Here is a 144,179-nt window from a genome sequence, read left to right as displayed (position 1 = left end):
TACTATGCATCCATATATTAAAATTTGATGAAAGGCACACCAAGCATACTTATCAGGTGCACTAGGTGCATCCTTTTTTGTAAAATGGGGGTAAAATTAGGTTTTTTTGGTGTTTTCAGACAACTAAGTTTTTTGGGTTTTTTTGAGTCATAATTAGGGTTTGCTTTAATTTATATTTTCAACTCTCTAGACTAATGTTTACTTCTTTGTGTAGATAAAATGACCATCCTTAACTTGTTGGGGTCATAACTTTTGACCTAGAGCTCAAAAGTCAAAACTATTTATGCCGTTGGAAAGAGGAACAAAAAATCTAATTTCAGCCCTTAAAATAGTGACCATTTGGCTACCCAGTTTTAGGGACCAATGAAAGTTTCAACTTGAAATTTTCAGCAAAAGACCTCCAAAAAAGCTAGTTAAAAATGCCTAGAAAATCTTGTGAAAAAAGTTTCAAACATTTGATCATTTTGGATAATTTGGATCACCTAGTCTCTCACTGAGAAGAGTGAGGTAGTTGGAGAGAAGAAAAAGATCAAAGATAAAGAGGTTGGACACATGAACTAGAATAGGTTCCTCATCTTATGCAACTATTAATGACAAGATTCAACCCGAGTGCCTTGGAATTTTAGAAAGAAGAAGTAGAAGGAGTTCAAATGTGTGAAATTGTTTGGCTATAAAGAGAGTATAAATCATCAAAATTGGATAAATGAGTATACTAGTGTGCTCTAGGACCTCATCTAAGAAAAACCTAGAAACTATTTTCAAAACTAAGAACATTAATTTTTTGGTGAATTGAGCAATTTGCACAAATTTCGTGTAGGTGCACTAGTCCGTCAGGTGCGTAGGTGTACTTTTTCAATGGTTTTCTAGAAGATCTTGAAGAATTCAGAGGTGCACTGATAGTTAACTACCAATTCTAAATTTAGAGCTTTCCATACATCAAAAATGCATTCGGACAGTAGTTTAACTTTGATAGACATCTAGTGAAGATGGAGCTTCTATTTTTGGCACTTCCAAACACTCCTACATCAACTGATGTCTCTCTATTTATTATTCTCTCATGCTTTTTTTTTTTTAAGACATGTAAAGGCTCATGCATCCAATTAATGAATAAATATGGATGGAGTCCTACTAAACACTAGTTAGAGAGTTAGTTTGTACATAATTAGATTTGTTTTATTAGTTTAGAAACATATGATTGCATAAAGATATCTCTTACTCTCAACACAAATCAAGGAAAATATTTCTTATAAATTTAGGAATGTAATATGTATTCCAGGCCACCATTATTTTGATCCAATAATATATACTATTGGTATTTGCATTTAGAGTGTAGTGATTCTTGCCTAAATGTGTTATATTTTGTGAATTTATGTTCATCAAGTGTAATTGAGCCAATAGTTTTATTGTGTTATTCTAGTTGTGCAATCTTTTAATTCTGGTGTTTGCTAGGGTTCTAACAAATTTTTCTGATGTACTTAGTTCGAGAAGAGATCACCATATTGTTCCTACATTACTTTTCATCTTGCATAAGCACAATTTTCGTGGCCTTGAAATTTGATGAAAAGTGAAACATCTTATGATTACTGAATTCCCATCAACGATTTCATTACTGGAATTAAGGAAGCGCTACTCCTATTTTCATTGGTTACCCATTGATCTTTTTGAAATCTTAACTCATAGACATGTTGTTTTTGTGGTTTATGTCCATTAGGATTTTACTTTCATGTTATTTACTTTAACTTCTTGTTACCCTACCCTCATTATTTCCTTTACTAACCCCTTGGTTAAATCAAGAATTCATATAGTTCCACTATTAGATTGCATTCATTTGAAAAATAGAAAATACCAAAAAACATATCTCTTTTGTGGTTAATTTTGAAATAGCAAGAAGATTGATCATTTGATCTGAAATTGGTTGAAACCAACAAAGGCCTCTTTGTGAACAAACACATTTATCTTCAACTAAGCAAATTCTAGTAGGTCGCATGATCAACTAGAACCTTGGAGTTGATCCCAGATTAAATTTTCAAGAGAGGAGTTTGAAAGGATTCCTGTCATTAAGCATCATGAAAAATGATAGCTAAATAGATGTGGCACTAAAAGGAGGGTCTGAAAAACCATTTGACTAAAAAAACCTAAGTTGCTGTTTGGAAATTCTACAATTTTAAGAAAAAAAAATTAAAAAATTAAAAATAAAAATTAAAAAATTCTTAAGTTTGTGAATTTTCATAAGGTGCATAGGTGCACTATTTTGAGAAAGTGTGCTTCTTCATATGTGTGCTTTTTTTAGAATAAACACAAGTTCCTAGAAATTAGTCACTTTCACAAGCATCATAGTGATAAAAGGATTCCAAGAACTCCACCCATTCGCATTACACATTCTATCATCATCATTTTCTTTACATTCTACTTCACACATTCCCATCATTGTGCACCATGTCTTTCTTTAATGCCCAAAGTTCACCTTTGAATCTAAATGGTCCATTGCATGACTTGCCTAAAAATCCTAAAAAGTTTTTCTCACAGTTCTTCTATGGAGAATCACAAATAGTAGAAGACCATATTAATTTTTTTAAGGAGATCTATAATCAAAACTAGATTTAGCATATGGATGTGGTATTTTGCCTTTTTCCTTACACTTTGGGGGAAATGGCATTCAATTGGTACCTCAATCTACCACCAGCACCAATAAGGGATTGGAACTATTTTGAGAGAAAGTTTCTAGAACAATTCAAGGTCTATATCAATCTTGCTCTCCTACATCATTAGTTCGTCTCAATTAAAATGGATCCCCATGAGATTATTTCACAGTTCAATCATCACTTCTATAGGATGTGTCAAAGAATGGATTTTCCATTTATTGAACCACAAGAGGCTACCATCTAGATCTATTTTGGAATAATGGATTCATTAACTTCTATTTTTCTAAGAAGACTCCCACCCAAAGACATTGATACCATTGAAAAGGTCTTTAAAGAGGCTATTGCATTCATGAAGTAGGTTACTACCGCTCCAATGCCAACAATTACATATTTAGGGTATGAGTCTCAAAAGACTACTTTCTTTGAATAGAAGGAAGCTGCATCTACTATAGAAGAAAATAACATGACTAGACAGTTTAAGGCCATGAAGGAGATGATGTCTCTTTTATCCAATGAACTCATCAAAATAAATTTGAATTCTTCAAGAAACCAAGGCAATCCTCCAAGACAACTTGCTACCCAAAACAATTGTTCTCAAAATCAGAACAAAAATTTTGGCCTTTATAGGAACATCAACAATGAGAATAATGGTATTACAGGTATGAGCCCAAGTGAAAATGGATATCGGTACAATGATGTTTTGGATCAGCCTCCCCAAATCATGGAGGAACAATCTTTATAGTTTAGTGCAATTGTGTTCAAATCATGTGATAAATTTATAAGAGGACAAAATGACGAAGATGATCAAGAGGAGTTTGTGTTCCCATTTAATGAATAAATTCTTCCAATAATTGATCTTTCAATAAGTGTAGATATGCCAATAAATTGTGAGAACGTGAAAAATTTTGAAGTTTCCAAAACTCCATGAAGTTGCAAAAAGTGATGAAAATGTAGAAGATCCTGAGGTTGGTGAGATTTTTGAATTAGAAATTCATCAAGAAGAAGATACCAATTCTGCCTATTGTGATATTGATTCCCCATTGGATAATGATAAGATACCTTCCTCAAAACAAGATTTGTCATTAGAAGACATGGATAGTGTGCTTAATTTGGTCTCAAGCTTGACTGAGGAAATGTCTATTTGTGGGTATTCTACACATATATCAAACCATACAATAACTAAGTCATGTAGAATCCATCTAGTTGGGTTCCATTCAAAAGAAACTTGTCCTGATTTCTTATTAGCTTGGGAAATCACAATGGAGGGAAAGTATGATTTTAAATAGGCTTATTTTGGATATGAGGTAGAAAACATCTTGGTCAATGATAGTAATGAATCCTGTAATTTGAAAGGAAGTTTGGTGATTGATTTTCCTAGTCCGAAGGAACCTAAAGTGTTTCCATGTGCACGTGGAGTTGTGTACCATGAGATAAGACCAATAGAATGAGAGATTACAATGTATGAGTGTACCCCTATTTTGGGGGACTCACTAGATCAGGTGATATATTTCCATTATCCCTCTTAGTTTGATGATTTTCAATTTGAATATGATGCTAAAGGTAAGAGAACTTGTTTCTGGATTAATCATGGTCATGGAGAGTTACCACAACTTCTAATTTTGTGTGTTTTGTGCTTGGAATTTGAACGAGTAGAAAGACAACTCAGTATTTTTTAGAACAATATGGGGTGGTTCATTCATATTGCACATCATGAGAAATCTACTGAAAACCACCCCGCATTCTTATTATTCAAGGTTCTATAGATAAGTTTTTGTTTTTGTTTTTTTTTCTTGTCTTTTTAAATCTTTCTAGTTAGGTGCTAGTTTGCTTTGGTTCAAGTCTTTTTTGTTTGGGTTTCATTTCTTTTTGTTTCTTTTTCTTTCAAAGTTGCATGAGTCCGTGGGTCAGGTGCACTCAAGCTTTTATTTGTCAAAACATTTTAATGATTTAGTTTCTTATACCAACTAAGAATGGATGTTACTTATAGAAATAGGGGACTTTTAGTTTTGAATTCAGAATTATAGATCGAGAAGTTCTCAACACTTTGCAAATTTAAAGATCAATTATCTTAGGTGTTTCTGAACCAAGGTTAAAGGAAGAAAATGATATTTCAAACCCTATTGGTTCAAATAGAAGGGTCTTCTAAAAGAAATTACTAAGATCATTGTTTGGTATGAGAGTTTCTAAAAGTTCTTAAAAGAGGAACACAAGGGATGTTTTCAAAAAATTGAATTTAAGAAATGACACAAATGTCTTGGCCACATAGTCTAAGCATAGTCAAGATATAGAAAGAAAAATAAAAAAGAAAGAAAGGTGTTAAGAATGAAGGATTCTACAAAGTCTGAGAAAGGTAATCTAATTAAAGGGATATGCACTCTAAAAAAGTTATCCAGTATCAAAACCATTGCTTCATCAAAGAATCAAAAGATGACATTATGAACTTTATGAAGTAAGTATTCAAAAGGTTACCCAATACTTCAAAATGAAAAGTGATAACCTACTAAGAGCCCTCAGAACTGATTCTCTCATCTGGTCAGACAAATGATTGAAAAATAACTTTAATGAAGATTCTCGACAAATGGGCTGGATGGGGTGGAAGATTGTTTTCAAGTTAGAAAATTTTGATAGACCACATTTTGAGATGATGAAGGAAATGAATACACTGAACACAAACTGCACTAGAAGTTTGAGATTCTGAGGTTTTGACTACAAAGTGACTCGAAATGTGCTTGCAATGCTTAGGATTCATTTAATGTTTGATACATATCAGAGGAATGTTTACTGATGAAGAAATGCCTTTGTCATTTCTTCCTTTTTTTGAGGCTATTTGTTGTGGTTTCACAATGCATGCCCCATTTTGATTAGAAGTGGAGACCCCCTAGTTTATTTTCCAACTTTTTGGAGTCCTAGTCTGGGGTCTGAGTCTTTTTAGGGTTTCATTTAGTGTTTCTGGTAAAAATCAAGCCTTGGTTCACAAACCTAGAGTTCAAATTTTATCTTCAGAAGGAGATAAGTCTTTTTACAAAGAAAAAAGTGCAACAACACATGCTAGTGCACCAAAGTGATAAAAGAGAGAGAGAGAGAGAGAGACATTTCACCTTTAGTGATACATAGATGTGTGGGTCTATATAACCTCCCCCCCCCCCCCCCCCCCCCCCGCCTCCACTTTCTCCTTCCTACTTCCTTCACTTTGTCTTCATCGAGATCTCCATAACTATAGTGTCACACCTTTGAGGTATGCCTTCCACCTTCATTCCCCCTACACATCACAAAACAAAATAAGATAATAAAACATCAGAAGGGGGTGCACATCAGTGCACCTACCTAGGTGCATTGATGCACACCTCCTTTTGCCATAAAAATTTAATGCAAAAGAAAAGAACTTAAAAGATTAAAAAATGAAATTCAAACTTAAGGTGCATTAATGCACACCTTAAAAACTTTACACCTTTTGCACTAATGTCAACATAGTGTGTGCATCAGTACACCCCATGAGGTGCACTATTGCACACTCATATGTTAAAATTTGATGAAAGGTGCACCAGGCACACCTATTAGGTGCACTAGGTGTGCCCTTTTTGCAAAAAGGGGTTAAAATTAGGGTTTTTTGGTGTTTTCAGACAACTAGGTTTTCTAGTTTTTTGTGTCATAATTAGGGTTTTTTTAATTTATATTTTTAACTCTCCAAACTAATGTTTTCTTTTTTGTGTAGATAAAAAGGCCATCCTTAACTTGTCAGGGTCATAACTTTTTACCTAAAGCTCAGAAATCAAAATCATTTACACTGTTGGAAAGAGGAATGAAAAATCTAATTTTAGTCTTTAAAATAGTGAGCCTTTAGCTGCCTAGTTTTAGTGATTGACGAAAGTTTTAACTTGAAATTTTGAGTAGAAGACCTCTGAAAAGGCCAGTTAAAAATGCCTAGAAAATCTTGTGAAAATTTTTCAAACATTTGGTCATTTTGGATAATCTGGATCACCTAGTCTCTCACTGGGAAGGATAGGGTAGTTGGAAAGAAGAAAAAGATCAAAGATATAAAGGTTGGACACATGAACCAGAATAGATTTCTCATCTTATGCAACTACTAATGACAAGATTCAACACGGGTGCTTTGGAATTTTAGATAGAAGAAGCAGAAGGAGTTCAAATGTATGAAAGTGTTTGGCTATAAAGAGAGTATAAATCATCAAAAAGTGGGAAAATAAGTATACTAGAGTGCTCCTAGACCTCATTTGAGAAAAACCTAGAAACCATTTTTAAAAATGAGAAGTTTAATTTTTTGGCGAATTGAACACCTTGCACAAATTCCATGCAGGTGTGTTGGTGCATTGGTGCACTAGTGCACTAGGTGCATAGGTGCACTTTTTCAATGGTGTTCTGGAAGGTTTTGAAGAATTTAGAGGTGTGCCAACAATTAACTACTAGTTCTAAATATAGAGGTTTCCATGCATCGAAAATGTATTTTGACAAAAAATTAACTCCGACAGATGCCTAGTGAAAATAGAGCTTCTATTTTTTGCACTTCTAGATACTCCTACATCAATTGATGTCTCTCTCTTTCTTATTCTCTCATGATTTCTTTTTTTAAGACATGTAAAGACTTATGCATCTAATTAATACTATAAATATGGATGGAGTCCTACTAAGCACCAGTTAGAGAGTTAGTTTTTATATAATTAGATTTGTTTTATTAGTTTAGAAGGATATGATTACATAAATATTTATCTCACTCTCAACACAAATTGAGGAGAAGATTTCTTATAAATTTAATATGTATTCTAGGCCGCTATTATTTTGATGCAATAATATATGCTATTAGTTCTTGCATTTAGAGTGTAGTGATTCTTGCCTAAGTGTGTTATATTTTGTGAATTTATGTTCATGAAGTGTAATTGAACCAACAATTTTATTGCATTATTCTAGTTGTGCAATCTTTTTAATTTTGGTGTTTGCTATAGTTCTAACAAATTATACTAACATACTTAGTTTGAGAAGAGATCGCTATATTGTTCCTGCATAGCTTTTCATCTCGCATGAGCCCACTTTCTGTGGCCTTGGGCTTTGATGAAAAGTGAAACATCTTATGATTACTGAATTCTCATCAATGATTGCATTAGTAGAATATGTTATCCATTAGTAGAATGATTAAGGAAGTGCTGCTCCTATTTTCATTCGTTATCCACCAGTATTTTTGAAAGCTTAACTCGCAGATATGTTGTTTTCATGGTTTATGTTTGTTAGGATTTTACTTTCATGTTATTTACTTAAACTTCTTGTTATTCTATCTTCGTTATTTTCTTTACTAACCCCTTGGTTAAATTAGGAATTCATATATTTTCATTGTTAGATTGCATTCATTTAAAAAATAGAAAATACCAAAAAACATATTTCTTTTGTGGTTAATTTTGAAACAACAAGTAGATTGATCATTTTATTTGAAATTTGTTCAAACTAGAAAAAGCGTCCTCATGAACAAACACATTTATCTTCAACTAAGTAGATTGTAGTAGGTTGCAAGATCACCTAGAATCTTAGAGTTGATCCCATATTAACTTTTCAAGAGAGGAGTTTGAAAGGATTCTTGTGGTTAAGCATCATGCAAAATAATAGGTCAATAGTTCCTAGATTAGAAGATAAAAATGTGATTGGCACCAAGTGGGTGTACATAAACAAGTTGGATAAAAATGGTGAAGTCTCAAGGAATAAGGAAATATTAGTTTACAAAAGGTATGCACAAGAAGGAGGGATAGATTATGGAGAAACATTTACCCCTGTTGCAAGATTAGAAGGAGTAAGAACTCTTCTTGATTACTCTGTATAGAAAGGTTCTAAAGTTTATCAAATGGATGTTACATCTACATTTCTAAATGCATATTGGAACAAGAGGTCTATATAGAACAGCCAAAAGGATTCGTTAATGCTAACAACAAAAATATGGTATGTAGACTACACAAAGCTTTATATGGTTTAAAGAAAGCACCAAGAACATGATATGAGAGGCTTCAGATTATCTTGTGAAGATTGGATTTGAGAGTATTGATGATAACATCAATTTGTACTTGAAGATAGAAAAAGGAAAAGGTACTTTACTATCTAAGTTTTTTTGTTGATGATACCATATTTAGAGGTCAAGATACTTTATGTAAAGCCTTTACAAATGAAGTGAAGAAATAATTTGAGATGTCTATGTTTGGAGAGATCAAGTTCTTTTTGAGTTTGCAAATATATCAAATGAAATATGGTATATACATCACTTAGTCTAAGTATGTAAAGGAGATACTAAAAACTTTTCGATTGGAAGATTCTAAGCCAATAAGCACACCTATGGTGACAAGACACAAGTTATCAAACAATGATGATTCAACAAAGGTAAACCAAACATTGCATATGTTTATGATTGACAAATTGCAATATGTTTGCATAGAAGACCTGATATTGCATTATGGTTTGGGATAGTTGCAAGATTCTATGGTAATCCTAGGGAGAATCATTTGATGGATATTAACAGAATAATGAGATATCTAAAAGGAATAGAAGACTATGGTCTATACTACAAAACAAATGAGAAATTTGAGTTGAGAGCCTACACTGATGTTGACTGGGTTGGAAACATTTATGACAAAAAGAGCACTACTAGAAGGGCATTTTTCTTAGGAAAAAGGTTGGTTACAGGGACTAGCAATAAACAAAATTGCATATATCAATCTATTGATGAAGCTAAATATGTTGTTGTTGTAGTAAATTGTACAATCATTGTGTGGATCAAATAACTACTCAAAGGTATGAAAGAGGAAATCACTAAATCTATGATACTTTATTGTGATAATACAAGTGCTATATTTATATCAAAGAAACCTATGATGCATACAAAGACTAAGCACATTGTAATCAAGTATCATTACTTGAGAGAGTTAGTTGAAGACAAAGAGGTGAAGATGGAATATATGAATACAAAAGAGAAAATAGCTAATATCTTCACAAAAAGATTACCTAATGATGCTCATGAGTATCTAAGGGGTAAACTAGGGGTGATACCCCTATCCAAGACTATTTAAGAACTATTTAAGAAGCATGAGCATTACATCAACTAAGATTATTAAAATATGATACACATTGATGCAGTGGATATTACTTTAGGAGCTATCTAAAAAAATCAAAGAACTAGAGTTGTAGATCAGTCACAAGTAAGGTGACAGATGGAGAAACTAAATTTTTTTCATATCTACATGTTGAGATGACAAGTCTTTGGCATTGTTGTCAAAGAGGGAGAAATAAAAAATACCAAACACAGTGAGAACAAGGGAGAAACATGGAATACCTACTCAGAGGGAGATAGTGTTGAGGGAGATATAAGAACAATATAGTACAAAGATACTTAAATATTGGAAAGAGGGAGTGAGAAAGAAGGATTAATAAGGATGAGTTGATTGTCTGTTGATTAGAAAAAACTTTTGTAGCCTATACAGAAGATGAAATCTGTTAATAGAGGGAGAGATTTCAATACAAGGAATTTTTTTCTTTTTGGTATTGTTGTTGGTACTAGTTTTCCATCAACATCAAAGAGGGAGATTATTGAAAATAGACTAACATAAGTATGAGAATGTGTTTCAATCATTATTTTGTCACTGATGTCAATCCTGCTACTTGCTGGTAAGACAACTGCTTAGTTGATTTGAGTACTATCAATTGTTTAATTGATGAGGAGGTTTTGATCAAATGAGATAACAAAAGCACCTAGAGGAAAGGTTGAGTTATGATAAGAAAATGGAGTACAAAAATTAGTTAAGATAATGATGTTATATTGTAGTGATTATCTACTTAAGATTTCAAAGATTGGATACACTGACTAAATCTAGAAGAATAAGTAAGAAGAATTGAGTCTTCCAAGTTTGACCAAGTGGACAGTAGGTGCCAAGAAAAGTTAGTGCAAGCCAAGCAAAAAATTAATTGGATCCAATAAGAGTGAAAGTTCAGTGTATGCCAAGTGATATAGTGTAAGTCAAGTGAAGTTTAATTGATGTTGAGCACCAGTAAACTTTAGTATTTGTTGAGTGATCTAGTTGAAGACAAGTGGAACAATAGTTTGGAAGCTGAGTGACAACATATTGATGCCAAGTACTAATATTCATGTTAAATCATAGATTTGATGTATTTGAGCTGACTCTTTTTTTTTCTTGAATTTTGTGAAGTGTGTGGAAGATAACTATGATGAGTTGGTGGCAAAAAATTCATGGTAAACCATTTTAAGGAGAATTTGAAAAGGATTGAAGAAGAAGTTTCTAGAAGGGACTCAAATGAAAATATGAGAAGATTCATTGAATCCTACCTAATCTTACCTAACCCTAAAATGGATGATAGGGGTTGAATGACAAAAGATCTTAATTTTCTTTTTATAGAGATGGCTAGTCAGAAGAAAAGTTGGTCATATTCGAGAACCTAAGTTATATAAGAGGTCTAATGTATTGCTTCATTAAGTGATTGAACGAAGAGGTTGCTATTGGAAAGCAAAGAAAGAAGGCTTAAGAGTATGAATGCTTAAAGTGTGAACAAGGTATTAGAGCTTAAGCATGTGAAAGATAAGAATAATGGAGGATTGAAAAAAAATCTGTAATTTGCAAGTGAGTTGTAATTTGTTATTAGATCAAGCCTTATTATTACTTTCTAATCATTGTGCTAGTCTAGGCTAAATCCTTTGGATTAAGGTTGATCTAACAGTTATTTGTAAATCTTTTAACTAGGTGACATTCCAAGTGAATGATCTAAAGTCCTCTAACAAGACTCACTCTTGATAGGGTGATTGAAATCTTTTAACCAGGTCAAATTTAATAGTGTGTTTTGTAACCTTTAACGGTGTTGGCCTTTCACAAGGCATCACTTTAGAAGAGTGAGAATGAGTAGTATTTTTTGGTTGGTTTTTCCCAAATTGGGTTTCTAGGTAAAATCTTTGTTTCAAATGTGTTATTGAATCTATTATGTTTTATGTTTATATTTCTGCAAAGTTTCTTTGACCTTGGATAATAATCTACAAGTTTAAGTGATTGTATAATCTAACATATGCATGCATGAATATGTTTTATGGATATGGGTTCACTAAGCTGTGAAAAGTTTTATTTGTACATCTAGATCTTGGATAACTAATTCAATCCCCTCTTTTTTATTCTAAAAAATTCCAACACACTCCAGGGGACACTTTGACCTTAAAAGGTGTAATTGGTAGACTTACTACTTTTGAGATGTGTAAATTTGATAACTACACACCTGCTACTATTGAATATGTATTTATATCACAATTAATTCTTAGCAAAAGAAAAGTCAAACATGTGAAGAGTGATAGTGACAGTTTAGATGATGAAATTGATGAGCTTGAAGCCCTCATTGCAAAAAAAATTAGTAGAGGAAAAGACGAATACAAAGGTAAACTACCTATTATTTCTTTTTCATGCAACATAGTAGGTCATATTATTGCTAGGTGTCCTGATAGAGAGGATAAGGACAAAAATACAAAGGATGAAGAGATGAAAAAGACTACAAGAGAAACTAGGATGACAAAGGTAAGAAATCTTGTTATATTTCTAAAGAAGAAACAGGTAAGAATCTAAGAGTAATAATGATGAAGTTGTCTATATTGCTATGAAAGAAGACTCTGATGAAGATGAGAAAACTGCATTGATTTCATATGTAAACAAAAGTGACAGATGGATAATTGATAGTGGATGATCTGATCATATGACTGGTGATCAAAATAAATTTGATAAATTGGTCCATACAAAGGTGGATGTGTCAAATTTAGTAATGATATTCCATATGTTGTGAAAGGTAAAGGTACTATTCAATTGACTGATAAGATAACATTGACAATGTTTACTGGGTTGAAGGACTTAACTATAATTTGTTGAGTGTTTCATAGCTAAACAAATTAAATTATAGAGTTGAATTTCACAATAGAAAGATCAAGATACATGATGTTGATGGTAACTAATTGGTATTGGTGATCAAACAAGAGGTAGCTTGTTCTATCTAGATTTATCAAATGGGACATGTTTGTTTGCACAACAAAATAATGTTTGGTTATGGAATAAGAGATTATGTTATTTGAACTTTGAAAATTTGGTAAATATCAGTAAAATTAATAAAGTAAGAGGATTCCCTAAACTAAAGAATCTTGACAATGCGATGTGCAAACAATGTTAATTGGGCAAAATGACCAAGTCTAGTTTTAAGAGAAAAATAAACACTACTAGTGATATTTTGGAATTGGTTCATATTGACCTATGTGGACCTATTGATGTTCAAAGCTACCGTGGAGATACATATTTCATTCTACTTGTTTATGACTACTCTAAGATGATGACTATGATGTTTCTTAAAGCTAAATCTTATTTTTTTCAATTATTTATGTGGTATTTAGCCAAAGTTGAAAAAGAAACATGAAAGGGTCTGAAGTGCTTGAAATCTGACAGAGGTGGTGGATTCATTTCAAATGAGTTTAGTACATTCTACAATGATAAAGAAATTAAAAGATAGATGTCAACACTAAGGACCGCTCCTCATAATGGAATAGTTGAAAGGAGAATTAGATCAATAATTGATTGTGCAAGAACATTAATGATGGAGAAGAGTGTATTAAATAAGTATTACAGAGAAGTTGTTAGTATTATTGTCTATACCCTGAATAGAGTACAAATTAAGAAAGGCAAAAATGCTACACTTTTTGAACTATGGTATGGATATGCTCCTAATGTGACATATTTCAAAATCTTTGGAAGTAGATGCTATATACTTAAAGATAATAGAAATGGAAAACTTGATGCAAAGAGTGATGAAGGTATATTCATGGGATACTCCACCAAAAGTAAATCGTATAAGTGTTTAAACTCTAACATTAAAAAAGTAGTGGAAAGTGCAAATTTGAAAGTTGATGAGTTTGTAGAAAGAAGTGGCATTTCATGTAATGAAAAATATGAAGATTATAGTATAGTCATCTGTGTGGATGATGATGCTCCCAACACTCTAAATGAACAAACAAATCAAGTTGCAATTTTCTAGCAGATAGGAAATGATGTAGTACAACAAATTGTTGAGCAACAAAGAGTGGGTGTTGAGAAATAGACTAAAGATGTCAATTCATAGATAGAGAATGCTAGCCATTAGATAGAAAATTTTGAGCATGTAGAACATGAACTAGAACCTGAACAAGAAAAAGCAAATGAGCCTACAATTATTTTTCCAGATGAACCTATACACGAACCAAGAAGGAAACTACCTATGCTAGAAAATTATGTGAGAAGACATCACAAACTAGACCAAATCATTGGTGATGTTGAATCAAGTATTATAAAATAAAAACACTCAAAGATGAAACATGATTACTTTGTGAATTTGAGCCCAAGATAGTGAAAGATGCTTTAGACAATGAAGATCAGATATAGGAAATGAATAACAAAATTTACCAAATTGAGAAGAATGATACTTGGACTTTCATGCCAAGACCTAAAGACAAAAAATGTCATTAGAACAAAGTGGGGTTTTAGGAACAAAATCAATGAAAAAGGAGAAGTAACAAGAAACAAGGCAAGATTGGTATGCAAAGGATATGCTCAAGATGAAGGAGTTGATTATGGGGAAACTTTTTCTCCTATGGTAAGACTTAAAGAGTCAAAACTCTACTTGTATATTTAGCCTACAAAAATTTCAAGGTATATCAGATGGATATCAAATTCTACATTTTTAAATTATACACTTGTGGAAGAAGTATATGTTGAATAGCTTGAAGGATTTGCAAATCTCTTCATGGATCAAAACAAGATCTAAGAGCCTACTATGAGAGACTACATAACTATTTGGTAAAGACTAATTTTGAAAGGACAAATGATAACAATAATCTATATTTGAAGAATGGTAAGAATAATGAAGTATTGTTATCTAAAATATTTGTTGATGATTTATATTTGGAGGAAGAGAAGCATTATGAAAATCAATTGTCAATGAAATGAAGAAGGAATTTGAAATGTCTATGTTTGGTGGAATCAAATTCTTTGTTGGATTACAAGTATGTCAAATGAAGTTTGGTATTTTTATTACTAAATCCAAATACATCAAAGAGATGCTAAAAATTTTTGGTATGGAAGATTCAAGGCTAGTGATCACACCTATGTCTATAGGCTATAAGCTATATAGGAATGATGATTCTACTGATGTGAACTAGACCTTATACAGATCCATGATAGGAAAATTGTAATATGTTGTTCACAAAAAACTATATATTGCTTTAGCAGTTGGGGTAGTTGCTAGATTTTTTGTAAAGAGAATCATATGATGGTAGTGAAAAGGATAATGAGATATCTACAAGGTACATAAGACTATGCATTGTATTACAATATAAGTTATAGATGTGAATTGAATGTATTCACTAACTCATATTGGGTAGGAAATATCGATGATAGAAAAAGAACTAGTGGAGGTGCATTCTTTATAGGAGAGAGATTGGTGTCATGAACAAGAAAGAAGCAAAATTGTATTTCCCAATCAATAGTTGAAGTCAACTATGTGGTAGTTGTATTGAACTGCTCAAATATCACATGGATAATTCAATTATTGAAAGGTATTAAAGAAGAAAATACATATCCATTGGTTATCTATTGTGAAAACACAAGTGCTATTAATATTTCAAAGAATCTTATGATGCACACTATGGCAAAGCACATTGCTATCAATTATCACTACTTGAGGGAACTAGTTCAAGGCAAAGAAGTGAAGCTAGAATACCAAGGAATAGATTACTGACATATTCACAAAACCCTTAACTAAAGATGCTTATAAATATCTTAGATCTAAATTAGGGGTGATTCCCTAATCAAAGCTACTTAACAAGGAAATACATTGCATCACATGTGCTAATCAAAATATCCTACACAATGATGCAATACAACTCTACTTTTGGAAATGCCTAACATAGATAGTCAAGTACAACATAATAAATCAATCGTAGATAGATGACATAAATCAGCCAGACATGTAGAATCTACATAATTTGGATTTATGAAGTTTTGAAGCTGAGTGTCTTTGGAACCATTATCAAAGAGGGAGAGATATATTAAAGAAAGAGAATATATAAAGATTATTGTCAAAGAGGGAGATACCAAAAGAATATACAAAGATGGAAAGATATACAAAAGTCATAGAGGGAGATTCTATAAAAGGAGATTTGTCATTTCAAAGGAAGATAATTAGAAAAGAAGAATTAGAATGATAGTAACAAAATATTTTGGATTGTATGGTAAATAAGTCATTACTAGTATTGAGATGTTTGAGATGTTGTCATCAATGCCAAAGAGGAGGTTGTTGGAAACTTACAATTGGAACAATTATTGTTTTATCATTGATGTCAAATCTAGTGATAAGACATATTGTTATCTAATCTAAATGTCATATCTATTTGATTGATGAAGAGGATTTGAGAAGTTTCTCATTAAAATAACACCTAGAGGAAAGGTTGAGTTATGAAAAGGAAGATACAATGGATATTTGATAAGTTGGACTTTGATAAAGAAAAATTATTTTTTATGTCAAGAAAGTTAAGCTAAACCAAGAACTAGAATAAATGACTAAGGAATTTCGAGTAATGATAGTGTCAATTGAGCCACATTTAGTACTGAGAATATCTAGTGTTGAATGAGCATTAGTATCAACTAAGCAATTTTTTGATGCCAAGCCTAAATATTTACATCAATTGAGTAATTCAGTAATGACCGACTATAAAAAATTAGAGATTTCTAAGTAAGAATGTTGAGAATGATTTTGAGGAAATTATGAGATCTATCTAACTCAGTCAATTTCTTGGGAGAAGTAAACCATGTTGAAGATAAGATTGATGAGTTTGATCATTAAATTCAAGGTGAGGATTAGATACAGACCTAACAAACAAATTCTAGAGAAGTTTCTAGAGGAAGATCAAGAAGATGGATAGATACAATGAATCGTGTTGAACTTGATCATAAACCCTAAGATCTATGGTGATCATGGAAAATGGTAAAGTGAGAATTGCCTATTTAAAGAGGCACAAATTTGAACAAATGAAAAGTGTGATGCATATGAGAAACACATATAGATAGAGGTGGATTAGAGGTGCACAAGGGTGAACACAAGAGTGTGTTAGTGAATGCAAAGCTCAATGAGATAGCTTGCATAGATGTTGTTGATATTGATAAGTGAATCTAAGAAGATGGCTTAAGTGTTGGTGAAGTGAGAAAGGTGATTTCTTGAAGGGTTACTAAGTGAATCAAGATTAGAGATGAAAATGGAAAGATTATCAATAAGTTAGCACATGAACTGAACTAAGATCTAAAAGTACAAAAGCGAGTTGTAATCATATAGATCAAAACCTATTGTCTTCTTTCTAATCATTGTAAATAGTTTGTATTGAAATATTTTTAATAGAGGTTGACCTAACAATCAGTTGAAATACTTAACATTCTATGTAAATCCTTTAGCAAGGTGACATTCTAAATGGAATGATCAAAGTCCTCTAACAAGGACACTCCTAATAGGATAATTAAATCCTCTAACCACGTCACATTTAATAGTGTGGTTTGTAAACCTTTAATAGGGTTGGTGCCTAACAAAGCTCACTCTAAATGAGTGAAAAATGGTGACATGTTGTTGGTGGTTTTTCCCAAATTAGGTTTGTGTGTAAAATCCTAGTGTCAAATTTGTGTTGAATGCTTTATATATTTTACATTTGATGATATTTTGATTAAGTAGAGCATGATATATTTAAGATATAATTTTACAATAAAGACCAAGCAACAATGGGATGAACAGAACATAGAGTATTTGTGTTCAATTATTCAAGTGGTACTTTAGGACCTTGAGTAACTAATTCACCCCACCCTCTCAGTTTTGATTAAGTAAAAATAGGTTTTAAAGGACCAAAAACCTTTTTCAAAGTAGCAAAAAAATAAAAACTAAGAAACCTAGAAGAATTATGCATCAACACCAAGAGTTGAACAAGCTAAAACAAGTAGCTAAAAATAAGGAGTTGGAAAAGACAATTAAAAGAAAGAAAAAAGACAACACAAAACTAGCTATAGGGTCTCCAGTAGATCTGTTGCCTCATCTATAAGGATATGCATGTTTTCTATAGAGGCCTTTACATCATCCATTTCTTTGGCTTCAATACCCTCTGTCTTCTTTGAGTTAGCCTTGCTGCACTTGCTAGGTCCTTGATCATCTTTCACTTCCTTGGATTCTTGACCTTTCTATTGTTCAAATTTGTTTAGGAAAGTGTTAATGTTGTCATCCACTATCTTCAAGAATAGAGCAATTATGATTTTCTAATTTCTTAACCGTCATCTCTATATCAACCACTCTGTTATCTAGACCATCCAACTTTTTCTAGAAATATTTTATTAGCTGATCCAGAGGTCTATTTTTGGCTTCAAGGAGTGGAAGACATTTTATCAAATTTTTAACCTCTTTAGCATTACTAATCACCTCAAATTTTGTATCAATATGTTTTCCTAAAGTTTGCTCCCCTCTAGTAGTTTTGTTGAGCTCGTCAAATTCTCTAACAATATCTAGCATTTGCTCCTATAAACTACTAATCTCCTTCTCCATCATCCCTAGATTGCCAAAAATCCCTTTTAAAAACCCTTGGTCATCAATACCCCTGTTATGAGTAAGGTCATCATTCTCCCCACCAACATTATCTCTTTCATAATCAGTCTCCTCATGCCCTTTAGCACCCATCTTCCCTTAGTGAAGTGCATTTTTTACTTTTCACTCTATCATCTTAATTAGAGGTTCATCATCAGAAGGTATGGTTGGGGCCTATCCATTTTCTTCCCCTTGTTTTTCTAAAACATTTCTAACAATATGGAGATGATGACAATGTCTTGAGAGCCAAATTAGAGAATCTAAGAGGTGAATTTGATGACATGAGAATAATTGAAGGTGAGAATATAGTGCAATACTACATAAGATTCAACAAGGTTAATACTATTCATCGTAAAAATGGAGAAATCAAAGAGGAAATAGTAGTAAGGTATTGGGGACTCTACTTCCTATATAGGTAATTAGAGTTTATACAATTCAAGAACTAAGATGTACACCAGGTAATACTTTGACCTTGGAAGCTGTCTAACTTTGATAACTACACCTACTACTATTGAATTTTCCTTTAAGTCACAATTAGTTTTTTACAAAAGGAAAGGAAAACATGTGGAGAGTGGCAATGAAAATTATAATGATGAGATTGATAAACTTTAAGCCCTTATTGCAAAATTATTTGGAAGAGGAAGAGGTTAATATAAAGGTAAATTGCCTATTATTTATTTTTCATGCAATAAGGTTGGTCATATTGCTACTAGGTGTCTTAATAGAGAAGATAAGGAAGAAAGGAAGGAAATCAAGTACAAAGGAAGAAGAGATGGCAAAGACTACAAGAGAAACAAGGATGATAAAGGTAAGAAATCTTGTTATATTGCTGATGAAGAAACTAACAATGAATATGAAAGTAATGATGATGAAGTTGTCTATGTTTCTATGAAAGAAGATTTTGACAAAGATGATAAAACTACATTAATCTCATATATAAACAAAAGCGATAGATAGATAATTGATAATGGATGCTCCAATCATATGACTAGTGATAAAGATAAATTTGAGGATATTAGTTCATACAAAGGTGGATGTGTTAAATTTGGTAATGATATCCCATTATTATCCGTCATGCCCAAATTTTACAAGAAAACACAACCAACCAATTTTTTTAATTTTTTTTTGGTATTTTTTTTGAAAGGTGTACTAAAGATGAGTAAATCTATGCTTGCCATGAACATTCCATTGCATAGACAATTAATGTCTTCTCAAGGGTGTCCAAAACATACAAATGTGATCATTGAGTTGGATATGATAAAGTTAGTTGTTGTAACAGATTTTGTTTTCAATGTAGTCATGCACCCTAGTTTGTCATGACGATGCCAATTTATCCCCTATCATTTATTTAATATTTTGGGTTATGATACAAGAGGTGGTTAGATTATCATTTTGAAGACATTCATGTATACATGTGAAGTACAAGTAGTGTACCCATAAGGTTGCAGTAATTTTATTGCTTTGGTTCAACTTATTTTTCCTATCAGATTAAAATTTCAAAAATTTATAAAAATTAGATATATATATATATATATATATATAATGTTATTTAAAATAATAAGTATAAATTTTTAAAATAAATAAACTTTAAAACACCATTTAATTTTATTTAAACGAACAAATTTAAATTAATAAAATGAAATAATTTATATCTTTTTATACTTTTATGGAGGGGAATTGTCTTAATTAAAAAAAAATTTAAAAATAAAAATAAAAAATAACTCACAGTACACTTAGCCCCATGTACTTTCTTGGTTGGTGGCCTGAATGCATGCTTGTGCTACATAATTGCAGCGAGTGCATTGGGTTGGGTGGGGTATAATTTTATAAGCCATACAGCTATATAAAGGCAGTGTCACTTATATTATGTGATGCATGTTTGTTTCTTAATATAAGTTTTTTTTTAAAATTAATATATATTACTTAATATTAAAATTCTAATTAGTATCTAATAAATACATTTTATTATTTGTTTAAATTTTTAATAATTATTTAAAATAAAATTACTTATTAAAAGTCTATAATATTATATGTTATTAATTTTAATAATACGTTTATTTAATATTTATTAGTTTTATTAATTAATATTAATAAGTATTAATTGTTAAATAATGTTTATTATGAGGTTTTAATTAATTAATAATTAATGAATATTAATTAATTAAATAATTTTTAAGAGTTATAATTAAATATAGGAATTTGGATTATAAATGGTGCTAATTCAAAAATTAATGCTAAACATTAATTGATAGATGTTAATCATAATTATTAATAATTTTATTAAATGACTTTGTTAATTATTAAGTAATTAATAATTAATAATATATTAATATAATTGTAAATTATAATTAAATTTATTAAAATATTAAAATATTAATGATTAATGAAATGCTAATTTTGTATTATTTTATAAATAACTAATAATTAGCTTTATTAAATTTGATTTCATTGGAAGGGGGTAATTTGTATTTTATCCGAACATAGAAATGGGTTAATTGAAAAGGGGTAATTGCGAAAACTTAGTTACTTGAAACATACGTTAAACTGGAAACTAGAACCTTACATTTAATTCAACCAAACTATGAGATTATGATGTTTTCTATGTACTGTTTATGTTTTGGAGTTTGACTAGAGCATTGACCAATTTAGGACATTTATGAGAGGCTTGAGGGTTATGTGATTGTGTTGTCATGCTGATTTGGTCTCGATTCTTTTAACCCCAACCATGGTAATGTGATTAACTGTGCTCTATGATGGGATGTATTTACTGTTTGTTATTGCTTTCCAGTTTCCTTGTGTGAAGTTGAGGTGTATGTATATGAGATACCTGACTTAACCATTTTTGAGTCATCGATCAGTTATATTTGATTTGCTTTCCAGTTGCTTTGAGAGGACTGAGGTGTTTTGAGTGATTTGTTCTTGATGATGTCATATTTTGACATGTTTTGACTTGACCATTTTGGAGTCTTCGATCAGTATTGTGATTTATTTTGAGATATTTTCTGGTTGCTTTTTGAGAATCATTGGATATTGTGATTTATCATTGATGCCTTCAGTTGTTGATAGAGAACTGTTGTGATCATTATGATTATCATTTGATGCTTTTCAATTGCTCATGGAGAATTGATGTGATTATTGTGGATTATCTTTTGATGCTTTCTAGTTGCTTGTATAGGGCTGAGGTGATTTTTTGATTTGTGATTTCATGAGCTTACGGTAGGTTATCTGTGTGTAGTGTCGGAAAGTGGCTTGCAATGAGGGATGGGGGCCTTAAGAGGCTCTGGGGATGACTCATTGTAATTTGTTTTTTTAATAAGTGATAACATTTACACTAAATGGGGATTAAAATGAACCTAATAACGTAATTTTATATTCTCCCAGATGCCTTGAGTGCTAGTACAGACTGGGATGGGGTAGGGAGAATGCTTGGTTATGACCTTGCATTTCGTAGTATGCCTCATCAGTACAAGAGGATACTAGTGGCTACAGGATCATTAGGGACTCGGGATTCTTAGGGGATTGCTCGGGTAACTTCCAACGTGATTCATGCAATGACACTTTCTTGCTTACATAGTAGGTTTCCTACGTGTCTTTGTGTGCCTCTGGGAATTAGATGTCGATCTGTGTTAGAACCTTTGAGTTAGTATACTTTTAGGATTTCTTAGACTTAGAGATTATTTGTGTTATGTGATTTGATATCCTATTTGGGACTTGAAACTATCTCCTCAGTGTGGTGGGAGTGGGCCATTTAGGTTCCACGTGGTTGGGTGGTAGTGCTTTTTCACTCTTACCATTGAGATCCATTTGTAGTCACCGTTGTTGGAGCTTCTTGGTATACTTGTTTATCATCTTTAGATGATGTTGTTTACTTATGCTTTATTGTAGCATGTTAGATTTATTTATGCATATGTTGTAGCATGTTTTAGGGGTGATGTCCCTATTACGATAGTACCGATGATCTCTTCGGTGGCTTCAGATGTTACATGTGGGGGATGGCTAGGGCCCACGATGGTCTAATGATGCTATTGATAGTTGGGAGGAACCACACACTTAGTTAGTTATGTTTTGTGATGGATAGTTGTATTTTATGTTGGATGTTTATATCTTTTATGATGGATGGATGTATCATGTATGGTAGATGGTTTTATTTATTTTATTGTACTTGTACCATGGATCTGAAGAGGATGATGTATTTCTACTTCTACTAATATACATTATTTTAGCCTTTCATACCCTGTGACATATACAATGGATGATTGGGCATTTTGAATTAATTTGCCAAGAGGCATTCATAACAAATGTATATTATGGACATTGGACTTTCTATTTATTCTTTCATGTGGTTGTGGTAGTTGTTAGACTTAGAATTAATTAAATTTAAATGTGACTCAACGTCTTGGGATCCTTAAGGAATGTAACCTGTTATGTATGTTTACAATTGATTGTATGTTATTGCTTCCACTACTATGTGTTTGATGTGAATGGTTTATCTTTCATGTTTAAAAAAAAAATGTTTAGCAAACCTAGTAAAACTTTAGGTTAATTATTTTGGATCCCTTGGTGGGGCGTTACATCTGGTATCAGAGCCCAAGTTTCTACATTGGGAGCTCTGGGTATATTGGAACGCAACTAGTGTTAACTAGTTGAACAAAAATGAAAACTTTAACTTATTATGTGTATCCTTTTCAAACTGAAACTTGAACTAGTTGAACTGAAAATTGAAACTTATTCTCTTTTCAAAACATGTATCTTTTATCTATGCTTTAAGGTAGTATGCTTTTCTTGCTTAGAGTGTTTAGGACATCTATTTCAGTATTTGTTAAATGAATGAATGTTGGATCAATATGGTTTTCAATTTACTATTAAACCAGAATCATATTGCTCTAAGTGTGTTGTAGTGTTCTCAATGGAGCCATATCCTCCTATAGGGGAAAAGGGTCCAATGGGACCTGCATAGTGAGTCCTTAGCTTTATCACTCATGTAGGCTTCCAAGAGTAAGCTTAAGTCTAGGGGGGGAGGATGTAGTGTCTACCCCTAGCTTGCATTTCTGTTATCATTGGTGAACTCTTTTAGGCCAATTTATGTTTGATGTTTAGTAGCATTACTTTCAGATTATCAAATATTGTTTTACATCAAGTTGATTATATGATGAGATTACTTGATACTCTATATTTCATGTATGTATGATGATTATCACAGTGTTTGCAGTTATTGATGATGATAAGTTAGATGGTCATTGTACGTGTTTTCTTATGGATACTTACCCCATACTTGCATGTGTATCGTGTGTGTGTTTATTTTCTTTATGTACATCATTTCTGATGTGGTTAAGGGAGTCGTAGTCACTTGCTAGTTGGGATCTACACGATGCACCACTTCCTGCCATTGCATCTCTAGCTTAGAATATTGTGTCTGTACATGCGTGGATTTTATGTAGGTTGTAGGTACCAGGTATCGACTTCCTTGAATTGCCAAGATGAGCGTACCCTATTGCATTATCTTAATGGTAAGAGAGGGGAGATAAATTCTTAAGTCCAAATCCTAAACCTTTAAGCCATTTGTCCTAATTAAAAATTAGGACAAGTATCTGAGTCGAGCACCCTTTGAATGCGTCGAATGATGTTAATTTGTGAATGTAACCCTTTTGTTTGATTCTGTATGTGTTTTTCTATAATGGGTTTTCATATGTTGTTTTATGAGTCTTTGGTAGATTTTCTATTGATTAAGTCTAATTAAAAGATTAATTAATGATTTAATTAATGGAAATTATTATGACATTTTAATATTTAATTATATTTAATTAATTGAGAAATTAATTAAATAAAAAGAATTAAATTTGAAGATAACATTTATAAGTCTAAATTTAGAACGTGATAATATTTATTTAATTTTAATAATAATATATTTAGAGTTCATTTTTAAATAAATGCTAAATATTATTGTTATTTAAGTTAATAAATATTTTATCAATTAAGTTTCTAAAATAAATTAAAAGTGAAAAAGATATTAAATTATTAAAAAGATTCTAGTTCGCATGATTTGTGCATGAGATTAAAATAGAAGAAATCAATTAAAAGGATAAAACATGTGGACTTAATAAAGATATTTAATTTCATAAAGTGTGCATGAGATTAAAGTTAATTAATTAATTAAAAAGAAGTCAAGTAAAAATTAAATAAAGTTATTTGATTATTCTTTTAACGTGCATGAAAATATAAAAGATAAGATAAATAAAAGTTAATTTTAGAGTTAACTTTGGTGAACAAGGAGTCCTCTCGGGTGAATGCACAATTGATGCCCCATTTGAGGAGAGAGCTCCTTATTATCACTTGAGGGTTCATTTTCAAAACACACGAATTTGGAGATGAATTTTAGAGGAGAATTTGGGACACGAATTTTGGGGACAAATTTTAATGAATTGCGATGCAAATTTTGGAAGCAAATCTTCTCACAATTCTCGGGTGGTTATGTGTTAGCATCAGGTTCAGGTAGGGTATTGTGTTTTGATCACTAATTGAATTATGCAATTTGATATTCCTGTCTACTTCATGATTGAAAGAACTTGTCTTCTCAAATTTCATTATACAAATGTGTCAATTCTTCATTCTGGATCTTTTTCTATTTGATTTCATCTTAAATCTAGATTGAAAAAAATTAGAATTAAATCGGGATTTGAGTTTGAATTAAAATGGATTTGAGAAATTTAAATTTGGAAAGGGTTTGATTTTGGAAATGGAAATCCTAGATTGAAAATTCGAATGGTTCAACTTATTTTTCCTATCAGATTAAAATTTCAAACATATATATATATATATATATATTTAATGTGCTTAGGAGGGTGAAATTGTTTAAAACAAATTTTACAAAATTAAATATATATTTAAAAGAATAAATATAAATTTTTAAAATAAATAAATTTTAAAACACCATTTAATTTTATTTAAACAAACAAATTTAAATTAATAAAATGAAATAATTTATATCTTTTTATACTTTTATGGTGGGGAATTTTCTTAATAAAAAAATTTAAAAAATTAAAAATAAAAATTAACTCACACTACACTTAGCCCCACATACTTTCTTGGTTGGCAGCCTGAATGCACACCTGTGTTGTATAATTGCAGCGAGTGCATTGGGTGGGGTGTAATTTTATAAGCCATACGGCTATATAAAGGCAGTGTCTATAGTGCTTACCCTCGTTCACATCTTCTTTGGACATATTATTGCTATTGTTATCAGACTTTGATGGACTAGTTTATGTAGATGGATTAGTGGTATTGTTTTGACACTATCAGACATTATATTATGGATTCAGTTATCATGTGATGAGATCATTTAGACTTCACATTTCATGTATGTATGATGATCACTATATTATTTTTGGTTACTGCTGATGATTAGTTAGATGGTTGATTATCTTATGTGCTTTATTATGGATACTTACCCCATACTTGCATGTGTATGGTGTGCATGTTTTCTTATTGTATGGCATTTTTGATGTGGTTAAGGAAGGGAGTCGTAGTCACCTGCTTAGTCGGGATCTACACGATGCACCACTTCCTGCCATTGCCTGTTTAGCTTAGCACTATATATTTTGTATGTACATGCATGGCTTTTCTACAGGTTGCAGGTACCGGGTATCGACTTCCCTGAATTGCCAGGATGAGCGTACCTTATTATACTATCTCAATGATAAGAGAGGGGAGATAAATTCTCAAGTCCAAATCCCAAACCCTAAAACCATTTGTCCTAATGAGTTAGGATAAGTATCTGAGTTGAGTACCCACTGAATGTGTCAGATGACATATTTTGTAATTTTTAATCTTTTAGAATGATTTGGTATGAATTGTTCCATGATGGGTTTTCATATTTTATCATGAAGGTCCATGGTGAATTTTCCATTAATTAAGTCTTAACAAATAGATTTAATTAATAAATTAATTATTTGAGAGATTAAATATCATGCTTTTGATATTTTGATTATTAATTAAAGGAGAATTAATTGAGAGAAAAGAATTAAATTAAAAGAAAATTAGAAATTAAAATAAATAATAAATTATAAAATATTAATTAAACAAATATTAATAATAAATTATAAAATATTAATTAATTAATAAACAAATATTAATAATAAAAGTTATAAAAAAAAAATTAAAATAAAAGTTATGAAGATTAAAGTGGAAGTTATAAATATTTAAATGAAAATTAATTTAAAAGTTATTGGAGTTATAAGTTTGCATGGGAAATAATGCAGTTTCCTATTTTTCATGTGTCAACAACACGGGGGTTAGTGCATCAATTGAACACATGGAGTCTACAACCCTAGGGCTTATCTAAAAGGCTGGAAATAGGTCCATGCTTAGTTGGCGATATCTTCCAGCTGATTCTAGAAGCATTCTAGGGTTATCCGAAGGCTCTTTATATTCGGGCATTCCTTAATAGCTTGGGAGAGAGCGGGGACATAGCGTGGATAGTATGGTTAGCGCGGAGAATAGTTGAGGCATTGGAGGATTTGGGAAAATTCTGAAGAAGGAAAGCTTACTTTACGGGTTGTCTGAGGATAAGCGAGTTTAGCATCAGAATCCGGGTAGATTCTTGTGATTTCATTATGATACTTCTACATCTTGCTTTCCCCTGTCTTCTTCGTATTTTCCATATGTCTTCATTGTGCATTTTCAATTTGGGGCAATTAAGTTTTATTTAAGAATTCTATATGTTTAGATCTGAAAATAATATGGACTAGGGTTGCAATTTCATGTACAAACCCATTAGAATTAGTCATCAGAGAAATTCTTAAGGGAACAAGTTCATAGAGAGGTTCTGAAAATGAAAGCTTGTAATTTTATAAACAATCTGAGATTCTGTATATATTATATATATATACATATATATATATATACACATAAACCTTGTTATATATATATATATATATACATACATACATACATACATACATACATACATACATACATACATACATACATATATATATATATGATATGTATTTATATAATTGTATCCTTATTATGGCGGAATTGCAACTTGTTAAATCGCGCTGCGATTGTTTGATTTCATAAAAACTAATGCATATTGGGTGGGGGCAGAATTCGTACCCCGTACCCGTGTATTTAAGGGGGGCGCGGTACCTGTTGCGCAGTGTACCTGCGACTGCATTGGTTGCAGGGTACCCGCGGCAATGGTCGCCACAGTGACAGCCGACGGTATATTGATTCGGCTCTGTTCTAAGGAAACTTTGTTATTTGATTTCCTTATGAATCGAAATTAATAAAAAATTCGGTTCTTTTTTTATAAAATGCAAAAATATTAAATATTATATTATATATGTACGTATGTATATGTTTAAATATATATATATATATATATATATATGTATATATGTAATATATATATATTAAAAGATTTAAAGTTGTTAATAAAAGATTTATAAATTCATCTCTTTTTTAAGGATGAATAGTTTTGTAATTTTATAGTTTTAACTATTTTGAATTAATAGTTTAAGATTATAAGATAAATGAAGCATATGAAAGTTAAGTTAGTGGAAATGTCTTTTAAATGTTATAATTGGAAACTGAAGTTTAGAGGGAATTTTTAATCCATCCAAAAAAATTAATACATGGAAAAACGTAGGAAAATGTTCTTTCTCTAAACTTGGAATACAAAAACTGAGGTTATGCACATGAATTCAAATTTGAAAACTTAGCAAACCAAAAACATGTGTTTACATTGTGTATTCATTATACTAATGTTTTGGGTCTTGGGTTGACTAGTGTTGACCGGTATAGGACGTCTACCAGAGGCTTGGGGGTTATGTGAATGTGATGTCTTGATGATGTTTTCATTCGATCTTTATAAACCCAATCATGATTATGTGATGGAATGCTCTATGAATTGGTTGTGAATACTGATTGTTATAGTTGAGATTTCTTATGTCTAGAACCCCTGGACTTAACCATTATTTTGGTCATTGATCAGTTGTCCTTGGATATATTCTAGTCGCCATGGTGGGACTAATATGTGGATTTATTATTGATGATGTCATGATGTGACATGTGTTGACTCAACCATTTTGGAGTCTTCGATCAGTATGATTTTGAGATATATTTTGGTTATTGAGAACCAATGGATATTTTGATTATCAGTGATACTTCAGTTGCCAATAGAGAGTTGTTGTGTTCATGATTTTCTATGGATGTTGCTCATGGTGATTTGATGCTTTTATGCATATTTAATGATTTTTAATCATGGATATTTGTTGATTCCTTATTATGGTGATTTTGTGGACTTTCTTTATGATTATGATACCATGAGCATTAGGGTAGGATATCTGCATGTAGTGTCGGGAAGTGGCTTGCAATGGGGGCCGGAGCCCTAAGAGGCTGCCAGGGTAACTCATTGTAAGTTGGTTAATAAGTGATAACATTCACACACTTAATACTAACTGAATGAACCTAAAAAGATAAGAGTTTTGGTTCTCGCCCATGCCTTGAGTGCTTGTATAGGCTAGGATGGGAGTAGAGAGAACGCATGGTTGCGACCTTGCATTCCATAGTATGCCTTGTCAGTATGAAAGGATACTAGTGGCCGCATGAGATCTGTATGGACCCGTGGAGTTTAGCTAACTGCCAGGGTAACTTGTATGAGATAAATGCGATAACACTTTCCCACTTGCATAGTAGGTTCCTACATGTCATTGTGTGCCTCTGGGAAGTAGATGTCTATTTTGTGTTTGGAACCTTTGAGTTAGTATACTTTTAGGATTCCTGGACTTTAGAGTCGCGTGCTATGTCGTTTTGAAAACCTGTTTTGGGACTTGAGATTATCTCCTCAACACAGTGGGAGTGGACCACTTAGGTACCACGCGGTCAGGTGGTAGTGTATTTTCCACTCTTATCATTTGAGATTCATTGAGACTTTGTGGTTAATGCATCCTTCGTGATGGTGGATATGTATCCTACCATTGATGATTAGCATATATTAGATGATGATATCTTATGCTTTACTTTTTATGTTAGTAGGATGTTAGGAGTGACATTCCTACTATGATAATACCGATGACCTCTTCAGTGCTTGGAATGTTACGCACGGAGGGATGGCTAGGATCCATGATGGTCTAATGATGCTATTAACGGTTGGGAGGAACCGTGCACTTAGTTTATTTATTTGATCTTTTTGATAGATGTAAATGGCTTTTATGATGATGTATCATGAGTATCATGTGATTATCTTTACTTTGATGTATCATGGATTAGAATAGGATGATGTACTTTATTCTACATATGTATATTCTTTTAAGCCTTCATACCCTGTGACATGTATAGTGGATGAATGAGCAGTTGGATATGTAATAACTGAACATTGGACTTATCATACTATTTCATGTGGATGTTGTACTAGATGGATTCATGTAAGTAATTCACGTTAAGGGGATCTTAAAGAATGTAATCTGTTGTATATGTTAAGTTTACTCTTTAGATGGACATTGCTATTGCTTCCGTTATTGTGCATAAGTTGTAAGTGGTAATTACTTTTTTTATAAAAAAAATGCTACCAAACTTAGTGAAATACTAGGTTAATTCTTTGGATCCCTTGACGGGGCATTACAGTGTCACTTATATTATGTGATGCATGTTTGTTTTTAATATAAGTTTTTATAATATTAATATATATTAATTAATATTAAAATTCTTATTAGCATTTAATAAATACATTTTATTATTTGTTTAAATTTTTAATAATTATTTGAAATAAAATTAGTTATTAAAATTTTATAATATTATATGTTATTAATTTTAATAATACATTTATTTGATATTTATTAGTTTTATTAATTAATATTAATAAGTATTAATTGTTAAATAATGTTTATTATGAGGTTTTAATTAATTAATAAATAATGAATATTAATTAAATAAATAATTTTTAAGAGTTATAATTAAATATAGGAATTTGGATTATAAATGGTGCTAATTCAAAAATTAATGCTAAACATTAATTGACAGATGTTAATCATAATTATTTTGTAATTATTAATAATTTTATTAAATAGCTTTGTTAATTGTTAAGTAATTAATAATTAATAATATAAAAATATAATTGTAAATTATAATTAAATTTATTAAAAGATTTAAATTTTAATGATTAATTAAATGTTAATTTTCTAGTTATTTTACAAATAACTAATAATTAGCTTTATTAAATTTGATTTCATTGAAAGGGGGTAATTTTGTATTTTATCCAAACATAGAAATGGATTAATTGAAAAGGGGTAATTACGAAAACTTAGTTACTTGAAACATACATTAAACTGGAAACTAGAACCTTACATTTAATTCAACCAAACTGTGAGATTATGATGTTTTCTATGTACTGTTTATGTTTTGGGGTTTTGCGGTTTGACTAGAGCATTGACCAGTTTAGGACATTTATGAGAGGCTCGAGAGTTATGTGATTGTGTTGTCATGCTGATTTGGTCTCGATTCTTTTAACACCAACCATGGTAATGTGATTAAGTGTGCTCTATGATGGGATGTATTTATTGTTTGTTATCGCCTTCTAGTTTCCTTGTGTGAAGTTGAGGTGTATGTATATGAGATACCTGAATTAACCATTGTTGAGTCATCGATCAGTTATATTTGATTTGCTTTCCAGTTGCTTTGAGAGGATTGAGGTGTTTTGAGTGATTTGCTCTTGATGATGTCATGTTTTGACATGTTTTGACTTGACCATTTTGGAGTCTTCGATCAGTATTGTGATTTATTTTGAGATATTTTTTGGTTTCTCATTAAGAGCCATTGGATATTGTGATTTATCATTGATGCCTTCAGTTGCTGATAGAGAACTGTTGTGATCATTATGATTATCATTTGATGCTTTTCAGTTGCTCGTGGAGAACTAATGTGATTATTGTGGATTATCTTTTGATGTTTTCTAGTCACTTGTATAGGGATGAGGTGATTTTTTGATTTGTGATTTCATGAGCTTAGGGTAGGTTATCTATGTGTAGTGTCAAGAAGTGGCTTGCAATGGGGGACAGGGGCCATAAGAGGCTCTGGGGATGACTCATTGTAAGTTTTTTTTTTTAATAAGTGATAAAATTTACACTAAATGGGGATTAAAATGAACCTAATAAGATAATTATGTATTCTCCCCCATGCCTCAAGTGCTAGTACAGACTAGGATGGGGTAGGGAGAATGCTTGGTTATGACCTTGCATTTCGTAGTATGCCTCATCAGTACGAGAGGCTACAGGATCACTGGGGACATGGGATTCCTAGGGGATTGCTCGGGTAACTTCCAACGTGATTCATGGGATGAAACTTTCTTGCTTACATAGTAGGTTTCCTATATGTCTTTGTGTGCCTCTGGGAATTAGATGTCGATCTATGTTAGAACCTTTGAGTTAGTATACTTTTAAGATTTCTTAGACTTAGAGAGTATTTGTGTTATGTGATTTGATATCCTGTTTGGGACTTGAGACTATCTCCTCAGCATAGTGGGAGTGGGCCATTTAGGTTCCACGTGGTTGGGTGGTAGTGCTTTTTCACTCTTACCATTGAGATCCGTTTGTAGTCACCATTGTTGGAGCTTCTTGGTATACTTGTTTATCATGTTTAGATGATGTTGTTTACTTATGCTTTATTGTAGCATGTTAGATTTCTTTATGCATATGTTGTAGCATGTTTTAAGGGTGACGTCCTTATTACGATAGTATCAATGGTCTCTTCGGTGGCTTGGGATGTTACGTGTGGGAGATGGCTAGGGCCCATGATGGTATAATGATGATATTGACGGTTGGGAGGAACCACACATTTAGTTATGTTTTATGATGAATAGTTGTATTTTATGTTGGATGTTTATATCTTTTATGATAGATGGATGTATCATGTATGGTAGATGGTTTCATTTATTTTATTGTACTTGTACCATGGATCTAAAGAGGATGATGTATTTCTACTTCTACTAATGTATATTCTTTTAGCCTTCCATACCCTATGACATGTATAGTGGATGATTGGGCATTCTGAATTAATTTTCCAAGAGGCATTCAGAACAGATGTATATTATGGACATTGGACTTTCTATTTATTCTTTCATGTGGTTGTGGTAGTTGTTAGACTTAGAATTAATTAAATTTAAATGTGACTCAACATCTTGAGATCCTTAAGGAATGTAACCTGTGATGTATGTTTACAGTTGATTGTATGTTATTGCTTCCGCTACTATGTGTTTGATGTGAATGGTTTATCTCTCATGTTTTAAATTTTTTTTTTAGCAAACTTAGTAAAACTTTAGGTTAATTCTTTTGGATCCCTTGGCAGGGTGTTACACACATGGTCAAAATTATGTCCCTTACCTATTATACCATCACATGGGTAGCTTACTTCAACAAAAAAGGCACTTTGGAACCACCTAATGTCCCCTCAAAACCCTAGGCAAGTCCAAATTCGAATTTCATTTGATGGTGACCTATCCTACCCCTTGCCAAGTGGGTTTGCTAATTCATTAATTAATTAATTTTAGGGTAAAATGCCACCATAACCAAAACCCTAGATGAGATGTCAATACACAAAAAATTAACAACTGTCAAGTGACACATAAAAAAATGCATTCAACATCAACATGACATGCCCCCTAATGCATTGTTACAATTAAACATTTTCGCATGCAAGCAATTCACATTTACGAAGAAAAATACTTTCACAACAAGGCTTTTGAATCTTCCAAAGATTCCCCTTGGTTAAATTATGTTCACAAAGGTTTGGAACTTGTTTCCCCCCAAAATTTCCATGGTTCCACTTCCTACACATTAAACTTGAGCATCAGTAGTCCAAGGAGGTTATATAGATATATATATCATAAATGCACATAACTTCATACATTACGTAATCTTATTAACATAATTCAAATAAATCATTCAAAATGTTAAAATATTAGGGTCTACATATCACAAACCATCAAAATCAAATCCATATCTGTCTATGTATCATATTAAATCATAAATCATCATGATCAAATTAACATGTATCTTCATATCACATTAAATCATAAACCATCATAATCAAATTAACATTTATCTGCATACCAGACTAAATCATAAATCAATATTATCAATTTAACATTTATTTTCATATCTCATTAAATCACAGATCATTGTAATCATCATATTATAATCTAATTTTATCATGTCATAAAGTTGCATCCATATGTGCTCAATCATTCCATTCACAATATCAAGTTCATAGTGCATATCATGGATGTAGAACACTACTGTAAGTATCAAAGTCAATAGATAAAGTAAGCCATTGTCCTACTAAATCTTGAATAATGTCAAATATCCAAATCCCAAATAACAAAAGAAAGTAACATACCCCCCACTTAAACATTACATCACAAGAATTTCTACAATTTAGCTTCTACCAAAGTAATTAAAAAGATTAGTCTATGAACAAAACCATTAATTATATCATTTAGGTTTTAATGTGCAAACCTAAGTGTGGATGCAAATATTAAAATAACATAAGCCTATAGTCTCAAAATTAAATCAAAATATCAAATTAGAAGTATCATAATGCAATTATGTCATCTACACTATGACGGATCGGGTGAGGCTTCACATTATCATGAATGCTGATGGTATTTCTTTGGGGAGTATTCTAAGTATTGGAGAGTATTGACATATTGCATTCATGACTGTGTTTCTCATTAATGTCAATATAGTAGTAATTATGTGAAGACTAGCAAAGTAGCAAACAAATATCATACTTTTATGGACAAAGTTTTGATGTGTAGGTGAAGAATGGTTAAAGACATGTTCTACTTTGTGTCCTGATGATGAGGTTAAATGTGTGTAGTCTAAGTCAAAGATGTACAAATGCTATAATTGATGTATAGAGAGTAGTGCAGAGGTAGAGTACATAGAAAGAAATTTCTAATGAACCTATTATATCTTCTAGTAGAGATATAATTTGGTGATGTGTAGTTAGAAAATGATCAAGGATAGTCTAATGGCAATGTTAGTGAATGTACAAGTCCTGAAGTCACATGTGTGAATTTTTGCATAGACTATATGTTGACAGTGCTATTGTAATTACGAATTAGTTAATTATCTTATTATAATTAATTGGAAAAGCCTCAAGGGTGACTTAAAGAATTATTTTGAAGATAGAGTATAAAGGAAATATGTTTTCCTAGTTTAAAAAGGAATGCAAGTGAGAGATGTAAATGGGATCAAGGAGGTACAAATTAGAGAAAATATTTGTGGTAAATGTGAGTAAGAAATCCAAGGGATTGTTGGATGCAGAGTTTGTGATCTCGTATCAAGATCAGAAGGACTAGAGATCCAATTGACATCACAAAGAAAGAGGAAGGAAGTATATTTCAATTCTATTATTTTGCAAGGAATAATACAAATATCATTTGGACATTGGGTTCATTGCCCTTACCCTTGCAGCTATTTGGATAGTGGGTCCATCTATCTTCTACAACTCCTAACTAGGTTGGCACAACTCCTAACAGGGTTGGAATCTCCTAATAGGGGTTCAAAGTCTCCTAACAAGGATTGATATGTACTAAATGTTGTTATAGACTCCTAACAGGGTCCATCCTCTAACAAGGAATATTTATATTAGTACATCATCTTGTGGGTACAATCCCCACTAGGGCTTTCCCTCTAATCAAGGATTTTCCTAGTTAACATATCTAGTGTTATTGTGTATGAGTATCTTGTTGTGATTTTTGATTATATTTCTCATATGGTTAAAGATTTAATAGGGCTGATAATTGTGATATTATTTATATAACTAATTCACCACATGTCTCAGTTATATTGGAGGACTATATATTCTACCAATTGATATTAGAGCCTTAGGTCCTTGAAGGGAAAGCTTAACAACTTTGGGAGATCACTAGTGGGTCACTTCAAAAAAGATTGTCCAAAGTCTGTTGGAGGAAATTTTGACAGCCTTAAGATAGAGCTTCTTGGTGAGTAATAATTTTTTTCTAAAGAACATAACATCGAGTTTCCAGATCTAGAATCCTTTTGTTGCATACAAAAGAATAGAGGCACAAGAGAAGAGAAATTCTTATTTGACAAGAAGATCAAATGAGGTATTGGTTTGCCTATGAAAAGAGAGTAAGAATGTATGAAATTTTTTGTTTCCTAGACATGTAAAGATTTTGGTCTATTTTCATCTAGACGTCCTTGTAATACCCCAAAATTGGCTCATTTCCATGTTAACGAATTTTGGTCTATTTTGATCAATTCTAAAGTCCTATTTTACTAGGAAATTCTTATTTTGATTTTCACTACTCGACTTAATTGTCAAATGCAAAAAAACCTAAATCTACATTAATCAGGCTACCTATTTAATTAGTAAATATTGATTTGAATTAGTCACATTAAACTTATTAGATTTAATTTAATTTGAAGTGTTTATACTTAAATTAAATTAAATTATATCCTAAGGCTAATGTACTAAGGAATTAAAAATATTTAATTTAATATTTATGCTCACTTTAATTAATTGAACGAGATTATTCAATTAAATGGAAAAGGCATTTATGAAGTCATATCTCACTTTATTAAATTAAATAATATCTTCAAAATCTTCTCTTCAGTTCCAAAAATGGAAACTCTGAGTGAACTATCCCTAGAATTGGAATCAATTTAGTTAGCTTATTCTCACACTTATGAAAAGCTTAGTTAACTACTCATCACACTTAGATTTGAAACAATCCACTTTACTTGTACAAGGAAGTTTCCATTTTAAACAAAATCTTCTCTTTAATCTTAACCATTCATCCAAATTGATCTTAACCGTTGATCAATTACTGAATTATATTTAAGAGGCTCACAATCCCTCATTACAGAGGTTGGAATTTGATTGTATTGAATTGCTGTCGAGATAATCACACATCCTAGCTTTCATATTTTCTTGAATATTTTAATATCATTTCAGAATAAGAATGCATACATTTAGTTTAATGTCTTTTATTTCTTAGATTAATTCTTGCATTTTCATATAGATTAATTGCATAATCATATTCTACATCAAATCCTTCATTCTAGAAAGGTCTAGTTGCTTGCATCTCGATTTGAGAGCATAATAGGCAAAATCCTTCTAGTTAGAAGGCAACAAGTCAAATTGTTGGACCTCTTGGATAAATGACTCCATGTTTATTCTAGAATAAATCCACATTTAATGACCATGTTGAAGTGTAGGTGAAAGATCCAAGGTCACATTTTCACGTATACATTTCTGGCACCCACTTGGGGTAGAGAAAAATAATTTTTTCTGGCCTCATCTATCTGGTTTTCTAATATTTTCATCATTCTATTGTACTTTTCAGTATAGTCTTCCAAATTTTCACGTAGAAAATCTCATTTTCACGTGAATATTTGAGGGTTTCACCCATTGCTCTCCACTTTCTCACATGAAAAAGTGCCTTATTATGCAAATTTTTGCAAGTCACCTCATTTTCTCACACATGACAGTAGTAGACTTTGCATGAACTTGTGCAAGATTTTTCTTGAAATCTTGAAACATCACAGTTAAAATGTTATCATTTTTTACTAACATGTTTTCTCTGAAGCATCATTATCTTAGTTTTCTAGTCTTTTGTAGCCTAACAGTTGAGTGTAGGACGTTTGACGAAGACTCCTTTATACAAATTTTCCCAAACACGAACTAACTATGTGTTTGTAGGATGTTGTCAAAGATACAATTTTCAAAGACCAATATTAAAACCCACTAAAATAATGTGTCTTTTTCTTACTTTCCAAACATAGTCTAATTAGGGCTTCTGAACTTCGTAGGGTGCAAGACAAAGGAATAGGGATATATTCTCTTCACCACTTAGAGGTCATGACTAAGGGTGAATTAGAAACCTAGAAGCCTCTGAAAGACAACATCTAAGGGAGGCAAGCAACTTAGTGGCTCTCTAATACGAACCCTCTTCTATGATGAGATGATGATTTTCTTTTAGGGGATCAAAATCTTTAGAAAGGAGAAGTATAGATTGATTAAGCTAAGTCAGTGATTAACTCGTTCTGCATGTTTGGGTGAGGAAATAAGGTAGAGGATTATGCTCTTTCCCCTTGAGGGAAATCAAAAACTTTGACCCTTGTGTTTGAACCACCAGTCCTAGAGGGCCTACCAGAGTGATCCAACCTCTGGGAATGACCCAAGTGAGTACACTTCTTTCACCTAAGATTCCAAATCATTATAATAAATAAGTTTTGTAGAGTGAATGATACCAAAGCCATATTAATTTCTTCCTCTTGATTCTTGATATCACATATCAAGAGGAGGTTCTGTCTGTTGCATTGGTCCGCACTAGCCCTAGTCTTGTTAAGCAAGTGTGTGTACTTTTAGATGTTGGTGTGGGCTTCTATTCTTAATTCTAATTGTAGAGCCACCAAGGATTAATATGAATGGAAGCCAAGTAAAAAACCTTTAGTTAGAGGCTAACCAGTTCACCTCTAAAAGGAGGCATAATCTTTGTGCAAGGAGGGAGAAGAATCTCTCTTGTAGAACTCACCATAGGCATGCTACTGGGCATTGGAAGGTGGTATATGCACTTGAACCCTACCACAAGGCTGTTCATTCAACATATATGTTAATGAGCCCTTTGAATACACCAAAAAATTGGGTACACTCTAGGGGGTGACACGGCTGTGTAAGGTGCATGCATGTGCATAAGTTGTGGGATAAAGGTTTTTCCTTCTCTACCACTTTTGGTTTCTAGGGATAAAGTGTGTTTGTTATCCAATCTTAAACATGTCCAAACTTGCCTAAAAAAATTGAAAGTCAAGACTCCCTCACCCCTCTAAGTTGCTTTGTCCTTAGTTGGATTGTATTCAACTACTGCTTGCTTTCCATGTCTTGTTGAAAACACTTTGTCTTACTTGAAGCTCAACACTACTTCACAACTTCAAAATAAACCTTGAAATCTATTTGATATCTATTAAATGAACTAACAATTTTTTCAGAACAATCTACAATTTTTAAAATCTCTTCAAACATCCAGTTCAATTGTTAGTTTAACCTCAATTTTTCCACATAGTTTGCAACATTTTGCGCGAGTACTTTTTGTCCTGTCATTCCTTCACATGGTTCTATCCAAATCCTTGTGCAAGTACTTGCACATCCACATGCAAGATTTTGCTATCAGTACAATATTCTATCTATCAGATCCCAGTACTTCTTCACGTAGCCTACAACTCATCCTCACTCGAGTTTTAATTATTGTTCCAAGATTTTTCCTATGTCTATGCACTTTCTTGTGCACTCCTAGAGGATCTTCACATGAGATCTTGATTCAAAACTACCAAATCAACTTGTTTGAGCAATCTGCACTCTATGTCTAGTATGTTTCTTGCATTAGTTTGTCTCTTCTCTACCTGTAAACAATCCTAAATAGTGGCACTTTTCTTAGCTGATGACTCACGGTCCATACTGTAACTAGTTGCATCTCTTGGTTGTCTTATTCTCATCCTCTAGTGTTTGTTATACTCTGTATCATGATAGTCATAACCTTTGGCTGCCCTAGCCTCTACTCAAACTATTCGTACCTTAGTATAGAACACCCTTTCTTTTCTTTTTGAGACTACATTTTAATGTGATCCTTGTCTTCATTTTTTCTTCTTGTCCTTGTCTATGACTATCACAACAAGAAATGGAAATGTATTTTATCCCCTTAGGCTTAGGTGAGGTCATGCTAGGGGTTGTAATCATGGCAAAGGTCATCTTCCATTTTATACACAATCTACATCTAGTTCACCTAGTGAGGAATGTTTATGATCTCCCTCACCCATCACATCACCTCGTGTCCAACAAATGTTCTCCATAAACTTTAAAAAAACTAGGAACCCCTTTTATCAAGAGGATCCTTAGGCTATAAAAAGTCCCACATCTCTGAACAAGACTTCTAAAGTCATTTTCAAAGGACCTTTACAATCACAACATTCTGAAACCAAAAACATTCCTACAATGGTTGATTATGAACTTGAACATGGTAGTCACAGCAGACACCAAGATCAACCTGGGAATGACAAAGAGAAAGGCCATGACATTGATGAGGAACAAGAAGAGGTAGAAATACTTTTTGAACAAAAATTTTTAGATGGTCATGGAAATCCTACTCAATGAAGAGAAATAAAAGTACTTTCTCAAACTTTCCCAAGAGGGATCTAAGCTACCCCATCATTTCAACGTAGAAACCATCATCACACCTGAAGAGGAAACTAAGACTTTCAAACTCCAAAAACAACTAAAAATCATCCAAGATCAACTATCTTAGATGATGCATGAAAAATACAAACCCATAGAAACATACACCTTAGATGCTCTTTGTACATTTCTATTTAATAGGAGCATAGACATGCCTCCTTTTCTAAGAGGAGTAGAGCTACCCAAGTACCATAAATACTTTGTAACAACTAGTCCCCAAGATCACTTGCAAGAATTTAGTGCCTTTGACATATCTCATGCATTTATTCCCAAGAAGTGTAGGTGGTCAAGCTATGGAGTGGTTTTCACACTTACCTCCTGGTATTAAGAAGTTTGATTAAATTGCCAACTTGTTTGTCTAGCAGTATTCTTATAACATTCAACACCTTATTAATATTTGAGATTTATGTAACCTTAATAAGAAGGTAGGGAACCTTTCCTCACATTCCTTCAGAGGTGGAGACAACTTTACAATAAGTATTCATGCAAGATTCCTGAAACAGAAAAGCTTGATATCTTCATTGATAATCTCTTGCCTAATTTTGGGTATAGAATCCAACTTCAAGGTCCATGCACCTTCATAGACATGGTCACACAACCTATCTACATAGAGGAATTCATGGTCAAGAAGGGTCAACTTACCCTTTAGAAGGACACAAAACAAGGATCCACCTCTAACAAGGACAAACACAAGTATGTTAACAAGAATCAAGAAATTGTACATGATGGGGCTATTGACAATGTCACTCTTAAACCTACTAAGGCATCATTTAATCTCACAGATGGTCTCAATGTGGCCAAGAATTTTGAGAAACCTCCTCTTGACAACAAAACATCTGAGAATAGACTAAGAAACTCATGGGCTACATGCCCTAAATTAGAGTATATACCTTTGGGTGAACCTTTAGATGTGGTTTACAAAACCTTGTTACAAAACAAGCTCATTTCACCATTGGACAACTCTCATCCTTATGACCTGTAATTACCCCACCATGGTGGAATGAAACAACATTTTGCAAGTACCACCAAAATAAGGGACACAAAACTAGCAACCACATAAACCTGCATCATAAAGTCCAGGATATGATCGATGATGGTGACATTGTGGTAGATGGACATAACAAGAAGTTGGATCACAAGCCCTTCAAAGAGCCCTTCCCAGCTTATGAAAAAGGAGAGAGTTCAAAACCAAAACCTAGCAACAAGGTCAACTATTCATACTCTAATGACAATAATGTGATCAATGTGGTTGAACCTATGGATTTTGAGTACTGTGATGTCATTACCATTAAGGGAAAGCAAGATAATAATAAACCCAAGACACCATTTGTCTTGAGGGGCCCTACTTCCTATACAGTGGACAAAACCTCTTTGCAATATTGTGCCAACACTATTACATGCTCTCGCACCAAGTTGATGCTCAAAGGCCCTGTGCCTTCTACTTCTGATATTGATCAAAATAAAGATAAAACCCTTGTTGGTCCATCTGGAAAAGGTGCAAAACTCATAAAAAAAATTAGTAACAACTAGCTATAGTGTTCTCAATCAATTAAAATGAACTAAAGCTCAAATCACAATCTTTGAGCTGCTTAAAATCTCACTTGCTCATAGGTAGATTCTGGACAAAACCCTCATTGAGGCAAATGTTCCTCAAGATCTTGATCTTGAGTGATTTCAATCTATGGTAGGTCACTTGACCTCACCCTACTTTATGTCCTTCTCTAAGGAGGATGATAACTCATTGAGTCACCCACACAATCAACCTCTACACATCGAGGTCATGATACATCAGACATGTGTTCATTGGGTACTCATCGATAATAGCACTGGGCTAAACATTATTTTTGCTACTCTGCTTAGACAATTAAATTATTCTAAGGATTATATTAAACCTCACCACAAGATCACTATCAAAGTGTATGACAAAGTTGAATGAAAAACTCTAGGCCTTGTGGTCTTTCCCCTTCGCATTGGTCCTATAGAAAGGGATGCCACTTTTCAGGTCCTTGACATTCCCTTGGCTTATAAAATTTGACTAGCATGACCATGGATACATAAGATGTGTGCTATGCCCTCCACATACCATCAATGTGTCAAATTTATGTTTCATGGCTCTGAAGTCACTATTCTTGCCAGTTCTACCTACACTTGCAATATGCTCAAAGCTGCTGAGAATTTCATCCCCACTAATAAGGAATCTATTGATTATCATAACAACAAGCTAAAATAAATTGAGTAGTCATTCAAGCTAAAAGAAACTAGCATAGGTGAATACCATATTGAACCAGTGCTGTCATTAACATCTCTTCCAGAGTCTCCTCATCATTATGGGAGACCATCTGAGGTAAAGAAGCCATTGTGTTGACACCTCAAATTGAGTATAATGGAACTTTTGTTAAGGCTAAAATCCCCTTAGAGGATGAAAGTGAAAATAGAGCCATTGCTACATGCTCTTACAAAGAAGAGACTCCCATAGACCTAACAAAACAAGCTTGTAAGATCACTCTTGAGAAGTATGGTCCTAGTCTTAGACTCATGAAGCATTTTGGCTATAAGGGAATTGGTCCTATTGGGTGCAATAACAATGGTCTAGTTGATCCTACCAAAGCAATAGCTTGAAGAAACAGAGATACATTTGGTCTAGGCTTTGAGAAGGTTCCCTTCCATTTAGGGGATAACAAATTCATACCAAATTCTAAGGGTTCATTCTAAAAGAAGTCACAAGCTGAGTTAGATACTTAAGAAGATAATTCAAATAATGAGGATCCTTATCTTACCCTATTCCTCATGACCTTGCTAAATTCTTTGCTGATCCAGATGACTTTGTGCCACGTGTTAGCATTATGGATGATGCTAGTGATTCTTTTGAAGACAATACTGATCCACACAGTGCCCATTTAGAAAATGGGGAGTCTAGTTAGGCGCTATGTGTTGAGTACTTGTGTAAAAATCCATATGATGAAGGTGAGTATGTCCCTATCACTATTGGGGAATTTTACAGCCTCTCGCCGTGCAACACTGATTCTAAGGAATAGGAGTTTGACTCCCTTTTAGAAGTGACTACAGATAAAGACATTGACCAAGTTCATGTCTATGAAAACCAACTCAAATTGGGTGAAACATCTAGGGTTAGGTCGAATGGGTATGATTTAACTAGTGTCCTCGACTCTTCAGTTGTAACATTAGTAATCAAAGGCATTTGAACACACTTGTGGATGAAGCCGCTCTAGGTCCTAAATTGCTGGTCCAAGCATTTAATGACTATAATGTGAATGCAATTGAACTTACAACTACTCTTTCACTCACATATCTTGAGCTTATAGGCTGGAATCCTATTGCATCTAGTGAAATCCACACATTCCAGAATGACTATTCTCTTGCCTGCTACTTGAACGTTGTCAAACTCATAACATCTTCCACTATCGAATAGAGCATCAACTTGACTAAAGCTGACATCAAATATCTCATTCATACAATTAAAAATTAAAAACATAGAAGGTTAGATGGTGAAAACCACATTGTGGTAGTGTCAAAACCCAAAAAAGTTATAAAAAAAAAAAAAGACGAATCCAAGGGTGAAAACCTCTCTGAGGTGTCTATGGAAAGATATGTGATGCACTTCCAAGTCACTTTCAAGAGAGATCATCAATGTTGATAGAGCCGACATAGCCGATCAACCTGGACATAGAAGAACATCCTCCTATGATACATTTGGCATAGTCACTGTCTCCAAAAGAAAGGGAGGAATTCATTGCCTTTTTTCAAGAGAAGAAGATAAATTTTGCTTGGACATATTCTGACATGCCAGGACTAGATCTTGATCTCATTATGCATCATTTGTCCATCGCACTAGCAATTAAACCAATTAAACAAAAACTTCAAACAATGCATCCCCATGTTGCATTGCTCATCAAAGCTTAACTAGAGAAGCTTCTGAAAGCTGGTTTCATTAGTGGTATCGATTATGTTGAATGGATATACAACATCATTCTAGTCTCTAAGCATGATAAATCTATCAAAATTTTTACTGACTTCTCTAATCTCAACTTAGCATGTCCTATTGATGATTTTCCACTTCCCAACATTGATATGATAGTGGACATGATAGCATGATCTGAGATGTACTCACTCATGGATAGGTTTTTTGGTTATAATCAGATCAAAATTGCTCTAGAAGATCAGGAAAAGACTGCCTTTATGTGTGCCTGGGGAACCTTCTGTTGGAATGTAATGCCATTCGGCTTAAAAATTGCTGATGCTACCTATCAGAGAGTGGTCACTACAATTTTCCATGATATGATGCATAAGACCATGGAGGACTACGTGGATGATACCTTGGTCAGAAGTGCAAAATGCAATAATCTTCTGCAAGATTTGGGACCCATCCTAGATTGCATGGAAAAGTTTGGTCTCAGGCTCAATCCTAAGAAATGTGCATTTGGCATCACATTAGGAAAACTACTGGGATACATTGTTTCTACAAAATGAATCAAGATGGATCCAAAAAAAGTTCAAGCAATTATGGATATGCCTCCGCCTTGTAACATTAGCTAGATGAGAGGTCTACAAGGAAGACTCCAATCTATTTGCAGATTCATCTCACAGTTGGTAGATAGATTACAACCTTTTACAAATACTTTACATAAGGGTGTGAAATTCAACTGGAGTCAGGATTGCGAGCAAATCTTGACATAGATAAAGCAATATCTTGCTAATCCACTAATCTTGATGCCTCCTATCTATGGGAAGCCTTTGATTTTGTACATCTCAGCAACTAAAACATCTTTGGGAATCTTATTAGCTCAAGAGGAAAATAATAACAAGGAGAGAACTATTTATTATTTGAGTTGCATGCTGATCTCTTATGAGATGAATTATAGAATCATTGAGAAAGCTTGTTTGGCACTTGTCTTTGCTTCCCAAAAGTTGAGACATTACATGTTTGCTCACACTACATGGCTAGTGGCCAAGATTGATATGATAAAGTACTTTCCTAGCAAAGAAAATTTGATAGGAAGATTGGCTAAGTGGATCATGATACCCAGTGAATTTGACATTTAGTATGTCAAACAAAAAGCTATCAAGGGGCAAACAATTGCAGATTAGCTAGCAAATGCACCTATGCAGAGTCTTCTCCTGATGAACATTGATTTCCTTGATGAGTCAATTTTGACACTCACACATCAAATGTGGATGATGTTCTTTGATGGGTCCTTCACACAACAGGGATCTGGTGCTAGATTATTCTTCATAATGCCACAAAGATATTTGATACCCAAAGTATACAAGATTCTATTTCCTTGTACAAACAACATTGTATAATATGAGTCTCTAATTAATGGCATGAAAATTGTAGCTAAATGGAGAGTGGATCAATTAGATATCTTTTGGGACTCTTAGCTCATAATCAACCAAGTTAATGATGTGTATTAGACAAAAGATGAGGAATTAATCCCTTACAAATGCATGGTTGATGACATGAAGAAGTATTTTGCTCACATCACCTTCCAAAAAATTCCTTGAGCAGATAAAAAAGTGGTTGATGCCATGGCTACTCTAGCCTCCTTGCTACAAATGCTTGCAAATGATCTCTCACATGAGTTCCTGGTGGAAGCATTACTCTACCCTACTTATGATACTCTTGATTCTAGGATGATCTATTCTATTGTAGGATAAGACTCATCTCACTACCATCACATCTACTCCTATCTCTATAACCAAACCATTCTAGATGGTCTAACTTGGAATGAAAAATGTTACCTTATCTACAATGCTTCATGGTATGTTATTATTGCTCATGACTTGTTTAGGAGAGGTCTCAACGAAACACTCCTTAGGTGTCTAGAACGTGAAGAGTCCAAACACGCATTAATCAACATTCATTAGGGCATTTGTGGATCTCACTCAAATGGCTTGACACTAGCTCACAAACTCATTAGAGTTGGTTACTATTGGCCTAAAATGGAGCAAGAGGCAATCAAGTATGCCAAGTCCTACAAATAGTGTCAACTCTATGGGAATCTAATTCACGCTCCAGCCAAGAAGTTGATTCCATCTACCACATTATGGCCATTTCAAAAATGGGCCTTTGATCTTGTGGGTCAGATTCACCTATCTTCTTCTTATGGACATAAATTCTTTATTATGACTACAAACTACTTTACAAAGTGGGTTGAGGCAGTACCTCTCACAATAGAAAATGGAAAAATTGTAGCTCTTTTTATCACAAACTACATCATCTATAGATATGGTGTACCATCCTCCATTATTGCTAACAATGGAGGATAGTTTAAAAATAAAGACCTTAAGGAGCTATGCAAGAAATTTAAAATGATGCAACATTGGTCTTCTATCTATTACCCCCAGGGTAATGGCCAAGTAGAGGCATCCAACAACGTGATCCTCAAGATTCTCCATCGCACAGTCAGCAAATCTGGGAGGCACTGGCACCTCTAGATTAATCCAGCTTTGTGGGCATACAAGACAAGCATCAGGACCCCAATGGGTACAATGCCCTTTGCTTCGGTTTATGGAGTGGATGTTGTGCTTCCAATAGAGGTTGAGATTCCTACTTTGAGAACCTCTATGAAAGACCTCATTACTAATGAAGATTACATAATAACTCAGCTTCAAGAGCTAGTACTACTAGATGAACATTGACAATTGGCATGCGATCATTTGTGAGCTTATCAGTAACAAATGTCTAGAAGCTACAATGAGAAAGTTAAGCTATGTGACTTCCAACTAGGTGATCTTGTCCTGAGAGAGAATCCTAAGAATGAACAATAATGGGTCCAAAAAGGGAAGTTCAAACTAAACTGGCATGGTCCTTAGATAATCACTATAGTGTATGGATCTAGTGCTTACTAGCTTTCTACAGCTGAGGGAGAAGTGCTCAAGGAGCCTGTCAACACTCTCCACCTAAAGTAGTTTTATAGCTGATCTAATCTCAGAAGCTCTTTCTACATATTTAAATGTCCTAAAAAAATCTTTAAAAATTGCAAAAAGTCCCTCAAAAAATCATTACCTTGATGAAAACATAGCAATAGGTGCCTTGGTAATGCCAAAAAAATTGAAAAATTCCAAAAATACAAAAAAGTCAAGAAAAAAGAAAAAATACAAAAACAATTGAAAAACAAGAAAAGTGCCATTGGTGAAAACCTAGAAACGGGCATCATGGTAGCAAAAAAATGAAAGCCCTACCAAGAAGGTGAATACGTGGCAAACAAGCATCTCTTGTTCGCAATGCTCCATCTTGCAGCACATCTTCTGGCTCCCTGTACAGTTGCTTTCTTGCTTTTCCTACTTTTCTGCTCATGTATCCATGGAGTGAATCTTGTTATAACTTGGAGGCATAGCCCTTCAGTGTCATCTTTTGCAAAAATCACTAGTTGTTCTAACTATGTCTACCTACTATCACCCATGTCACTCTTTTTGAGATTCTCCTCATAGAACTCTTTCACGATAGTCACCAGTTGTTTCAGCCATGTCTGCCTACTATTGCTCGTGTCACTTTTTGAGATTCCTTTCATGAAAGATCTCTCTTGCATCAGTCACCAATCATCTTGGCTATGTCTGTCTACTAGTGCTCAGTTCTACTTAGGTTCTTCACTCTAAAGATTCCTCTTTGAATTCAGTCACCAGTTGTTCTGATTGCATTTGTGTACTTTCATCACCCTATTGAAGAGATTTCTTTCATCTATGTTCTGGACATTGACACCTAACATCAATCCTATAACATAAAAAAACACTGAACTCAAAATGATATACTTGTTTGGATATGTTGAGCTTTTTTCTTTGTGTGTTTCATTTTCTCCTTCATCATGTCTCCTCGAGCAACTCAATGTTTTCATTCTGACTAGGGAAATAATGACTGGGGGCATGATCTTTTTTTTACTTTCTATTTGTGGTTTATTTCCAATAATTTGAAACATTCATATAAGAGGGGTGTCTACTATAAGAGCCTCCATCTCGTATTGGATGGTCGGGTTTACCTCGATTCTTTTTATGTGGATATATCAAATAACATTGGTTCTTCTCCTTGCTTATTGGAGTGAACTCTAGATGATATAGTAAATACTGGTACTCAACCTACTAAGTGAACGTATGGGTTACTATGAGTATATCTAACACACTTCTATCTTAGGTTACAAACACAAGGGCCATTGCATATAGAATACTTACTGATTACTTAGCATAAGAGGGATCTCTTGTGTGTCTAGTGTGTCAATACTTACCTTGTGTGTACCTTGATTCTTTTTATGTGGAAATATCAAATAACATTGGTTCTTCTCCTTGCTTATTGGAGTGAACTCTACATGATATAGTAAATACTGGTACTCGACCTACTGAGTGAACATATGGGTTACTATGAGTATATCTAACACACTTCTATCTTAGGTTACAAACACAAGGGTCATTACAGATAGAATACTTACTGATTACTTAGCATAAGAGGGATCTCTTATGTGAACTCTACATGATATAGTAAATACTGGTACTCGACCTACTGAGTGAACGTATGGGTTACTATGAGTATATCTAATACACTTCTATCTTAGGTTACAAACACAAGGGTCATTGTAGACAGAATACTTACTAATTACTTAGCATAAGAGGGATCTTTTGTGTGTCTTGTGTGTATCTAGATGCAACCTAACTAGACCTAGGGTTGTATCATTTTAGGTTGCATATACTATAGGGTTGCATTGCATACATTACTTGGTTCAACATATAATATGATTGTGAATCTAATTTTGTCTCCTATGATGAGGGATTGTTGGGCTCTTCAAAGTATAATGATTCTTCATGGCTAAACAAGTCTTTGGTTCTTTCGTTCATCCTCTTGCACTCCTTGAAAAAATACCTATCATTATCAAGCAAAAACATGAAAACACTACATGAGATTTTAGTCTATTTACCTGTGCATTTCATTCATAAATCCATAAATTCATTTCATCTATGTGAACAACTCAAATCAAAAAATGCATCCATACATCACATCACATTTGCATCTCATAATCATAGCATAAAACATCTCATGTATATCAAATTAAAATGCAAACAATGAAAATGAGATGTACATAAGATGCTTAGCTCAAAATCTCATGTATATATATCAAAGAATGTGTTAGTACAAAAAATGGGTGCTACTCAAGCACTATCAATCAAAAATGATACAAATGGTACTAGCACACCAATCGATACATAGCCAGAATCAAAACTCGATGGCAAAATATTAGGTCTAACTCTAACTAGTACCCTCACCTCCTAGACGAGGAGGAGGGGGAGGAGGTTATATATCGGGCCTAGTAGGTGGTCATGCACCCCTGGACTCTCAAGCATACTGGGAAAATCATGGCACCTAATAAGCTTCATCAGGCACCACTATGGAATATGCTACAAAATAGTAGGCTACTTGGGCTGTCTGTAGTTTGACCTTGTCCTGTAGCATCTCTGCCCCCTGCTCAGTGGCTTGCACCTGCTCTCGTAGCCTCAAAATCTCACAATCCTACTCTACTATCCATGTGTCTCTCATGACCACCTATATCTATAGCTCCCCCAGATATTAGAGACTTGTCAAATCCACTCTCTCACCCTCCTTAGTGAATCTTGATGTAATGCCTCGCCAAGGGATCCAAAGAATTAATCTAAAATTTCACTAAGTTTGCCAAACAATTTTTTTTCTTTTAACATGAAAGATAAACCATCCACATGATAGTGGAAGCAATAGCAACAATTCAAATGAAAGTAAACATAACATACATAATAGGTTACATTCTTTAAGGATCCCTTAACATTGAATCACATCTAACATAACTAATTATGTTCCATCTAATACAACATCCACATAATGAAAAGTCCTACGTTCTTAAACAATATACAAGTTTCCTTTTTGTAATTACATTTTAGATTGCTCAATCATCCACTATATATGTCACAGGGTATAAAAAGGCTTAAAAGAATATACATATGTGGAATAAGGTACATCATCCTATTCTAATCCATGATACATCAAGTAAAGATAACCATATGATACACATGATACATCATCATAGAAGATATATACATCCATCATAAAGATCAAACATAATAAACTAAGTGCACAGTTCCTCCCAACTGTAAATAGCATCATTAGACCATCATGGATCTTAGCCATCCCTCCATGTGTAACATCCCAAAGCACCAAAGAGATCATCGGCTATTAACATAGTAAGAATGTTACTCCTAAAACATCCTACATCATATACAAAAAATAATCTAACATGCAAATATAAGCATAAGATATCATCATCTAACATATGCTAATCAACAATGAAAGGATACATATCCACCATCATAAAGGATGCATCAGCCATGATGTCTCAATCGGATCTCAAATGGTAAGAGTGGAAAAACACTACCACCTGACCACATGGAACCTAAGTGGTCCACTCCCACCGTGCTGAGGAGATAATCTCAAGTCCCAAATAGGTTATCAAAATCACATAACATAAATACTCTCTAAGTCCAAGAATCCTAAAAGTATACTAACTCAAGGTTCCAATCAAAAAGCTGACAACTAATTCCCAGAGGCACACAAAAACATGTAGGAAACCTACTATGCAAGTGAGAAAGTGTCATCGCATATATCATGTAGAAGTTACCCTAGTAGTTAGCTAAACTCCATGGGTCCCTACTGGTCCTCATGTGGCCACTAGTATCCTCTCATACTGATGAGGCATACTATGGAATGCAAGGTCACAACCAAGCATTCTCTCTACTCCCATCCTAGTCTGAACAAGCACTCAAGGCATGGGTGAGAACCAAAAAAATTATCTTTTTAGGTTCATTTAATCTCCATTTAGTGTGTAAATGTTATCACTTATTAACAAAACTTACAATGAGTTACCCTGGCAGCCACTTAGGGCCCCGGCCCCCATTGCAAGCCACTTCTCGACACTACAAGTAGATAACCTACCCTAAGCTCATGGAATCATAAAATCACCCCAGTCCTATATGAGTGATTGGAAAGAAATACCAAAAGATAATCCACAATAAGAATCATCAAATATCCACAATAAAAGCATCAAATCTCCATGATAAAAAACATCAAATCTCCATGAGCAACTGAAAAGCATCCATAAATAATCATGACCACAACAGTTCTCTATTGTCAACTGAAGGTATCACTGATAATCAAAAGTATCCATTGGTTCTCAATAACCAAAATATATCTCAAAATCATACTGATCGAAGACTCCAAAATGGTTGAGTCAAAACATGTCACAACATGACATCATCAAGAAATAAATCAACATTTCAGTCCCATCATGGCGATTGGAAAGTAATCCAAGGCTAACTGATCGATGACTCAAAAATGGTTAAGTCAAGTGTCTCAGATACATATAACTCAACTTCACTCAAGAAGACTGATGAGCAATAACAATTAGTAAATACAAACATTTCATAGATCATACAATCACATTACCATGGTTGGATTTAGAGAGATCGAGAACAAATAAGATCAACATGCCTTCACATCTCATAAACCTCGAGCCTCTGGTAACAACCTAAGACTGGTCAACACTAGTCAACCCAAAAACCCAAAACAAGAAGCATATAGAATACAGAATGCAAACACATGTTTTGGTTTACTAAAATCACATGGATGAGTTAACTGTAGAGGTTTCTAGTTTTCATTTCAAATATACTAAAAGTAATCATTTGACCTACAAGTCAACCCATTTGTTTCCCCAATAGCATTATCCTTTCCATTATTTAAAATAATATTCTAAGAATAACTTAAGGATAAATATCTACTCATGAAACTAATCATCATTGACCTTTAATTAAATTGTTCTCTTTATTTAACTAAGATCCATATTCTAATTGATTAACTCTTCCTTAATGTTACTTCAACTTTCAACATAAATCAAGTATCATTATTCATTATATTATAAGAGAGCTAGTTATCAATCTTTGAGTAAGAAGATTATAACTTTGTTAAAATGATCAATTAAATCAATCAATTAACATAGATACATAATCCATGACCTATATCATTTAATTAAAATTCAATTAAATATTACTAAATCTCACCATTAAAATATCTAAGGTCATTATTCAAGTCATGAGAGTATGACTTGTCAACTTCAACGTAAATACTTCACAACTTCGCTAGAGGAATCGATATTAGCATATCAATTAAAAACTTTATTACATATCTTAATTATTAATTTAATTTAATTAATTTAATTAATAATTACATAACCATACCAACAAGCCAATAAATATCAGTTGATTAATAACTAACTATAATTTGTACATTAAAAGTCAACCATAATCCAGTACACAAATATTCATATTCATAGTTCGATAATAATAACTTGTTAATATTTAATAACAAGCTATATTGGAAATCTTATTAATAAATCTATAATGACCACATTCATCATTCTTTAATGAATACTAATATTTCCTTAACAAATTCGTATTAATGATAATCATTTAGACTATTATTCTATTATTTGTTAATGATTTGTTAGACCCAACAAACATTAATAAATAATAAACTCATCAAAACTATAGATAATCGATCTTAAAGAAACCTTACAAAACTTCATTGGTTAATATTTAACTAACTCTTAACACCATTAAGGTATATCAATAATAATACATAACGTATTCAAATCGTAGCAATGTTGTTATAATGTAACAATGACTCCTTGTCAATTAGATCTTAATCCCATATCATTAAATTCTCTTAATTTAAATAATCATCATTAAACATCTTTATAAATTACCATCTCTTAATTATTTAATATACATTAAATAATTAATATTAAAAGTCAACCATTAGACTCAATTTTCTAATCCCTCAATATTCAAATTAATAATTCAATATCTCTTCTCTATTAATAATAACTCACAAATTATTTTTAATACTTTTAAATCATTTATCTTTTCCAATCAATCCATTTACAATTTCAAGAACCCCAAAAATAATTGATGACTTAAATATTATAACATTTAAACTCATTTTAATAAATTTATTAATTCTGAATATACAACTATATGTATTTTATTACTTAAATAAAAATTTCATTAATGTTATATACATATACATATACATATATATATATAAACTCTTAATATAATATGAAAATTGATATATGCATAATCAAATTCGCAACATACATATCACATAACCTAATTATATCAACAGTTGTCGCAGTACATATTACACTGCAGACTATATAATAATCAAATCTCGATCCCAACACACATATACACTGCAATAATAAATTGCAACAACACTGTGTGCCTTGGCCGTGCGGCCTCTACCCTTTGACACAGGGCTTGCAATGGCAGTCACAGTACCTGCGTCAGTGGGTACAAGCCACTGCTGGCGGTGAATAACAAAGCGGAGATGGGGTGGGGTAAAAACCCCCCCTCCCAAACATGTATAAATTTTATAACATTTTCAAACATTTTTTACAAAACGCAATTTGGATTTTGTAAACAATTTTCTTCATTGCGCTTTTTAATATTCGACTTTTCAATGAATATATATATATATGTATGTATGTATGTATGTATGTATGTATGTATATATAAATGTATATATGTATATATGTATACGTGCAGAGTTTTATTAAACAATACAAAATTTTTTAAATAACAAACATATATACATATATATAAATATATATATGAATATACATATATGAATATGTACATAAGTATGCAGAATTGTAAATATGAATGGGTACATTTCTACGGAGAACATACACACAATATTTTTCTTTTAAAATAATTGATCTCTAACTTTATTCAATATTCCACCTAATAGGTCTAACTATTAGTTTTGAAAACATTTTCAAATCTATTTCTCAATTCGATTCTAATTCGAACCCAAGCCCAATTTATATCTAGTTTCCTTCCTAAATTGAAACTAGGTTTTTTTTCTATTGTCTTCTTCTCAACCAAATAAAATATCTAGATTCCAATTTCAAATTACAGATTCAATCATAGGGAATATTCAAACACATATAACAGACACGATGAAGACAGGAAGAGAAAGAGTGCAAATAGAATATGTGATTATCACGAGTGCACCTGGACACTGATGCTAATTTGTCATCCCTCAAAAGTCTATAGAAAATCTCTTCCTTCTCCAACATTAGCAATTCCTCCAAGATCCAAGCCAATCGAAACCTCCCACGTGATTAAAAGTTCTTGAAGAAGCATAGGAGCATGTAGAAACATATAAGCATGTAGAAGCATATGAGCTTCTCAAATGCATGTAAGCTTTGAAGCTTGCTCAAACACACTAGGAGAGCCTCTATTTAAAGGCCTCTAAGATGCATCTAGAATGTGTCTAGAAAGAACTAGAAGATAAGCATGACAACTAAGCATGAGTCTTCTCCAACCTTCTAGATGAGTCATAAGGTTGTAGACACCATGTGCTCAAATAATATGCTAACTCCTAAGTGTAAACAACTTGTGCATTCTTAGAGTGCAAACTCCTGTGTGTTCAAACATTAAAATAATGCACATGAATTAATATAATATTTACTTTACTCTTTGGAATTTAATTAATTTATTATTTTTAAATCGCATGCACTAACTTTAATAACTCCACTTATTTTATGTTAATATATTTATATTTTAATCACATGTACACATCATGCAATTTAGAATATTTTAATAATTTAATATCTTTTCCACTTTTAAATTCATTTCCAAAACTTAATTGCTAAAATATTTATTAACTTAAATAAATATTATCACATTCCAACTTTAAAATTATAACTTTTATTTTCAAATTTAATTATTTTATTTAATTAATTTCTTAATTAATTAAATAAAATAAATATTAAAATACCATATTAATTTTCCATTAAATTAAACCATTAATTAAAATCTTTTAATTAGGCTTAATTAATAGAAAATACTCCAAAGACTCACAAGGTAAAATACGAAAACCCATCATAGCCAAAATACATACAAAATCAAATCAAGGGTTAATATCATGAATTACATCATCTGACGCATTCGCAGGGTACTCAACTCAGATAATTGTCCTAATTTTCAATTAGGAAAAAATGGCTTAAAGGGTTGGGATTTGGACTTGAGAATTTATCTCCCCTCTCTTACCATTGAGATAATGTGATAGGGTATGCTCATCCTGGCAATTCAAGGAAATTGATACCCAGTACCTGCAACCTACAAAAACCATGCATATACAAGCACAATATATACTAAACTAAATAGACAATGACAAGAAGTGGTGCATCGTGTAGATCTCGACTAGCAGGTGACTACGACTCCCTTCCTTAACCACATCAGAAATGCCATACAGAAAGGAAACAAACACGCACACCATACACATGCAAGTATGGGGTAAGTATCCATAAGAAAACACATATAATAATAAATCTTCTAACTAATCATCTTCAATAACTGAAATCACTAAATAATCATCATATATACATGGACTATAAAGTACCAAGTAATCTTATCATATATCAGCTAAATCCATTGCACAATATCTCAAACAATGTTACTAACCATCAACATAAAACTAGCCCTAAAAGAGTTCACTAATGATAGCAAAACACAACCTAGGGGCAGACACTACACTTGAGGCTCGACAATAGGTTGATCCTACATCTCCTCATCCATCATCTTCGCCTACTACTCTACCAATGCTCGCTCCTCTATACGCAGTCTCTACCACTGACCCTGCTCTACCCCACTACCTCCAACACCTAGATCTAACCCCTTCTATTGTGGGGATCTATACCTAATAGACCTGATGTCTAACTTTCTTGACTGGTCCCTATGGAAATTTTTGCATTGGCTATTATGCTAGCTGTTGTACTGGTTGTTGGACTGGACCCTATACAGGTGCTTACTGAGGTCCCTGTGCTGCCATCCCCAATGGATCTATGAACTGTGGAAAGGGGTGGCTAATAAAATATGCCTCATAAGTAGGTATCATCCCAGCATCTAATACCTCTAGGAGATAGTCACACTTTGACGCAACTAGGTTACACACATCTATCATCGATCTCCCAAGATCTAACCTCACAAACCACCCTCGATCCAGATCTCTGGCTACCTAGGCATAGGAACAATACTCCTATGAAATGTCCTAGGGCTACCAATACTATTGCCATACCCACGTGATGGGGAATCTCTTGATAGTGTGGGTGGCTCAACCTAACAATGGTTGTGAGGAAAACATCCAGCTAAGTTCTTGAGGAGCATCATCCCAATCCTTGGTCTCTCTCCAGGGTTGTCATACGACGAAGACTAGATCATCGAGATGTGTCCTCCAATGCTCCATCTTACCCAAGCCTGCCTAGGTAAGCTAACTCTTATACCTACATATATATGGCTCTGTAAGCTCTCGAGCATCCTCAAAAATAGGTCTATTCACTAGCAGGTGCTCCCATGCCCAAATTTGCAATACATAAACTCTAGTAGCCATGCTCCTCCGCTCGTGATACATTATCTCATGCATCTCATGATACATATGCGTGAGCATGCATTGTCCCCATCTGAACCTCTCAGGAGAGTTGAGAATCCTCTGTAACATCACGCCCCACCTGCACTCTAATCCATGTTGTCCTTTGTCAGGTACTAGGAAGCAACTAATGAAAATGGCCAAAACTGATGCGAACCTATGAGTAGTCCCATATGTATGGACGAGCTCATCCCACATGATGGCTTGCCCTATTTTCAACTCATGCTAAAAGATGGTCATCAATACCTCTATGCTTGCTCAGGGCACTATGTCATAGACAACCCTCAGCCGATGGAAAGGTATCTATAGTATCTAGTAGATGTCCTTTGGTGTAATTGTCATCTCCTCCTGTGGAAGATGAACAATGTTCATATCCAAATGGAAAAACTTGACCAAGGCAATCAACAAGTCATGATTCACTAGCATTGTTAGGATCTGACATAGATATGCTAGTCCTAATCTGCAATATGGGCCATATCTGCATCGTCAAGGCTCCACAATAGAGCTCCATAAGGTGGGTAATGAGACCTAAATGTGACATCATCAAAGACAACCTGCACACATGAACAAACACAACACACAAATAGTTAGTGCTCATTCGATAACTCAAAATGATGATAAAACAAAAGCAAATTTAAGACAAAACATCACAAAATGCAATTTTCAATTTTCTTCTAACACTATAATTTCATGTGGAACTACACTTTCTCGCACGAGATCTTACATCTTCACGCAAGAAAAGCAAGTCCTCACGCAAGGAAGGATGAGACAATGGGCGAGATGCACCCAAAATCTTGCACATCTCACACGAGAGGTGGGTATCTCTTGGGTGAGATAGACCATTAGTGTGCACAAAGAAGCACTGGGCTGGTGGATCTTCGCGTGAAGAGACACCCATTTCGCACAAGGAATGAAACCCCCACACAAGGATTGATTGAACTACCCTAAAACATGCTAATAATGAACTAAAAACATCTTAAAATGCATTAAAAAAGTAATGCAAAGAAGGAATGTCGACTACTCATCAGAGGTCCATAGTTCACTGATCGGCTATGTCATTGGGAGCGCTTGAAATGGTGTGTGCGTACTAGAACTGTCATCTTCTTCTTAGAGCTCTCTTCTCCACTAAAGACAAAATACACAAATGATTTGAAAATGACCCTTTGGGCCCTTATATAGGTTTTGACCTAATTTTTCAAATTGCTTCGATTTGCGCAAAGATCACCTTTTAGCTAATTTGAGCTTTCTAAATCCATTTTTGGGATTGAATTCAAAATCTAACACACCTAAATAGCTAAAAAATGCATTTTAAAATGTTGGGACTAACGTGATCGAGTGCTTGTGTAGTATAAATTTTTGTTGATATTTTGTGAATCTTGGAATCTTTTCAACTTCAAGTTTCATCACCAATCTAGAAAAGGTCAACTATAGTCAAATTTGGTTAACTTTTGGTCAAACTTGGTCTTTTGGCCTCCAAAATCATGTTGAATTCACTCTAAGTTTTCTTTAGATTGTTCTAATCTCTTCTATATTCTGCTGACTCTTGGATTTCTTCTATATCTCTCAACATATTGCTTTATATCATATTTTTGGTGTGTCATCTTTCAATTTTGCTCTTGAGGGGGAAGGATGATTACATCATTGAATCTAAATTTTGACTCAATTTGAATCTTCATTGCTCAGGGCATCTCGTTCCCATCTTATGTCTTCATTGCTAGGGGCATCTCATCACTTGGGACATCTTGTTCCCTTTTATCTAGCATCTTTGTCATATGTTGTATCTTTTTGTCAGTTGATCACATCTTGCAATCTTTATCAGAGTTTGATGGATAGGTATTAGGATAGTCTAAGCCCTAACATCTAAGGATCAAGCCTCATTTTAAGGATGATTCTATGACTCATAATTGGATTGTGTTATCTTTTCAACTTAGGTATCTAGGTGTTCTACCTGGATCCCTTAAGGTTAAGCTTCATTTTGGAGATAATCTTTAAAAACTTATCAATTTAGGTATCTAGGCATTCTACCTAGATCCCTTAAGGTTAAGCTCCATTCTAGAGATTATCTTTAAAAGCTTATTCAACTTAGATATCTAGGTGTTCCACCTAGATCCCTTAAGGTTAAGCTTTGTTCTAGAGATGATCTTTAAAAGCTTATTCAACTTAGGTATCTAAGTGTTCTACCTGGATCTCTTAAGTTTAAGCTTCATTCTAGAGATGATCTTTAAAAGCTTATTCAACTTAGGTATCTAGGTGTTCTACGTAGATCCCTTAAGGTTAAGTTCTGTTTTGGAGATAATCTTTAAAAAGCTTATCAATTGGTCTCTGTATCATCAATTTTAGAACCAATCTCATTTCTTGATCTTCATATCATGCTTTCTGATTTTCTTTGAATTGAACGTGTTGCTCACGCATTCATTCAAAGAGGGGAAAAATGTAATACCCAAAAGTTGGCTCATTTCCATTTTAACCAATTCTGGTCTATTTCGATCAATTCTAAAGTCCTATTTTACTAAGCAATTCTTATTCTAATTTTCACTACTCGACTTAATTGTCAAATATAGAAAAACCTAAATCTACATTAATCAGGCTACCTATTTAATTCCTAAGTATTGATTCAAATTAGTCACATTAAACCTATTGATTAAAATTTAATTTAATTTGAAGTGTTTATACTTTAATTAAATTAAATTATATCCTAAGGCTAATGTACTAAGGAATTAAAAATATTTAATTTAATATGTATGCTCACTTTAATTAATTAAATGAGATTATTCAATTAAATGGAAAAGGCATTTATGAGGTCATATCTTACTTTATTAAATTAAATAATATCTTCAAAATCTTCTTTTCAGTTCCAAAAATGGAAACTCTAAGTGAACTATCCCTAGAATTGGAATCAATTTAGTTAACTTATTCTCACACTTATGAAAAGCTCAATTAACTACTCATCACACTTAGATTTGAAGCAGCCAACTTTACTTGCACAAGGAAGTTTCCATTTTAATTGAATCATCTCTTTAATCTTAACCGCTCATCTAAATTGATCTTAACCATTGATCAATTCCTAGATTCTATTTAAGGGGCTCTCAGTCCCTCATTATAGAGGTTAGAATTTGATTGTATTGAATTGCTGTCAAAATAATCATTCATCCTAGCTTTCATATTTTCTTAAATACTCTAATGTCATTTTAGAATAAGAATACATACATTTAGTTTAATGTCTTTTATTTCTTAGATTAATGCTTGCATTTTCATATAGATTAATTGCATAATCATATTTTGCATCAAATCCTTCATTCTAGAAAGGTCTAGTTGTCTACATCTCGATCTAAGAGCACAATAGGCAAAATCCTTCTAGTTAGAAGGCAATAGGTCACATTGTCAAGCCTCTTGGATAAACAACTCCATGTTTATTCTAGGATGAATTTGCATTTAATGACCATGTTGAAGTGTAGGTGAAAGATCCAAGGTCACATTTTCATGTATATAGTTCTACGAGAGTAAGAAAATCTAAAAAGAGTTCTCTTTTGGATGAAGATGAAGAATTCAAGGCAAGTATGGAAATATTCTTGAATGATTGTGATGATAAAGATAATGAGCTTGAATTGGTTAAGAAAGAGGAAATAGCAAAAGAGATAGATTTGGTAATTGTTGTTGATCCAAAGGTTAACTATGAAAATGTGAAAGTTATCATTTTGACTAACAATGATTTGTAAAATGGGAATTAGAATGAAGAGAAGAGATTTGATCCTAGAGAATGGATAAGAGTTGAGTTAGGAACTCCTATCTCTAACAAGAATCACCCTCTAGAGAAAATAATTAGAAGTAAAGACAAAGGAGTGATGACAAGGACTAGAGCTAATGAAGAGATATGTTTTATTTCTCAAGTTGAATCTAAGAGTACAAATGGAGCATGTAAAGATTTCATGTCATCCTCTATTGCAACATCTTCTTCCAATTCCCATATTATTTAGTCTCCTATATCCATTACATATATCCCTGATTCCCTACCCTCTTTGTTTAGATGTTCCATGATTTTGATCTTTTTATTTTCCCTACATTATTCTAATTCATCTAATACCCCAAACTCTTCCCATGATTGTCTATTCTTTGACTAATTTCCTTTTTTTTTTCCTTTTTCCTTTCTATTTAATATGTTCATTGTTCAAATTAAAACAAATTTAAAGTGTTATCAAATTAAGGCTACCTTTAAACATCGCATACTCACATGCTACTTTCTCTACTACCATCTTTGAATAACAATACCAATTCTAAGCACCAAAAGAGAAAGAGGAGAAATTAGTTTGATAAAGTTGGAATATGGGTATAATTTTAGAAGTATTTCCATGGTATACAAGTACAAAGTAAATGGGTTACCTTGGTTTAGATGTAGCAACGAAGGTTGCTCTAACAATCCTCATCGACTATGGTTTCTAGATTTCTATTAAGGTCGAGGTAAATGGCATCAATGGAGGACGTGATGTGTTTAGAGCAACTGTCAAATGACTACTAAAAACTAGAACACTAAGGAGGGCTATAATTACCTAATTAGAAAATAGCTAAGACTAGAGAAAATTATCTAATTATGACTATATTGGGATAAAAAGTGCTTACCTAAGGTAGGATTGTTCTCATGGATCGCACTACAAAATAAAATCCTTATAGCTGATACATTCAAAGAAAAAGGATATGTAGGTCCAAGAAGGTGCATATTATGAACTTGCAAATACTCTTACCAATGTTTGAGTTGGTTACATAGAAAACTTGGATGGAACTCAGTAATAACAAGGTCAATCATAAGCATGTTTCAAGCTTGGCCTATTCAAAATAAGAACTATTTGTATGGTGGATTTGTTGCGATGTGGAGCCTAATTAGACTCAGAGGTTTATTAGATGTGATCTCCTCCCCATATTATTTCTATGGGGGTTAGACAAGGTCAAGGCTCAGCACCCTTGTGGGGTCCTGGGGTAGTGCCCTAGGTGTGTTCCCTATCATTGTACAGGGTGGAGTCAAGGGGCAATGCTCCCATGGAGGTTTTTTGGGGCAATGCCCCTAAAGCCAAAAATGCCCCTATATTGTAAAAGGCATGGACTACTATTTTTCCTATTGGATGACTTATTATCACCCTTATTTTATAAGTGGTAAAAAAGCTTGTATAAAAAAGATTAGGGTTAGGGATTTCATAATGTAATGGTGATATTATAGCTTCTTGTGGTGGTATTGAGTTGTAAGGGATTGCAGATTGTAATCACTAGATAATAATAATATTGGACTTGTTGTTAGTGGATGTAGTCCAGGGATTGGGTGAATCATGTTAAATCTTGGTGTCTTGTGTTCTCGTTTATGCAATCTACTATTTCCTTGTATTGGTTATATTTACATGTAACTATTATTTCTATCTGAAGTTAATCCTAACAAGTGGTATCAGAGCCAAATTGTCATTGCTTTTTTTTATCTAGACTATCATCATTTTTTTTAGTGATCTTCTGTAGGAAGGTCTTATGGTTAAGTGAGAGTCTCATAGTTGAGTGGGAGCAATGGAAAATGAGGGTAAGCTAAGGGTTGACAAGTTTAATGGGCAGAACTTTCAGTTATGAAAAATGAAAATGGAGGACTATCTTTAGCAAAAGGATTTATGGAAGGCATTGGAAGGAAAAATCAAGAATTAGGGATCTATGACAAATGATGACTCAGATCTTTTAGATAGAAAGGAACTTGGAAGCATTTGATTATGTTTGGCACTATCAGTGGTATTTAACATTACAAAAGTGAAGATGATAGAAGAGTTGAGGCAAACCCTAGCAAAACTATATGAAAAACCCTCCACTTCAAACAAGATATTTCTCATGAAGTGTTTATTTAATATAAAAATGACAGAAGGTGGATCTGTTGCAGATCATTTAATGAGTTTAATACTATTACTAGTCATTTATCTTCTATGGGTATCAATTTTGATGAAGAAATTAGGGCTCTCTTGATTGTGTTCTTTGCTTGAAAGATGGAATGGCTATAAATAATTTCATTTATAGATCTAATACTCTAAAATATGATGATATGATCAATGTTATTTTGAGTACAAAAACTTGTAGGAAACCTCAGGTGGATCTACATCAAGAAGTGCTTTGAATGCGCAAAGTAGAGGCAGAATGACTAAGAGAGGAAATAATTTTAGAAATCTTGGGAAATCAAGATAAAAGTCAATGGGGAGGAGGTCTCAATCTAGAGGATTGAGAGATTGCTAGTACTATGGGAAATTAGGGCATAAGAAAAAAGATTGCTAGACTCAAAAGAATAATGAAGGAGATAAACAAGAAGGGAACAAGGAGGAAAATGTGGTAAGTAAAAATTATGAAGAGGATGCTTTGGTTATTTCTTAAGAAATTATTTATGATTCATGGATTTTAGATTCTGGTGCTTCATTTCATGCTACACCTCGTAGAGGTTATTTTATTGATTATGTCCAAATGGACTTTGGGCTTGTTTATTTTGGGGATAATGAACCATGTTAGATTTTTGGAAAGGGAAAAGTTAAGATTAAGTTGTAGAATGGGAATCATTGGCTACTACATGTGGTAAGACATGTTTCAAGTTAGAGTAGGAATTTAATTTAAGTAGGGCAACTTAGTGATGAGGGTTGCGTAGTTACTTTTAATGATAAAAATTGGAAAGTTTAAAAAGGTTCCCTTGTAGTAGAAAAAGGTGTGAAAGTAAGGTCATATTGTTCCTGCTATTTTGATTATTTCAGAGAAAAATGAATATTCACAATAGTTGTTGTAGTTGAATAGGGAGAACAAATATTTGAGGTAGATTCTGGTACAACATTATGGCACAATAGACTTGGGCACATGAGTGAGAAAGGTATGAAATAATTTCATTCAAAGAAAGTCTTACCAGGTCTGAAATGTGTTAATATGGATTTTTGTGAAAGTGGTATAGAAAACAAAAGAGAGTGAGTTTTGTGAAGACTGGGAAGGAAAATAAAAGTGAGAAATTAGAGCTTGTGCATACAAATTAATGGGGACTAGCTCAGATATCTTCCCTTGGTGTCTCTCATTATTATGTTACATTTATTGATGATGCAACAAGAAAAGTATGGGTTTATTTCTTTAGACAAAAATCTAATGTATTTGAATCATTTAAGAAATAGAAATGCTTGGTTAAAAATGAAACTAGAAAGAAATTAAAATGTCTCACATCTGATAATGGTGGTGAGTATTACAATCATGAATTTGAAGATTATTGCTCCACTAATGGTATTCATAGATAGAAAATTATTCCAAGGACTCCACGGGAAAATGGAGTGGCTGAATGCATGAACAAGACTATAATAGAGTGTACAAGAAGCACTAGGTTGCATGCAAGGTTGCCCTTAAAGATATGGGTAGAGGTTATTAATACTATAATATATTTTATTAATAGAGATCTCATTACTCTTTTGGGTTGTGGTATTTCAAAGGAAGCATAGACTGATAATAAGGTGAGTTATTCTTTTTCTCAAAACTTTCAGTTGTGAAGCATTTGCTCAAATAGATTCTAAAAATAGAAGAAAGTTGGAAGTTAAGTCAAAGAAATGTGTATTTGTTGGATATAAAATTAATGAATTTGGTTATAGGCTTTGGGATTTTAAAATTCATAAAATTTTAAGAAGCGGGGATGTTATAGTCAATAAGAAAGTGTTGTACAAAGATCTACTTCAGCAACATGAGAAGAAAGAAGATGATTATGTAGTGTTGGATGATACTCCAAAAGCTTATGTTCTACAAATTTCTCATGATTTGCAACAAATACCACACACCCCAGTGAATGTTAGATGGTCAACAAGGCTAAGTAGACCTCCAGAAAGATTTTCTCCTTCCTTGTATTCTATTTTACTTATTGATGTTGGTGAACCTGAATGTTATGATGACGTTGTGTAGGTGGATACAAAGATTCGATGGCAGTCTACAATGAAAGAAGAAGTGGACTCTTTACTAAAAAATAAGACATGGGATTTATGCAAGCTGCCTACAAGTCAAAGGGCTTTATGTAATAAGTAAGTTTAGAGGTTGAAAGAAGAGGACAAAGGTAAGAAAATATTTAAGCCAGGTTAGTGGTAAAACAATTTGTACAGAAAAATGGCATTTATTTTGATAAAATATTCTCTCCTATTATTAAGATGACTTCTATTCGCACTATTTTAAGTATTGTGGCTACTAAAGATTTGCATTTAGAGCAATGTGATGTTAAAAATACCTTCCTTCATAGCAATTTAGATGAAGGGATTTATATGGCTTAGCCACAAGGATGTGAGGTTAAAGATAAGGAGAACTTAGTGTGTAGATTGAAGAAAAGTTTATAGGGCTTAAAGCAAACACGTCAACAATGGTATCTAAAATTTGATAGTTTTATGCATGAGAATGGATATAGTAGGTTTCATTCAAATCATTGTGTTTATTTTAAGAGGTTGGATGATAGTAGCTACATTATTTTATGTTTATATTTTGATGATATGCTTGTAGTTGGGTCTAACATGGATCACATCAAGGGGCTAAAATGCTAGTTAGCACACACATTTGCTATGAAGGATTTGGAGGAAGAAAAAAAAATCCTTGATATGAATATTTGTAGAGATAGGAAGAATAGAAAATTGATATTATCTCAGGCTTATTATGTTGTGAAGGTGTTGCAACATTTCTCTATGGAGAATGTTAAAGTTGGTAGCACACCTTTACCTAGTCATTTGAAGTTGAGTAAGGAGATGTGTCCCAAGACACAAGAAGAGGAGGATAAGATGCCTAAGGAACCTTATGCTTCAGCTATAGGAAGGTTGATGTGTGCTTTGGTATGTACTAGGACAAATATTGCACATGCAATGGGAGTTGTTAGCAGGTATATGAGTCATCCAGGAATTGAGCATTGGAATGTAATAGATTCTCAGATATCTAAGAGGAACATCCATTAAGTTTTTACACTTTGGGGTCTCTACTATTGATTTATAGGGCTATGTTGACATAGATTTGGTAGGGGATATTAATACCAAGAAGAGTTCTACAGGTTATGTTTTTACTATTGGTGGGGTAGCAATGAGCTATGTTTCTCAATTATAGAAGGTTAATGCTTTATCCACTAAAAAAGTAGAGTATCTTGCTACTATAGAGGTAGCCAAGGAGATGATATAGCTTCAGTTCTTCATAGAAGATTTGGACACCCTTAGAAGGATAATTATTTATTTACAAATGGTTAGAGTGTCATTCATCTTGCAAAAAAAAAGCTCTACATTCAAAGACAAAACACATTAGTTCTGGTACCATTTCATTCGGTCATTTTTGGATGATGGTCAATTAAAGATGGACAAGATAAATACAGATGACAATCTATCAGATATATTTATAAATTTAGTGACAAGGAAGAAGTTGAATTTCTCTTCATCTTCGGTTGGTCTTCTTGCTTTAATAGAATAAAAGAACAATAGAGTCCAAAATGGTTCGATATATTCCAGTGGGAGCTACAAGTTTAGAAGTGCTACAATTAGTCTCCAAGTGGGATGTTATTATTGTGGAGTCTGATTAGTCTCCAAGTGGGAGATTGTTGTGATGTGGATCCTAATTAGACTTGAAGGTTTATTTGATGTAGTTTTCTCCCCATATTATTTTAAAGAGGGTTTGGGTGCAGTGCCCCTGCAAGGTCTTGGGGCAGTGGCCCAGGTGTGCACCCTATTGCAATTAAGGGTGGGGTCGAGGGGAAACACCCCCCATGGGGGTTTTAAGGGGAAATGCCCCCAAAGCCAAAAATGCCTATATATTGTAAAAGGCATCAACTACTATTTTTCCTATTGTTCGACTTATTCTAGCCCTAATTTTGTAAGTGAAAAAAAAATCTTGTATAAAAAAGATTAGGGTTAGGGATTTCATAATGTAATGGTGATATTGTAGCTTCTTGTTGTGGTATTGATTTGTAAGGGATTAAAAATTGTAATCACTGTGGATGTACCCCAAGGATTGGGTGAACCACACTAAATCTTGGTGTCTTGTGTTCTCTTTTATGTGATCTACTATTTTCTAGTATTCATTATATTTGCATTTAACTATTATTTCTATATGAGTTTAATCCTAATAGGCTTGTGGATTGTAACACCATCCATTGTAATATGGGAGTTATGGTAGGAGAGAAATAGACACATTTAAAAAAATAAAAGGATAGGATAGGAACAACTTATCGATAAGATGGAGGCTACCATTATCAAGATTTTGAATAACAAAATATTGAATATGCAAAAAGTGGCAGAAAAGATGATTTAATGGAATGGGAAGAAGAGAGGTAGATGGATTAGGTTTAAGATACCTTGGTATGTTAGTTCAAGCTTCACTTGGTTTCAAGGATAATTTAATATTCTCTATTTAACAAGGCCAACCATGTGAAGGTGGAAGCTCAGCTAGCCTCACCCCTCCCCTAACACCAATATAAATTACCCATTATCATCTAATTACATACTTCATTCGTTCATTCATCTATTTATGAACTATAACATTCAATCAATACAATCAAATAACATTCATTAATATGATATAAAATTCACTAATACACAATACTAATCAAGACTTCACTAACAAATCACAATATTCATTAACATGAAATAAAAATCAATATTAATACGTAACATTCATAGATAATTACTTAAAACAAAGTTCTTTCATTATCCAACAAAGTTTATCAAACAACATTTAAAAAAATCATTTATTTTTTTTTCTTAGCTCTGTTAAGAAAAAGACTGATAGGAGCATCAATATCTTCCTCATTCTCCTCTTGTGGAACATGTAATGTCAAATTATGATGCCTCGTTATGTTTGGAGGAGCAAGAAGTTGCTGCACTAAAGGGGGCTTTGTTGCAAGAACAAGTAAATGGGTTAAATTTGCATACTTTTTTTGTTTTTTTAACTGGTACGAGTATTTAACTAAGTAGTACAACATAACATGCATTTTTCTTACCTGCCAATGTCACATCATGTACATTAACATTTTGATCCACCACTACGTCATCATGATGAACACTTGGAACATGCTCCACTCCTTCACCATGATGTTCAACATGCTCTAAAATATTCAAAAATAGGTTACACGTAAAACTACAATTGAAGATGTTAAATTGATATCATAATTGCATAATTAATTTTCAATAGAAAATTAATACCTCCACCACTATAATGTTCACCATGTCCTTCATGATGAGCAGGTTTTGTGATAGGATATGAAGGCTACAATGAAATGTTATGCATGTTGTTATGTAGTCAATTTATGTTCAAAACTAACATCAAAAAAGAAATTTCTCAACTATTAAATTTGGTTTACTTTTCATCTGACCAATTTACCTATGTCTCATTTGGTGCACCAAATTCTATGGTTTTCAAATTCTTGGAGTAGGCATGCAACCATGATTTTATAGTCTTCCTTTATGGCAATTTTTGTATCTTCATTCATGAGCTCCACATTGAATTCTATGCCCTATACTTTTTGCTTAATATCATTAGTTTTGCATGTATGGTTTGATTAATCAAACTTTTTTGCAACATTATATAAAAAAATTATAATAAATTTCATTGTTGCTACTTTCAAGTCAAGACTAAAGATTCATATAGCCACTAGAGCCAAGTTTGTGTTGGCCAACCTTTCCTAGTCTCACTTTTGTAGCCACTGATATGTCCTGCAGTCTATGAATAGTTTGAAACATGTTAGATTATATATTTACAAAGATCACTAATTAGTGCATGATTATGTTCTACTTAATACTATCATGACATACCTTCTTTTTCTCTATGTTGATTCATTTCCTTTATTATCACATAGCCTTTTCTCCTTTGCATCTTATATTATTTCATTCCACTCCATCGATGAAATCATAAGAGGATGATCGTACTTTGGGTTGTCCTTTAGACCCCTTTTGTATTGATCCCTCACAGTATTTATATGTCACGATGCTCTTTTCAGAGGTAGGGCAGTGTCAAAAATATTTTTTCCAAGTATGTCCTCAAAAGATGTAATCAGCTGATTTTGTAATTCAAAACCCTATTCATTACACCTTCAAAAAAAAATTGTTAGATCAATAACTTTAATATAGGACAATAAATGAAAGAAAAATAATAATGTAGCAATGACATGTGTTGGTGTAAATAAGCATTTACTATTTACACTTAAGTTTACTTAGGTTAATGCATTATTTTATTATTTATTTAGGTGAGACACTTAGGAGTTTGTGTACTCTCATGAGTTGTCATGTTAACAACACAGAAGCACACAACTCTATTTTAGCACATGGTGTCTACAACACTAGTATTTGCATCATTCACTGAGTTGTCATGCTGACAACATAGTTATTTGCACTCCTAGTTTAGCACATGTTGTCTACACCACTAATTTACATGATACACCATTGTAGGCTTATACTTACATCATCACACTTACTTTTGTGCTTAACGGAGGATAACCCTTTTTTTGTGCACATGTGCCTAGTATTATGACTTATCATGGTGCTGACTTCTATGCATTCCAGAAGCTCTCTAGAGGCCTTTATATATAGGTACTCCTAGTGTACTTGCATATGGCATATTGAATGAATATATCATCATTCTAATCACACTCTCTCTTCGGTCTACTATTGTGCTTATGTTTGAGTTCCTTGGTCTTGGGTGAATTTTGGCCTAAGCCAAATTCTTACATGGTATCAGAGCTCTCAAGGAGATTCTCTACACATAGTTGTTCAAGACCCTTCATGCTTTAACACCTTGACTAGAATCTGAAGAATTTTTAGAAATTGGGAGCATGTAGAGCCAGATTTGACCTTGCCATTACATCCAAAATGTTGATTCGATGAAGATTGACTATAAATTTTCCTATGTTAGGTGAAAGTTGATCGTGAGGTAAACTTTTTTATCAAATTGGCACCCAAAGGCACCAATTTGCAATTGGGTATGGTCATTTTAATTGATTTGATTATTTATTTTTGGATCTAAATTATTTTCAATTTCTCTGTGTTTTTTAGAATTATTTTTTCATTTTTTTGCCCAGCTAGGCAGAGAAATTTTTTTAGCAAAATCGGGCAGTAACACCCTGACTCTACAATTTTGGAGATTATTTATTAATTGTAGGGATTATTTGAATATTATGTAGGCTCATTAATCAATTTTTTGTACATTAAATCTAAAGTTTGTAGAGTAGAAAGTTGTACCTACAAATTCGGTCAAGCACTCAATCAAATTTTGGTAGGCAAATCCAACTCATGGCATGCACACTCCAACTGGCAGCCATTCTATTTTATCTCCACAACATTCTCTCTTTAAACTACACTTGGCTTGCAATCCCACCCAATGTGGGATTAATACCCACATTTTCGGTGATTAGAAAATGAGAATCCCAATCCAGAATTCCCCCGCCAGTGAGTAGTCCAAATCTTCCAACATCTGCTTCCCATTGCACCATGTGGTGCCATTTTAGTGGGCCACACTAGACAATTCTATCATCTGAATCAGTCGCTAGATGACTGCCATAGTGAACATGTAGTGTTCACTTATTTTTCCATGCAAACAACACCGTGGACCCAACTATCAACATCATCAATGCCTGCATAATCACCAGCTTAGTGCACATAGTGGACCTAGCATCTAGTCTTAGTTTGACATGTGGCACACTACTACACACCAACTTGTACACATGGCATATAGTCACTTGCTAACTCATCATAGCCACATCATCCTGTACAGGCAGGTAATCCATGTTAGCACTCCAGATACACACTTTGTTAGCAAATTTGACACATCACCTACCACTTTGTCATCTATGTCAGAGTATAGTTTTTTGCCATGACATTTGTCCATATAGGTTGTATGATGCTAATGTCATCATGGCATCATGCTAATGTCATCAAAAGGGTAGGAGGACTGTAATGAACCATTTTTGGAACATTAGAATTCATAACCTTATTGTGTATAATTTTCTCCTTTGTCTCCCAAATTACGATTGGTTCCCTTTTATTTCCCTTTATATTTCTCCTTCTTACCATATATCCCTCCATATTATATTCCTCTATGTATATATAGTTTCCATTTCTAAGAGTCACATCTTTTTATAATATTAATTATATTATATTATTATTAATAATAATAAATTGTAACATTAATTATTATTAATATATTAGTAATTGTAATGTTAATATAATTATTAATAATAATAATTATATTGTAACATATATCATTTTATTAATATATCAACTGTATAAATTATATTATGATATTATAATATTAATAGTGTTTCTATATTAAATCATATTTTAATCATTATAATATAATTATTTATTATATTAGATTATTATTTAATTAATTTCATAATTCCATATTGCTATTATAATGCAAGGATATTATTATATAATATTACATATAAAATATTATTACTTTAATATTTTTATTAATATCACTTTATGTATAATACTTATTTATTATTTAATTTATATATTAGAGTAGGGACCAACCATATGACAATCAAATTTAACCCTGTCTTTTGCTAATGTAAGCCCTCTCCAGATTTTTTTTGATTTTGCAGTCCGACTTTAGGAGGCCATATCTCAGTCATCTAGACTCCAAATTAGGTGCATTTTTTTTTCTAAAACTGGGCAGAATTTTCTAAACTTTTTAGTGGTGTAGCTCTTTTCTAGTTTTGGTGCATGGATTGTTCAAAAATTGTATTTTTTGGTGACTATACCTACATAATCCTACATTTTACAACTTCAAACAATTCATATGGACACATCTAGAGTTGAAAATAAGTTCCATTTTTTTTAAAGTGCGTTATTTTTCATCTACTTTCCAAATCTACAGTAATATTGTTAGGTTGTGTGGAAAAAAGTGTCACTTTTAGAAATAGTGACTTTCTTTGCTTTGTATTGCTTCAAAATTGTAGCACATTGTAAAGTTCCAGATTTGTACAAGGAAAATCAGAAGTTCATGAAGGCCAAAATTGGCAAGTGGCCCATTGTAATTACACTACTTATAAAGTGCCAAAAGCATCTCTTTTGGGGTGGGGGGTGGTTCTTGATTTAGTGAAAGGGGAGGTGGTCTTGGTGTTGTGTTCTCTCTTTTCTACACTTTTCTTTCATTTTCTACATTATGGGAAATTTTAAGTTTCCAAAATTAACTCCACATAATTATGCTACATGGTCCATCAAAATGTGGTACCATTAATGCACAATGGAGTTTCACAATATGTACATGGTACTCTTCCTAAACCAGCAAGTGATAACATATCAGCAAGTGATATTTTTGCTTGGGTAGCAATGGATAGAAAAGCCCTGGGTGATATATGTTTAGGGGTTGATGACAAGATCATGTATCAAAAGAAGAAGTGTTCTATAACAAAAGAAGCTTGTGATACCCTCAAAAGCCTATATGGTAAAGTGTTAGAAGATGATGTTTTCAAAATTGAAGATGAGCTTGTCTCCTTAGATCCTAAGTTATTTGATTCTGTATAGGATTTTATCATCAAGGTGAATGAACTAAGAACAAAGCTTACTAATTGTGGGAGTTCTATCAAAGATAACAGATTGATCTATCTCATACATAACAAGATGTCATTAGAGTATCCCACATTTGTCTCTTCTTTTAACACCTCTAAGAGTACCTCAGGGTCTACCTATAAGAAAGTCACTTTTGATGAATATGTTGATCTATTGGATACAAAAGAAAAGAACTTGAAATAAATGGGGATTCTCAAATCACCTAAGTCTAAAGCATTGGTGGCCAACAATGAGGGTTCTCAAAATTCAGCTGGACAATCTTCAAATCAAGGAAAGGGTAAGAAAAAGAAGTGGAAGAACAAATTAGAGGATACAGAAAAGATAGCACTACAAACCAATCAACAAGGAAAGTCTTCCTCAAATTCCAACAAAAAGGGGGAGAACAATAAGGAGAAGAAAAAGTGCACTTGTTGCAAGAAAATAGGTCATGAAGAACATGAGTGTTATCTTAAGAAGATTGATGAGTTGACCAACATCATGAAAAGACATAATGGTCCACTGCCTAATGCTTATAAGGAGAAAGGGTCTTCTTCATATTCAAAGGGCAAAGGGCAAGCACTCATGGAAAATTCAAATTCTTAAAAGGAATGGATACTTGACTCAGGTGCCTCTTATCACATGGGTTCTTCAAAAGAGGATTTTTCTTCAATGAAGCAATCAAAGGTATCATACATCTTCATGGGAGATGATACTAAAATGGAAGTTGAAGAAAAAGGAAATGTGGAAATGGAAAATGGAGAGTTTCAAGATGTTCACTATGTTCCAAACCTAAGTTCTAATATCCTATCAATCTACCAAATCACTCACCTTGGAGATGGACATAGAGTTGAATTCCTTCTAGACTCCTTGGTTGTAGTGGGGAAAGTGAATCATGACAAAAGGTTATACTCTTTCTCTCATTTTGTGCCCAAGTCTCCTTCAAAGGCCTTGTTAATTCAATCAAATTCTCAAATGCAATTATGGCATGAGTGGTATGGACATATTACCATCTGCTATCTTTAGCAACTTTGCACATACAGAATGGTCAAAGGTCTGCCCCAAATCAACTTTTCCCATGGTGAATGTTCAAAAAATTTAGTGGATTTGCATCTAGAGGGGAAGTTAAAGAGAGGGAAGTCTTCAAGAGCACCAAGTGTTCTACAGATGGTTTACATGGTATTAGCAGGTCCTTTTGCAAATAGCTAGGGTTGCTACATACTGACCTTCATTGATGAGTTTTCAAGATACACTTGAGTCTATTTTCTTCATAGTAAGAATGAAGTGTTGGACAAGTTTCTAGCCTTCAAGACTCACATTGAACATAAATCTAGGAAAGCCATCAAAGTTCTAAGGATGGACAATGGATGTATGTAACCCAAAGACTTACAAAATTTTGCAAACTTGAGGGCATTGATTTTTAGAATCTACCAGCATTCAGTTTGCATAAAATAGATGTTGTAGCTTTGAGGATCCACACTCTTAAGTCTATGGCAAGTTGCATGATACAAGTCAAGTTTCTAGATTCATCTTTAGAAGTCGAAGCAATCAACAGTACCACTTACATTCTTAATAGGCCTCCTCGTCTAGCCTTAGATGGCAAGACTCCTTTTGAGGTATGGTGCGGTAGAAAACCTATTGTGACACACTTTAGAGTCTTCAGTTGTCCTACATGGGAAAATATATCTTCCAGAGGATGCAAGGCACAGTCACCTCAGCCTTGTACTTTCATTGGTTATGAAGAAAATGTGAAGGCATATAGGCTCTTAGATCTAGAGACACATAAAAAATTTGTGGAGAATGATGTACAATTTGAGGAAAGTTCACCTAGCTAGTCCTCTAATCCTCTCCACACATCATACCATGTGGAAACTGATAGTGACACCAATGATAGTGCTTGAATAGATTTAGACACATGGGGTTCTATCAATAGTTGTAGCAAGAGGTCACTACGTCAGTTTAGTCCACATGCATACATAGTCATAGTGATAGGTCTAGCACATCAGGGTACATCCAGTCTTTTAGGTCTAGCTTCAGTGATAGATTTGGGGGACAGTATTGATGATCTGCCTCTTCTTCTTGATGAAGTAACTTCTTCTTCACTTGTCATGAGGGCTCCATTTAACCCTCTTGCTCATGCTCTACATGATTGATTGTCACAGGTTGAAGTGATTATGGATACTTATGATCAATAGTTGTAGAGGGCTTCTTCATTAGCTAAGGAGATAGATAGTTCTTTAAGACAGGTTCTTCAGCCGGTTGAGTAGGTTTCAAAGATATCATTTATCCATGGGATTATTTCCATGTACAATGGAAGTGTCTATTTTTTACCTTTGGCATTGTTTCTTCCTAAGGGGAGGAACACCATTCTACAGTCTTGGATAAGCTTCTTCATCGGAGCAGTCACTAGCAAGCATTCTTCTTTAGGGGGAAGCCTATTCTATCTCTCTTCCTCTTCTCATTTTTCTCTTATGTATATACTAGATATATGTTGTAATGGGGGGGTCTTGATTACTCCATCCATCCATACATCAGTTCATCTCTCTTTTTGGGGGAGGGTTTTTCCCATGAGGTTTTCCCTCTTTCTCCACTTTATGAGAGATTGCATTTCATTATGTGCATGGCTACCTAACATGGCCTAGTAGCTAGGACCCATCATGCACTTCATCCTAGATTTCGTAAGCTTAAGGGTATTCCCCTAAGTTGCACTTAAGGGTGGTGTTGGTGTAAATAAGTATTTATTATTTACACATACTTAAGTTTACTTAGGTTAATGCATTATTTTATTAGTTATTTATGTCATGCCTGACCACTACTTTGATTTTTTTCTGCATATTAGGATTTTGTTGTTATAAGTTCTTTTCAGATGTTATGTTTTTATTTTTGTAGAACTTGGTTATATTATTGTCCTTTGGAACACGAGACTTATGCTAAACATATTTTCTGTTTAGAACTACTTTGTTAGCATTGAACATGACTTGGGATTTTATGATTTGAAACTAGCATACAAATAATTTCATGTTGATTGGGTTTCGATTATGTTTATTATGTTTCAAACTCATTGTAAACTACATTCTGTGTTTGTATGTTTTAGAAAGAAAGTTATATATAGTATGTTTAACTTGACATTGCAAATAAATTTGTATGTTAATATGCTATATTTATTTGGAACTTGTCATTGTATTTTCATATGCATGACTGAGAAGGGATTGAATTATTGCATTAGATTTGTTTTCAGTATAGCATATAGGTGTATGATGTAAAGGGTTTAGATACTTCTTATTGTATATAACCTTAGGTTGGTTTTGATTACATAACTTATATTCATCTTTTTAAAAAGGGTTTAATAACACGTAGTTGGTATAGTATATACATATGTTATTAAAAGGGGTTTTAATATTTCTTAAATAACATAAAACCCTAAATGGGTTTCTATTGCCATGTAACAGGATATCAGCATTGTTCATAGCCAAATTCATGGCAGTGGTTTTGGTACTGTCAAATACACGGCTCTGTGATGTGTGATGTGTATTGAATGCATGTTTATGAGGAATTATGGCACTAAAGGTTTGGTCGGCCATTTCTTTTTGTGAGTTGAGTTTCTTGCTAAATTTGGGCTGGAAACTTGGCCACATTGCTCTGTTTTTCTCAACATATGTGACCCTTGTTGCTGAGGTATCAACATAATGAAGGGTTTTGTTGGAAGGGGATACTTGCATATGTGGCTGAACATAATGGTGTTACTCATCAGAAGTTGTTTGTTGTTATTGTTGGTATCTTCTACTTCACTCCATTGTGAAGTCATTTATGAGTTATGTGTGTTAGCATTGTGGAGATTGTTTACCAATTTTGACTTGGCTTTTGGGGCTTTGGCAATGAGCTTTATTGCAGAGCATTGTACTAAGCATTTTCCATCTCCTGTATTTCATGTAGGGGCAATTTCTTACCCTACTCTCTCTCTCTGTTTACAATTGCAATGTTATTTTGATAAGCATGTTTGTAAATGGTTATCAATTTTTTTATGATGTGTATTGACACTCAAGAATGGATATATGCAGAGCAAATAACTATGTGCAATGCTTAGCCCTGTATATATCCACACTTGAATGTGAAGTATGGAGATATCATTTTGGGTTTTTCTATAGATATATATTTGTGGGCTTTTCCCTAAACATACATTTTTCTCTGAGTTGAACCCAATAGGAGACTCATGCTTGCGACAGTAAGCATGCATGTGATTGTGTTATACATATGGGTATTCGACTTTCTTAGAGCCGAGCTTTGAGAGAACCCATATCTCAAAGTTCATGGATATGTGTGGTTCGGCCTCAATCATGAGCTCGCATTAGATTGTAGACTCATGATTGATCAAGGGAACAGTCACTCTATTTTAAGAATTAATTAACTTGGACCAAGGGTTAAGTCATATAATAAGCAGTGCACTTGAATTCTAAAGCTCAGTCATTATATATTAAAAACAATTTTTTTTTAAACTTAGAGATTTGGCTAAGGTACTGAATCATTGTTAAAATGACGTAGATAATATAGTGAACAGTATATGACAACTGATGGTAATGACATTTTGTCAAATAGTTAAAAGGAAGCTCGAAACAAGTAGAAATTTCTTTGCGATAGCATAATTTACCCATTAATATATGATGCAAATTGAGTCGTAATTAAGTAATGTTTTGTGAAATTGTTCACAACTGAATATGGCATTATTTGATAAACAAAGACATAGATAGATGTTGTTATTTCAATATCGACATGGTCATTATGTGAATAGCTAGTGTGCATCTTATAGCTTAGGGATTTTACATCCTAATTACTTTTGGTCATTGGCATGATGAAAGTTACATTGCATATTTGTGAATCACATTTTGAATTGATTTCAGATATTGTATTTTCATATGTTGTTGTAGTTATAACTGGGTGTTGGCTTATTGTCAAATAGTGGTATAACTTCAATAGACAGTTGAATATTCAATAACATTGTTAATGATCATTTGTTAAGCATTGGCTGCACTTGGATTCAATTATGTTTAATTTTGCTATGAAGTGTCTTAATAGCATGTATGGATTTTTTTAAGATAAGATGTTTGAAACATAATTATTTTATTATAAAGATGTATTTTAGTTCATAATTGAAATGGAAAGTCATTTCAAGTAATGAGGTAGATTTATGATATATGTTTGATGATATGTCATTTAAAGCAAGAATATCATATGTACATTGTTTTACTATCTTAGGTCATTTCGAAGGATAGGTTTAGTTTATTATAATAGTAGGAATAAATAGTATAGTACTACGATTGGTAAATATCATTAAACTGATGTATTAGTTTAGTTATATTTACGAGATTGTAATATTGTAGTATTTACTTATGTTGTTAAAAAATCTCAATTTACTTTCGAATTTGGCAGTAGAGATGAGATTTTCAATAGATGAAGAATGTAATATCATGTGAAAATTGACTTGCTATTCATTGCATGTGCATTCTTAGAATATTTGTTTGATGTGTATTTTAAGGATAGTTGTAATGATTGTTTATCGAGGTGGCTAAATATCAATTTATCCTATTTAGTTAATTAATTCAATGATAATTTTAAAATGAATTGGGTGGGTTAATTACATACAAAAGATAATTGGCCTTATCTATGACTTAAACCAGTAAGGTTAAGTATGGAGAACAAGGCAAATCTCTATTACGTCATTTCACGAGTACCATAGAGAATTCCACTATGTGTTGTCTATGAGCTTACCATATATGGATGGAGTATCTTAGCACCATAGTGATGACACCTCAGTATATATATGATTCATTTATTGGTTATTCTTAGTGCGAGTTTAATTTTTCATTGTTAAGAAGATGTTTACTTCTTGCATATTAATTTTAGAATTGCACTATGTTAGGTGGTTCAGATATCTGCATTATGGTTTTGTATATGTTTATTCTAACATGTATGCAAGTGGACTACGCTTTTCAACTCAGTTTGTACTAAGCCCTCTTTGTATTGTGTTGCATTTCTATGTGTTTTCAGGCATTTCAAGTTGATTAACAAGTAGCTAAGGATGACTGTTGAAGTTACTTCTTGAAACAGAATTTGTTACTTGTAGGGTCCATATGTTGGACACGGGCATTTAAGAATGGTATCATACTTCATTATTGTACTGAACTCTTTATGTATTAGCATCATAATGAAAATTTATTTGGATGATATCTTCTTTTATTTTGAGGTTTACGGATTGAGTGTGGCTCAATCATTGTACTTGTACTTGTTTTATGTTGTATAAAAAAAAAAAATTACGTTCATTGTACTTATTCTTTGTTTCAAATTTCTTCTTGTGCTTAGTGTAGCATTACATTTGGTATCAGAGCACGGTTAAAATAACCAAGACTCTTGGGTTATAGGGTTTAACCTGTCATCAATGTGTTATTAACAATTATTGTTTTTAGGTTGCTATCATGCCTCCCGTAACTAGAGGATCTTGAGGACATGGCATTCCTGAGGATAACTTTGCTAGGAGAGGCAGAGGTAGAGGCAGGGGCCCTGGTAGAGGTCCTAGGCACTAGAATATTGTTGGGGATGGTTAGTTTGATCAGAATGCTGGGGTTGGAAACAACTAGGATAACTAGGCAGATCAAGCTATGGTACTTTAGTGAATACTAGAACGTTTCGATAATATTGAGACTAACCACTAGATTCTTGGTGGGGGAGCAAATGTTAGGATACCTCTTGTGCAAGGTATTTACCTTCTTGTAGAGGATGATCCAGTGGCAAGAGCTCAGCTCAAGGATCTTTCCAAGGTGAAAGGGCCATTATTTTATGGTACATAATAGGGTATAGCAGCAGAAGCTTGGCTGTTGAATATTGAGCAGTGCTTTATCTTACGCCGTTACTTGAGTAATGTGAAAGTAAGATGGATGGTTATGCATTTGAGGGGATTTGGTTCCTTGTGGTGGGAATAGGAGTTGGAGAAGCTTGGCATTGATATCTCTCTTGTTACTTGGGAGCTCATTGTAGAGCATTTCAAGGAGAGGTTCATGTCTGAATATTGGTGTCAAGCCCATGCAGAGGAGTTCTTTCATATTATGCAGTCTGACTCTATAGTGGAAGCTTATGAACGTAGGTTCTACGAGCTTAAAAAAAAATTTGGGTGGGCAAAAAATGATAAGGCCATGATACAACACTTCATCAGAGGGCTTATGCCCAAGATCAGGGAGGAAGTGAGAACTTTCAAACCTGTGACTATGCAGGAAGCTTCAGAGCGAGCAAAGCTGATTGAGATGAAGTCTGGCTATCATGGGACTTCATACAAAACCAACATGAATCCACCTACCCCGAATGTCAGTAAGAGTCAAAATCCTCCACAGAGTAGTTTGAAATTAGGATTTTCAGGTGGGAAATTCAAGAAGAGGAAGTTTGATAAGAACTCCAAGTGTTCAGAATGGCCTAGACTATCTAAACCACCTTAGAGTGTGTAGAGTAATAATCCATCTCCTAGTCCTTCTGGTCAAAACATAGGATTCAGGAAATCTGTTGAGTGTTTTCATTGTGGATAGTTAGGTCATTACTAGTCTTAGTTCCCTAACTAGGACAAGCTGAAGGTTGGACCTAAGCCAGCTAGGTCTGAAGTGACAGTTGGTGATTCTGCCAGGAACCACTGTGTTTTTGCTACCCTAGATTAGAAGCAGGCCGAACACCAAAAAATAGTTATTGAAGCTCAGGGTAATACTCAAGGTATGAAAGTATCTATCTTATTTGACTCTGGAGCTATAGACTCATTTATTTCTTCTGCTTTAGTTGAATATAGTGGAATTCTTGTGGTTAGGGCAAGGAATAGTTGGCAAGTGGAGTTAGCGTTAGGCTCTAGGGTGAACGTTGATATTGTTGTTCCTGACTATAAGATTCCAATGAAACCTTTTACTACTTTAACGAACCTTAGGGTTATACCTTTAGGATCATATGACATAGTTTTGGGGATGGATTGGTTAGAACAGCATCAAGCTATTATGGATTGCAAGGATAAGACAATTAATTATTTTGATGATTTTGGATCAGCTAGGGTTATTGTTGGAATCAAGAGACCCATCTCTTTGAGGAAAATTTCTACCAAGAAATTGGCAAGGTGTGCTTGAAAAGGCTGTAGTTTGTTTTCCATATCGGTAAATGACTTAGAAGATTCCATAGTTAAAGGTTCTTCTCTCGATCATCCAGTCTTGCAGAGTTTTTCAAATGTTTTTATTGAGGAGATTCCTGGAATACCTCCGAGAAGAGAAATTAATTTTTGAATTGATTTAGTACCAGGAACGGAACCAATTTCCAAGACTCCATATAGAATGATAGCTCAAGAGCTGGTTGAACTTAAAGTTTAGTTGGAGGAGCTTTTGGAGAAAGGTTTGATTCATCCTAGTGTATCACCTTGGGGTGCTCCAGTAATCTTTGTCAAGAAGAAAGACGACTCCTTAAGACTTTGCATAGACTATAGACAGTTAAACAAGGTCACTGTTAAGAATAGGTATCCTTTGCCTAGAATTGATGACTTGTTTGACCAAGTCAAGGGTGCTTGAGTCTTTTCGAAGATTGATCTGAAATTAGGGTATCATCAACTTAGAATCCAAGAAGCTAATATTCATAAGACAGCTTTTCACACTAGGTATGGGCACTATGAATTCATAGTAGTACCTTTTGGATTAACAAATGCACCTTCTGTCTTTATGAGCCTAATGAATGGTGTGTTTAGAACTTACCTAGACAAGTTCATACTGGTTTTTCTAGATGATATTTTGGTGCATTCTAACACTACTGAGGAGCACAAGCAGCATTTAGAGCAAGTTTTGGAATGCCTTTGTAGGAAAAGACTGTATGCCAATCCTGAGAAGTGTGAATTCTTCAAATCAGAGATTTGTCACTTAGGGCATATCATTTTAGGGGATGGAATTTTCGTAGATCCATCCAAAATTCAAGCTATTGTAGATTGGCCAGCACCTACAAATGTGTCTGAAGTTTGAAGTTTCATGGGCTTAGCAAGCTATTACCGCAAATTTGTGTCAAACTTCTCTAGAATAGTTCATCCTATCACATCTCTTCAAAGAAAAGAAAAGAGATTTGTGTGGACAGAGGAGTGTGAGGTAGCATTTCAAAAACTTAAGGAATGTTTGACCAGTGCGCCAGTTCTGGCAGTCCCTGATTCAGCTAAGGAGTTCATGGTTTGCACTAATGCATCTTTGGATGGCATAGGGGTAGTGTTGATGCAAGAAGGACATGTTATAGCTTATGAGTCTAGAAAGCTAAAGAGTCATGAGGTGAATTACCCTACTCATGATCTCAAACTTGTGGCGATTATGCATGCTTTAACCAAGTGGCGACATTTTCTTTTGGGTTAACCATTTGAGTTACATACTGATCACCAAAGCCTTCAGTATCTTTTCACACAACCAGACCTCAATGTAAGGTAGTGAAGATGGATGGAGTTCCTATGTGAATATGACTTTGAGATTAGTTATGTGCAAGGGAAGGAGAGCATGGTTGCTAATGCACTTAGCAGAAGGCGACATGAATTATCTTCTTTGATCCTAACATTGGATCTTAAGGATAAGATTTTATAGAACCATTCCCCAGATCATTGGTTTTAGGATGTTAAGGCTGTTATTGATAGTGGAAGCATCTTGGAAGGGCATTTTGAGGGGTATTCAATAAATTTTGAAGGTTTACTACTGTTTAGAGGGAGTGTGTACATTCCTAAGTTGGGTGATTTGAGAAATCTGGTTATGTTTGAGGGCCAAAAAGCACCATATTCAGCTCATCCGAGTGTCAAGAAAATGCATGCTGACCTTAAGCAGCATTACTATTGGCCTAGAATAAAGAGAGACATAGCAGATTTTATGGCTCGATGCTTGGAATGTTAGCGGGTTAAGGCTGAACATCAGCACCCTGCGAGATTATTGCAGCCACATAATATACCAGAATAGAAATGGGACACCATTTCTATAGATTTTATTACTAGATTGCCTATTACATCTCGTAGGCATGATGCTATTATGGTGGTAGTGGACCAATTTTCTAAGGTTGTCCACTTTATTCTAGTTAGATCATCTTATAATGCAACAGCGGTTGCCAAGATATATATGGAGTAGGTAGTTAAGTTACACAAAATTCCTAAAAAGATTGTTTCTGATAGGGATCCAGTGTTTACTTCTTCTCTTTGGAGATCCATGTAGTGAGAGTTAGGTACTTAGCTAAATTTTAATTCAGCTTATCACCCAGAGACAGACAGACAAACTGAACGTGTCAACCAAATTTTGGAAGACATGCTTAGGATGTACATAATGGATAGATAGAATAAATGGGAGGAGTATCTACACTTGGTAGAATTCGCTTATAATAATGGATATCATAGTTCCATAGGTATGACACCCTTTCAAGCATTGTATGGTAGACCTTGTAGGACACCTCTCAGTTGGGATAATTTGGAGGATAGGACTCTTGTAGGACCTGATATGTTGCAAGATTTGGAGTAACAGGTTATGAGGATCAAAGAGCACCTTATTACTACTCAAGATAGACAGAAGAAATACATTGATAAGCATATAATTGACCATCAATTCTTGGTGGGTGATAAAATGTTTCTCCGAGTAAGACTGCGTAAGAGTCCAATTCGTTATGGAATGGGAACCAAGTTAGCACCACGATTCATGGGTCCATTTAAAATTCTAGAATGGATTGGACCTGTTACCTATAAAATTTCCTTGCCACCGAGTCTTTCACGCATTCATAATGTATTTCATTTTCAATTTTGTGTAAGTATATACCTGATATTGCTCACGTACTTGATTGGAAAAATTTTCAGATTATGGATGGTCAAATCATGTTGGAACCAGTGCAAATCATGCAAAGCTGAACTATGAGTTTAAGAGGGAGACAAATAAGGTAGGTAAAGGTCCTATGGGACCCCAAAGATGAAACATCTGCTACCTGGGAGGACACTAAAATGATGAGAGTAGCTCATGCATTCTTGTTTACTGACTTCCAAGAGAAGGTCGAATCCTAGTGGGGGAGGGTGTCATGCCTGACCACTACTTCAGTTTTTTTCTGCATATTAGGATTTTGTTGTTATAAGTTCTTTTTAGATGTTATGTTTTTATTTTTGTAGAACTTGGCTATATTATTGTCCTTTGGAACACGAGACTTATGCTGAACGTATTTTCTATCTAGAATTAATTTATTAGCATTGAAGGTGACTTAGGATTTTATGATTTGAAACTGGCATATAAATAATTGCATGTTGATTGGGTTTTGATTATGTTTATTTTGTTTCAAACTCATTGTAAAATGCATTCTGTGTTTGTATGTTTTGGAAAGAAAGTTATATATAGTATGTTTAACTTGACATTGAAAATACATTTGTATGTTAATATGTTGTATGTATTTGGAACTTGTCATTGTATTTTCATATGTGTGACTGAGAAGGGATTGAATTATTGCATTAGATTTGTTTTCAGTATATCATTTAGGTATATGATGTAAAGGGTTTAGATACTTCTTATTGCATATAAACTTATGTTGGTTTTGATTACATAATTTATATTCATTTATTTTAAAAGGGTTTAATAACCCATAGTTGGTATAGTATACACATATGTTATTAAAAGGGGTTTTAATATTTCTTAAATAATATGCAACCCTAAATGGGTTTCGATTTCCATGTAATGGGATATCAGCATTATTCATAGCCAAATTCATGGCAGTGGTTTTGGTACTGCCAAATACATGGCTCTGTGATGTGTGATGTGTATTGAATGCATGTTAATGAGGAATTATGGAACTAAAGGTTTGGTTGGCCATTTCTTTTTGTGAGTTGGGTTTCTTGCTGAATTTGGGCTGAAAACTTGGTCACATTGCTCTGTTTTACTCAACATTTGTGACCCTTATTGTTGAGGTATCGGCATAATGAAGTGTTTTGTTGGAAGGGGATAATTGCATATGTGGCTAAATACAATGGAGTTACTCATCAAAAGTTGTCTTTTTTTATTGTTGGTATCTTCTACTTCACTCCATTGTGAAGTCATTTATGAGTTATGTGTGTTAGCATTGTGGAGATTGTTTACCAATTTTGACTTGGCTTTTGGGGCTTTGGCAACGAGCTTTATTGCAGAGCATTGTACTGAGCATTTTTCATCTCTTGTATTTCATGTAGGGGCAATTTCTTACCCTACTCTCTCTCTCTATTTACAATTGCAATGTTATTTCAATAAGCATGTTTGTAAATGGTTATCAATTTTTTTTTTTATGATGTGTATTGACACTCAAGAATGGATATATGCAAAGAAGATAACTGTGTGCAATGCCTAGCCCTGTATATATCCACACTTGAATGTGAAGTATGGAGATATAATTTTGGGTTTTTCTATATATATATATATATTTGTGGGTTTTGCCCTAAACATACATTTTTCTCTGAGTTGAACCCAATCAGAGACTCATGCTTGCGACAATAAGCATGCATGTGATTGTGTTATACATATGGGTATTCCACTTTCTCAGAGCCAAGCTCTAAGAGAACCCATATCTTAGAGTTCATGGATATGTGTGGTTTTGCCTTAGTCACGAGCTCGCATTAGATTGTAGACTCATGACTGATCAAGGGCATAGTCACTTTGTTGTAAGAATTAATTAACTTGGATTGAGGGTTAAGTCATTATAATATGTTTGATGATATGTAATTTAAAGCAAGAATATCATATGTACATTGTTTTACTATCTTAGGTCATTTCGAAGGATAAGTTTAGTTTATTATAACAGTAGGAATAAATAGTATAATACTATGATTGGTAAATATCATTAAACTGATGTATTAGTTTAGTTATGTTTATGAGATCGTAATATTGTTGTATTTACTTCTGTTGTTAAAATAATCTAAGTTTACTTTCAAATTTGGCAGTAGAAGATGAGATTTTCAATAGATGAAGAATGTAATATCATGTGAAAACTAACTTGTTATTTGTTGCATGTGCATTCTTAGAATATCTGTTTGATGTGTATTTTAAGGATAGCTATAATGATCATATATTGAGGTGGTTGAATATCAATTTATTATATTCAGTTAATTAATTCAATGATAATTTTAAAATGAATTGGGTGGGTTAATTACATACAAAAGATAATTGGCCTTACCTATGACTTAAACCAATAAGGTTAAGTACAGAGAACAAGGAAAATCTCTATTACGTCATTTCACGAGTACCATAGAGAATTCCACTATGTGTTGTCTATGAGCTTACCATATACAGATGCAGTATCTTAGCACCATAGTGATGACACCTCAATATATATATGATTCATTTACTGGTTATTCTTAGTGCGAGTTTAATTTTGCATTGTTAAGAAGATGTTTACTTCTTGGATATTAATTTTAGAATTGCACTATGTTAAGTGGTTCAGATATCTGCATTATGGTTTTTTATATGTTTATTCTAACATGGATGCAGGTGGACTACACTTTTCAACTCAGTGTGTACTGAGCCCTCTTTGTGTTGTGTTGCATTTTTGTGTGTTTTCAAGTGTTTCAATTTGACTAACAAGTAGCTAAGGATGACTGTTGAAGTTACTTCTTGAAACAAAATTTGTTACTTGTAGGGTCCATATGTTGGACATAGGCATTTAAGAATGATATCGTACTTCATTATTGTACTAAACTCTTTATGTATTAGCATCATAATGGAAATTTATTTGGATGGTATCTTCTTTCATTTTGAGGTTTACGGATTGAGTGTGGCTCAATCATTGTACTTGTACTTGTTTTATGTTGTATAAAAAAAAATTTGTTACATTCATTGTACTTATTCTTTGTTTCAAATTTCTTCTTATGCTTAGTGTAGCATTACAATTTAGGTGAGACACTTAGAAGTTTGTGTACTCTCATGAGTTGTCATGATGACAAGACAGAAGTACATAGCTCTATTTTATCACATGGTGCCTACAACACTAGAGTTTGCATCATTCAGTGAGTTGTCATGTTAACAACACAGTTATTTGCACTCCTAATTTAGCACATGTTGTCAACACCACTGATTTGTGTGATACACCATAGTAGACTTATCCTTATATCATCACACTTACTTTTGTGCTTAATGGAGAATAACCCATATCTAGTGGACACGTGCTTGGTTGTATAACTTATCATGGTGCTGACTTCTATGCATTCTAGAAGCTCTCTAGAGGCCTTTATATATAGACACTCCTAGTGTACTTGCATATGGCCAATATGGCATATTGAATGAATATATCATCATTATAATCATACTCTCTCTTTGGTCTACTGGTGTGCTTGTGTTTGAGTTTCTTGGTCTTGGGTGAATTCTGGCCTAAGCCAAATTCTTACAATATGAAACTACATACCTTTTACGTATGGTGGATCCAAATAACCTCAATGTCATTTCAAAAAGATGATCAAAGAAAATATTATTTCCTACAAAAACATAAAGGGATTATTAGTCCAAAATAAGTTATGTATAAGTAAACTAAAATTACACTTTAAATTATAACAATTTCATAATTTTAACATAAACATAGTTTTCTTGTTTAGCAATAATGTCCATGCAAATGAACTAGTACTAGTCACATAGGTTGCTCTAGGAAATGGATCAGCTTCAGTAGTACTAGTCTCTATTGCTCTATCAATTGAAGGTCTATCTATTAGTGTATAAAAATAGGTACATGAGTATAAAATCCACCCAACAAAAAAAAAATCATGATTATCATATTACAAAATATCACAAAACAAGTTTTACTAATTGTAGTGGGCATAGACGAGGATGTTCGCATATTTTTTGTTGCCAACAATGTAGTTGGCAATATCAGATCACCAACCGAAGGAGGAATTCACACTTCATCATGAGATGAAGCATACAATATTGTTAGCAAAGACATTTTCAATGGATAAAGATCAAATGGGATATTAGCTAAAAGCATCCAAAAATAAAAGTTAAGTGTTATAATGTCGATGAAAACAAACAATGTTGTACCAGTTTCACTTTCAACATTAGATGTCCTATGTCAACACTTAGTAATTTCCTTAAATAAACTCAATGATATAATAATACTATAATTATAAGTAATATTGAAAAAATAAAGTGTTACTTACATGAAAGTTGTGCACTACAACCCTCACCATGTTCAGCATGCGGTGTCATAGTTGTCACATATTTCTGTAGAACACATAATATCTTAGATCATGATCCATAAGATACTATAAAATATAAACATCTATTGTACTTCTATTATTTCTTTAGATTAATTACTACTTACCTTAAAAGTATCAACCCTGTGGCCCAATTCTTTTTTAGTGCCTCTTTCTCCTTGCTTGTGTCATACTCGATGATAATGTTAACAATTTCATCACTATATCTTTGTTTGAGTTGTTGGGCCATGAAAATAGGATCAGTACTAAGGGTGGTGTCATGTAGAAATGACAGCCATATTTCAAATCGCATTTGGTCTACTGTAATTTTAGCTTTTTCCTATCATTTGTGACATTAATAATAGTAAAATTCTATCAAAATAACTCCAAATCCATAAAGAAAAGAACATAATAATACAACATTTGTTTCTATATAATTTGAACAATTACAATAATTAAGGTTTACCTCTACTAAAGAAGGTGTGTGAGATGGTGCAACCCTTGCTTGTGCATGGTGGTCTTTCCATGTTGCCCTATGAAAAATATTAGTAATTCTTAGCAATCAGTAGTTAAATGAAAGAATTTTACATGTTGTACTTAATGTTTATATCTGCACATATGGTTTTCAAAAAAAAAAATTGGTGTAACTAATGTGTATATCTACAAAATTCAATATCAGTAAAATTTAATCAAAATAACTCCAAATCTATAAAGAAAAGAATGTAATAATACAACATTTATTTCTATATAATTTGAACAATTACAATAATTAAGGTTTACCTCTACTAAAGAAGGTGTGTGACATGGTGCATACCCACCTGTGCATGGTGGTCTATCCATGACACCTTATGAGAAAGATTAGTAATTCTTAGCAATTAGTAGTGAAATGAAAGTATTTGACATGTTGTACTTAATGTTTATATTTAAGCATATGGGTTTCAAATAAAAATTTGGTGTAACTAATGTGTATATCTAAAAAATTCAATATTAGTAAAATTCCATCAAAATAACTCCAAAGCCATAAAGAAAAGAACATAATAATATAACATTTGTTTCTAAATAATTTGAACAATTACAATAATCAAGGTTTACCTTCACTAAAGAAGGTGTGTAGGATGGTGCATCCCTGCCTGTGCATGGTGGTCTGTCCATGTTGCCCTATGAAAAAGATTAGTAATTCTTAGCAATCAGCAACAAACTGAAAGTAATAGACTTACCAAAAAAAAAAAAAAGTAGATTTTATATTAGAGTCAATATTAATTAGAGGCAATTAGTTTAAGTGTTATACTTACCAATCCCATGATAGGAAATTTTTTTGTATCTACATGATTCAAATTGTAATATATTAGACTCTTTTCCCCTGCATTTATTAATTTTATCGCACATACAAAAATACAATTTCCCTCATTTGTCTTGAATATATAATTTGCCAATTTATTAGTTGACACAAGTCAAAAATTGTTTATAAATCCTATAATATTCCCTATTTCTTTTAGTCTTCCATCAATATACATAGTGAACATTTTACTTTGATCATTTTCTTTGCATTGTATATAATTTGGTGACAATGCATACCTATGCATGCTTTTTTTATATTGCACAATCTACATCCAATTGTTGTAATTGTAACAAGGTCCTACATACTTGATCAATTCAAAAACTTTATTGTAATAGATCTTTATGCCATCCATGGAAAATAGGCACAAACCATGTAATGAAGATGGAGCTATGTGATATATCCTTTCATTAACAGAAAAATTAGTGTTAACTGGAAGTAGTTCATTGGGTAACCATTCTTTCTGAAGATGTGTGTACCTTAAGGGAACCTCCCTATTGCCTTCACTCTTATTATCGTAAGAACATGACCCCCCTTAGCAAGAAAAAATTAATTTTCTTGTTGAATTTTTTGCTAGTCTTTTGACCTTTAGTTGATCTCCCTATTTTAGACCTACAAGATGTCTCACTTTTGTCTTCTATTACGACATTTTCCTCACTTGAGGAAGAAAAATTAGACAAATACCTATTTGTGATACCTGCAACCCATAAAATGAGAGAGACACTAGGACAAAAGTTGATGTTGATAGTAAAGAGAAGATATGAAAATAAAAAATTGTATCTATAGGGTCTATTGACATATACCTATTGATCCATGTGACTATGCAAGATCTTGGTTAAAGGCATTGAATAGCTTGCATATATAAATCATTTATCTTAAGTTAGCCAAAATTTTGGTCTAATTAATATGTATATCTAAAAAAATATTAGACATGTTGTACTTAATGTTTATATGTACACATATGGTTTTGAAAGAAAAAGTTGGTCACCTCGCTTATCAAATTCACCCATATTGTAATGAATGAAAAGTTGTTTGTTTACAATGCTCTATAAACTAAAAATTACATAGAAGACAAAAATTACATTATGCATTCATCAAAATCAAAAAAATTCTATAAATAAAAATCATGACCCCATCATACTTGATATTGATCATACCTCAATGGACATTTCATTGACCATGTCATTGATCATAATCTTCATCCATGTCATCATCATCACCATAATTGCACTTGTCACTTTGATCATCATTGTCACCACCACCATCATCATCATCTTCACCACCATTATCATCATGACCATCATCACCATGATCATCATCGTCTTCACCAGCATGATCGTCATCATCATCATCATCATCATTATCATCAGCATGACTAGAATAATCATCTTCTTCATCATCATCATCATTGGATAATAGTCATTCATGATCATCATTTACTTCATCTTGTTATTCTTCAGTAACTTCTTCTTCCATCACATTATACTTTACCGGCCTTCCTCTTAGATCATGTCTAACAACAAATGACCAACTAGGTTTGTGTGAAATACCAAAGTAAAACATTTTCTCACATTGACATGGAAGAACATAGGGCTCATCTCCAACTGGCTCAAATGACCTTGTATTAATCATTGTAAATCCACTATCATGTTCAATAACAACCCTATTAGGACCATTTTGATTCAGCCATAGCCTGTATTATTTGGCAACAAATAGAACTAATTTGAATGAATTAAAGTCACACTCAAGTATATCATCCAAAATGTCATAGTATCAATTTTCAAATTGTTGAGGATGTATGTCAGTTCTAGATGAAATATTGATGAATGCAAAGACTACATTTATACCGAAATCACAAGTTTTCTTCATTTTGTCTAACTTTTTTATACAAAATTTATGGCCATAGCAATAAATAACCTTGTGGTGTTTGACCTACAATTATTCAAACATGTCAAGATTATTTGCATCAATCTGTGAGTTGATAGTAAACTTATGGCTAATGATTAATAATCTTCTATGTACCTTTGTATTTCTTAAGCCATGTACTAGATCAAGTACCATTGACATAACATTGGGATCTCCATTACAATGAGCTTCTTCAACCAATAATGCAACACCATCCCATGTTAATGAGCAACCATTTTCTTGAGACTGTTCAATCCATAATATCATCCAATCAAAGATTATTTGCAATATACAAATGTAGTGCATCCCACTCATGACCAACTATAAAGAAAACAATTAGACCAGTTAGAAACAACTTATATTGATTATGGATAAGAATTAATTAATTATAAAAAATAACTTATAATTAACTATCACTCTCCTCAATCTACCTTTCCCTGTCAAGTACTCCCCTTCAAATTTGTTAATAGAGTTGGGATCCCAAATGCAATCTACATGAATTTTTATTGCAAACTTTAGAAGATATTCACTAATGTACACCATGGTCTAGTATACCATATATCCCTCTACCATAGAACCTTCAAGATGTGCTTTTTGTCAAACTAAGCCCTTCATAAATTTCAAGTGCCTCTCAATCATCCATGTTGCTCTAGTTTATACAAGTCCACACAATTCAATCTCCTCAAGTTGATATATGAGGTAGTGTTCTTGGCATTGAAAAAGGTTGAAGGTAGGCACTTTTTCATTTCACACATAAGCTATGAAATTTTTCTCTTTCAATATTTTATATCTTTTTTATCAATTTCTTTAGATGATAACCACCTAAAAGAGATTCAACATGCAAGAACATATAAATGAGGTTTCAGATTAAATTATACAAATCTAACAAAAAACACTTCTAACCTCATATATTTCCAAGGTCATATATAACTTGTTTAATACTATTTTCAAACTGGTGTAGGAGGGATAGAGGTAGGATGTACTATAATCATTAAAAAATGATCATTTTAGTATATTAGTAAATAATACAATAGGTAGTACATTCAATTTTAAAAATATATTGTAAATAGAGAACATGACTTACCTTGATGAAGGTATGCCAATCATGTGTTTTCAACCTTGGCCCAAAATCATCTTTCTTTGATACAAGAGTACTTATATTTGCAGCAAATACTATGATAATTTTTTTTGTCTTTTTTTAATGCATCACTTTGTTTCTCCATTAATAACCAAGGAAGGGCACTCATATTTATGCGGTCTCCATTTCTATTTGATTAAATGAAATTTTTCAGTGTATTACATTATTTTCAATATGCATAGCATCAAACAAATGCACAATTGGGAGATCCTTGTAGTACAATAACCTACTAAATTGAGTAGGATAAATTTTTATTTCTCTAAAAAGTTGGTCATCGATGCTTTGATGACCTTCAAAAGAATCAATTACATCATTACTATATATAAGACAATATCAAAATATAAATTTTAAACTTTGGACCACAAACTAGACATTACCTCAGTGATTTAGTTGATTTTTTTCCAACTTCCATAGATGAGGTGTCATTCTTTGTGGCCTTGATGTTGTCTCTTCTTTCCCATTAAAAAGTTGTTCTTCAGGTTTGATACTTATGCTTATTGTGAAGAAAGTTCCTAAACTCATTGAACACCTACTTTTCTAAACTTCTTAATTGACAAGATTTTATCTTCAAACCACAAGCTAGACATTGAATTTTCCCTTGGTCTAAAGATCTAAAAGATCATGTACAATTGGATCATGTACAATTATCATGTATGACTTAAGCATACAATAATAATGTGTAAGCACTATAAAAAATAAAAAATATATGACCCTAACAATATAGCAAAAATGAGTTAGCTTAGGGGTATCTTATATTGTCCATACAAGCATTGCATGGAATTGAAATTATCTTTGTCTTATTGGTCTATTGGTCTAGAGATGTCATACATAGTGATGTCATTCCATAACTTCAACAACTCATCAATTAGGGGCTCAATATACATCTTCATATCTTTAACTTGGTACTTACCTAGTAATTAAATAAATAGAAATATTACATAATTATTATGATTATTTTCATGCACTATTTATAAATTAATTTAGATAAATATTAAATAAAAAAATACATGGCATTATCATTGACAATATTATGGGCTCCTTCTTTATGGACATCCAAGGAGGAATGTTATTATTAATAACAAAAGTAGGCCACACTGAGTAAACAACTCTCATATCTCCAAATGTATTGACACCTTCCACTACCAATTAAAGTTTGAGATTATGAGGTTCTTCTTTAAAGTGTGACCATGTTTCTTCTATCTCTTTAAATGTAGAACCATCCATAGGCATTCACATAATGTCATCTTGACTTTTATTACATGCATGGTAATCCATAAATTGTGCCAAGCTAGTGCATCTAAATAATCATTGAAGATGTGGAATAATGGGAATGCGTTGAAGAACCTTGTGAGGCACCTTTTTTGCTATGTAATTTGACTGGTATTTACTAATATGAGAATCATGGTATTATGTTGCAAATTCATGCCGTTTATGATATAGAATGTGATCATTGGAAAATGCATGTATTGTCTAATACTTCATTCCAATTTGATTCATAATGGTAGATAATTCTCTATATGAACAAGGCAAAATATTTGATGGTGGTAATAAAAACTCACCTATCAACCTACAATAGCAAATACACATTATTAATATAATGAATAGTAATGGTATGCTAACATTAAATATGACAAAAATGGCATACCTTAGCATACATGACATTGCTACATTAGATAAACCATTCATAACCTTCAAGTTCACTAACAACACTATAGCAGAGAAAAGTGTTGTTTGAGATCCTTCCTATAAGAGCTCATGTGCCTTCTCAAGTATAAGTATATCAAGACCATCTTCATCATCATTATTAGATGCACTAGTACCATCATTGTGAGCATCTTCATCACCTGCACTAATACCATCTTCAATCATGTCCTTTGACACATTGTCATCTTCTTCCATGGGAGTGTTATCCTCAGATTAGATATTCACACTTCCATGTTTCTCTAATAGGAAATCCACATTCAGTAATGGATGAAAATTGTGCCCCCCTTCAACATGACCATGTTTCCTACAATGACTCTGGGCTATTGTGATTAGAATTCTTTGATTCCCTTACACTTTTTGCAAGGAAAATTACATTTATCATCTTTTGTTTGGAACTCAGACCACAATTTAGCCATTGTTTCATTATTTTGTTCTAGGATCATATTGTCAAGCATGACCTTTCTTCACAAGAAATATATTTGTAAAAGTATTGGACATAGTGTACTTAATGTTTATATCTAGACATATGGTTTTGAAAGAAAAATTCGTGTAACTAGTGTGTATATCTACAAAAATATTGGATGTTTTGTACTTAATGTTTATATCTATACATATGGTTTTGAAAGAAAAATTTGGTGTAACTAATGTGTATATCTGAAAAAATAGTGGACATGTTGTACTTAATATTTATATCTGCACATATGGTTTTGAAAGAAAAAAGTGGTGTAACTAATGTGTATATCTACAAAAATATTTGACATGTTTTACTTTATGTATATATCTGTACATATGGTTTTGAAAGAAAAAATTAGTGTAACTAATGTGTATATCTACGAAAATATTGGACATATTGTACTTAATATTTATATCTGCACATATGGTTTTGAAAGAAAAAATTGGTGTAACTAATGTGTATATCTACAAAAAATATTGAACATGTTGTACTTAATGTTTAAATCTACACATATACTTGTCAAAGAAAAATGTGGTCACCTCCGTCAAATTCACTCATATTATAATATCAACAACTAATTGCCGATATCCATGGGTTATTTATTATTCTTCATTTATTTTAAAGTGAATGTTTATTGTGTATAAGGATTAAAAAATTGGTGTGAAGTTACTTCTAAGTTTGATGTGTGAAAAAGCATTAGAACATTAATTAATTACAAAGGGGACACTATTGTTGAGAGAGGATTCATAGTTTGATAAGAAAGGAAGTTGTGGAATTGCTCATAGGAGATAATACAAGAAAAATTTGCAAGTAATCAAATTGATTCCTCAAGATTTGAATAGGTAAATCATTTATATTAACCTATACCAAAGGGGGGAAATTATTTAGCCTATGTACCAAAATTGGAACCCAAATTGGAAACTTAGATGAAAATTTAAGCATATTATAAATACTCCATTTGAGTTGCAAAAAGAAATCAAGACTTCAAAATCCAAAATTAATCACCATGATATAACTAAAGTCAAAGGATGATGACAAGTGCCAACTCAAAAACTTCATGCATAAATTGAATATAAATTCTATTATCTTGCATAACCTAAATAATAAAATGGAGTAAAGGATTAAGGATTATCAAAAAATTGTACTTACCCAGTAGAGATCCAATGCAACATGAACCAAGAAAAATAGGCCCTAAAGACCAAAGATGGATTCTATGGCAATAGAAAGAAATCTTAAGCAATGAGAGTGAAAATTAAATTAAGATTTTTTTTATCTTGTATAACTTAGAATAGAGCAAAGGATAAAGTATTGTTGAAAATTTGTACTTACCCACATTAGAAAACCAAATTATAAGATATATAAATAGTGAGAAAATAATATAAATATGAAAATCATATTGAATTGGGTGAGTCAAGAAGTGGGTGAATAGAGATGTGATACATGAATCTACTGAACAAAAGGATCCGAATGAAAGCTATAATCCACATTTGACGCAAGTGGATAGACATACTTGAGAGCCCTATTGTTGTCTACAATGCACACATAAGTTGCAAAAAACATATTTCTCAATATCCAAGTCTTCCATGACTTATCTTAGGCATATTCATAAGAGGGCATAGGCTACTATGAATCTTAGTCTTCTAGACTTTAGCTGATATTTTGATATATGTTTTCAAATTTTGATTCCATGGATTTCATATATTGTAGACATTTGATAGTGATACTATGTTTAACTTTATATTATATTATTCAATTGTTTTCCTTCATAAATTTGCTATTATACTTATGTGATGTATGCATAATTATGTATAAGTGTTAAGTAGCTTCTATTCATCTCAATTATTGTGTATTTGATGTTAATTGACAAAATGATGCATGGAAAAATCTTTGAATTTCATGGGTTTTTTCAATTTTTTGAGTCCTTGCCAAATCTTGGCCGAGTCTGAGTTAGATTTTGACTTTTTGAGTAAGAGGCAAGTTTGAGTCCCATAACTATGTTTTAGACTACATGTAGGAGAAAAAATTGCATGAAAAGGGACTTCATGATAAGATCTTCTCATGTGGATTTGGCATTGCAAAGTATTCCAGGGATAGAACACATTTTCTATTACAAGAGGATGTACTATTTCAAAAAAACATCTTTTTCATAGGATTTAAGAGTAGTAATTGATAATTAAATAATGAATCTTATATTTATAAGATGATTGTGCAAAAGGTTTGTTTCTTATAGAATAATGTGAATCTTCTTATGTTTAACAAAAACATGCACACAAGCTTTCTTGCACATGTATTTATAAATTTTGGGAACAATGTGAGGTGACTTCTTTCTTCAAATTAGCTTGTTGGTATTTACTTGTTTTGTAATCTAGTTTATCTCAAACTTCCTTGCATGATCAATTATTTTAAATGGATTTCCCTTGCATGACTTACCCATGGAATCCCCTTCTTCATCACCTAACATGACACTTATATACATCAATTGTGTGCATTACTTTATGATGCAATATGCAGTTGTAAAATTGATTTAATTGATATTACAATGGTGGCATTCCCTTCTTGGTTCTTTCTTTGGATCATATTCTCCATCCTCTATTTCTCCTTAAAGGCATGATCTGGACTCTTGACATTATTATTTCCCTTTTTTCCTACAATAAAAGTCCTATTTGCTGATTTGATTTGATATAGTTTAGGCCAAGATTTCATGAAATAAGACACTAAGTTTGACATAAATCTGGCCCCCTAACGTGAAACATCTAAGCTTGGACCCTAAATGTAAATGCCTAGGCCTAAATGGATAATGTCTAAGCCTAATCCATAAGAAGGCCCTAAATAAAAAGTGGGCTCAAACATCCAAGTTCAGATACAACAAGGTAACCTTCATAGCTAAATGTGTGAAGAAAATGCCTATATCAAGCCTTCAAAACCAAACTTTTTTTGTTCAAAGCTCTACTTATGTGCTTGGATTAAGTAGCATGTGGGCTTAAATCCATACAATAGGCCTAAAATTGATGAATGCAACCCTAAATATGAGCATATGTGCCAAAGGCGAGGCCCTAAATGAGGCATATGGGCTCAAATTTGTTAGATCTGACCTAAATGTGAATATGATAAGATCTATAATGGCAAACTTCTGGACCCAAAAGCATACACCAGGCTCTATATCATCAAATGTATGGATCTGATGGAGCTAAAATCAATGTAGGTTCAAGCCTAAATTTAAATTCAAACCTCTAAACCTAGGGCCCGTGGAATGGGACCTAAAGCTCACCACAAAGTTTGATGGCAAGACCCTAAATTTGGGCAAACATAGGCCCAAAATTTTACATATGGCCTTAAAATTTTAAGTCTAACCTAAATGTCAATTACAAAGACCTAAATACATAACATGTGGGCTTTCTTTTAATGAAGACAAAAATATGGGCAAAATTTTTTATTTAGTATGTCCCCATAATGAGGCATGCAATGTTGAATTACAAATTAGAGTTTAAATTCAAATAAATAAGAATTTAATCAATCCCTACAAAGTATTATGTGGTCTTGCATCCATTCACCTGGCCTAGTTCAATTTAAATCAAACTCCTTAGCCTCGAATCTGGTCATAAACTCAAGATATAGACCTTAAAACTCTAAATGCAAGCCCTAAATCTAGGAAGCCTCTACTACAACAAATGGGCCAAACTAGGTGTGCAGATTTTTATTTAATACAAGACCTCGTAATTTTAAATTTGAAGTTGCAAAGCATCAAATCCAATTCCCCATAGCCTCAAATTTAACCACTAGAGGCCCAAATTTGACAAGGGGATCCCTACATTGAGAAAACTGATCCAATATGGAGGTTTTCAAAATCCAAGATTTGAACTAGAAAAAAGGCAAAAACTTAATAAGGAGGATATAGGTACAATAAAAATGAGGTTGCCATTTAATATATAATGGTAAATATTAAAATTAGTAGCCCTGCAAGGGAAGAAATTGATCCAAGACACCATGTCTATATAAAAAAGGCCACTTTACACTTCAAAAGAAGTTTGTTCAAGTTGATTGCAGGCACATCTAAAGTTCAAACTAGCAAGGTAGATATTTTTTATTTTATTGACTATTTTACTAACAAGTGCATAAAGGATATGATGCAATTCAACCTACATAGTTTTTCCCGAAGATTTTATGCTAAAGTTGGACAAATCTTGGACATTTACTATGATTTGGGTCTAGTTTTAACCACTTATCAACAAATTAAACTTTGATTTCAGTCCCTATCAACATTTACTAGCAAGAGGACTATGATTACAAGCATTTACTAGCAAATTAGAGTCTAATTTCATTCATCTTAGACATATATAAGGCCTGAGTTTAATTAAACTAGTCCCATTCTTCAAATTTTATTCTTCTCATAAAATTGTTGGTATTATGGATAGAGATCTACAATCATTTTCAAAACAATATAGTTTTGTAACAACCTCTATTTCTCAAAACTCACTCAAACATTTTGCTAGCAACGCAATAAAATTGAATAGAGAGAAGTGGTACAAGGTCTAGGATTTGTAAATGATCAAACTTCTAAGTTTTTCATGTCATTAAAGTACTACAATTTCTAATTTTAAAGTATGTTGTTAAAGTTTTAAAGTTTTATTTTAGAACTTTGGTAACTATTAACTTTAGAATTTAATTTAAGTCTAATAAAAACAAAGAGAAACCATGGAAATAGGTGGCAAAAATCCAAATCCATAACCAAGTAAAAGAAAGACCCATTAGAAGGGGAGAAGGAAGGAAATGAGAAAATAGATAAAGGGTTAAGGATTCGAAAATGTTGAAGGTTCTAAAGCACAAAGGTAGGCACAACTAAAATCTGATAAACAAGATATGACTCCTAAATCCACCTTCACCTCGAAACGAGAGATAACAATCTTCTAAAGGATAACTAACTATCCTTCCTAATACCTACTCAATCTTAGGGCAGATGTGAAATGGTCCTTTGTTCCCCTCACCAACTTCACAGCCTCAAATCACCTTATCTTCCAAGTGATCTAGAACATACACCCAATAACAATCACCCATACACATCTTGTCACCTACATCCTCCAAGATCTTGAGATACCATGTACCCTAACATATCATTCTCCAACCTTCTACAATTTTTATTGGCCAATTGATAGGTCTAGCACTTCCCAATATTCCAAATTAAAAAGTTTCACTAGGAGCCCTAAAAGGGGCTCTTTCCTAGTAGCCTTGTTTTGCAAACTTTACACTAAACTTTATAAACTTCCACACAACCACCAAAAATAATTATAGAATCTCTTATCATGTATAAAACCAGATCTAAATCTCCAATATTGGGTTAAGATCATAAGTTTACAACCCTATCCTATGGAGCTCTAGTTTCTAAGCTTTTCTTGCTTGGTAGCACTATTTGGTTGTTTTGGTTGCTTCACTCATAACACCATTTATATTTTCCTTTAAATTATCTATTGAAAATATTATACTTCACTTTCCATTGAACCCCAATCTTCTAACACCTAAAATGTGGTCTCCAAACTCAATTTCACAGTCTATCAACACATAATAGTAGGGGATACATACACCAAAATTTGTTGTTGGATCCAACACAATCAAAAACCACCAAAACTAGTACCATGGGATTTTTCCAACAATCAAAACCTTTCTTTCCACCAAACACCAGAATTTCTCACTGTTAGAGTATAGAGAAATATAATATTTAGTATTCAAACCCTATCACAATCTAGGGTAAACAACAAGCAATGAAAAAATCATAATTAACAGTTTCTTTATTAAGTTCAAATCAATCCATTCCTCCTTTAATTTGAAAAACAAATATAAAAAATTTCCAAAATAACTTGAACACTCACTATCACCCAAGTGGTCAAATAAGGGAAAAAATTATTGACTATGCATAAATTTTCTATTAAAGATAAGTTTGTTTATTCACTCACAATCCGTACATGGTATCTTTTCTACTTACAAAGAGGAAGATAAAATAATATATATATTTCCCCTATCCTGACCTTACAACATCAACTACCTAAATCAAACCAAAATAAAGACGACTATTGAGCTTCCACATTTTGCAAGAAAAGTTGCAAAAAAAGTTGTCAATTTTTACAAATTTTACATTTTTTCCAAAAACAAAATGTAAGAATTTCACCAAGGTCACCATTGTATATGAGAAATGTTAGTATTCTAATAGAAACCAAATTTAAATAAAGCTTCTACAAACTAAAAAAAATTCATAAACTTCAAGATAGACTAAGATGAGCTCTCAATTGAGAATATGAGCCATTAATGGGCTCTCTCAATGAGAAGCTCTCTTGTTGAGTAGCTTTGTCTAAATAGATAGGATGTATGCTCAAGTTTTATGCTTCAAAAAGGGCTTCAAATGGAGTTGGAATTTGGGTGTGAGTGTATGGTTTTGATGTAAAATGGCTTCTTAAAATGGCATTATGACTTTACTTCATGGATTGTGTTGTTTTGCAAAGGGGAAGGATCCAATTTATAGGCAAGAGGCTTGAGGGATTGAGGGCTAAGATGCAAGGATGGGAAAAATCTCATGGAGGGCTTAGATTGCATGAGAGGAGAGCACATGGATTGTGCTTCCTTACAACCAATTAGGGAGTGACGCATGTCACAGGGTGAGAGGATGGAGGAAAGGGGAAGGATGAGTCAACAAAGGAAGCTCAAGGGATAAAATCTTCATAAAGACCCTCATAATGGCTTGTAAGAGCAATAAAAGGGCTTGGAAGAGTCATTTATGGCCTAGTGGGCTTCATAAAGTTTTATGGTTGAGATATTTTGAGGGAGATGAGAGCAGTTTCGACTTGGGCTTGATTAGGAGGGTTTTAAGCTTGCTTAAGATTGTGCAAATGATTAGAGGATGGTTTAGGATTAGCTTAGGGATAGGCAAGTGGATGGCATTTAATGAGGGTGGGTGAAGGAGGAGATATTTGTTAACTTTGGCTTGGGTTAGTAAGTTTTAACCCATGTTTAGAGAATGTGACAAGGTTAGGAGGGGATTAGATTAGGTTTAAAGACATCTTCTAGAAGAGTCTAGACTTTGGATGAGGATAAAGACTTTCTAGAATAGTCTAGAATTTCCTAGGATGAGGATAAATTAGATTTTAGAAAATAAATAAAGTTTTATTTATTTCAAGGGTTTGGGTTGAGGAGATATTTATTAAAACTTTTTTAATGAACATGAGGATTAATATTTAATCTTAATTAAATATTTTGAGTTGGGATTAGGGGTAGGAAATGATGGGATTAGCCTTTAATCAAAATTAAAGAAGGATTAGAAGATTTTGGAAGAGGTTAGTGGTCTTAAGGAAATTGGCCAAGTTTTGGGCAAAAAATAAATTTTTTATTTATTTTGAGTTTTTTGGTCAATTTATTAATTAAATAATTAATAAATAAGGAAATAATGTTTAAATAAGATTTAAACATTTTTGGAAGGGATTCCTTAATTAAATATTTTTAATTAAGATAAAGGGATTTAATGGCATATAAATTAATTAATTAATTAATTAATTAATGATGATGTCATCAGTAATTTTTCAGAAAATAAAAATACTTTATTTTCTAAAGGTTTTTAGGTGTCTACATTTTTGCCCTCTTTGATGTGATGCCGCAAGTGGCATGGCATCAAAGATAAGAAAATAAGATGCCCAAGGCTAGAGCAGAAGAGGAGAGAATGGACTGTGAGATGCCCCCTCAAGAAGGCGACGGGGAGAGAAATTGAGGCTCGATGGCTTCTTGAAAAGTACAAGAATCTCGGATGAGCAAGGAAACTCAGATCAGCAAAGAGAAAGGGCTGAATTAGCTCAAACTCTCACTATGGGAGAATGATAAAGGAGAATCAGATGCACAAGAGGAAGCAAGCTTAAGACTTTAGGGAAGGTGGAGGATGAAGGAGCAGAGCGCTACAAAAAAGAATCCAAGATAGGGAGATGGATGAGGGGATTATAAAGCTGATGCAATAGGATTTCAAAGAGTCAGATTGGCGGAAGATGGGTTTCGGAGATCCCTAGGACTAGGATTGTGGATCTCGAAAGATGAGGCTTGGTGGATTGATTTGGATTGGTGGATCCCTAAGACTAGGATTGTGGATCCCTAAAGCTAAAGGTGAGGAGTGATTCAAAGAGATAATGATGCATAAGCTAGGGTAGGAGAGACAGATGCCGGATATGGATGGGGGATAATGGAGATGAAGGAAAACCATTGAAGCTTTTTTTTTTTTTTTGAGCAAGGGGATACTTCAAAGAGAAGTACCACCAGGTAGTTGAGCACTAGATTTTCTATAGGATTGTTTGTTAATTGCCAAGGCTACCAAGAACATCAAGGCCTTTTCACAAACTATCCAGAGGACTGATGGACTGACTCAAAACAAACATGCAAGGATTGCCCCAGCATCACACATGAATCTCAAAAGAATTAAAGTGGAACCGGCACTAGGTAACCCACAAGCAAAAAAGAAAAACAAACAAAAGACTTGATCAAGACCTTACGCCCAGATTGCCCCATTCATAGTATACCATGATATGGAAGATTGTGGCAACTTTGAGGAGGGAACAAAAGGATTGTTTGGAAAAGATACTTCAAGACCCAAAAGGAAAGATTCCAAATCAAAAGAAAGTGAAAAATCCAAAAGAGAAACATTTTCCAACGAGATGGGTAGGACAAGGTACTAACAGACTAAGATCAGACATGAGGAAAGTTGTATCCTACAAGGATCTATCGAAGAGCACCTAAGCTAGTGGATCTGGATGAGTGATGCGTCTGGCAAGCTGAACTAAGAAGGATAACACTTTGGTGACAGGAGATCTAGCTAAAGGATGCATTGGGATAGCTAACCAAGATGTGTGATGTGTGCAAGATGTTGATCAAGGAGGAACTAACACAAAAGCTAGATAGATACAATGGTACTAAGCTAAAGAGGATGTACAAGCTAACGGACCAAGATATTTACCAGCTGAAGCTGACCAAGATAGTTACAAGCAGGCAAAACCTCAGGATGATAGGATAGCAGGATGGTTTGATGTTGTGCAAGATGCGAAAGCTAAGGGTGGGGTGATAGTGAAAGATATGGATTTGGCAGGATGAATCCAATGATGGTGAGAGATTTTGTGACCAAGGATAGCTAGAGGAGCAGGATGAGATGGCTGGATAGGATGGTAGATAGCTAGGATTATGATGGATATAAAGAGATGACATTGGGTTTGCATGAGGATAGCCTAGAGCTAGATACCAATGACAAGGGAGGATTGACAAGACAAGATCTCCAAGGAATATAGTACCCCCAATCAGAAGATAACATGCAGAAGGTCTTATGATGGATGTGATAGGATTGAAGCTAGGATGGAAAAAGCTGAAGGGGCTAGGGAGATGGATGATAGTTGGGATGGTTGGCTGAAGCTGCAGGAGATAAGTGGATGGTGTGAGATTTAAGATGGAGGGTGGAGGATAGGTGGATAGATTGGAAGACAGAGTTGGATGTCAAGAGATGACCAAAAGCATGAGGGTGATAGGCTAAGCTGGGGATGGCAGGATTACACATGACGCTTGTTTGCCAAGTCTTCATCATGGTACTTGTCCAAGGCACTTGAATTGCCAAGTTTTCACAAGTGGATGCTTTATTTTTCTTTATTTTTTTTTACTTTTTGACTTTGGACTTAGCTGGAATGATTTTGGCTTTCTTCAGCTATTTTGGCTTTTTTGGGATTTTTCACTGGCTGTTGGAATGTTCAATTTTGTTGCTAGCTGTTGGTACACCGGATGTGTGATTTATGCAATAGATTGGATTAGATGTGATTGATGGTAGGAGATGGAGGGATGAAAAGGTTGGAAAGGAGCATGAGATGGGGATGCTTGCAAGAGCAACATTGGCACATGTTGGGATGGGTGTGAAAAGAGCATATGGGGGATAGATGGTAGATGCGGGCGTGATGGAGGATTTGTGGAAGCATGCTTGGGGATATAGGCACCCAAGATGGAGTTAGGAGATGGGGGATATGATTCACTGGATGTGGGATTAGCAATGGTGGATGCCATTATGCATTGGGTTTCAACTTTTTTCTTTGGGATCCACATGGTTTTGTATTTTCTTTTCATTCGCATTTGCATTATTTTGCATTCTTTGATTGGATTTTTCCTTTTTGGAGTATGTCTTTTAGAATAGACATATGATTGCCTAGGATGTGGATTTTTAGCTTTATGCATTTTGAAGTTGGCATTTACATTGCTGTGGTAAGCTTTGGGAAGATGGTTAGGAGAAGCTTTGTGAGATGGAGAGGATATGGGAGAGTGTGTAGGGGGATGATGATGGATGATGTGCCTTGATATGTGCCTTTGCTGATCTTGCATATGAATGGAGGGAATAGGATTTGAATGATGGTTGATAGGAGGATGGAGGATGGTAGATTTTGGGACATAGGGACCCAAAATGGATTTAGTGGATAAAGGGGGGATATGGTAGGTTGTTTTAGTTTGCAAAGATGGTGGAGGGGGGATGACATAAGATTTCTTGAAGGAGTGATGGGAGGCTAGCATGGGGGGTTTGGAGATAGACTTGGTTTGGGGGTGTGGTGTACCAACACCTTTAGATGGTGAGCCTTTGGATACATATCCAAGACCATAAAATCCTAGATTTTTTTGTGCAATAATAGGCTTTCTGATTCCTTGCTCTTGTGGTCCTAAACCTTGACCTTGATAATGCCATTGATTGAGCATTTGAACTAGCTGAGGATACTTTTTGCTTGAAAAAAATGGTGGAAGTGCTTTATTAGATGTACTGCAATAGGGAGATACTATTCTTAGTTCTTCTACTGAGAGGAGGCCACTATGAATGAATGTAAGTGAACCAAGAGGGTATATTATAGATGGTGAAATAGCTTGGATAGGTAGTAAGATGGAAACATGGAGTGGAGGAGATGGTAGGATAAGATCTTGATTTAGTTGATGGGATGAAAAGATATCCTGCAGTAGAGGAGGTATGGCTTGAGGTTTTGGAGACGGAGGGGATAGTGACTACACTATGGATGGAAGACATGGTACGATGATATCTTTGTTTATGCTTTGGGGGATGTCAACATGCTTTTGGGAAAGATCTTGATAGGATTGGTTTGGAGTGGATGGTGCAATAGGAGGTGAAGGGATGGAATCTTCAAAGGTAGTGGATGGATAGATGGGAGATTCCGTAGTGGAGATGGGTGAGTAGAAGATGGATGCATAAGGTCATTATGGGAGATTTGGGAAATGCTTAGAGGTGATGTGGATAGGATTTGGGTGCTTGCGGGAAGTGGAAGGATTTTAAGCAATTTGATGGATGGTATGGCGATGATAGCTATGGGAGATGGAGGTGATATTATAGATGGGGAAGCTTCATTACTGACTACTTCACATGGTTGGATTAGATGACATGGCTTATTGACTACTGGAGGCAACTTTTCTTGTATTTCCTCTAGGAGATTCCTTGGAGACTCGTGTGTCAAAGGTGGAGGTGGATTGATAGGAATAGCTAGTGTGATGGGGGTGGAAGATTGGAAGCTTGGTTGATTGGGTGATGGAGGAGAAGCTGGGATATCAGATGGCATGACTAGATAGTTTGGAAGAATGCATGGATTTTTTGGGATGCTTGGGGGAATGTTTCTAAGGCTTTCAATATACCCATCATAATCAACAAGATTTTCATCATCATTGGAATAGGAGGTGGCGAGAGCAAGGACAATACGACCGAACACATCATGATAGGTTTGGGATTTCATGTTTTGATGATCAGTCGGATGGGGATGGGGTCTTGCATATGGATGAACATAGAAGCTCATGGTTGGATTTGGATTAAGCGCAAATTTTGGATTAGCTGATGAAGGATTTCCTAGGGAGAGTCAAAGCTGTATGAAAGATCTAAGGAGGATTGGCTGGAGATTTTTGGCTTTCTTGTGGATGGAAAACTTCAAGGGCATGCTATCAAAAAGTGAGAGTTTTTCTTTCCTATGCGTTGGATTGGTGGAGATTGTGTCAACTTAAGGATAGACTAATGATCCTATGGGCATGACATGAGATTGACCACTTGTGGATCCCAACCTTTAGCTCAAGGTGATGAGGGATAACAAGTGACAAAGCTAGATTACCCTAGACAAAGCTCTGTCAAAGGGATAACCTTGGTGAGGCTGGTGGATTCGTCAGATTGATTGGATAGCAAATTCTAGCAAAATGACAACAACTCTCTAAAGGCTTGGGTGTGATTTTGGATTGGGTTGCTAGCTAGCTGGGGGGGATGATTTGGAGAGACTTTGGATTTGGGATTGTTCTAAAGCAAGGAACTAGATAGATTCGGTTGTAGCGGGGGAGCTTGGATGATTTTATGATGAGGTAGTGACTATGCTAAGTATGCCTTGAGCTAGGAGATTTCTAATTTTTTGGGATTTTGACCAAAGTTGGCAAATATTCATTCAAAAGCTATGAACAAACAAGCAGACAAAATTTTGGAGCAAGCACGTCAAACACACCAACATTCTAGGAAGCTTTTTACAAGGATGAAATTTATTATAGCTAGGGAGTCCTCGATATACGCAAGGTATGTGAGGCCCAAATCTGTAGATGAAACCAAAAAGATGTCACACAGTCGAGAGGAGCGGTAACCCGCTTCTCCTCTTTCAGTTCTCAAGGGTATAAAGTTCCTTGAGGCTTAGCCCGAATGACAAAATCTTGATTCCAAGAGAGGTGTCTTTGGATTCACCTCCCAATTTTTATACTCCGCTAGAATGCTGGAGTTGAGGTCGTCCCAAGGGGTGATGAAATCCCCAAGCAGGCCTCCTAAAAACTGTAAAACAAGACCACATACATGATCTTGGGATTTAAAAGACACTCATTTATTCCAATTGATGATTTAGATTTTGTAAGCTATGATTGAAGACACTTGTGATTATGGCATACAATGTTCATTCCAATTTGATGGCATTGTCACCATAATGAAAGTCGAGAGATCGTCAACATAAGAAATGCGAGCGTCATTGAAAATGTGTCCAAACCATGCAATGTTCATTGATTGTTAGGCATTCAAGATTGAGTGTGAGTTTGTTTTAAGCCCAAAAAAAAGATGTGTGAAACTCAATTGCCAAGTGCATGCTCGGAGGCCCTCCATGTCAAGATTTGTCCAATTTTTATGCCCAAATGAAGTGTGAGCGAGATTAATGCGCATTCAAGGAATTTTCTAACTTAGAAAAACCACTAAAGACCCAAGTTAGTGGAGTTTGATCTTTGTGGAGCACTTAACACCCTCTTAGGTAGACCCATCCCCATAGATGGCGCTGAGATTGCAACCAATGGTTAAATTGATGGGTGATTAAAGAGGGTGAGTCCAACTACAAACTTACTCAAAGCGTCTTTATTAGTTTTTATATCTTAGAAGATTTCAAAAATGTGGATTTTTTTTATGCCCCAAAAGATGATTCTTTGATCTATGGCATTCAAGATTGGATTTTTTGTTTTAATCATGCATTCATAAAATAAAAAAACTTGATTTTAATCCATGGCACTCAAGAGTGATTTTAGCAACATGCATTCAAAGACAAGTGATTAAACATTCAAGTTTTTTCTTTGAGCATTCAAGATTGAGATTTTGTGTGTTGTTTTAAGAACTTTGAACTGCTTTGTTTTAACCTTAGATCATTCAAGATTGTTTTGGACTCAAAAATGAAAATGACTCTTTGGACTTTGGTCTTCATTCAAGATTTTGTGTTCTAGTTTGCATATTTTAAGCCCAAAAATGATATTCCTAGGTTGTTGTGATGCATGAAAAACCTAAGAAACATTCAAGATTTTGCAACAAGACATTTTTTTGGAACAAATAACAAAGTTTTTAGGATAATTTATGGAAACCATTTAGGACTCTTAGTTTTCATGAGATTTTTAAAAGAACTTTAAAATATTTGCAAATGAGGTTCATTTTATCCTTGATTGATGCTTTGAGTTTGATTTAGATTTTAATGTGCACTTAGTGTTGATTTTGAACCTTTTGAAATGGAAACTTGAAGTTCTTTTTAAATTTCAAAAAATGAAGTGTTCCTAACTTTGCATGAATGCACCTAAAACCTTGATGTTGCAAGGATGCAAATGATTGGATTGGTTTAGTTTCACTTGTTAAAAGGATTTTTTTCTTTTTTTGCAAATTTTTAGTTTTTAATGGATTTAAGTATGATTTAGGGGTTCATTTTAAGCACTAAAAAGAAGTGTGTGTGATTTTTCTTCCTTAAAAAAAAAATGGCCAAGATCTCCCACAAGAAGAAGAAGAAGTAGTAGATGGAATAAGAAGAATATAGACAAGAATAGGAAGAAGAAATCCAAATGCTTTGTCCACCTATAAGCTTGAAAAATCTGCAAACACTATGAGATAGACTATGAGTTCCTTTGTCTTCTTCATGCTCATGTGGACCTACAAAACCAATTTATACAATCCTACCAATCACAAAAACAAGCAAAATTAGCCAAAATTAGCAAATAACATACAAAACTTGACTAAAAAAGCTAATGAAGATGACCCATGCGGGGTCCCATTGGGCGTGTCAAAATGTATATGAGCAATGTTAGTATGCTAATAGAAACCAAATTTAAATAAAGCTTCTACAAATTAAACAAAATTCATAAACTTCAAGATAGACTAAGATGAGCTCTCAATTGAGAATATGAACCATTAATGGGCTCTCTCAATGAGAAGCTCTCTTGTTGAGTAGCTTTGTCTAAATAGATAGGATGTATGCTCAAGTTTTATGCTTCAAAAAGGGCTTCAAATGGAGTTGGAATTTGGGTGTGAGTGTATGGTTTTGATGTAAAATGGCTTCTTAAAATGGCATTATGACTTTACTTCATGGATTGTGTTGTTTTGCAAAGGGGAAGGATCCAATTTATAGGCAAGAGGCTTGAGGGATTGAGGGCTAAGATGCAAGGATGGGAAAAATCTCATGGAGGGCTTAGATTGCATGAGAGGAGAGCACATGGATTGTGCTTCCTTACAACCAATTAGGGAGTGACGCATGTCACAGGGTGAGAGGATGGAGGAAAGGGGAAGGATGAGTCAACAAAGGAAGCTCAAGGGATAAAATCTTCATAAAGACCCTCATAATGGCTTGTAAGAGCAATAAAAGGGCTTGGAAGAGTCATTTATGGCCTAGTGGGCTTCATAAAGTTTTATGGTTGAGATATTTTGAGGGAGATGAGAGCAGTTTCGACTTGGGCTTGATTAGGAGGGTTTTAAGCTTGCTTAAGATTGTGCAAATGATTAGAGGATGGATTAGGATGGTTTAGGATTAGCTTAGGGATAGGCAAGTGGATGACATTTAATGAGGGTGGGTGAAGGAGGAGATATTTGTTAACTTTGGCTTGGGTTAGTAAGTTTTAACCCATGTTTAGAGAATGTGACAAGGTTAGGAGGGGATTAGGATTAGGTTTAAAGACATCCTCTAGAAGAGTCTAGACTTTGGATGAGGATAAAGACTTTCTAGAATAGTCTAGAATTTCCTAAGAAGAGGATAAATTAGATTTTAGGAAATAAATAAAGTTTTATTTATTTCAAGGGTTTGGGTTGAGGAGATATCTATTAAAACTTTTTTAATGAACATGAGAATTAATATTTAATCTTAATTAAATATTTTGAGTTGGGATTAGGGGTAGGAAATGATGGGATTAGCCTTTAATCAAAATTAAAGAAGGATTAGAAGATTTTGGAAGAGGTTAGTGGTCTTAAGGAAATTGGCCAAGTTTTTGGCAAAAAATAATTTTTTTATTTATTTTGAGTTTTTTGGTCAATTTATTAATTAAATAATTAATAAATAAGGAAATAATGTTTAAATAAGATTTAAACATTTTTGGGAGGGATTGCTTAATTAAATATTTTTAATTAAGATAAAGGGATTTAATGGCATAAAAATAAATTAATTAATTAATGATGATGTCATCAAAAAATTTTCAGAAAATAAAAATACTTTATTTTCTAAAGGTTTTTAGGTGTCTACAACCATACTATACCAAAATATGAATAAGGATTATAAAACATAATATTGACTTTTTTGGTCAACTCCCATGTTTGATCACTCGTTGACCACCCTCTGACTTTTCTTGTAACCTTAGTAATCATACAATCTAGATGTCAGAAATGCACAAAAAGAAAATCTAAACTAACTTGTGTCAAGTTGGACACTTATTGACCTTCACACTCTTCTCCTTGGTGTTTGAATACCTTAATTAGGACCTAGGCCCCCTGCACCAAGGATGGAATGTATGGAATTCTCAAATCCAAAGAAATCAAGAAGATAATTGAGAAGGTATTGTGTGAGTAGTGGTCTTCCCCCCACACATTAATGGAAACAATTATTCTTGGAGAAGGCAAGAAACTACAATGCAACTACTAGACATGTTGACACACCAAAGGTGAGCATTGGAGTTCTACTTATAGTAGATGTTATGAGGATTACTTTCAGCATCCTAGGGCATGAGATAGGTATTTGTTGCATGGATACATACATTATGGAAAGAAAAAAGACATCTATATTGATATACACTTGCAAATATCTAGATTCCATAGGATACTTGTGTAACTAGCTTCCAATAGATAGATTCCCACATATGGAATTCCATAGATCTTTTGGTAGGATATTTGATCCTTGGGAATAGTTTCTTGTCACCTTCAGGTCCTATGTAGATCATTACTTTCCAATAATAAAGATTTTCTACTCTAGCTTATCACCTAAACCGATAGGATCCAATAGCTCACTTGAGATGTAATAATTTCCAAGGAGGGTACCTTTGTTATATGAGTTAGTAGAGAGACATAATTTACTAGAAAAGAAAGGTATCAAAATGCAAGGAATTCAACCAGACTAGTCCGAGCATGCAGGAAACCAATCAAAAAGTCCCAATAGCTAACATAACATAGACAAGATACTCATAACATGGAATGAAGGATATCAGCAAGTTTCTTCATAATGTATTCATACTTTAGTAATTAGATAACAACTTATAGAGGATCATCAAGGTTACAATCATTCATATCATCTACCTTTAATCTTCTACCCAAGTTATACATTTTAGGAAGCATTTTGGCATTACAATAGCATATCATTGTTTCTTCAGATTATTGACTCCCAAGTGACTTTGACAGAATCTTGATTATATTTGGACATGGATAAGATTTGATATCCCCAAGATGATTCTTGATCATAGATGCATAGATTCATCTCTACTTTGCCAAGGTACTTTCTTATATAGCTTTGGGTCCTCTAAAATTTGGTTGTGATATCCTCTTGTGAGATTACTTAGGGTTTTGTCTACTTTTTATGATTCAAACCACAATAGACGTATTCTTATTATATAGCTTTGTACACAATTCTTTTAATTTGAAATAAATTTTAAACTAATGTATATTTTAGTTCTCTCCAATATTATACTTAACCTTATGGTGAATTTTAACCAGAGAATGCAAATCAAAACAATTGTCAATAGTTATCAAAGTTGAATAGATTGTAGAAAAGATGTTGGTGTTTGTATTTTATAACACCAAAAAAGCATGTTTCAAATTTATGTAAGTTGTGGGTGAAACGGCTTCTCTAGATCATCCTACAACAATGTGGTCTACATTGAATTTTAATCCTCACTTCTACTATGATTGATAAAATAAAGAAGGATATGTGTTAGTCTCAGAATGGTTTTTGACATTTGAGTGCCAACACAATTAACCACTCTCTACATTGAAGCTAAGCACACTACATATGCCGAGCCACAACATGATCCAAGTCAGGAAATCCAACAGGTGTTGAGTGATCTTCAGGTGTCTAGCAACATTCAGGCGCTGAGTGAAGATCAGGTGTCAAGTGAAGATCAAGTGCCAAGTGACTTCAGGTGTCGAGCATGATGTAGGTGCCGAGTGATATTTGAGTGCCGAGTCATAAATGATGCTAAGAAAAATAGAAACACAACAGGAGCCGAGTAAGCCAATTTGTTATGAGTGTTGAGCATCAGGAATTAGTAAGTGTCGAGTAACATAGAATGAACATATGAGTTTGTAACTTCACTAATTTAGATGTAAACTATTTTCATGGCCGACATATGATGAATCTCGAAGGATTAAAATGATAAGGTCAAATCTTTTGTATTTCCTATGCAATCTACATGCAGCCAATAAGAAAAATGGAGAAGGCATGCAACCAATAATAAAAGTGCAAGGAATGAGGGAGAAATAGAGATTCAATATGGATCATAGATCCACATCTAACCCTAAGTCTTCAAATGTCTTTATAAGGAAGACTAAATCTCATTTGAATCAGGGAGATGGATGAAGGAGTGAATGGAAAACTCTAGTGGAGTTCAGAGTGAAGAGTAAAAGACTTAGAGGAAGAGAGCAATAGTATAATATTCAGTTGATCAGAACTAAGCAAGGAATACAAATAGAAATTAGATCAAAAAAAGAAGATCAAGTGCCTATATTCAGCAATCAAAGGATTGTAAGCTATCAAGTTTATTGTACCTAATACTCTCTAGCAATTGTATTAGAAAGGAAACCCTATGGTGATAGGTTAGCTTAACAGCTATTTTGTAGATCTTTTAAATAGGTGATTAAATCCTTTAACAAGGTAACACTTCATGTAAAGTGTTTGTAAATCCTTTAACCAGGTCACTATTGATACAGTGTAAAGCCTTTAATAGAGCAAGCCTTTAATAGGGCAGATCATCAGAAGTGGTCAAACATTATTGTTGCAATAATTTTGTTGGTATCATCCCCGCCCTAGTTTTACCTTCTTATTTCTGGAGGGTTTTTGGGTTACCAAAATCTCAGGTGTTATGTGATGATGCATATATGTTTTTCATGATTGCTTAATGATGATATGCATACATGTTCATTTCTATAATATGTTATTAAGAGTTTAAAGTAGGTCAAAAGCTAGTACTTCTGATTCACCCCCCCCCCCCTTCTCAGAAGCATTCTTTCCATTAAGACATTCCAACAATATGATGAGCTAAGGCTTCTTCAAATGCTTGTAAGCTTCAGTTGTGGTTTAGTTTTGAAGCAATCAGAATACATATCCAACACACTATGATATGCCATGAACTCTAATGGTGTTGTTAGTAACAAATACCAAGAATAGTGAGTGAGAGATTGAAAGAATCACAAGGCATTACCTATAGGTTTCTCAATTTTAAAGGCTTTTCCAACTATTGTAGAGGAGGCTATATATTATCTCCAATATTGTATGGCAAGCTCTATCCATGCAATACAAAAAGCACTATTGATAGTAATCAAAAGCATTAGATGAAGTTTTAGAATGTTTAAAAATCACAAATTTATATTTATTATTTATCCATCTAGAGAAAATACGATGTATGTTAAGTTCTAGTGTTTTGTTTTTAAAGTATTGAATATGATAGATGATTCTATGGACAAGGAGAAGAGATAAAATAAAGATGCATATGACAACAAGCCAATCCTCTATTCAGAAGATGCACGAATGGTAGCTGGACTGAGGCTTATTCAGTTTGTTATGACTTGAACGTAATTTTTTGTTTTGAAGCAAGGGTTTGTTATAGAATTGAGAGAGGTGGCTAGATTCTAGGTATTGTGTCATGTTTGGTGAGCTCTATAAATACAAGTCAATTCAAAAGAAGTAATACAGTCAATCTATTCAATTAAGAAAAGAAGAAGAATTGCCTATAATGTTCTAACAATTTCAAATGTGGAAACATGAAGTTTCAAAGCTATAGATTTAAAAAAGAAATTTGAACAAGAAATGTGGATGGATTATCTTCCACTAACCTTTCAATGGCTCCTACGTTGATGTGGACCGACACCAAAAATAAACAATGCCCAAATAACAAAATAACCAAAACACACAATGCCCAAATTGTATATTTTTTAATTATGAGCTTGATTTGGTCAAACTTTTGACCAACTCGGGCAATTTTTTTTTTTTTTTTAAGTATTGAAGAAGTCCATTTAGGGTTTTTTGAAATGGGAGTGCAAATGTACTAGTGTCTTATCCCTATTTTCCTCATCCAACTTTTGATTACCATCACTTTCTTCAAATGGATCTTTTCCATTTACTAGAGTTTGCCAAAATTTGTCTGTTCTATTTTTAGCTCTTTTTTTGATAATGGCATTCCCCCAGTGCTTAGATGATGTTAGGGGGATGATAGAAATATGATTTTGACTTTCTTCTTGAGTTTTAATTATGTCCATCTTTTCCAATATGCCCATCTACTATTTCTAGAAATTTTAAGTCATTATTTCCTGGATTTGAGCCTTTCTCTTTCCTGTTATCTTCCTCTTAAAAAAATTTGGATGATATTTTTTGTATTGTTTCTTAATACATCTTCATAATCCTTTTCTCTAGTTATTGTGTAACTTTTTTAAACTTCTTTTGATTCTCTAGCTTCCTTTAATCATTCTTGTCCATTATTTTTAATTGTTGTATACTCCATATAATTGCTTGTACTTTGATTCTTAGATTTATATTTCACATTCAATTCTAAGGGGCTCAAATCTAAGTAAATTTTCTTTTAAGATTCCTAATAAACTGATATTCTTCTTGACCCTAGTATATTTTCTTTTAAAGTTTTGTTTTTTCTCCCATTTGTTAATCTTGTTTCCTTTTATCTAGCATCCTCTTCTCTATTTTCTTGGTCATTTTATTTTTCTACCTAACTAAAGTTATTGTGATATTCCACATGATTTTGTTCCCCTATGAATATTTGATCATAAATATCATTCTGGGTTAGTAAAAAGTCATGTGTTAATCTATTATAATTCTTTATGTTGAAATTCAATTCCTCTATAAGCCCATTATCTTTTTGACATTGGATGCATTGATGAAATCTAGCCATTTTAAGTTGAAAATCTTCATACACCCTATTGCCCTTTTCTTCCTCTCCAAAGTTTTCTATTTTTTCCCTAGTCTTCCTTTGTATTATTTTGTTGATCATTTCTTTGAAGTTTAATCATGTCATCTGATTCAAGTTCTCTGAGTTCTCCTTCTTTCATTGATTCTTCATTACCACCCCACTTCTTTTTGTTTTTAGTTTGAATATGTCTAGACTTATCTAACTCTTTGAGTTTCTCATATTCTAACCTCTTTCCATTGATGTAAATTCTACTGAGTTCCTCTTTAAGATTTGTGGTTTTGTTGATTTGATGTGAATTTTTATTTAGAATATATTTTAATAATACCTTTGATGTTTGATTCATATCTAGAAAAGGTAGGGTTATAGATGGATCTATTTTTTATTATCCTTTTAGTTTTGAATTCATTCTAACCTAATTCCATATTAATATGGAACTTGATATCACTAGATATATTAAAATTTCTATCAATGCCTATGAGATTGCCTAAATATTTTCCTATTTTATTAAGTATTTGTATTTGATTCAATTTAGGTGGAAGATTTTGACATTTAATCCAAATAGGAGCTATATTTTTTCTCTAACTTTTGTTCATTACAATTTGGTTCCCAATTTAAGAATTTAAGAGAATAACCCTTATAAAGACAGTGAGAGACTAAAATTCATTCATTCCTAATATCTTTTTTTTGACAATGTAAATAAATCAAACAATTGGAATAAGTAGATATACTTACTTTCTACCTGCAGAGAACCTTTAACCATATTACCACTTCTAGAATCCTATCTTTAGGACCATTTTAATAAAGACACACTCCTATTCCTTGGAATTCTTGTCATCTTCTTTCACTGAATTCATAACTAATAATTTTTATGGCTCTAGGATAGCTTTGGACTACAATTGGACCTACTAGTTTGGTTTTTAAATACTTAACAATTCTTGTAAATACTAGCAGAACTGAATGTAAAGAACCTAAACTAGGGTTTCCATTGGGTTCAGTGGATTTAGATCTAGTCCATTGCAATCAAGTCTTATTACCATACATCTCCTACAAGGAAAAATATAAGCCCCAGTACTTCTGGTTAGGGTATTGATATTTGTAAGAATTTTTCTTAGGGAAAAATTCACCCAAGACCAAGAAGCTGAACAACTAGCACAATAGACCAAATGAAGTATGATAAGAATAATAATATGTATTCAATTAATTGTATAGTACACTGGAGGTGCCTATATATAAAGGCCTCTAAGATGCATCTAGAATGTGTTTAGAATGAACTAGGAGATAAGCATGACAACTAAGCACACGTCCTCCATTGTCCATGAATATACGTGCATCAATGAGAAGATAAGTATGATAAGGTGTCTCAGGTGTAGAGATGTTATAGATACCATGTGCTAAATTAGAGTTGCTTACTCCTGTGTTGTCAATATGACAACTCATATGAGTACACAAAATCTTAGGTGTCTAACCTAATAAATAATAAAATAATGCATTTAACCTAAGAAAGCTTAAGTAAAGTGTAAATAATTATTATTTACACTAATAGTCCCCCCTTAAGTGCAACTTAGGGGAATGCACTTAAGCTCACAAAAGTTATGATGAAATGTATAATGGGTCCTGGCTACTAAGCCATGTTAGGTACCCATGTACAAATACAATGTTGTACAATGCAAAGAAATCTCTTCGCAAAAGGAGAAAGAGGGAAAACCTCATGGGAAAAACCCTCCTCCAAAAAGAGAGATATGTACAATAAAGAAAGATGCATGAATCGATGGAGTAATAAAGACCCCCCCATTATGGCATACATCATGCATATACAATAGATAATCACTCTATGAAATCCCCCCCTTAGTGAAGGATCTCAAAATAAAAACTATCTGAAGATAAAAGAAAATCTAATGCCTAAAAACAATGCTTCTTCCTTTCGGAAGAAGATACACCAAATATAGGTACAAGTATGCTTCCCAATGTGGATAGGAAGATGGAAGAGGAATCAAAATGTAGTATGTTATGTATGATGCCTCTGAAGTCTGCTTAGATGTTTACAAGTCCTTGATGAATGTAGATGCCATGAACCAATCTAGTGAATTTCCACAAGAAGGTGGAAAACAAGGAAGCATGTCCACATATGAACCTGAATCAACCTCCAAAGATGATGAAGCATCTTGATAGGAAGCTATAGGAAGAGAAGCAATGTTGCCTCCCCTCAATAATGAATACACACCCATGATAGAAGCTCCTTGATGACTGAAGAAGCTGCACCATGAAAGTTGAAAAATGTTCCTCCTTGTAGGAAGAAATGGTGTCATAGGTGTGGTAGAGAACGCTCCCCAACTAATAGGAAGAATCCTCAAAAAATAAGAAGTATGAGGAAACTGGAAGATAATCTCCAAAGACTGATATGACTCCTCATTAGTGAAAGAGTCCTTCTCCATCTGTTGTAAAGAATCCATAATCATGTTAGAACAATCAAGTGGTTGAGAGTCAAAGTGTGCCCTTGCAACCAGTAAAGAAGTCTCCTCAACAAAGAGAAGATAGACATCATCAATGATGTCTCCTACATCTTCATTGTGAGACTCCACAAATAGCCCTACAATGTCTAGAAGGAAGTCACCCATGAAGATGAAGTAGGAAGACATGGTATATCCTACTGCACTGAATTGAGAGCATTTGTGGCTAGAACTAGATCAATAGAAGCAATAGGAGTATCAAGAGGTGGGATCACATCTAGTGTTGGAGGTACCATAACTAGATTGACTGAAGAAATAATCAATCAACCCCCCAATGTATGATTTGGCACTTTATAGGTAGTGCATTTACAATAGCCAATTTAGGGCCTATTTCTGAAAGTAGTATTTCTATCCACAAAAGCCTATAATCTAATTGCAGATCTAGAAAGTACACAAAAAATGCACTTTCAAAAAAACAAAACTTGTTTATGTGTCCAGATGAGCTCATACTAAGCATTTGAAGTGGCAAAAATTGGAATTTGAGATTTATAAAAAAATCATGAATAAAGATGTCAAACAACCTACACCAATGTGTATATCATGAAATTCTACCTCAAAACAAAAGCAAAAAATTGGTCGAAAAGAGGAGTCCATATGAGGGAGCTATCACTATTTGAAAATCATTGATGTAATTATTTTTCCTAAATCATTGATGTCGTGCCTCCAAAAAATCAAATGACTCTATATTTCACCTCAAATGCCTAATTTTGGTGAAACAAAAGTCAATTTAGGGGTTTCTTGACCTTCTAAATATGATTCCAATATCTGATTAGCACCAGCAAGCTCCAATCTTCACCTGCAAAAAATCTCTCCTACTAGCCTGATGGCCAATTTTTTTTCAAAAAATAATGTAGATCCGAAAAAATAGGAGAGATGCAAATGATAAAATATGCAGATCTAAAATATAAATTCAAAGATCTGAAATGATTATACCAATTTTACAAATTGAGCCTTTGGGTTCTAGTTTGCAAAAAAAAATTTACCTCAATTTTTACTATTGCCCAACATAAGCCAATTTATAGTCAAATTTTATCAAATCAATACTCTAATGCTCCTAATGTCTATGATACTCTAGATTTGAATTGAGGTCCTCCATGAGGTGAAGCAAGAAGATGGTCTCTAATGGCTATGTGAAGAGAAATTCCTTTAGCTCTAATACCATGTAAAAATTTGGTATAGCTCTAATACCATGTAAGAATTTGCCCTAGGGAAAAATCCACCCAAGACCAAGAAGTTCAACAACTAGCACAATAGACCAAATGATGTATGATAAGGATAACAATATGTATTTAATTGATTGTATAGTACACTAGAGGTGTCTATATATAAAGGCCTCTAAGATGCATCTATAATGTGTCTAGAATGAACTAGGAGATAAGCATGACAACTGAGTACACATCCTCCATTGTGCATGAATATACATGCATCAATGAGAGGATAAGTATGATAAGGTTTCTCATGTGTAGAGATGTTGTAGACACCATGTGCTTAAATTAGATGCTAACTCTTGTATTGTAGACACCATGTGCTAATTAGAGTTGTTTACTCCTATGTTGTCAACATGAAAACTCATATGAGTACGTAAACTCCTAGGTATCTAACCTAATAAATAATAAAATAATGCATTTAACCTAATTAAACTTAAGTTGAGTGTAAATAATAATTATTTACACTAACAATATTGCTAACCTCTTGGGTTGGACTGACAGGATTATGGACATAGATAAAAGAAGATGGTTTATGTTCAATGGGAATACTCTTAGCATCAGAAAGATTTTGAGGTTGTAACTTGCTCAAACTAGGGTTCATGCTAAGTACATCTTATATAGATTTAGATGGGGTCGAGGCTACAAAAATACTTGGTTTTACATATCTAGTGCTAGAGAAATTAATAGCTTGTCTCCTCATTCAAATTTTGTACCATTTTGTTGAAATATTAGATGTGCTTACTATGTTATGTTTGGTTTGAGGTTGATCTACTATTGTCTCTTTCTTCTAATAGTTCTTTAAACTTCTTAGTCTTTTTTCTTCATTATATGTCAATTGACATTCCTCTTCAAACCCTTCTATTGTTGAGGCTTCATTTGATTTTTTTTGTGAAGGCTTTTCCTTTCCACGTACCTCAATTTTTTCCTATGTCATTGAATTTTCTTTATCTCTAATTTCATGGAGTTTAGGCAAGGTTGCAAAGCTATTATTACAAGGAATTGAAAACCCTATCTTTTGATTGATCTTTACCAATTTGTTGGCAATATTCCTCCTAGGTTTAGGCTTCCTCCCTAGATACATATGACTTGGTTCCTTTGTTTTGACATATTCTCTCCATTCATTTATTCTTTTGGTTAAATGATTCACACGTTTTATCAAAATGCTCAAGTTTGTTTTGTTTGCATTTTGTAGAACAGAGTTATTTTCCATTTATAGGTAAATCCAAAAAAAATCCACATCTTTTTAGCTTTATATAAAAATTTTAAATTAATTAAATAAATTATATTTATTTTTTATGAAAATAAAAATAATGAGAAAATAATTAATAATTTTTAATATAAAAAGTAATCTTAACTTTAATATATAAAGATTTTTTAATTAATTAAATAGATGCTATTTGTTTTTGTGAAAAATGTATTAAATTTTTATTTTAAAAAATTTAATATAAAGAGTAATCTTAATTTTAGTATATAAAGTTTTGGAGATATTCATAGACACACTAAAATTGGCAAAGACCTAAAACAATGAGAATTTTGATTAAACAATGAAAATTAAGGACAAAATTAGATAACAAACTTTCAAATCAATGCTAACATCGGCTCATTCAAGTGATTAAATTGATCAATCACCTATCCAATCTAAAAGGACAAAAATCACTTTTAAAAGAGGAAAAACAATTCATAAAATCATAAAACAAACTAAAAATGGAAAAGGTAAAGACAAAAGTTTAAAGTAATGCAACATTTTAATAAATCAACAAAAGCCTTTTATCCTCTCAAAACTGAAATCCTCCTTTTTGAAATTAAAAGAATTGAAAAATCCTCATTTATCCTCACAAACTAATTTTGTTGGACTTTTCCTCTTCATGCCTTATGAGATATGTCCAATTTCACAATTACCCTCCACTGAAAAGTAATATCCTGATCCTTACCCCAACTCCCTCCTAAAATCCTATAACTAGGAGGGAAAATCAAGAGCAAAGGGACCCAAGTTTATAGGCATCCATACTATAGGTATTTAGAGTTATCATTTAGCATCATTGTTTTTGAGAATTAATGTCATGTTAGTTTCATTTTAGCATCATTTTGATATCTATTTAGCATTGTTTAGAATTATTTTAGTCTCATGCATGCACATATCATAGCATTTTAGTGTTATTATCTTCATATAATTGATATTTTTACATAGATCTCATATAGACTTACCTAGATCTACATTAATAGCATACTCTTGTTCCAAAAAAATCACTAAAGTGTTGGTCTATGAGAAATGTTAGCAGTTGTAGTTAGGGAAACATGAGATGTTCATGGAGTCTTTATTTAACAGTGATTTCTTGGGTCTAGATTAGTTCATTGTTATTTTGATTGCACTTTGTACTAAGGTCTCATGAGTACATGACTCCATCATGTACAAATTGGTAGCCACCATGGGGCTTCATTCTAGAGCCTCATTTGTTCTTTAACTTTTCATTCTAATCTTTGATTTCCTTTTTAGATCTATTTATTACTCGGGTTCCTTCTATAGATCTGGCTTTTTACAAGTCTTACAATGCTTAGGAAAACTCATAATAGGAGTAACAACCTTTTGAAGACATTCGTGAGCTCATGAATACTAGATTTGAGATTTCTCTAACATTTTGGTGCTTTTGAACACTATTTTAATGCTTCTATATTATTTTATAACACATTTAAAGTATTTTTTAATGCATTTAAAGTGTTCTATAATGCATTTACTAGATCTTTTAGTGCATTTACATGTTCAATTAATACTTTTGGCTAATATTATCACATGTTTGCACATTTTTGTAATGCATATGCGATTTTCTATAGTACATATGATTAGAGCTATAAACTTATATATTTAACTTGTAGATTTGATTATTAGTTGAATACAAGTCTCTTTTGGACTAGACAGGAACTTCCACGCCACTAAAATTCTGAGAAAGCAATAAAGACAATAAAAAAAAGTGCCCAACCTTTGCTAGCATCGAATTAGGTAGGCCTAAACCCTTGTTAATTAGATTGTGGCATTTTAAAGTTTATAACCTAGCTTAAGTAAGGAGTTTGGTTCCTCTGATCTATTTGGAAATAGGCCTATGCTCTCAACTCACTGAGTTGATCAGAATGTTAAATCTTCTGAAATGGGTCAGTAGGAATTATTCTGGGAACAAACAAACACGTAGATTAAATAGGATCCTCTTGTCTTCCATAGTTAAAGGTTTATAACTGAACAATCATGTTTGTCATGTTTGAGTAAGAGTAGTAGGGATATGCTCTCACTCTTTTAGGGTGATTAAATTCCCAAACCTACTTCCAATTTCTATTTCTCCTACTTTTCACTAGGTATTTTATTCAGGCATAGAAAGGTTACCTCCTTAGATTTGCCTTAGCAAGGCCGATGAGAGGGAAAGCCTTCCATCTTGTATTCCTAATCGAATGCAAGTCAATCATGTTTGAAACATAGCCTTCCTTTAGTAGTCTCACAAGAGATTGCACCAAACCTCCTTTGCATTGGTGGGAAGCTCTTTGTCACTAGAGAGGTAAATTTGAACACTATTGGTTAAACACTAAAACCTCATAGTCACTAACTTTTGGTTAACCATTGTTAGGAAGTCATTTCTTTTTTTAGGTTTGTGCATTGATTATTTCATTTTCTCTTCATCATTGTGATTGGATGTGTTTGTTTAATACATGTTAATGAACTCTAGATTACAATCCTTCCAATTCAATTCAAACATGATAGAAAATTTACCTTGAACTAAACATAAATGCTACTACATACCTGAAACATCACATCTAATTAATTTTGTAGTGCATTTGAATCATGTACTAGCGCATTTGGTAAATGAAACAACACATTTGAACAAACAACAATGCATATGCATATATAACAATGCTTTCCCCCTATAGAACAACATGCACACCATGAAATGACACATATAATCACTTAAAAAGAGCATTTGAAGATTCATGCAATGCATCTAAGAGAAATTTCAAAATAGAGGCTATTTATGCACAGAATATCCATAAATAGAACCCTATTTGGATACCCTTTTCCTTCATTAACATTTTTCAAAATTGAGGAATCTTAAACATGACCAACATCTTTAAAGAAAGAAATGTTTCTTCTCTAAATAGGGACTCTTATCCAATAGCCATCATTACCTCAACTTTGTACATCAAGTCAGACACGAATGAAAACACACATTCGTCCATTACCTAACTTCACAGAATTGAGTCTTATCATCATCAACATCAGTGAACACCTTTTTTGAAACATAACTTGATGTTCCAACATATTTTGGTCTAAAAAAATCCACATACCATTGAAATGTATAAAAATTAAAGGGGTCTCATTAGCATCTCATTCCACTACATGAAACCAGTATAGCTGCAAAATAAAAGGAACCTAAAAGATTGTCCATGTGGGTAAGTGCCAGAATAGTGAAATGAACTATTAAATCAGTGCAATCTCCAAATATCATTAAGCCTATTACACTCATTGATTTCTTATCAACCACCATTGCCAACAAATCACCCCTGATCAAATAACAAAACTCAGAACCCTCCAACGAAATGGGTTCTTCTCAAATATGGGATGAAAAATAGCCTTAAAACTAAGATTAAGGATTTCTAACAAAATCCTAAACTTGTTGAAATAATGGAAAAGATACTCGAACAACATAAAGAATGTTACTTGCTATCATTGGCACAACAAGGTGCAAAATTATCACCCAACTTCAATATATCAAACCTTAGGAGAAATCAAGAAGAATCACCCCTAGAGGTTGTCACTTAAAAACTTCGAGATCTGCAACTAGAAATGGAGAGAATGAAATGGGGAAAAGTCCAATCGAGTGAATTCGGTCTCGAGAAGGTATGCCCTCTCTCGTTTGACAGAAACATCACCTTGACACCTTTTCCATAGGACATGCAAATACCAAAATATTATAAATATTTTGTCACATCAAATCCTCAAGATCATCTCCAACAATTATATACTTTAAGTATGGAATTCTTTCATGACATGACTTACCTTATGTGGCTATTCCCTAGGATTTTGGGGGGACAAGCCATGGAGTGGTACTCCAAACTCCCCTTCAATATCAATTCATTTGACCAATTAGCTTTAGTTTTCATTGCACAATACTCATAGAACATCGAAAGGGAGGTTACTATGATCAACTTATGCAATACAAAACAACTCCCAAGAGATTCCTTCAAGGTATTTTACAAAGATGGAGACATACCTTCATTAAATATCATCGAGATATTCCAAACAAAGAAACGATATATATCTTCATCAATACCCTATTGAAACCCATGAATTACTAGTTTCAGCTCCAAGGTCCAAAAGACTTTAAAACCACTTTAGAAAATGCAGCTAAAGTAGAAGAGACCTTGCTAAGCAATGTCATCATCAAGCTATCAAAAGATGGCAAAGGTTTCTCAAAGAGTTCCTCACAACCACATAACTCATCTAATTGGTCAAACACCCAAAAAAATCATGGTGGAGGAAAAATAATAAAAATGTGGTAAATTATAGGGTGGTAGAAGCCAATCATGTTAAACCATAGCCTCACCCCTATCCAAATCAACCATACCTAACTATCAATAACACCAACATACATACTCACCAAAACCCCCAAAAACAAGATAACATTCATCCATTCTACCAATGAAATACTACTACTCCAACATCGAATAAGTCCAATCAACAAGTAGCATACAACCAAGCTCCTTCCCCAAGAGGATACAAGTCCACTAGCATACCCAAAGTATACATGCCCATAGGCGAGACCTATGAAAGAGTTTTAAAATCTCTCTTAGTTGATGATCTCATTGTATTATGAGAAGCTAAACTTTATGAGCCACAAGTCAAATCATGGTGGTGGGATCAAAAACATTTTTGCACTTATCATCAAAATCAAGGACACCTCACGAATAACTACTATGCTCTTAAAGGAGTCATTCAAAAACTAATTGATGATGAGACAATTGAAGTACACCATATTCACAATAATTAGGATCACACAACTTTTTAAAAACCTTTCATGAATCATGAGAAACTTGAGTCTTCCAAAAGTAGCCAGCCCACATCCTCTAACAAAGTCAACTATGCTCATAATTATGATAACACAATTAACATGATCTTAGGATTTGATGACATTGTCAATGTCATTATGGTCAAAGATAAACATAAGAAACAAGCCTTGAACATCATCATCTAAGGTCAAGCCTCTAAATTAGTTTTTTTAGAAGCAACCACCAGTTTAGACCAAGCCATCACAAGTTCCATCATACAAATATAGTCTAGCCAATTAACTATTGAAAACTCCCACTCATATTTCTATTTTTAAATTATTGTAAATACCCCTAGAGCATAATGAGATACTCACCAAATATTTAGTGCCCAATGACCTTGATGTAAATATATTCCAAAACATGGTGAGCAACCTTGTTTCCCCTCACTGTGTAACATTCTCGATGTAGGATGATATGTCCTTCACTCATCCTCAAAGCTCCCCATTGTACATTGAAGTCTTCATACATAGGAATAGAGTGAAGAGAGCCTTGGTTGATGATAGGGCTGATCTAAATATTTACATGCTAAACCTAGTAAAGGCACTAGGATATACAAAGGATGTGTTGATCCTAAGAAAAATATCACAATTAAAGCTTATGATGATGAAGAGAGATCTTCTAAAGGTATCGTAATAATACCCATAAGGGTTCGCCTAGTCATAAAAGAAATGATTTGTCAATTCCTAGACTTGAAGCTAACCTACAACATCTTATTAGGTAGGCCATGGATCCATTTTATGCAAGCAATCCCTTCCACTTATCACCAATGTCTAAAATTTCCATACATGGGCTAGGAGGTGACCATACCTAGGGACCAAAACTATTCACAATACTATAACTCCCTTGTTTCTCACAATAGGAAAGAAGTCCCCATCTCAATAGGTAATGTTAGCTAGTATACATTAGCAGAAGTGTCAAACTCCACCAACCAAAACAACAACCACTTTTTCCACAATAACTAAGGGAAAAGAGAAAGTGGGTTGTTCTAATTCTTCTACCTCATCATCATTGATACCTAGACACTCAAATCAAACACATTATGAGGAAATGAATCATTTAATGAAAGAATTTGATTGAAAATGCAAACTACAGTGTAAGGGCATACATGAATATTTTGTTTCATTGTTTGACTCACCATCATCTCCCAAATCACATGGAAAACCACCTACAAAGAACACTTATAATGGACACTTTGTTAAAGAAAGAGGTATGTCTACAAGTAGAATAGAAGAAGAAAATGAGAGAATATGACATGTTGATATATCCCCCCACCTTTTTGGAAAAGGTTATCATTTGATGAAAAATATGGGTTACTGGGGGGATGGTCCTTTGAGAAAAGGCAAGGGTATTGTTGAACTGCTAACAACAGAGTTTAGACCCAACAAACTGAAAATAGGAGTGGGTTATTCAGAACAAGAAAAGGAAAGTTTTCCACATTATCTTCAACCACCACACCTTAATAAGTCACAACATAGATACATAGATTCCTCTTCCTCCACTTTGGTCTAGGTACCAAAAGATAAGGACATTGTAGATCAAAGTGCATCCCATACAAAGAATATAAACCTATTTATCCCTAATTTGCATATTGCAAAAGAAACATTCATAGATGTCATTAATGGGGAAGATGATGATGAATATACCAAATGGGAATTTGATTCACTATTTTAGGAATCTACTCATGATAAAGAATGTGATGTAATCACATTCTGACATAGAGCACTGTCATAGCACAAGATTTTGCCTCTAGCTCAGACTCCCCTCCACCACAGATAGCCAATTCATGATAGATTAATTCAAATGTAGATATAGATTAGACACCCAGTCTCACTCCCTAGAGTGATGATGCACCAAATGAAGAATTCTAGTTCCAGACCTTATTTCTAAATTTCTTTCTAGTAGAAATTGAACATGAGGACAATGAGTAGTTTGACACGTCTAGTTTCCTAGACAACTTAGAAGAGGTGCACATTATAGACTTAACAGATACAATATATGAGTCACCAAATGAGGTCATGTCCTTAAACCATGCCAAATAATATCCATATCCTAATCCATTATCCTTGATCCATCCTGAGCTTATTGATTGGGATACAATTGAGTCTCATTATATTCCCAACTTTGACACTAACCATGACATTTGTGTATACCTTAATGTAGTTGAACCATCTCTGAGACCAGGACCACCTATGGATGGGTTTTGTATCAATCATCTTAGTCACATGAATAGAATTCTAACACTTCACATGTCCAACAATCCAAACTATGGTGTGGCAGGTCTATATATAAAAATAGAAACAAATAGAAGTGGCACATCTAATGGTAAAAAAACAAGTATGGAACCTAAGGATGAGATGATTGATCCTTTACCCAAATACTTAGAAGAGAGGTATTTTTATCTTAATTAGGCCCATAGAGAAAGTTAACATCAGAATAGAGCAAGAACCTAGAATCATCTTCTTGGCACAGTCATTGCCTCAAGAAGAAAGAAGTAAAATTATGTGCTTCTTCAAAGATAGAAAAATTAATTTTTCATGGTCCTATGCTGACATGCTAGGGTTATATCCTAATATAATCCTTCATCATCTCAATATTGCTCCAGATGCCAAGTGAGTCAAATAGAAACTCCAAAAAATGCATCTGCATACAGAATTGTTGGTCAAAATAGAGCTGGAAAAGTTACTTCACACTAACTTCATTAGACCATTGGCTGATGCTTCATGAATCTCAAACATTGTACCCATTTCCAAGAAAGATGGTAGCATACAAATTTGCATTTACTTTTTTGGTGTCAACAAAGCACATCCCAAAAATAATTTTCTGCTACCAAGAATTGACACCATCGTAGACTTGACAGTAGGACATTATGTGTTCTCCCTTATGGATAGTTTTTCTAGCTATAACCAAATAATGATAGTACTTGAAGATCAAAATAAAGTAACATTCACTTGTGCATGGGGCACATTTTGTTGGAATACTATGCCCTTTGGCCTTAAAAATGCAGGAGCTACATATCAGCAGGCTATGACTACTATATTTTATGACATGATGCATAACTTTATGGAGCATTATGTAGATGACCTTTTGGAAAAATCCCATACTCATGAAGACCATCTGTTGATTTTAGATAAGATATTCACACACCTAGAATCCTTCAAAGTTAGACTAAATCCTAAGGAATTTTCTTGTGGCATACAATTTGGAAAGATCCTAGGTTATATTGTCTCTATAAAATGGATAGAAGTTGATCCCAAAAATGTGCAAGTTATTATCAACATGCAACCTTTTAAGAACCTGAGCCAACTACACTCCCTCTAGGGAAGAGTTCATTCAATTTGTTGATTCATATTTGAGCTAGCCAAGAAGTGTGTTCCTTTTACCCATCTGCTTCATAAAGATATAGTATTTAAGTGGGACAATTAGTGTTAGGCAACCTTTGGCCTTCTCAAGTACTACCTAATGAATCCACCTATTTTGGTGCCTCATATATATATATAATAGAAAAATTAATATGAGCCCTCTTGGCACAAGAGAATGAGGCAAGGAACAATCTACCTTAGTCAACTATGAGTTAAACTACACTTACATTGAAAAATCTTGTTTGGTAGTAGTTTTTTCTTCCCAAAAACTATGTCACTATCTCCTAACCCACAAAGTAAAACTCATAGCCAAAATACAGACACTCAAGTATCTTTTGAGTAAAACAACATTAATAGGAAGGATAACTAAATGGATAATGATCTTAAGTGAGTTTGACATTGAATATATTGATAGAAAATCCATAAAGGGACAAGCCATTGTAGACTAGTTAGTGGATGCACCTCAAGAAAGCTCCAATCCCATCCTAGCTGATTTTCCAAATACACATATCCTCTAGATAGAGCCAGTCACATGGAATTTCTAATTCGATGGTTTATACACACATAAAGGCTTAGGTGCCAACATACTATTCATAACACCTCTAGGCATCACCATACTAAATTCATTCAAACTATTGTTCTCATGCACAAATAATATAGCAAAATATGAATCTTTAGTTCTTGGTCTTAAATTAGCCTTAGAGTAGAAATTGATAGCAATAGAGATCTATGTAGATTCCCAGCTAGTCATCAATTAAGTGAATAACACATATCAAACCAAAGATGAAAATTTGTTACCTAACATACACTTGGTTGATACTCTCAAGGCATGCTTTGTTCAGATTACATTTGAGTAGATTCCCAGAGACAAGAATAGGGTGATTAATGCTATGGCTACTTTGGCATCTTTACTCTAGATTACATTTGAGTAGATTCCCAGAGACAAGAATAGGGTGATTAATGCTATGGCTACTTTGGCATCTTTACTCTAGTTACCAAATCAATAAGAAGGATATGAGTTCTTAGTAAAGGAGGTGGTTCAACTTGCATCTACTCAACCTGAATCCCATATCACTATCCTTTTAGATACTCCCAACTCCTCTATGATTCCATTTCTGACTACGTACTTGATAACATTATGCCTTCTAACTTATCCCAAAACCAAAAATGGAACTTTATCTGACAAACCTCATGTTACACATTGATGGTTGATACATTGTATAGGAAAGGTATAGATGTCACTTTATTTAGATGTCTAGAAATTGATGAGTCTATGATTTCTCTATAAGAGGTTCACACTAGTATTTGTGGTTCAAATTCTAGTGGTTTCACCATAGCCAAAAAACTACTTAGAATAGGTTATTTTTAGCTCACAATGGAAAATGATTCAATCAACTATGTCAAGACTTGTAAGAAGTGTCAGATCCACAACAACCTCATTCATGCTCTAGTCCAAGAACTCAACCCATTAGCCACACCATGACCCTTTTATCAATGGGGCTTTGACTTGATTGGTGCAATTCACCCACCTTCCTCCAATGGACACAAATGGATTATTATAGAAATTGAATAATTTGGCAAATGAGTCAAAGAAACATTGCTCATAAACTCCACTAGTAAACAGATCTCCTCATTTATCTTGAATCACATCATTTATCAGTTTGACATACCTCATTCCATCTTAATGGATAATGCTTTGTACTTCAAAAACCAAATAGTTGACAAGCTATGTAAAAAAATTCAGATCATCCACCATTCCTCGTTAATTTATTATCCCCACAGTAATGACCAAGTAGAGACCACCAACAAAAATATCATTAAAATCCTCAAAAGAACCATCAATAACACTAGTAGGGATTGTCATTTACAGTTAAATCCTACCTTGTGGGCATATAGAACAAGTGGTCAAATGTCTATAGTAGCAACATCTTTCTCTTTAGTCTACAACAATGAAGCAATTCTCCCTTTAGAGGTTGAAATATTGTCTCTAAGATTCACCCTCTATGATGTCATGTCGGATGAGGACTATAGAGTGACTCGATTAGAACAACTAGAATTCCTAGAAGAACATCAACACATAGCACACAAACATCTTAAAGTGTATCAGAACTAACTATCTAGACACTACAACAAGAAGGTGAAGCCTCATATTTTCCAAAATGGAGATTTAGTCCTCTGAGAAAACCCTAAAAATTAGGCAACACAATAAAAAAAAAGGAAAGTGGGAGGCCAATTGGATTGGCCTTATAAATTATCACAGAATCATTTGAGACATGTACTTACAAACTTCCCAATTGTGATGGACAAAAACTAGAAAAACCCATTAACAGTATCCATCTCAAATGATTCTATGTATAAATTCTTGAAGAACTACCTCATATCTAAAAATATCAAAAAAAAAATCCAAAAAATTAGGTATAAAAGAGATGAGAGATACCACCTCTGGTATAAAAGGAGTGAGAGATAACACCTTTGGACTTCCCTAAATAAAACAAGTCCATCAAGGTGAAAATCAATAGGATATGGCTACAACAACACTCTTTGAGCCAAATTTTTCTTATTTGTGGCCTTTTCATTTAATATCTCCACGCTACCTAGCACAATTGAGTTGCATTCACACATACCCAATTGAGAAACACTTGTGAGTTACACTTCAATGGTTTCTTGGTATCAAAAATAGTTCATAGTAGAGACAACCGAAAAAAAATAGAAACAAAGAGACCATAAGAAACTCGGAGGAAAAATGGAGCTCGATTAAGTTCTAAGATATCACAGACATGAATTATAGGAAAATTAGTGCACATGTGAAATATTTTTCACCACCAATATTTCTCAACATCCATTTTAGCCTTCATAAATTCCATTTGTAGTCCCAAAAATTCTTTTTGCCTTTGTTATCCCAAATATAACTCTTCGAGCTCCCTTTTAGTCTTCCCAACCCACTTTTGGTCTCCTTAACTCTTTATGTGCTCTGAAATGACTCTAGTGATCTCCATGTTCCAAAAAATATCACTTTTTTCCTCCTTTTACTACCATCAAATCAAAAGTTATCAAAAATAGTCAAAAATATTAAAAATCATAAAAAAAGTCAAAAAATATCAAAAATATCAAAACTCATCGAAAAAAGTCAAAAATATCAAAACTCATCGAAAAAAGTCAAAAATATCAAAAATCATCAAAAAAATCAAAACTCATAAAAAATAGTAAAAAAATCTCCAAAATCATAAAAAACAATCAAAAAATCAACAAACAAATCACAAAAAAAATCAAATGAGTTGTCACAAACAAGCCACAAATATTGTCTTTAATTTGACATAAATTATTTTTGTATTTTTTCAATCTGATGATCCATTGATTTCATGTTGAGCTAGTGCCCATCTATAATTATTGCTCCTTTGGGACAAGTTTGTGTACCTTGACCAGTTTTATATGAAATCAATGGTGAGGCCCCCTATGTTAAGAAATATTTAAATATTTTATGGTTTATTCCTTGTCCTATTACTTCCAAAAATAATAATAAACAAGCACATCAGTTAATTAAGAAGCAGTGTTGTTATGTCTTGAAACATATCTCAGGACTTTGGAAAATTTGGCACAACATGGATCATTGAGGCATTCTTGCCTCTGTCGCTCTCACTGTAAGGAAACTTAGGTGTAGAAACAACTTCCTATTGGATTTTAAAAGTGGGAAGATTTACTTCTTTGGGGGGGGGGGGGGGGGGGGGGAAGGGGTGAATCAGAAGTAACTAACTTTAACTTTTTCAAAACCTTTTAACTGAAATCAATCACATGCATCTAATTCATCTAATAAACATGAAAGTAAAGACATGCATGAAAATAGATAACACAAGATTTAAGTAACCTAGAAACCCTCCAAAATGAGAAGGTAAAATTGGGGTGGGATGACACCCACAAAGTATCACTGCACCAATATGTAACTATTCAAGGTTACAAAATTTGACCACTTCCAATGGTCTGCCTTGTGAAAGGCATGTCCTATTAAAGACTTTACACCCTATTAAAAGTGTCCTGGTTAAAGGATTCACAAATATTCACTTGGAATCTCACCCTATTAAAGGATTTAGCACCTTGTTTAAAGGCTTACAACATGGCTATTAAACCAAGCTATCATCATAGGATTTTCATTCCTAATACAATTGCTAGAGAGTATTAGAATGTCTTGATTTGATAACTTGCAATCCTCAATTGCTTATTCCAGATCCTCATTCTGCTCTGTTTGTTCTAATTCTTGCTTGATCTAATATGTTTCACTTCGAAACTCTGATACTCTATTCTCGATCAACTAGATTTTGCAATGTTGTTCTATTCAGTCTAAGTCTTTACACCCCTCTACACTTCACTATAATTGACCCATACACTTCTCACATCCACACATTCAATGGGATTTCATCATCCTTTTAAAGGCTTTGAAGACTTAGGGTTAGGTATGAATCTACAATCAATATTTACTCTTTATTTCCCACTTAATTCTTGCACTTTTCCTATTGGTTGCATGCCTTCTCCATTTTTCTTATTGGTTGCATGCTGATTACATAGGTAATGCAAAAGATTCAACCTTATCTTCAAGATCCTTTGAGATTCATCCTAAGCAGGCTCAAAAATGGTTCACATCTGAGTTTGTGAAGATACAAACTTATATGCTGATTCTGTGTTACTTGGAACTTACTATTTGTTGATGCTCGACACATATAGTAATTCTATCTCACTCAGATCCTATAGTGATTTTATTTTTCCTGGCATCTATACTTTTCTCGGCACCTATAGGTTGCTCAGCATCACTTATCACGCGGCACTTGAACTTTGCTCAGTACCTAAGGTTCACTCAGCACCTAAAGTTCACTTAGCATCTATTGAATTCTCTGGCTCAGCACACACTGTAGCTCAGCTTCTATATTATAGTCAGCATCATCTTGAGAATTGGCTTAGTGTGTTGACACTCAATTGTCAAAACTAATCTGAGACCAACAATCTCCCCCTTTGACATGAGAGACAAAAATACTTAACTAAACATTATGAATCTAATCTCTATGAGTATACTGCACATTTTTTTCAACATAAGTACAAGATTTCAAAAACTTGTTCAAAATTCTATATACCTCAAAAATTCTATAACTCCCCCTGAACTAATGTGCCAATTCTATAACCAAAATTATTGTGTTGAATTTGTCTCATGCTGATGTATCTGATACTCTTTGTCTTGTCTACCTTATCATTCTTTTGCCTCTATTTCTATGTACCCTATTTCTGCTTTGTTTGTACTCTATATCTACCCCCCCTTTCACATCTTCTTGTAGTTTTTGCATCCTTTTGGTTGTATCTCCTTATTACTTCCACAAAATGAATATCTCCCCCTTTAAATATTCTTTTATTACCTCCATCAAAGAATGTAATTTCTCTCCCTTTTTAATTACATCTCCCCCTTTTTGACACTTATGTGAAAGGGTCCTAAGAATGAATGGAATATTTAGCCAAAAAAAATTGTTTACCTCCATGATCATCTTCAGAGAAGCATCCCAATTGTCTAAGGCAATTTCCATTGATTTGTGTTGGATGGTTGTCTCTGCTACGAGATGTACTAGGCCTTCTAAGGTAGAAAGATTAGGATCTTTCTTTAGAACATTTTCTACATAGGTCATTTCCTTCTGTAGAGCTTCCAGGTGTGGACTAATAGCAAATTGAATCTCTATCAATTTAGCCTTGACATTGGCCTCTTCTAATGTTAATACAGCTAACTCCTTTTGGGTGTGAACCGTTGTTGCAAAATGCTTCACTTTGAGTTGGATCTTTGGGTAGCTATGTGCTAGAAATCCTGAGATTTCATTCCAAGCTCAGTATTCTTTGGCTAGTTTCTTGTGTGAAGTATGATGAGTCATATAACTTGGAGTATAATGAGAATATATTCTCAAGTACTATTTTCACTTTTTCAACTTTCTTAGCCAATTCAACTTGTGAAAGTGCTATCTCACTAGATATTTTCTCATTAACTTTCATTTGGAACTTCTTTTCAGACCATTCTAATAACTTAACATTAGTATCAAGGTCTTCATTTTGTACTTGGTCCACTATGTTGGACAATTTCTCCATGATGGATTAGGTTTCATCAGGTACAGGCAAGCTAAATGCATCAAGGAATATATCTTTGAATTCCACAAGTGCTTGCTTGTGTCTATATTGATTTCTAAGTATCTCCTACTTCTTCCTTCTTTCTAGTGCCTCTTGCACTTCATTTATCTATGCTAGGTTCATTGTCTTGGAGTCATAACTAGGTATGAATATTTCCTCATCAAGTGTAGGGTCTCCATAGTGAAGTACCCTTGCTACCTTGATGGAGATTGAGCTTGGTGTTGAGATCTGTAGTGGTATTGCATCAGTGCTTAGCATCTTGGTAGGAGTCCCTGAGGTAGGCAAGTTCACCAATGTTTGTATTACCTCTTGCTCCTTTTCATTAGGGGTTTTCTCCTAATCCTTCTCTTCTTCTCTACCGCCTTGATCAATAATGATGATTTGAGGAGGTGCACCTTGATTTTGTGTTGTGGGAACATCTTGTCCTATCTATTCCTTTGTTGGCTCCTCGACAGTTGTTGTTTCTATGACTACATAATCAACCTTAGCAGTTGTATTCTATGCTTCTTTCTCTTTAGGTTGATCTTCTATAGCTATGGGAGTTTGTGAGGGTGGTTCTTGTGCGTTCACCTTATCCCTAGTGATTTTTGCTACAGCCTATTGCAACTCTTCCACACTCACCAAAATAGGATTCGTACATAGTTGTGATTGCAATGTGGTTTGGTGAAAGACCTTTTTGAGATCCTCTGCAATTAAAGGATTGATGTTCTGACCTAAAGTGTCAAGAACATTCTTAAAAATTATAGTTTCTATAGGTGTTGTATGTGGAGGACTTAGTGGTGGCAATTGGGTGTCTTGGACACTTTGTTCTAGCTGTTGCTCCTCAATTGTTGCCTCTTCACCTTGTGTCTTCTCCACTATTGCCTCTTCTTTCTCTTTCTCTCCCTCTTCATCCTTTTCATTCTCTTCTTCTTCTTCATTGTTCCTTCCCTCAAAGGTATCTTCCTACCCTTCCTTTACTGTAGTCAATCCATAAATTAATTTCCACATTTGTGTGGACTTTTGCACAACATCTTCAATTTGATTTGCAAAATTCTAAAGGCTCTGTATTTGGGTTCAAATTTTCTCCCATGTTTCTTGTTAGCCTTGCTTATTTGACTTTTTGTAAGGTCTGGCATCACATGAGCCAATGTTGACTCCCTTATTTCATTTTCCATTTTAAGGCAGTATTGCCATTTATTCTCCACAATGGAGCTTAGCTCCTTAGGCATTGAATTGTCTAGTTCAAGTCAGGTGGTCTTGAACTTAGCCATCATAGTGTAGATGGACTCTTCCACTATGTTTTGTTGTTCCCTTGTCAACTTATTAAAATATATGATCTTTAAACTAGTTAGATCTATGTTATCTCTAATGTTATTATAGACATTTTGCAATTTAGACTTGGTAGAATGCCTTACCAATCTAAATTTTTCATTATCAAACTCTGTCCTTTCTTCATCTAATTCTAGGGGTGCAACATATTTTCTTCTTTTTTTGGTTCTACAAGCCCTCCTTTCTCTATTGCTTTTTTTTTCCCCTATTCTTTTTCCACTTGGGTTGTTGTCCTGGTATCTGCCCTTGTAGCTGGCTTGGATAGGCTTGGCTTTGTTGCTTTCTTCTTCCTCTTTGGCTTTACAACTGGTTGTTTTTGTGCTTTTTTTTCTTTGGTTTTGGCTTTGGTGCTTCTTGCTTTGCACCTTCCTCTTCTTCTACATCCTCACCCATTCCTTGGGTTAATGCAAGTGTTTCTTAACCTTGTTCCTCTTCATCCTCTTCAACCTTTTCACCTTCTTCTTCTTCTATAGTGCCCTCACCAAATTTGGCCTTTAACTTCTTTACAAATTTATCTTCCTTTTTTGGTGTGGAGGTAGTCTTTAACTCCATATCCACCTTTGACCTTACCAGATCAAATGTACCAAAATCTGGTGCACTTTTTTCCACTTCTTCTACTAGTAGTGTAGTTATAGTTGTTGATGCCTCATCTATATTTATTTCATAGCCAAGAGGTCTTAACCATATAACTCTTGGTATGGTAGCTTTTATGTATGTATAGTCAATATCTACAAGAAAACATACATCACTTACATGCTTCTATACTAATGAAACTGGTATTCTTAGCCTTTGCTTCATTGTCTTCTTGAAGTCTTCAAAATAGCTAGTCATTAGGGTCTTAAAATTAGCTCCCATTTGCTCTATGTATTCATTAACTTGAGCTATGATTGACCTATTTGCTTTACATACTACTTTACCAAAAGAAGGAAACTCATTATGCACATAAAAGAATATACAAATCAAAATAGCTCCAAACTTGCATTGGGCTCCCTTGGTTCTCCTTATTGTTGCTAAATTCTCAATAATTTGTTGTACTTGTAGTTCTGCAAGATCATAGGTATGATCCTTTTTCACCAATTTGTAACCTACATCCATTGCAATGCAAGGCACACTGTTAAGTCTACTAGATTGGCATAATTTGTGTGCAATAAACCTAACAAAAAAATCAACAAGAGGGTCTTGGATGGTGTCTATTGTCATTCCTCTCTTGTTCAACTTGGCACCAGTGTTTTTTGCAATTGCCTTCTTAGAATAACTCCTAAGGGTCTTTGACTGATCTAGGGTTGGATAACCTATCACTTTGCATACAATTCTCTTTGTGATTTTCACTAGACCATCCTCCAACCATAAGCTTCCATCATGTATCCTACTAAGCAGTAGCTTGATCCATTCAATTTTGAAAATGGTGGGAAATTCTAGGGCACATGTCAAACCCTTCTTCTCAATAATCTGGTACTCTTCCTTTAAAACTCTATTTTCACACAATTTCTCATAGGCTTCCCTCATCTCCATGTCACTAATGGGATCCAATCTTATAGTTGTAACATCTTTTTACATCCTGAACCATAACTACTTTAGGAGGTATGATAGATAGGGCTCCAGCTGGGTCATTTTTATATGGCACTTTAGGGATTGGCTAGAAATTTGGTTGTTTCACTTCATTGGACACTAGCTGGACCTCAAATGGTTCCTTTTCTTGAGTTTTTCTAGAGCTAGAAGTCATTTGTTCAAACTAGGGTTTGTACACAAAGAAAATATGAAACTACGTAGCTTGGCACAAATGCAAATACCTCAAATTTGATGAAATCATGCTAAAATTTTCTTAAACACTAGATTATCTACTATAAAGTTGCTTTGCACTCTTTTTCATCTTTTCTCTTCATTTGCGATGAAGAAAAATGATTGAAAACATGATAATATACCTTATTTTCATTGGATTTAATGCTTAGTGCATTTACAGCTATCTATTCAGCTTCTAAAGGATTTCTACATTACTCAGCTTCCATTGGCTTGTCATCACTTGGAATCCATAGGAGTATTCTTACTTAACTTCAACTAAAATTTCTCTTCACTCGACTTCCATTACCAACTCAGCTCCAACTAATCATTTAGCTTCTACTATTTTTGACAATCAACTCAGCATGTACTGGAATTTTACTCAGCATCTGAGGGCAACTTGGCAACACTTATAAAATCTTGAAATTTTAACTTTTGCATCTTTATTCATGTTGATCTCTTCTTCTTAGTATTTTCTTGTTTAGGAATTGATGTATGATAAAGCTTTGTAAATCAGTCCCCCATGCCTTCTCTTGCTTAGTTTGATGAAGTGTGACCACTTGACCTTTTAGGTGAAGTGATCCCTTAATTTGATGTGCTACTCCTATATTTCCTCTTCCATGTCTTATTCATTTCTCCTTTGATGTGTTCAACATATACCTTCTCTTTACCTTTGTTGTTCTTTGAGTTGGGTGCCTTTCACCTTGTTGGGAAATTCTTACTGATATCACCAGTCTTCAAGAAACTAAAACATGTGGTTTCACTCAACCATTTGTTATAGTTTCCTCTGAAATGTGTTCTTATGTAATTTTTGGGAATGACTCCATATTCCTGATAGTAATGATAGCTATACCTGGTGTTGTAGTCCTAATTTTAGTGATGACCATGGTTATTTCCCCTTACTAGTTGATTAGATGTCCACATAGGCTTTGATCTACATTCAAAAGCTCTATGCCCATACTTCTTGTAGTTGTAGCAGTGACCTTCAAATCTTGTTGTTCTGATAGTCTTGGTTCTGCAATCATGTGCTTGATGTCCTTGCTTTTTGCACTTATGATAGTAATTCACATTCTTAAGTTTTTCATGTTGATGGGAATTCTTGCTCCTACATACATTAGAGGTATGTCCTTTTTGAACATAGAAATGACAAGTAGGTTTAGTGTTCTTACCTTTGTTACTCCTTTCTTCTCCAGTCTTAGATGACTCTCCTTGTTTAGTGCTTGTGTATCCTAGTCCTAAAGTATCATTGCTAGCCCTTGGTTATTTTAGTAGCTATTCAAAGTATTTGATGGCCTCATTAGGTTTGCTAAGCTCTTTACAATCTCCTTCTCTCTTTTTAGGTCATTTTGTAGTTGTTTATTTTTCATTTTTAGTGTGGAAATCTCAATGTCCTTGATATTCAATTCATGATGTGCATTCATCATCTAACTTAGGGTGTTTAGCTACATGTTTGAAATTCTTGCAAGCTCAATTGACTTTTCTTCCAGTCTGTTGGCAAGATTTCTCTTGTCTTCTTCTAGCATAGCCTTATCTTCAATGGCTCTTTTCTTATGTTCAATCACCTCACAAAGCATCATGGCTTGTGACTCTTGTTCAAGCTTGAGTGTTCTGATTTTTTCTATTTGGGCTCTATTCTTCTCCATTAGGTATTCTATTGCTACATCAAACTCTTTGGAATCTCCATTTGCAAATAGTTTTGAGGTGTAAATCTCCTTGTATTGTGTATTATTCTTAGCTATAGCAATCTCTCTTCTTCTCTTTAAGGATTTTCTTAGTTCCTCTCTAGCTTCTTCTAAAGCATGTAAAGAAAGTTGTATATCAATTGCTTGATTCTCTATGATCTTCCCAAGTTTGTAGACTTCCATTTCCAAATCTTTTCTCCAAGCTGTAAGGCTCCTCGTGAGAACTTGGCTCTGATACCAATTGTTGAATTTTACAAGTGGGAAGATTTACTTCTAAGAGGGGGGATTAATCAGAAGTAATTAACTTAAACCTTTTCAAAACCTTTTAACTGAAATCAATCACATGCATCTAATTCATCTAATAAACATGAAAGTAAAGACATGCATGAAAATAGATAACAGAAGATTTGGTAACCCAGAAACCCTCCAAAAGGAGAAGGTAAAACTGGGGTGGGGATGACACTCATAAAGTATCACTACAACAATATGTAACTGTTCAAGGTTAAAAAATTTGACCACTTCCAATGGTCTACCCTATGAAATTCCTATCTTGTTAAAGACTTTACACCCTATTAAAAGTGACCTGGTTAAAGGATTTACGAACATTCACTTGGAATGTCACCTTGTTAAAGGATTTAGCACCTTGTTTAAAGGCTTACAACATGGCTATTAAACCAACCTATCATCATAGGATTTTCATTCCTAATACAATTTCTAGAGAGTATTAGAAAGTCTTGACATGATGACTTGCAATCCTCAATTGTTGATTCCAGATCCTCATTCATCTCTATCTATTCTGATCCTTGCTTGATCTGATATGTTTCACTTCGAAACTCTAATACTTTATTCTCGATCAACTGGATTCTGCAATGTTGTTATATTCTTTCTAAGTCTTTACACCTCTCTGCACTTCACTATAATTCACCCATATACTTCTCATATCTACACATACAATGGGGTTTCGTCCTTCTTTTAAAGGCTTCAAAGACTTAGGGTTAGGTATGAATCTATGATCAATATTTACTCTTCATTTCCCACTCAATTGTTGCACTTTTCCTATTGGTTGCATGCCTTCTCCATTTTTCTTATTGGTTACATGCTGATTACATAGGTAATGCAAAAAAATTAACCTTATCTTCAAGATCCTTTGAGATTCATCTTGATTCGACTCAAAAATAGTTTATATCTAAGTTTGTGAGAATACAAACTCATATGTTGATTCTATGTTACTCAAAACTTACTATTTGCTGATGCTTGGACCATATAGGAATTTTGTCTCACTTGGCTTCTATAGTGATTTTGTTTTTCTTAGCATCTATACTTTTCTCGACACCTAAGGTTCACTTGGCACCTAAAGTTCACTTGGCACCTATTGAATTCTCTAGCTTGGCACACACTATAGCTTGGCTTTCGTATTATACTCGGTATCATCTTGAGAATTGGTTAAGTGTGTTGACACTTAATTGTCAAAACCAATCTGAGACCAACACTTCCTACACTAATACCTTAAGGAAAGTATTGTGCAAATTCCTATTAAATCCTTACAATTTTAGATTCGATATTATGTAAACAATAATATTGCAGTCAACCATAAATACACAAAGATATGTCGGCAGGGAAAAACCTTTTGGTAAAACAACCCCACCCCTCGAAAGCCTACACAATTATTATCTTCAACACAAAAGGTTACAACACACTTGCAATGCAAGTTCTTTCAAGAAACAAAAGATAAATCTAGTAGCAACATATCATACCAACACTAGACTTTCTCTCTCCTATCTATAGCCCTATAAATGCTTAAATCATGCACTTTTCATTTTTAGGTCAACTTCCAAAGAACAACCGCATTCGAGTTTTACCATTCTTGAGTGTACAGTACTCAATGATCAATTGACACATGTATTCACATCTTCACCCATCATCATATCTTCCAGAGATAGCTCTTACATGTTATAGGAATCTTTCATAACCATTTCACCCATGATCTCCTTACACATAATTAAGGATGTCAACACATACAAGTGGAGTGACACATTAACATGCCAACTAGACATGTACACTCACACTTAATTACCTTATTTGCAAAAAATACATTTTCAAAAAAAAAAAAAAAAAGAAATTATCCAAGGTTGAGACACCTCATTCCTAACACTCAAAACCATATTAAATAGGTTTTTCAACCTTATTTATGTTGTAGAGACCATGATTGATCCAACATCCTTCAAAAAACATATCAATGTTGTCCTAGAAAGCTCCTTATGATCTCATGATTCATCTTTACAATTTAAGGACATGTTGGTATTCTAGACACCATTTCGATTGCCGTAGATATTTGTCATAGGCATAGAATAAGTAAACATGCATTTAAGAGACTACAATGGCCTCACCCACCTTTTTAGGTGTTCAAGAACCTTTTTCAAGCCCCCATAGTGACATTTTAGGCCCAAATGCCTTGTTTAGGGCCTCATAGTGCCTTTTCAGGCCTAGAAGCCTTTTTCAAGGCCCCATTTTGCCTTTTTAGGCCCAAACATCTTTTTCAAGGCCTCCTTTCACCTTTCTAGACCCAAATGCCTTTTTCAAGGCCATGTTTCACCCTTTCAAGCCCAAACACCTTTTTCAAGGCTCTTTTATATCCTTTTTAGGCCACCAAGTGCCTTTTCTTAGGCTCGAACACCTTTTTTGAGGCCTTGATGGTGCCTTTTCCAACCTTTCAACACCTTTTCAAGTCTTCTATCACCATTTTTTAGGCCATCAGAGCCTCTTGTAGGCCCAAATGCCTTTTCACTAGGATTATATGTATTCATCCCTATACACACCTAGAGAAAAATCCCAACTTTGGCCCCAAGCTTATCTATAAAGGCTATCAATATACATGAAATTTTACACTCTCTCACAATTCATCGTTTAACACTTCTTTCTTTTTATCCTTTTGCACTTCTACTCTCAAAATGTTACACAAGTTTGTACTAATCCTTCATTGAGAGCCCACAATGGCATTCGGTTACCCCACATAAGTAAAGATTAATCTTTCTATGAATATCCCATTACTCATGACTTCATGGATATTAACAACCTTCCAAATATTTCCAAAAAAAATACTAAAAATATCCAAATAATTCCCAAAATACCAAAAAAAGATCCAAAACATATCAACAAAAATATTCAAAATAAAAATGATAATGATCAAATGTTTTCGATTACATTATCCATAAACATGAAATGAGAATTGGTCACCCTTTTGCTTCCCATACAAACAACAAGCCTTTTTATTCATAGCAACATCTAGTATTTTGGCCTCCCTTATGGAGGTAACAGGTTAGGATTTTTGGTTTGGGGGCATTTCCTTTGGCCTAGTCCCAAAAGATGAGGTCCCTAGTGTAGATCCCCCTTGCAACCAAACAACATCCATTGGTATTGGGAACCTCCCATTGTATAGTTTCATGTTTAATAGTTGCATAAATTATCTATCCACAAACTAGGACTCTCATTACCACTCCAAGGGAATCGACTGATAATATAGCCCCATATAATAGGCATCTTCACGATGTACTTTTGTAGTCCTTTGCATATCCACGAACACATTATCTACCAACTTATTTATGCCTAATATAGTGATTGCCTATTGAGCCACATCCCGCTCCAATTACATCTATTTGATCATAATTCTCTAGTACTACACATCCACTTTCATCTCACTTAACCACTGCTATAATTGCTTAAGCTTTGACTCGCTAGTCACTAACTGCTCTTGTAGCTACAATGACAAGATGTTCATTTTTGACACCCAATCCTTGAAGGACTTTGACTGCACCTACAATAAAACTAGTTCATTTTGTGCACTTTCTAAACCTACTTGCACCATCCTCAATGAATCCTATAATCTCTGTGCCTGCACTCACTTAGCCTAGATCCATACATTATTTCTCCTGCAACTCAGCTTCCAACAATCACATTCATGTATGTTTTGTGTTCACCACCACTTAGACCCATCTAGATTTTGTTTGTACTCCATCCTCATGAGCTTTATCCCTCAAACCAAAAAAAATATTACTTCTTGTTTTGCATTTTCTTCTTGGACTCTCTCCACAACCAACATTTTTTGTAAATCTTCCACTTAGCTTGTTGCTTGTGCTCCACCCTCTGCCTTTGGTTGTGGCTCCACCGCACCCACTACACTTATCTCTTCTTTCATTGACCTTTGTCTTGAGATTCTAAGGCTAATCAACTTACTTACTGGACTTGTCACCTCACCCACATTGATATCCTTTTCTGCTCTTTGAGCTCTTCCTACAGTCTTCCCTAGAGAGTCCATCTCCCTAGCCATTGTTGTTGCTTCTAACACACTTTTTGTTGCCCCAAGAGGACTACTTTCTACCTACATCATTAGATCATCACCTAGTCCTTTCTACAATTCCCCCTATGCTACACTCTCTAACAACATCATCAATGTTGACAAAGGAGTTTCTTTGACCCTAACTCCCAAACCCCTAGGTTGTGCTTGTACCAACTTTGCATGACTCAACTCGCCCTACTCATGAACTAGTGCTTGGAGCTCAGGTTGATACACCAATTCACTTGATGTATGTTGGATATGCTTTTCCTTTTGTCCTTTCTATAGCCATCCTCCCTGGCTAACTTCTCCTATCTTTGCCTCTTCTTATGACTAATCTGGTGAGCCTGTCATGTTTTCAAATGCACACTTACTTCACCTCTTGAATAAATGAATCTCCCAATAGCTGTACTACCTATCCCTTTATTGTATTTCTTTTTGTATCTACATACTCATCTATTTATGGTCATCACCCAACACACACTACACTTTAGTAACCTTGTCATGTGTTCACTCTATGCAACCTATTGCACTAGTACCAAGTACACTTGCCACTCTACTTTGACATTATGATGCCCTGATCCCCACCAAAACATATCTTCCAATGCAATCACCATACATTCTATTGCAAAATTTTCTCTGACACATCCCATGACCTATTACTAGAATCCTACAACAATTTTATCCATAGAGAATTGAACAAACTTGACACTATTACACACAATGATCAACACTACTGCTCCAAAAATAATGGCTTTCCTACTATTCTAAGCTTCTAATACCTTGATGATGTATTTGACTAGAGGTACTGAGATGAAGCCAAGATCTTTTATTTTTGTTTGGTTTTTACTATTATGATCCATTCATCCTTTGATTTTATGCATTATTGGTGTCTACTTGTAAGTGCCTCCTCTAGTTTGGAAGGCCATGTGTACCTCGACCAGTTTTGCATTACATCTTAGGTGAGGTTCTTTATCTGACATATGTTTGTTTGCATGTCTATTTTCATTTACCATGGCAATAACTTTTGTTCTTAATGATTATCATGTCCTACATGTACATTATTTTTTTTTGGGTCATAAATTCTCAATGTGATAGAGTATTCATATTACCATAGTTGAGGTGGTTGTGGTTGTATTATGTTACTTTTTTATTTAGGAGCCCAATGATGACATTTAATTTGCATCTCTTTACAAAATGTGATAGTTAACTACATCCATCTAGTTTAAATTTCATCTTGGGTACCTTAAAAATAAATGGTTGGCACGTAAATTGGGAATACACAAGCATGCCTACACAACATCATCCAACAAATCGATAACATTATTAAGATATGGCTATCAAATGAAAAACACATCAACATCACCACGAGCTTTTAACACTCAAGTATTGTGGACTTTGTACCATCACAACGCCGCCACCATTTATCACACTTCATTATCCCATAATATCCATTCCTCCTATTGCATTACGTGACCATGAATCCCAAAATTTTTGGTCATTATTTCCCTCAATACCTCACACCTTTCATATCATATGTTGCATTATGTGACTTTTGAATCTCAAAAGTTCTAGTCACTATTTCCTCATCTCAAACT

Source organism: Cupressus sempervirens, chromosome 7, assembly GCF_028749045.1.
Source record: "Cupressus sempervirens isolate cs-2001-9-10 chromosome 7, ASM2874904v1, whole genome shotgun sequence".
Lineage (NCBI taxonomy): Eukaryota > Viridiplantae > Streptophyta > Pinopsida > Cupressales > Cupressaceae > Cupressus > Cupressus sempervirens.
The sequence above is the reverse complement of the archived record's forward strand: the minus strand, read 5'-3'. Positions refer to the sequence as shown.